Source organism: Lonchura striata, chromosome 1, assembly GCF_046129695.1.
Source record: "Lonchura striata isolate bLonStr1 chromosome 1, bLonStr1.mat, whole genome shotgun sequence".
Taxonomy (NCBI): domain Eukaryota; kingdom Metazoa; phylum Chordata; class Aves; order Passeriformes; family Estrildidae; genus Lonchura; species Lonchura striata.
In genome coordinates, this window is record NC_134603.1 from 8,342,292 (window position 1) to 8,486,470 (window position 144,179).

The 144,179-nt window shown below is 43.6% G+C and overlaps 1 protein-coding gene across 2 annotated transcripts; it reads left to right on the forward strand.

The window, feature by feature from the left end:
• The first annotated feature begins 40,629 nt into the window (after positions 1–40,629).
• ST3GAL1 (ST3 beta-galactoside alpha-2,3-sialyltransferase 1) lies at positions 40,630–121,213 on the forward strand. 2 transcript variants are annotated; one of them, XM_077781923.1, is made up of 8 exons: positions 40,630–40,655; positions 41,103–41,277; positions 93,272–94,046; positions 103,613–103,809; positions 106,922–107,101; positions 111,792–111,837; positions 114,040–114,159; positions 115,596–121,213. In XM_077781923.1, exons 3-8 carry the CDS (start codon positions 93,738–93,740, stop codon positions 115,767–115,769), a joined length of 1,026 nt encoding a protein of 341 aa, XP_077638049.1. In that variant the 5' UTR covers positions 40,630–40,655; positions 41,103–41,277; positions 93,272–93,737; the 3' UTR covers positions 115,770–121,213. The 2 variants fall into 2 exon arrangements, with proteins under 2 accessions (XP_077638049.1, XP_021398062.1); XM_021542387.3 differs by lacking the exon at positions 41,103–41,277 and having other exon boundaries at positions 40,640–40,655.
• The last annotated feature ends 22,966 nt before the right edge of the window (positions 121,214–144,179 follow it).

The following is a 144,179-nucleotide window of genomic DNA, read 5'->3' on the forward strand; positions in this document are numbered from 1 at the left end:
GCTACTCATTTCTTAGTTCAGAGTCTTCCATACCAATTCTTTTTCAGGCTATTTAATTACATGGTGTTTTAAGCACCACATCATTTCCCAGTAAAAGTAATTCCTCAGCTCCATTATCCTCTTTCATACTCATTGCAATCCAGAAATCCACCTTGCTGACACTCTCTCCACAGATATCACCCAACAGAGTAGATCCTGTAGAAGAAATGTCAGTCATTTCAGTCTAGTTGAGGAATCAATTAAAATTTGGATAACAGCAGCAAGTAGAAAAGAGCACTGCTCAAATCTCCACCTGCAAACTGAGCTAGAGTATGCTCTATGAGTTGTGTGGTTTATCTCAGGCCTGGTACAGCAAATATAAGATGCATATGCATATTGCAGAGCAATAAAACCTTTAGTCCCAAATGCTACTATCAAGATAGATGGCAACATAGTGAGGCCATAAAGAAGGAGGGAATTTCAGGATGAAGAATGGGACTACAATGAGCTACTGCTTTCTTGCTCACTCCCCCAAGTCAGTTAAAACCAAGCAGAAATGCCTACCTGCACAAACACCCTGGCCATTAGGTTTATCTTTTCAACCCACCTCTATTTGCTGGATCTAATTTCAGACACTGACAATTTCTCAGCCATGTTTTCCCTCACCATCTCTTTCCCCCACCCCCACCTAAGCTACTAGGTGCATGTGGGATATATATACCTAGTCTTGTAATTATTACATACTTAAACATATTCTCTTAACTATTCCTATTTTTTTTCTGCAAAGGGATTGACATATAGAACTTTTTGAAATTTAAATTTAAAATCAATTTAGATTCAGGTGCTTTAATATGAAAAATCTTAAGTACATTGAAAATTCTGTCCTTCCATCTCTCTACAACTACAGTTATGAGGACTGTTTACTGATGGAGAGGAATCCGCATGCATCCTAGAATGTGCAACGGTAGAAATTAAATTAAATACATCTCATAATAGGTCATTCAGGAAGTGACCATTATTTTAAAGAATCAGACAAACACCACTGCCCCACCAAAGGCAAGCCAACAACAACCACACCAAAAATCAGAATACAACAAAAATAAACCCCAAACTACTAAAAAGTTTGTAGATCCGAAATAGAATTCTTTGTTTTGCTGCCAGTTCAGAGTAGCTGGGTGGCAATAACCAGTGTATCCAGCTTGCTGCAGCCTACAACACTAGACCCATTTTCTATGTGGGGACACTGAAGAATACATCAGATTTATAGTGCTTTGAAAGCACACACAGGAGACTTTTAATTACCAAGGCCCCAAAGGAGATATAATTGGTTTCAGAATTTATGTGCAATAAATCCTTCTGCTTGATTATTTGTTAATAAGTTCTGTTGATAATACTTTGCAGTGCCTTTAGTGCCTCCTCTGTGTGTTATGGCAAGTCCAGGTTTTGTGTGTTGGACAGTAACCCTGCAAACTTAGGTATGAAAAGGGTAATATCTCATGCTGAGGCCAGAAGATAGTGGTCAGGGGGGGTCAGAAAAAGTCCTGCATCTCTGCAATTTTCTGCTGTGCCATGGTCTGTGCAAATGGTGAGGCAAAGGATAAGGTGTTTCTTATTTTGGGAAGACATGTGAGTAGGCAGTGTTAGAAACATCCAGCTGCAGAAGGATTAGCTTGTTTTTCTGATTTGCTAGTATTTCTGCAGCAAGGTAGATCTGTAAAGCAAGCCACATTTGTGCACCCTAGATCTGTTTTACCACCCAGTCTCCATGAACTTCTCCAAGTCCATCTCACGAGCAGCAGTTCTCCATGAACTGTTGCAAGGTGAGTCCATCCCACAGGCAGCAGTGGGTACCTTCAGTATCTTACCACCTTGGTGTGTCCCGGACACTGTTAGCATGTCCACGCACATTGTCCCCTCCCAAAGACATTCTGAACCCCAGGAGAGCAAACAGTGATGTTCACATGTCACTGAGCCCCCCAGGTGGGGTGAAGAGCACACAGGTCATTCTCTGGCTGCTCTCTCTGTAAGGGTTAGACAGAGCCACTATCACAGAATGAAACCACAGCAATCACAGGTAATTTCCAGGTGAAGAATGCTGTGGTTGATCATCATCATTATATCAGCAGGGAATCCCCCTGGGGACCAGAAGTGAGCAGAACACAATTGTGGGTTTACCCACAATTTGGGTAAACCCTTGTCTACCCAAACAAGGGTTTAGTGTTGGTTTAAAAAAAAAAAAAAAAAAAAAAGTGCAATAAATTGGAAAGCTACATTCAGGAATGTTTGCCTGAAAGCTGATTCCACAGAGATTTTGATCGGTCTGTTACCAAATCATTTGGCAACAAATTATTTGGTCTTTTACCAAATCACTTCTTATTTATAACCTTTTTTGCCTGTAGCATGTCCTTGCCAAATTTAGACTAGGAGTTCACTTATATTTTATAAGAAGATATGTCAGGGCAGGCAAAAACTGGGGTTTTATGGTGAGTTACAACCTTAGAACATTGGAAAATAAATGGATGATATAATCTTACCACTGCACATCTATCATTGCCACCCAACCTCGGAAAAGGATCTCAGTGCCTTGAAGGGAAGGGAAGGGAAGGGAAGGGAAGGGAAGGGAAGGGAAGGGAAGGGAAGGGAAGGGAAGGGAAGGGAAGGGAAGGGAAGGGAAGGGAAGGGAAGGGAAGGGAAGGGAAGGGAAGGGAAGGGAAGGGAAGGGAAGGGAAGGGAAGGGAAGGGAAGGGAAGGGAAGGGAAGGGAAGGGAAGGGAAGGGAAGGGAAGCAGCAGAAATTTCATCTTTGCAGAAGGTATATTAGGGAAATAGTCTCTCCAAATAAAACCTGTGAGACCTTATTGGGGTATTATGAAGGACATGCCATCTCTCATTGCCCAGCTGTGTGGGATCCCTTAGTCACCTTTGCCCATTTATTTTTAGAAGTGACATATGGCAGCAGTCACAGACTCTCCTTCAGGATAAAATATTGCCTTTCCTTTGGTCCTAGAGACACATATTTTGAACTTGCTTCCCATATATAACTGAAATGACTGAAATGTCATCTTCCACTTCAGTGTGAATTGGGCTGGAAAGACAGCCTTTGTCTCACCAGGGACAATGAAAAGGGAAGGAGGAAATGCACAAGGGTCCCATTAAAAGATTCTCATACCATTCCTCATAGTGCAACTTTGCAATGCATTTGGAAGTGGGCTGGAGATGAGACAGAAAGGTCCTGACAGGATTTATCATCAGCCCAGAGAGGAGACGGTCTCAGGACCTGTTTTTGAGCTGGTAACAAGAGAGCCTTGTTGTCATAGGTATGAGCACTAGCAATGGCAAAGGCTCACAAGGGCCTAAGCCAGATCCAGTGATCATCTTGTTCAGCTGCACCAGCTGACTTCTTCAAACAAAACCTAGGCCACCTCCAATACTTGGTCAAAAGACAGCACAGGAAGAAGATAAAATGAATCTTGCTAAAGTAAAGAAGTAGAATGTAAAGAAAACAAACCCTGAAAATTTAGTCAAACAAAAAGGAGAGGGTTTTTTTTCTGGACAGTTGTCAAATCCTGATCCTCTTTCACATCTACAGCAGAACAGGAATTGCCAGGTGCTCTGAACCACATCAGTGGGCATTGCTTGCAACGTGTGCCTCCAGCACCTGGACCAAGCTGATCTGCAGGAAGGTGAAGCTTAATCCTCTGTCTAATGAGCTGAAACAGCAGAGTGCTCCATTTCCTTCAGCCATAATCCAATTTCCACATATGGAATAATCCACTTCACCTTCAGACAATAACTTTATCCATCAAGGGTGAAAGAATGAAGCAGATTATCACTTTACTGAATGAAACAACATATTGGTCCCTAAAAAAGCCCATGTCCACATGTGGCTCTAGCTGTTGGCTGCTAACAAAGAATGCCTTTTTGTCACTGTTCCTGTCCTTTAATGCATGTCTGTATTCCTACTCCACTGTGATGTCACTGTCACGTATTTCCCAGACTCCATTTTAATCTTATTGTCAAGAAATAAGCTTGATCACAACCCCTAAAGTAGATTCTGGCTCCTCACTCAACAGAGATCAGGATGTTGCTTTATCTAGTTTTGCTCAAGACAACTGGCAGAACTTTGTTTACATATTGGCTAAGAAACTCAGAGCCTCCCCCCCAGACATCTGAGGTTAAGGATCGAGTGTGTCAGTACTCACAACTAACAAGATTGTTTTATTCACCTGCCAATCTCAAGGTGCAGACAATGAGAAGATCAGATTGCTGTGTGTCCTAGAGTTTATCTACTGCTGTGGTTTAGAATTTGTACTGAGCATCAGAGATTACTTAGAATAAATAAGAGACACTCCTGCTCTCCTTTTGAAGAACAGGATTTATCACTACGGTGTGGGGAGTGATCTGGGACCTTCCCCTTCACAGAGTGACAGTGGTGAAACTTCAAAGAACTGTCTCCAAGAGGCTTTGCTACAATCGCTACAGCAATTTAGACAAGGAGCTGCAAAACAGTTTTCTTCTTGGAAACAAATGTGGACACATTTGTGGGGTGTGCTTTGAGGTGTCCAGGGTGAGCTACATCTTGGCTAGTTCAGGCATTGCTACTAGTTATCTGGATGTATACCATGGTTTTATAATCCATACACTACTTCTCCTTTGTGTATAACAACATGAGTGCAAGAAACAGGTCACTGAATTTTGTTAAAAGAAAGAATAAAATATATTACACTTGGTTTGGGGAGCTTTGGCTTGAAAGTCTGTCACATAGTTGTTCAGATTCTTGCACCTAGTCTCAGCTGCTGATCAGAAAGTCGCTGTGTTATTTTAAAACAGTTGATCCATGTCCTTTGAAGGAAGGGAATGACTCATAAGCTTGGTCTGGGCTCTGTTGCTACCTAGTATTAAATTTATTAATATTGAAACAACCCATAAGTTCTAGACAGGATGGGTGAAGACAGACTGAATCATGAGCAGATATGCAGAGATGTGAGCTGCATATATGTACCATACTGGTATTTTTTTCTTCCATAATGCTCATTACTTCAGTATCAAAGCATGCATTTGCTTAGCAGCAATTCAAAGACCTGGAAGATCTTTGATGGAAGCAGGGAAAAGGAGATTTAAGAAAATCCATTGCTGGAGGACATGGAGAGAGTTGGTTCCAGTCACCTACTTCTCATAGGAAGAAGCATGAGGAGCATCATCTTAATAATGAACCTATATAGTTTGCATTTTATATTAGTAGAATTACACTGCAGTTGGAGTAACTTAACCCTGTCCTGACCCAGTGCTGGTACACATGAGCAGTGTGGCACGCTGACTTAAATAACAAGTGAGAAACTTCCTCCTCACTCCATGTGTCTTTTCCTTTTCACATAGGAACCTGGTCCACACAGAGTCAACTGGTCCCAAAGTAGCAATGGAGGAAACCCTGGCAAGAGTTGCAAGCAGATTAGATTTAATTGAACGACATTTTGATTTGTAAAGATCACACAGATGGAGAAGCCTGATTTAAAGGAAAGCTAAAGGTCATGCACTACTTAGGCAGCAATGGAATTTGTCCATCCTGCTAACTCTAAAAATGAACTTTTAAGAATGTAATAAAATTGGACTTAGGACTAGAGGCATTTTGTATATTTTGAAATGCTTATGCATGAGCCATGTGGGAATGATGTGCCTAATGAAGGGAACAGGGAATTTGCATAGTGATTAAAAACATGGGCATGAACACTGTAAGCCTGCAAGATGGAAACCACATTGCTGTCCCACATTCACCTATAAACTAAGACAATGATTTCACTGTCCCTGATTTGAAACTTCTCAGCACCAGATCAGCAGCAATATTTGCAAACTTTGAGCAGTGGGTGCATGTGATCCAACCACTGGGAAGGGTTATAGGACCTCATCCATTGACTTCAAAGGGCTTAGGAAAAACTCTTTTCAGCTTGTGTAAGATTTTTTTTCCTAATTAAATTCCATGATAGATAAGATTTGGGATAATGAAAACCTCAGTCCTACACCCCCAAAGGATGATATCTGACCCCACATCAGTTTCAATTAGTGTTACCAGGAAAGGCAAGCCCTTCTGAAAACCTGGCTCAGGAATACTGATTTCTCTATCATGGGTAATGACCATGACAGGGTGGGAATAGAGCTGGAGAGCAGACTCAGAGCACTGCTCAACTTGTGACTGAAGTGGATGTGCTAAATCTAGTGGGCCACAAACCCTGGCAAGTCAAGGCAGAACTCTGAATGGGGAAGCAAAAGGTGTGCTTGGTATGCTTTGAAGAAATGTTATTGTTGTTAATTTTAGCTATAGCTGAAAAGGTATATATTGAACTTTTGAAATCAATAAAATTGGCTTAATGTATCCAAACTATGGAGTCCACGTCTCTGCCAATCACCATCATGAAAGAGCTCAGAGCTCACAGATTTAAAACAGCTCTTTTTCTACGATAAATATTTACAAAGTTTCTGCAGCTTTTAAGCCATACATGCATTGAGTGATAGTATGGATATCTCTATTTCTCATGCCTACTAATCTTGCTTGCCTCCTTCTGAGCCCCAAAATTATTACCAAAGGCACCAATGACATAAGATTTGGTGGGAGAGTTGCCTGAGCCACCAGTGCAGGTGACATATAAGTGCCACCTACCTTCTTGTGGGTCCTGTAGGTGATGAAAAGTAGGAGAGCTTAAAGCAATTCTCACTGTCATCATAAAATACGAAGCAGTCATCACACACAGTACAATCCTTCCTTGAAGGTTATCAATCCAATGTGATATTTTGAGAAGACCAGCTGCTACAGAGAAACATTAGATATATAATCAGAACAGGCTTCCACCCTAAGGGAGGCATATTGTTACCAGTTGTTTGAGGAAAGAATAGCTTAATGCAAAAATAAATACTCTAAGGCCTTCTAATCTACAAGCATTTAATGACGCTTCATCCTACAATACTCCAAGTAAACACCAAACCATTTTTTATTCCCTGTGCCCTCCAGTGAGAGCTGAGGGCTTCAATTTCCTTGAGGAGCTTAGTGTGCATACAGAGGAAGGCTGCCAGTAGGAGGATGGACATGAATTCAAAACTAAATTTTGTTCCTCAGAAGCAGAACTTTTCCTACACAGGTTTGATTTACACTGATCATGATTTGAAACCCAGAAAGCAAATGCCAGTGAGATAAACTGGAAAGTGCTGTCTTTCAGTGGGACTTGCACACATCACTGTGGGAAGAAGGGTGATATTTTGAGTGGCATAAAACTGCCTACAGACTTCAAATATACTTCTTTTTCATTGCATTATAATTTGTCTAGAACTGTTCAATTCAAGGAGTCACTTCACCAGTATACAACAGAAAAATATAAATCAGACTGCTTCAGGAGAAGGTTTGATGTGAAACTATGCTTTAGATCTGGGCAACAGAAAAGATGGCTTCTTAAAGCAATTGCAAACACTTAGAAACTATTCAAAGAAGAAATTTTACACTGGTGAGTGTGGATTTGCTCCATAACCATCTTATTGCAGGTCTTTCTGTGCAGAAGCCAGGCATTCCGTGAAATGCAGATGTTCATGAAAACATCTGGCATCTGAGAAGAAACCTGCAGTAATCCAAGGCAGGAGATCAGCCCAGTGGATCTTCTCTATGCCCCTGTGACTCTGAACACAAAAAGATCCCTTTCACTGTATCTGATCTTTGCTATGAACCTCACAAGGACATCAGTCTGGTAGCAAGCAAAAGATTAGAAGGCTTCTAGATTCAGAAATAATGATTTTCATCCTGGCAGGAGCCAAACACAGTAAAAGCAGGCCCAAAGAAATTATAGCCAACAGGAAATTTCAATCATCCTTTGGCTATATCTATCAGCTCCTCAGGGTCATAACCCAAACCCTTGTGTGTATGTAACAACTCTAATTGTCATCTTCCCAATAATTAGCATAGACAGGATTTATGTGTTTTGCTGATTATAGGGACTTGCATTTCATATTAAGCATTTTGTAAACTCTTAAGACTTCTAACTACCAAATTTAGAACTGAATTGAAGTTTAATTCAAGACTGAAAATTCCTTATATGGTCAAATTGTTTTAGGGTCTGTATCTGTCTGATTTTAATACAAATGACTCCCTTTGGATTTTGCTATCAGTGAGACTTTTAGTGCCAGAATCACAAGAGATTCTAAAGAACTCCTCAGTCTGTTCTGTTAACAGTGTCCCTACAAGCACACAAAAGGAATGTAGAATGGAAAAGTAAGATGCATTCCAGACTTCACCACTCATTAGTGCTGCTTTGGGGTGAGAATAGCTCCTCACTTGTGCTATGCCAGAGCAAGGTGTGAATCAATTACCAAAAGAAAGATCTTCTTGTAAAATAGGGCCAACCCATCTCCTTAAAAGCTTCGCAAAAATCTCTTCCCTTGGTCTCATTGCTTGGGAGCATGTCCTGCATATACAAGCACACCAACTGGCAACCTATTTACTTGGGACTGGCCACTCAATCCCTTTGTCTTCTGTTTTCCCATCTTTGTTCCTCTCTACACCAGTTATAGCCTTCCCTTTCCCTGCCTTTGGTTTCTCCCCCAACCTATCCCTTACCAGGTCTCGTGGAACCCCCAGCTGCTCTTCCTCCACACCCTACCATGTGTCCCATAGCCAGGCAGGATGCCTCTCCCAGCTGTGAGGTGAGCTGGGGAGCTGTTTCCCCTGGGAAGGGTGTTACCTCCTGCCCATGAAGCTGAGGCTCTCCTGGAACAGCCCCTGCTCAGTTTAGAGTCTTGTGTCTCTGACTGGGATATTAAGGTTCCATGGCTTGTCCTTCTGCCTGTGTGTGTAGAATGAGCCTTCAATCACACAACATACCAGAGTTCTTCCAAAATACATCACATCAGATGAAAGAAGATCCCGAGGACAACCCTCTGGCTCTGCATCTGTGTCTTGCAGCTTTTCTGTATGGCTTTGAATAAAACACTTTCTCAGTCTGTACCATGGGACATAACACCCTGGGTGAAATGGAAGAGGGTGACGATGTTGGGCACTTTTTTAATGGTTGTGAGATACTGCCAAATACCTAGTTGAGAAAAGGTTTAAAGAAGGGAGCACATAGGGCTGTGCTTCATCCAGATTATGTTAGAAACAAAAGGGGAAGAGAGAAACATGACTGTTCTGAGAGAAGGATACTTTGTAGGCACTTGGGACATCTGTATTCATTTAAAGAGTGCTGGAAAATCTTGGCTGCATGGAAGTGATCTGCACTCTTTGCATCATTGAATAAACATCCATGGGGAAATGGGACAGGAGAAAAGCAGAACTCTGGACTTGTGCTACCCTGTGTTACCACACATCCTTCATCCCATACTGCACAGCTTCCAATACCAGCCTTGCTGCCCTAGAGGGCTGTAGTCTGTCCATCTTCCTCATTTGGGGCATTAAATGCAGGTATTGATGCTTGTTTCTTCTTCTCCTTTGAGGCCAAGGTAAAGCACTACTACAGCTGCTGAATTCATCACTTCGTGCAAACTCAATTTATATGACAGCAAATCTATATAACTTTCCTGTGTCCATTTACTCTGTTGTTCAGCTGTCAAGAAAAGGCAGCCCATCAAGTCCTTGCCAAAGGGCACAGCAGCTGCCTCTTTCTCCTGGCTCAGTAGGATCCTCTGCCCTACATGAAGCCAGACATTAGAGCAGAAGCCTCCTTGGGATTTTTCCTCAAATATGCAAAAAAAACCCCAACAAAAACCCAAAGAAACAAACAAACAAAAAACCCTAACAACCAAATCCCCAGAATTATTCGATTTATTTTCATTCTGGTTCCCCTTCATATTTCCTGTATTCATAAGCCATAAACATCCATAAAACAGGAAAATAAAAGGAATGGAAGAGAAAGATAAGTCCCAATAACAGGTACCAGTGTGAGGGAGGGAAAATCTTGGTCTATCTGTGCCTTGTTATCAGCCATGAGATGATGAGAAAACATCACTGTGAAAACAGGCTTTGAGTCTAATGGAGACTTTATAGGACGATGGAAATAAAAGTTGCCCCAGAATAGAAATCTGAGATTGCTAGATAGGTTTAGATTGAAAAGAGGTCTGGTGGGTCTCATATTAGGCACTGAAGACACTTCTGTTCCTAGGGGATTCAAAATACCCTAAAAGATTTTCTAATTTCTGTAGTTGGTCACTTTGGTCTTTCCATCCTGTAACAGAAGAAGAATATGGTTTAGTGCTTTAAATTGAGTACAACCAGAATAAAATAAAGATGATGCAGTTTGTAGAACTGAGTTTTCTTAGAAAATGCTGATTTAAAATATTCATGGGAATGTATTCATTGCAGCAATCTTCCATTAAAGTCTAAACTTGCGTGGTACCTTTGAGTTTGGAAGCCATAGGGGGGCCCAAGGTTCTCCACTCTACTATTAGATATTAGGGTCTGTAACCAAGTATCAATTCCCAAGTAGTCCCAAATCCTTAAAAACTTCATCCTGGATTTTGCTACCACCCCCAGTTCTATCATAAAAGTTTGGAAATCATGGGCACCCCAGACTGACAGGGGATTTTTAGACCTTCTGTGTTATTTGAGGTGGATGGAGGAATCTGGAAACTAAGCGCCAATATTCCAGTGGGAAAGATCAGAAGCAAAATTCAATCAGGCTGAAGTTGATTAACCTGAGCATTACCCTAATGTTTACATTTTTATGAGGCATAACATCGCTGGACCCTGCATTGCTAAATCCATCTATGCACAGATTGGAGTTATTTGAAACTAGTTAATTTTAATTTGAATTCAGTAAGCATAACTTCACAATTTTTCTAGTACCACCTTAAGGGAGAAGATGCTGGCAGGACAGTAGATGTTTGCTTGTGGAGTAAAAACCAACAGATGTGACCTAGCAGGATGCTGATCCCTTTTTCTGCTCCTTGTTATCTTGCCCATGTCTCACAGCTCAGCAAAGAAATCCCACATGGATGGAATGAGGCAGAATTTTACTGGTGGCCAAATCTCTTCTTATGCAGTGAAAAAGACTCAGAGACAGATTTTTAAAGTAAGTTTTTTTTCAGTGAGAGTTTAATATCTAAATATCTTGAAAATTTGTCCTAAGCTAGTGTGAAAAATAAACTTTAGTCAACCCACGTGTTAACTTTGGCTTGCTGCAGCATGCAAGGGAATAGTTGTAGGTTCCAGCTTTCAACAAAACAATACAGGAATCCCCAAACCTCAGCTCTGCTCACAGTGTCCTCTTTACTCCTGGGTTTCCCATTCTGCCCATTTTTATGATTAATTTTCTCCACTGACCTCAGAGCAGTAACACTGTCAGGTGTTGAGAGGAAGTACATTTGCACAAAGGCTACACAGCACTGAAGGATGACAGCCCATGTCATCTGAGACCAAACAGGAGTGTGGAGGCTCAGTGGGTTGGGACAGTCAGACCCTTCCCTAAATCCCTTGTGATTAATGAAAAAATTATAGAAGTGTGCAAACATGGTTTTTGTTGTTGTTGCTGCTGCTGTTTTTGTTTGGTTGTTTTTTAGTGGTTTTTGTTCTTTGTACTTCATCTTGGATTTGTGAATAAGATGACCCATGAGCAATGCAGAACCACCATGCTAGGACATTCCATTCTTGCCTTCTTCCATCCCCTCCTTGTAACTGTTCATCACAAAAGGCTCATCTCCACACCTGTCGGAGTCCAGGACATCCCTCTGGCTGCCCTGGCTATCTCCAGACACTGGCAGGGGGCTCAGAGACCCTGGAATGAAGTCAAAAACATCTGTGGCTTTGATTTTGGCCTGTGGAAAAAAGTGTAAATTTTCTATGAGGAATTACAAGCCACAAGGGTTTGAGTACTGTGATATTTGAATTAACATAGGGTGGAAAAGCAAAAATGTGGAGTTTTTAGAATATAATTCAGGGGGTCAAGATGGAGGAATTTGGGTGTGTCCTAGCCTTCTTTTCCTTCTTCTTGTCTTGGTGTGATGGTGACACTTTTCTATTGGTTTAAGGCGGACATTCACTGTCTAACATAGATGATATGAATCAGTAATAAATTGTAAACAGACTACACGTAACTTTTTATATAAAAGGTAAACACTGCCCAACAGGGCAGAGCAGAATGCCATGGCTTCCTTTCTGGATGGAGCTCGGCAGGCCAGAGAAGGAATATTATAGATAAGGAAAAATAAACAACCTTGAAAATGCAATCGGAGGCATTCCAGGCTCCTTCTTTGGCTGCACGAGCTAAGGGAATGAGGACTCTTTATGATCTCGGGGTCACCCTGACCATCAGGACCCCAAGAAATCGACACACACCCACAGAAGGCACAAGGGATGTGGGGGAGTCCCCAGTACCCCAGTCAAAGGCACAAACACCTGCCAGGGCTGTCCAAAAGGAGCTTTGGCTCCATAGAGTGGCACGCCTGCTGTGGGCAGCACCTTTCTGGGTCTCCTCATTGACAGAGGAGAGTATCTGCATGGGCATGCATGGGAACAACATCTTGGATTGTGCAAGGCTTGTTAAGGGTTGGTGAGGGAGGTAAGAAAAGGCAGGAAAAAGAAAGCATTATCAAGGATTAGGGAGGAACAATCACTGGAAAATAGAGGGATATGGTGATAAAGTGGCTGGTCAAGTGTAAACAGGTTGCTGGACACTATGTTTGCCTGGCCATGCTCTGTGTCTCATGAATGCTATCTGTCCTGTCTTCTCAATAAACACAATTTCAAACCTCATTTAAACCCCCTTTTTCTGTGTGAGAGACTCTCTGCTGGTATATGGGGACAGCTCCAAGTGCAGCAACTGGAACAGGACCAGGAGCCCTGGGCTCACCGTGTCGGTGGTGCAGGGGTCAGAGTCTGTGGTCACCAGGGAAGCTGGAGCTGGACCAGGCAGGGAGTAGGTGACATGGCCTGGGAGCAAGGCAGTCAGCAAGCCTCTGTGGTCAGGACTAAATGATGCTGGAAGTGTTGCCTTCAGGGGAAGGCAAGGCAACCTGGTTGCAAGGAACAGCACGGCAGCTCGGCCTCGCCCGGGCTACTCGGGCCAACAACACACGCTAACACCAATGTGGTGGACGGTCGAAAGGCCTTTATTATCTTATCTCATGGGTTTAAATAGTCTCGGGGGACTTTGCTATGTCTGGGGGGGTTGGTAGGGTCTCTAGGGTTAGTCAGGAGTGGAAAACTACTGGGTTAGGCGTGGTTACATTCTTTGGAGTAATGGATAACGTGCTGCAGGAGGAGAGGGGGAAGGGGGTCTTTCTTTCCGTCACATCCCGAGATCTTCCATTCGCCTGTCCCTATCTACTACATCTCCCCCCTCCTTTTCATAAATAAAATGAAGTAGTCGTAGATATAGGCACTGGAGTGAGGTACAAACTTGTAACTTGGTAAGGAAAAAGGGGTTTGGTAAACCTGAGTAATTCTCGCAAGGTGAGTTTCGAAGGCTTTTGCGACTGACTGTGTTCGCAGTTTCTGGTTTATAGCATTTGTTGCTGGCCTACAAACAGAATGTTTGCCTGTTCTAGACAGGCCTGAACAAACGAGACTAGTTTGTTTAGTAGGCATGGTCTTATGGTAACAGCTAAAAGCCGTATTGTCAGTGGACTTACCAGGGCGGAAATTAAAGTGGTGAGCGAAGGTGATTGATTGAACCAGGATTCAAACCAGCTCTGCTGGGTTTCTCTCTCTTTCTTTCTCTGAGCCAGCCTATCTCAGAGTTCTGCCATGGAGTCTTTAACGACTCCCATATGATCTGCATAAAAGTAGCATTCCTCTTTCAAGGCTGCACACAGTCCTCCTTGTTGCATGAACAAGAGGTCCAGTCCTCGCCTATTCTGTAAAACTACTTCTGAAAGTGAGGAGACTGATTTCTCTAGCTAGGAGATGGATTTCTCAATCCTCTGCAGGTCTTCATTGATGGTCATTTGCAGCTGAGAGAGTCCGTGCTGTTGGGTTGCGATGGCTGAGACACCCGTGGCTGTGCCAGCTGCTCCCAGGCCGAGCAGCATTGCGATAGTTATACCTGTGATTATTTCTCTTTTGTGGAGTCTATTGGGTTCCTCGAAAAGGTGGTACACCTCTTCATCTGAGTGGTACAGGACCCTAGGAACAATCAGAACTTGGACACAGAAGTTGATAGAGTCATTAAATTTGGCAAGGAACACACAAGGACTCACTCGTTGGCAAACCCACATCCCAGATGCGGATGGGACCACCCACTTATTGGTCTCTCTGTTGGGCTTGATAACTTTAGTGCAGAAGTTGCCTTTCTGCTTTGCTGAAGCTGCATTGCCAAAACATCTGCCCTGTCTTGTGATTTGACTCAGGGTGATTCTTCTGCGGGGAGTGTCCCATCTGCACTGGTGGGGGGCACTGGCTGTGGAATAACTGAAGGGGGTGTCTAAAGCAATGCCTTCGTAGAAAGGGGGTTTAACATCATAACAAAGCCAACAGGAGTTAGTTAGGTTTGGTTTTGTTTAGTTTAGGGTTAGAAAGGTAGCTTCTAGCATATGAAAGATTGGGTTTGGGTCTGACTCAGCTGTGCGGCTTATCTGGAGGGCATCCGCATGGCTGGTCAGGGTATTGGTGACCTTTGAGGGCAAGGTTTTGGGGTGGGTTGTGTTTTTTTTTCTTTTAGCATGTTCTTAATAATATTAAAGAGAAGCAAGTTGTTATTACTAAAGAGACTATTGACTAGGGTGGAGACTATGGCCAAATTAATCTCTTTTTGAAATGGCTTTGACAACTGTTTGTATATACTTTGGGTTTACTGGAGTATATACCCTCTGCTGGTTCCTTTCTGGGTTGGTGATTTTCACTGGGAAGGCTTGGATGGTAGCTGCTGGAGACCATTCAGCACAGGCTATTTTTATTTTTCTCCAGTTGGTAAACTGGGCTGGTTTTTATTGTGGTTGCTTTTTGGTGCGGCTTAAAGCTTTACTTGGTTTTGTTTTAAATCGCGTTGGCTCCATTTCCTCCGTTTCAGAGTCCCAGCTGGCTTCCATCAGCTCTTCCGAGCTGCCGGGGCTGCTGCTGGACTCAGAGTTGGAAGTCAAATGCCAGTGAACTTCTGGGGCTCGGTGCCTTTTTGTCTGGCTCTGATCCTGCTCCTCCCCGCGGGGGTGACACCGCTCTTGCCCCCCGGGCTCGCCCTGCCTCCTGCAAGGGGAGGTCTCTCCCTTAAATGGTAGCAGCATCCGGCACGGCTGCCGATTGGCTCCATGCCCTCTGCCACTCTCCTCCTACTTTCTCCCGCATACACGCATTCGTGAAACCCCGCGCCACCGGGCTTTTCCTGCCGAGACCGCCCATGCCCCGCCCCTCTCCTTGGCTGCCAGCGCCATTTTCGGCATGGTACGGTGGGGGCTTGGCTCAGATCTCTTCTTGAGCTGCAGTTTCTGCCTTTCTGGCTTCCCTCGCCAGTCCCTGCCAAAAGGATTCCGCGCGCTGCTGCACCTCCGGCAACGGGTCGCTGACCGGCAGCGGCGGGACGGATGGGGAAGCCGCGGATTTTTGGGAGGTTTCTGCGGGGGGTTTGGACTCTGGCTCAGGGAGGGGGATGACGCGCCGGGCCCCCCCGGATCTCCGCTCCTGGGCAGGTCGCCCTCGGGGCGTTTTGCATTGCCGCTCCTACCCCTAGCTTGGGTGTAACCAATAAACATGTGCGTGCTACGCTCCATGTCTCCTGCTCTTCTATTGCTCTGCGTAGGGCTTTCTCTACTTTGCCCCACGCCTTAAGGCTTCTGCCACTGCCTGAGGATTTTGTGTCCTCGGCCAGCGTGGCTGTGCATTTTTCCCATATTTCTGGATGCAAAACATCCACGGGGCGTTCAATTGCCCAAAGCTCAAGGAGCCTTGCTATAGCAAGATAAAAGTCTTTGAGACTGCATTTAATACCCCACTGCTTATGAATCGCACTCACGACCTTCGTGATGGTGTCCATGATGATCGCGGGTCCTGGGACGTCTCCCTTGCCGAGGATACGGTCTCACCGCTACGGCCGCTGCTCTTGTCCAGGCGATACCCACTACCCGAGTGAATCTTCCTGGGTTTCGGCACCAGATATGTTGCCTTCAGGGGAAGGCAAGGTGACCTGGTTGCAAGGAACAGCACGGCAGCCCGGCCTCGCCCGGGCTACTCGGGCCAACAACACACGCTAACACCAATGTGGTGGATGGTCGAAAGGCCTTTATTATCTTATCTCATGGGTTTGAATAGTCTCGGGGGACTTTGCTACGTCAGGGGGGGTTGGTAGGGTCTCTAGGGTTAGTCAGGAGTGGAAAACTACTGGGTTAGATGTGGTTACATTCTTTGGGGTAATGGATAATGTGCTGCAGGAGGAGAGGGAGAAGGTGTCTTTCTTTCCGTCACATCCCGAGATCTTCCAATCGCCTGTCCCTATCTACTACAGGAAGAGACCAGGGGAGTCTCAAAGAGCTTTCTGTGTGAGCAAGTTGGTCTGTGACAACAACTGAACTGGGGTTGTGATCCCAGGGATTGGCGTCTCTAAGTGCCAGCACTGGTGCTTACTGTGTTCACATGTGCTCTCTGTGTGTCTGTAGCCTGATTGTCCTGGATTTATGTACGTGTGTAAATGTCCAGGATGCATGTATGTGTAAATATGTGGTGTGTAAATGTGCCCTGCTTGTGCGTGTACCTGCAGGGAGTGCGTGCCCAGGGATGCTGCTGGGACCTGGGGCACAGAGCTGTGCCAGACTTTCCTCCTCCTGCCTGCTGGATCCAGCCTCCCCCAGCAGTAGCCACTACCACTGCCAGGACACCTCTAGGCAAAGATGGGAAATGATTTCCATCTCTGTCAGCATATCACTGCCTTGGCAGAAAAGGCCATGGAAAGAAGGAAAAGGAGAGCACAGTTATAAACCCCAGGATGCTGAGCCTGTCTGATCTGTGGATTCCATAGCCTCTCTTCCCTTTCTCTCTCCTCCATTTGTATCCCACTAATCTCCTCTCTTCTGAAGGGAAAAGGTGTAATTACTCCTCAAATCTAGCCAACATTTTGCTGCCTCTCTCCTTCCTGCCTTCTCAAACCTAATCTGTGATCAAATCCACCCACCAAAGTCAAATGTCTTTCCAGGGATGAACTTTCACTCAATCTTGGGAGCAGTTTTCTAATTTTGTGGTTGGTGAGAATAAAAAATTAATGTGTTTTTTTTTCCATGTAGAAGCATCAGTCACGCATTGTGTGTACGCTAAATTCACAGGGTCATAGAAATTAGAGACTGAGAAGCCCAGGGGAGAGAACAGCTCCAGCTAAGGAGCTGTGCAAAATGTACTCTGCATTGCATTAAGGTGAGGAAGGTCTTTGTGCATTCCTGAACTGCCATATCATCCTTGTTTTCTTGTCACATTCTTCCTGAAACACAGGTGTGGGCATTGTATTTCCCAGGTAAAGCTGCTTATTAATTTTAATGAGCAAGGAAGATATGTGCTGTTGAGGAACAACCTCAAATTAAAATAGTATTATTATGCAATCAAATATTTGATTGGGCCTTTCACAGTGACATTTAAAGAGCTATGTCCTTACTTTTAGTTAAAATCTGTACTAAGCTGGCTTATGATCCATCAACATCCCTGTCTGAGGATCTGAACCAGATTAGATTTATTTGATTCTATTCTCAGGCTATTATATACTCTCCCATTATTGATCGAGTCTTAATGTCAATCAAATGGCATTGGAAAACCTCCAAATGGCTTCAGCTGAGTGGGAATGGCCCTGTTCAGACCACGTGCTTAAGGTCAGTGTCTGCTCTCAGGTATAAATCCAGCAGAATGTCACTGAAATCAATTGAGATATAGTTGATTTACAGAGATGACATTGGCAGTAGCAATTGACTGCCTCCAAGAACCTGCCTGTGGCCTCAACTCAGCCCTGAGCTCTCAGGATGCTCACACAGGTGCTGAAGTCAATGCACTAGAGGACCTGCTGTCTAGTTATCTTCTGACTCTCCTTCCAGCTCTTTTGGTTTAATTTTCTGAAAAAACAGATATTGGGTGCACTGATTCTGGGGTGGAACATCATGACGTGATTGAAAAATGCCAGGTTTGTTGTAAATTTATTGTCATATGTTTATCTGTGTCTGTGCAAGCGGGAGCAACAGGAAGAAAGTGTCCTCCTTTCCTCTGCCACATCAGCTGAGGGGCAGCCAAAACATCCCCGAATTTCTGTGTGGAAACCAGGACTTGCCCTGTGCTGTGCTGCTCCCAGCATCCTGCATCCTCATTCAGCCCCTGCAGAGATCCTGGAGATGCCCTCAGAAACTCCCTCTCTTGCATGATGCCTCCTCCAGACTTCCCAGCGTGGGGTGTGACTTTGCTGCTCACCTCGTTCACATCCTGAATTCACCCCCACTTTGTGGATTTAAAAGTTCAGCAAAAGGGCAGCCCCATGCAAAGACTTAAAGGATTCCTAAGATACAGCTGCAACAAATCTTTTACTCCCACTCCAAGCAGCAGAGGTCTGGACATGAGAAGAAATGCACAAGGAGGAAATAAAAATCATTTTCATTAGCAGTGACTTGCTGACAATGTGGTTTCTCTGTCAAAACCTGTGACCTGAATTATCACTGCCTGTGCTGCTGGAGGGTTTATTGGAAAATGGATAGCCTTGCAGGGGAAAGAAATCAGGCTGGTGGACATGACATTTTTTTATATAAAAGGAAACAAACCCACTTCCTTATCTTGTATATAAGCAAAGAGGACATGATCAGAATACTCTTGATGATGAATCAGGCTGCAGAGTTCACCTGGTCCATGGGAATTACACGTCAGGAATGTTCCAAACTACCTTCATGCTCTCTGCAGCTAAAGCCCCCAAAATTAATTCTCCAACCTGTAGTTATTTAGATGTTGATCGAGTTTCCAGTAAGCTGAAGACTCCCAGCCAACATTCAAAGGAATGTCATGGCTGAGGGCTGGACTCACACCATCTCCCATTTTGTATGAACATCATCCCAGTGGAATTCTGCAGCTGGCAGAGGCTTAAGGCTTCTGGCAGCCTGGAGTCCTCATTCAGATGATGTTCCCAAGTCACTGCCAAAATATCAAGGGTGGAGGAACTTCTTGGGCAGCTGTGAGAATGATAGGTGTATCCTGCCCCACTTTTGGATGAATGCACTGCCAGGAGGACAGTGGCAGCACATGGTGACAACACATGGTGGCCAACAAAGCCAAGTGCAAGGTCCTGCACATGGGTCAAGGCAATCCTAAGCACAAACACAGGCTGGGAGAAGCATGGATTGAGAGCAGCCCTGAAGAGAAGGGCTGTGTTGATTACTGGAAAGTTTAGTGACCTGGAAATGTGCCCCAGCAGCCCAGGAAACCAGCTGTGCCCTGGTCTGTGTCCCAAGGAGTGTGGGCAACAGGTCGAGGGTGATGATTTTTTCCTTCTATTCTGCTCAGGTGAGACCCCCCCTGTAGTGCTGCATCCAGCTCAGGGGTGCCCAGCAGAAGAAGGGTGTGGACTTCTTGGAGTGAGTCCTGAGGGTGAAGAGTAGGGGCTGAAGCACCTCTGCTATGGATAAAGGCTGACATAGTTGGGCTGTTCAGCCTGGGTATGAGAAGGCTCTCAAGGGACATTAAAACACCTGCCAGTAACTAAAGGAGGCCTACAAGAGAGCTGGAGAGGGACTTTTTCCATGGATAGATGGAGATAGGACAAGTAGCAATGTTTTTAAAGGAGAGTAGGTTAAATTAGATATTATGAAGAAATTCTTCCCGTGAGAGTGGTAAAGCACTGGAACAAGTTGCCCAGAGAAGTTGTGGATGCCCCATCTCTGGAACCTTTGCCATCTTCAGAGTATTTATTATTTATGCCAATACCTCTGCTTATCTTCATTCTTTTTCAATGTTGTGATGGGTTGACTTTGGCTGTGTCCTGGTTTGTAAGATAAGCTTGTATTCTATTTGCCATCTGTTGGAGGTTGGGCAGGTTTGTTATCTCTTCCAAGAACGATGGTTTGCTCCGAAGAGGTAATGGTTTGTTAATGGGCCATTGACTGACTCACTGCAGGGCTGGTAACGTAACACCATCCCATTGTGAGATGCTCCACCCAGAGGGGGAAGCCAAGCACTCTTTTATTGTATAAAGGGGTATCTTTTGGGGGATAGAGCAGCTCTCTCTTTGCGGGATTTCCTGGAGAAGCAGCTCCTTCAGCGGGACTCCCAGAGAAGCGGCTGGAGCGCGGTGAGGCGGCGGCGGCGGAGCTCAGAGGCAGCCCCAACGCAGAGGAAGACCGGCCCCACTGCCACCAGATCTTCAGAGAGAACTATACCCTTCTGAAGATCACCACTGCAGCTGCAATTCATCAGCCACTGCAAGAGGAGCAGCTATCATTTCAACCGGACTGCTACCAACACCCCGAATCCTCAGGTTGTGGACTTTATCACTAGTTTTGTTTGTACCAATTGCATTTGCCTTTTTAAATTGTTATCTAGTTTTCTCCTAGTAAAGAATTGTTACTCCCATTCCCATATCTTTGCATGAGAGCCTTTTACTTTAAAAATCCTGGTAATTTGGAGGGAGGCTTTTGCACAGGAGGCTTTTGCCCTCCTTCACAGACTCCTGTCTTCAAACCAAGACAGGCTAAACACCAGGTGCCCTCTCTATCACTCCCCCTTCTCAGCAGAGGGAAAATAAGATGGAAAATAACTTATAGGTTGAGATAAGGCAATTTACTAAAGCAAAATCAAAAGTTTACATGCACTGAAGCAAAGAGAAAATAAATAAATGTATTCTCTACTTCCCACAAGCAAGTAATGTTCAGCCACTTCCCAGGAAGCCAGACTTCAGCACTGGTGGCATTTTTTCCAGACAGCAAGTATTGTAAATAACAAAAGCACCCTGTTTGTCCTTCTTTTCTTAGCTTTTATATCAGAGCTGATTTTGCACAGTATGGAATATTCCTGTAGTTAATTTGGGCCAACTGGCCTGCTTGTGTCCCTTCCCAGGATCTTGCCCACTCCTAGCCCCTTGATGGGGGAATTCTGGGCAGACAGTGCTGATGCTGTGCCAGCTCTGCTCTGCAGGAGTCAAACACTGCTGTGTTATCAACACCTTTCCAGCTATCAATGCCCAGCAGAGCACCGTGAGGGCTGCCATGGGAAAATGAACTCAATCTCAGACAGACCCAATAAAAATGCTTTTCTTCTTTCTGACTCCAGAGTTCCTGGATTAGTCAGATTCTCCTTTTTTATAACACTTCTGCAAACATGTGAGTAAAGGGGAAGTCAACATCCTGCAGACACAGAGTTTAGGCAATCAGATGGCAAACAAGTCCAGTGCTTGACTGCTCCCCTCCCAGACAGGTGTCATTAAGTCAGCTTGGATGAACCAGAACTCTGTATCTGTGTTTGCCCCTGGTGAGTATTTTTTGTTTCATTTTTTAAAGAATAGTGGGTGGGGTTGGTTTTGGCAACAAAATGAGGATCCTAGCCCACCTGAGGTAAGTTCTTGCTTTCCTCATAAAGAACAATTCATTCCATCTATATCAATGTGTAAAAGCTCTGAAACAAACATCACCAGTCAGAAGGGGAACATTCAAACCTGCTAAATTTTTTCTCTAGCAACCTCAGTTTTTGAAAAAAGCTTCTACATTACTGTATAAGCTTTTTCATACTTCTGGTTGGTCCTACATGGTTCAGTCTTGTGCTGTGTAGATATACCCAAGTAATGTCTGAAAATACCACATGAAATACAGAAAGAAAGCTGATCATATTAATGGAATCTTCCAACCAGACAATCAGTCCTCCTGAAAAGCAGGATAAAGAAGCCTTGGGAGCCTGGATGCCTCATTCAGGACTGTTGCAGTTTCTTTATGTGCTCCTGCACTGCTCTGCATAAATACCCCTTGACTTATAAGCTTCATTTATTTGCTGAAATTAATGCAACAGCATGCAGTTACTATGGTGATGTGGGCTCCCTGACTGTCTTAGGCTAAACCCATACCCACATGTGAGCTGCTTCCTGCCGTGCTGAAGTGTGCTGGCTCTGGAGTACAACCAGACTGGAAGCCAACGTGTGGGAAAGGCTGGGTGATCAGGGAATGTGGATATCACTGACACAGATACATTGGCTCTGCAGTAGCTATGGACTTCATTTGCCTGCCTCCATGTCCGAATCTGCTCCATGCATGGAGGGGACAAGCACAGATGACCTTTAATCTTTATGAAGAAAGCAATGACACCATTCGTGTCTCCCAGCCTTGTTGCTCATGTACTCTGCATGATGCTTTCCTTTTGCCTTTCTTATCTCCTACCTCTAGAGACAGGAGATAAGCATAGTTCTGCCTATTTTCTTGACAGCAAAAGGCAAAACTTCAAAATTAGGTGGAGTTCATGCAGTAACAAGGTCCTCAAAGTCTCTGAAATACCTTGAATACTGTGACATCCTCTGTTTCCAGGGCTTCAGGGCATTTCACAGATACACAGTTCTTTCAATGGTCTTCTGCATAAAAGGCTCCATTTGTAATTAGTAGAAGCAAGTAGGGAACTTCCAAGAGCTTTAGAAAATTCTCTGTGGCTGGGAAAAGGGTGCACTTAATCAAAGCTGTGGTTTGCTGTGAATTACCCACTCAGCTGTTGATGGTGACCGGCTTTACCCTGCAGCTTGTTTGTGTTCCCTGGAGCCTCAGATATCTCTATGCTGCCATGAGGATTTTGTCTTGTTCAACCTTTTCTTCAGGAATAAATCTGTGTCCAGTGGTGCCTCAGTCAGCAGGTTTGTCTGCCTGGTGCAGCTCCCCATGGCACACAAAGTTGTGCTGTAGCATACTCTGGGAAAGAACAGAGTTGCTCAGATGTGCTATAACAAAGATGATTTCCCTGCTAGGGTGGCACAGAAATGTTTGCTCTGTTGAGAGATTAAAGAACATGTGCAGAGTTTTCCGCTGACAGGAATGTGTCACTTCACAGCCGGCTGTTTGCACAAGTACCCTGCCATTAGCCAAGCACCCTGTCTGCAGCTCTGTGGTACCCAGGGAAGGAAAGAGAGAGAGCTCGCTGCACAGTCTTCATGGCTGATGACTTACCTGCTCCTTGGAGCACTAATCAGTGTCAAAACAACAAGGACTACCAGGCTGGAACATAGATTTTGCAGTGGCTGTAGATGTAGAAATTTTGGTAAAATTAGTGATAAAAAAAAAAAAGAAAAGTGGGCGAAAAAAGGAAGACTTCTTTGCCTAAGAAGTTTGTGATCTTAAAGCTCCCATTTTCTTAACTTTAAAAACCACAACTGAGATCCATGGATATTTTTGAGCTCTTTATCTATGGAGGATTATATCTTTGGATGTTCTTTCAGTTTCCACTGAGTCTGAAGCTCTTCAGGTGGTCTCCAACACCTGACGCAGAGAAAGGACAGGGCTGTGAGCAGCAGAGATAGTTCTTCAAGGAGACCTGTGAGGCTGACAAAATGCTCATCCGTGGATATTGTGAAGGAGTGTCTCAAGCTGTTTTTGTGCCTTGAGAGGCTACCTAGAACAGAGCCTAGACAGTGTTAAAAGAATAAAGTAGGTATTTATTAAAAAGGCCTTCAAAGGATACACCTTGGGCAGTACAAGAGCCTGGCCAAGGCTACACCCAAGATGGACTCCAAGTCATGAGCTTTCACACTTTTATAAGTTTTGTCCCATTTACACATTGAGTTATTTGTCCAATTACAGCTTCATCATATGAAGTCCCATCCTCCCAGTTTGTTCTCCTCAATTCCCATTTGTTTGTAGTTTTTGGGACTGAAGCTGCAATGGTGTCCTTGGTTCTTGGGCTGGAAAAGGATTGTTTTGTTCTACTAAGCTGTGAGGAGAACTTGCTAAGACGTTATTATATGAAGTTCAGAGTTCTATACTAATGCAGTACAGAATATGGAAAATATTATAACTAAAATTGAATGCATCGATTTCAAAGGTCTTTCCTGAAGATGGGAGAACCATGACAAAGTGAAAAGACTGCAAAAAGAAAGGTTTCAACATATCAAGTTCTCTAGCAACATCAAGGCAACAACTTTAGAATAAATTTGCAGATTGTTTTAACCAGTCTACAGCAGCACAGCTATCATGCAACAACAATCCCCCCGGGATTGGCACTGATGCATCTGAGCTTTCAGCTCTGTCCCACCTCTGCATTCTGAAGAGAACTGTCTCCCATGAAACTTCCCTTTTCAGAGGATAGAACAGACTCAGCTGGTTAACATGCCATGCTCTCTCACACAGACGTTCCTCTTAGCTTTCCTTTTTTTGTTTTTCTTGCAAGGAAAGAATTATTTTAATGCTATTTAAGCTGAAGGAATCTGGCTGTTACTGTGCACTGTAATTCTGCTGCCCTTCTGGCACAGAACAGCCCTTCCCTCTCCATGGCTGCCAAAGGAAAAGGAAAGGGGAATGAGATCTGGGTACACTGAGGTGATTATTTTAAAAAGCTCATTGAACAGACCATTTGGCAGTACAGATGTCACCTGACATTAAAATGGGAAAGGAATTTGCTCTTTTCTCTAGCACACAGCAGTGGGTTTTGCCTCATTGAAATGTAATCCAGGTAACTGTCCCATTCAGGATGTACTTCCAACCCAGCAGTTTGGGAGTTACAGCTCTCTTTGACTCCTTAGGTAAACAAAGACAATAAACTGTTCCCCAAAATAAATAGGAAGCAGAAGTCTTGACCTCAAAGATAAAAAAATTTCCTGTGTAACCATGTAACACATCTCTCCTTATCTCTGTATGCCCACATTGTCTCCGTGTGATGTGCACAATCACCAGTCCACATCACCAGCACAGTGAGTTGGGTAGGTGTGGTTTTTGTGTTCACTGGCCAGTTCAACTCACCCCACTTCATAGCCATGACAATCAGAAGTTAAATGGAAATGCTCTTTTTTTAACATGTAGGAACTACATGTAGAGACTACAGCTAGCAAGAAAAGCAGCTAAAACCCAGATCCAGGGAGTTGTAAGGCTTTTCAAGGGTGTGATGCTGGAGAAACTAAGGCCAGAGGATCTCTGAGTCAGTGAGGCTTAGATGCTAGCAGGTATTATGTAGGCCAAAAGAGGGTAAACAGTGGCTGTAAGGCAGCAGGAGCCTTTGTGGTGATCTCTGCTGAATGCCTGCATAAGGTACAGCAGCATTTCCCACGTCAAGCACACGGCTCCTGCCTGAGCATGAGTCCCTTTAGAAGGGCACAGAGCCAGCCTAAACTCTCAGTCTTGGGTGAAGATATCAAGGGATGGATAACACCCCACTGCACTCAAGGCATGCTAGAGGAGGAGCTTGGATTTGACCTGGAAAACCTCTCCTCCCACTGCTCTTATGTCCTAGTTAGGATTAACACTCTCCAGGCCCAAAATTGGCCTGGCTGCTGTCTCAGAGGGCAGACATTAGGCTTTGAGCTTGTTCAGAAGTTAAGCTGTTAGCTGATGTCTCTCAGCTGAGAGAAAAGGCTTCACACACATCACAAACCCCATCCCTAAGGAGTCAATCCTCTTGGAGGAGCATGTTCCAGTGGTGATCTCTATCCCCCAGCACTGCTGAGGGACAGCAGCTAATGGTCCCCTCCCACAGCTGCAAGGAGCTGAGTGTTTGTGTGGGTCACTGTCAGCATCAAAGGTGGGACAAAACCTCCCTGGTGTTCACTTTGACCTTCTGGTGAAGCTTTATTCTTCTTCTGAAAAGTTTCCAAGTCTCACCAGGGTGAGACAGTGTTAAAACCAGCATTCAAAGACGCTGAAGCACTGAGTGAAATATGAATCAGGACCCACCCGGTGTCCCAAAGGCAGGTTTGGGACAGGCTGGGCAGCACACTTCCCCTGTTTGTGCTGTTCATTCAATGGCCTTGTTTACGAATATATTTAGATTCACTTTTCAGACACTGTCTCTCATTGGATACAGTAAACCTGGAGCTGTTCATGGAAGTATAAGGCAAGATGTAACTCCAAAATACCCCACATCTGCAGAAGGAATCATGCAAAAATCTTGGTTAACAGTGAATTCAAGAGCTCCAAGGCAAAATCTGTTTGGGCTGCAGATGTGTGAGGTACTTAGAACCTTGTGCTTTGTCTGGTTTCTGCTTCTTGACTTCTAACTGAGCATCTGGAGCCTCTCCATAGATCTTCAACATGCTGTGATCTGCAGGCACAGAACCCTGCCTGTTCCATGGCAGCTCCCTGCCGGGCTACTAGTTAGCCCCCATGGCTCCCAAATGCACTCAAGAGATCCTCATTGATTTTAACAATAAAGCAAAATTACAAACAGGTGAATCATTCCCAGATCTCCAGGGTACATTCAGTATATGTTCCTAGCAAAAGAGAAATAGTGTATATATCAGTTAAAATACAATTAATATTACATTTACATTTTATTTAAGTATTATTATATAAAAATTTAGGTACATAAATGTTAATATACTTAATCAAAGCTAGACATATTATTTTTCTAAATTGTAAGCTATTCCCATGTATATTTTTTTCCTGTGATAGTGTTAATTTTCTTTATAGCAGCTCATATGGTGCTGCTGTGTTTTGAATTTGTTCTGAAAGCCAATATTTTTATTACTGCTGAGCAGAGCTTACACAGAGTCCAGGGCTTTTCTGCTCCCCACCCCACCAGCGAGGATGCTGGGGGGGAACAAAGAGTTGGGAGGGGACACAGCAGGGATAGCTGACCTCAACTGACCTGTGAGAATTTATAGTTTAATAAAGGACAATAAGAGATAAGGACCATAGAGTAAAGGTTATGGCACTCATCCAAGAGCACACTGTCACCTTCGGGGATACCCCTTAAATATATTTTCCTTACATCAGCCTGTTGCATATTCATAGATCCTTATGCATATCCATAACTAGTTTACATTTTCCAGGAACTATTTTACATGGCTCCTCCTCGGGTCTGCCTTTTTAGAGCATGTGTGTTTCTTGGCTGTGGTTTTGGCTCCGCTTTGTCACTTCCAGTTTGGGTCTTGGTCTGCAGTGCCTTTAGACAGTGAGTGCTGATGGTTGGCAGGTCTGTAGCAGGTGTCCTCATCCTGTGTTCATTGGATGTTATCCCATCCAAGCAGGCATTTTAACACAAGTATACTTATATCAGCTATTTCACTAATATGTCTAAGCTTAATTAACAGCAGAAATACAAACTATATCTTTATAGCAAAGTTACTTTAACACCACACACATAAAATCCACTGTAATATTTGTAAAAAGCCAATGCTATAATATGTATCTATAGCACAACCCAAGGGATATTGCAGACCATTTGGGGTCACACTCAGTGTATAGAGCTGGGGGAGAAGAAGGGAGAAGGTACATTCAGAGTGATGGTGTTTCTCTACCCAGGTAGGGAGATGGATCCCAGTTTTCCCAGGGATGCTGAACATCTGCCTGCCTTTGGAAGTGGGGAATGAATTCCTTTGCTTGGGCATGTAGTTTTTCCTTTACCTGTTAAACTGTTTTTAACTCAACCCACGAATCTTCTCACTTTTACACTTCCCCTTCTCTCCCCTATCCCACATAAGGGGATGAGCTGACTATCAGGGTTAAATCACAACACCCTCAAAAAAGCTATTTCCAGAAATGGGGGATTTCAGTGACACAGCAACACTTCTGTGCACTGTTTGCTCAAATAGTGGCAGTGTTTTTTCTCCCCTTCAGATTTTGTTAGGGATGAAGCCTTAGCACAGTTCAGCTCTAGAATTGCCACACAAATATTGCTTGTTACATCCATAATTTGAATGCTGGGTATTCAGAAATGACAATTCAGCTTTCTAAAACTGAGCACTAAAAAGTAAAAGCTATTTCCAAAACTCCATTAATAACTTGCTTATGCAACAACATCCACAAATCCAGTGTCAGAGTTAAACTTTGAATTCCACAGACTTTAACTTGCAGAAACACACTCAGCCTCTGCATATGTTACCTTGGGAGATGAAGATCCATCTGAAAAAATCTATAAATTTGAAAAATAACTCTCATAAAAATGAATGTGATTTATGTAAGCACATTATGGGGAAAATACCCTGAACAGTTGGTTTAAGTGCTTAAACTTCTTTAACTTAATATTTCCATATGGTTATATTGTAATTTTAGATTTTTTTTTTGTTCCTTCATACTCTTCTTTGTTAAATTTGAGAAACAAATCAAGGTACTGGCACAAAGAAATTAAGCAACAAAGATGCCTCCAAAGAGTGCTTGATTGTTCCCACATGTAGCAATGATTCTTTCTACAAATTCCCCTAATCCTCAAGGAAACATTATTCCAATTGTCACAGGGTTGTTTGTATGATTGTCTGTGAACAGACAATCATCAAAATTTTCTGATATAAAAAGCAGAAAAATAAGTGAGGAAATGAACAAACTACATTTTTTTTTTTTTTTAAAGCAGGATCATATTAGCTAAGTAAAGATTAGTTTCAAAATGCCAGACATGGTTTGAATTCTTAGTGAATTGTTTCATGTTTTTAACACTTTCACATTTATCCTACAAGATTTCACTTTTGCCTAGATTTTATTACCCCTGAAATGATCCACCACTAAAAATACTTAGTTTATGTGGAGCTCTCAAACTGGCTTATATGCTGTTTCTTAACTACAGCTTCCAAAGATCTTGAAAATGATTATTTAAACCAGCACAACACATTGTGCCAGCCTTCTCAAACCAATGTAACCCTACATTATATTGATTTAACTGAAGTTGATTCCTACCAAGTAAAACTAAATGGATACAAATCACTTTCAGGGCAATGTGGAGCTGCAAGGGAGTGGTGTGATATCACCTGCATAACTCAGCTCACTGACTGCAATAATGTACAGCAAAATTCAACACGAAAAATCTTTTTTGGGGGGAATTTTTTCTCTGCTGCAATTCATTCCTCCTGTGAACATAGTAAGAGCAAGTTATAAGACAAAGTAATAAATGCCATAATGAATTTGTTTTCATTATCTGTATAAGACCAGTTTATGAATAAAGCGGAGGTTTAGATGTTCAGATGACAGAGCAAGTGTCAGCTGAAACTCGGCTCTAGGATGGCCTGAACATCTGTGGGGACACAAAGCTTAGTAAAAATGGCAACACTTGTCCAAAAGTGTTGTTCATTTTCCTGAAAGTATCTGCAATCAGAGCTAGTAAGTGAATGGGGGGAAGAACACAGGGATGGAGAGAGAATGGGCAAAGCAGAGGGGAGAGAGGGACAGATGGGGATAGGACTCACCTGAACTGTTCCTGCAGCTTGTGGTGGGAAACCTCCATAAGGAAAAGCAGGATTTTCTTGGGAAAACTCCTTATTTCTCCCATTCAGAAAGACTGGAAGATCCCCCTCAGCCCTACATGCCACCCATGCAAGTAGGCAATATATGAATATATCAATTGTATTTATCATGTGAGAACATTCCAACCAGACTTTCTTAATGCAGAGATAAGATGCTGGGCAGGAAAAAGGATTTTCATTACACTTCTTTCCTTCAGACCTAATAAGTCACAATGGTCAACACCCCAACACTTAACACACTTTGTATGAATTAAAGGGAACCTGCTGAGATACACAAATTTTTGGCATTTGTTGCAGAGAGTATGTAATTCTTAGCATGTCTTATTCAAGTGACAGAGGTAAAAAAAAAGCTATCAAGAATGGATTAATTGTTTTCTGCTTTATAACTTGACAGATGTAAGAATTTATTTAACAATAAAACACCTGGCAGCTGTCTGGCAGGGCTCATGGCTGAGCCTGGTACAAGCAGATACAGCTGAATGGCCAATGTTGGAAACCAAGCTGGATGGAAGGAACTGAAACCTGTGATGCAACAATGCTTTTTAGTATCAGAAAAAGGGGAAATAGTTACAGAACAAAAATATCAAGATCAATAGTTACATAATCTGCTCTTTTTCCAGGGGACCATAATTATTAAGGCATTTTCTCATCTGAGGACATGCAACTCATTAGAAGGGTACAATCAATAGCAAGCACAGACTGTGGACAGCATAGGTGTTGAAATCCAGCTTTATCTCCCTAACCACACTTTCAGGAGCTGCCCCTGATTGCACCCCCAGCACTTGAGAGTGAGTCCTCTCATACATCAGCAATAACACCATGCATCTGCTGGAGATCTGCAAAGCCTCATCAGTGTGATGTTCAGAGGAGGATGCCAAGGAAATGATTCAAACCTGGGAAAATGCCTTAGTCCAAAAGTCAGACTCATCTTGCCTAAATACAGAAGTCTGTAATGCAGGCTGTGATATGAGGTAGCCAGCACAGGGTTCCTTGACTGCTCCTACAGAGAAATAGGAATGCTGTGAGGGATATTTATGCAGCCTGGTTTAAAGATTCACTCTGGGATGAGATGAACTTCACTGTGAAAGGGCTCATTGCTCTGAGCTGACTCCAAAGGGATGGTGACTAGTGCTGTACAGCCATCTGTTGGGTAGAAGTGCACATCTGGCCTGATATATCCATGTGAGAGACCGAAAAAGTTCCATCTACTTAATTTGTCAGAAGCAGACCACAGTGCTAACATATAAAGGAGACCTTAATGTAAAGACAGTTTTGTTTCCAATGGACATTGTTGACAGCAGACAGAAACAGGAATTAACAGGTGTAGGCTGAAGCCAGGTACATGCAAGGAAAATACAAAGTGAAGGGCTTTGTACAATGAATGAAACAAGCCACTGCTCAACAATAAAAGAGGTGGTTTCTTGATCTCTGGGAGCCTCCAATGTCTTTATGAAACATCAGTGCTCCAGTTCCACTTAATGTGGATTAAAGGAATAAACCTATTAACCTGAATAAACTGTGTTGCTCCATAAATCAGACTGGGTCAGATTACTTCAGAATGTCTGGCTGGTTCCTGTCTTAAATCTGTTTTAAAACATGCATACTTTTCTATATCTAACAGTCTTCTCTGTTCTCCAGGGGAAATAAATAAACATATAGAAATACAGTAGGTTCTTTAGTCTTTAAAAGAGAGATAATCCTTTTCAAAAATAACTGTGTTCTACACAGCCATGGCAGTGAGCACAAGGATTTCATCTCCAAAGCAGGAGCAATTTTGCAAGCCAAACAGAGTACGTCCCCTGAGCTGCAGCCCCCAGAATCAATGGTTCTTCAGTTTCGTACTTACTCCAAATGACAAATGTAGGTTGAAAGGGTTGGGTTTGTTCAGCCCCCTCCAGGTGGTACTGGTGTCCATAACCACCTGGTTTCTGAGATAACAAGAAATATTCTGAGCCCTGAGCTCTGCATTGCTGGCTCAGTTTAGATCTTAGAGAATTCAGTAGAACGTGTTCTGCTGCCTCACATGAACTGCTGCCAGCTCCTGTGACTCCTTTGTGACGCAGAGTCAGAGTATCACAGGGGCAGCTGGGAGGTGATGCACGCACTGTTCTATGTCCTCATGTTTTTACACATGTTGTTTCTTGCTTTGCACATTTTCTTTGCTGTAAAGCAAGAAATAGTTTTGTGGAAACGTGAAGTTACCTTTCTTTATATAAGGAAATGTGGGTCTAACGTATTAAGACAGGTTATTTTCTCTAAAAGGAAACCATCTAATATATTTGTCAGGAATGTACCAAGCCCCATATGCAAATTTAAGAGAATTTGTTCATCCTTGCATCTTTTTGACTTTTGATATGATGGTTACCAACATTATTTTAATTTACAGCCTGAATACCTTCACCTGCACATGATGCTCTTTTCTCCTTCATCTGCTATACATCCTCCCTTCCCTGACATTTACTTCCCTATCAATCAAGAGCAATAGAATCCCACCTCAGCTTTCCTTTTACAAGGTTGAGCAAATCTCATTTGCCCATTTCAGGGCTTCATCCTGCCAGCAGCTTAAAGTCATCATGTACATCACCTTTCCCCTCCTACACTGGAGGCAAGTAAAGAGCTCTTATCCCAAGGCAGATTGTTTTATAAATTTTTAAGGGTGAGGTTCACTCAGTGTACCTTGCCCTAAAGGACATCTTGACAGCTCCCTCAAGTGTGCTGACTGCTTTCCAGCAGTTAATCTCTCAGTCCAGGTAACTCCTCCTACATGAATCTTGGAGTGAATCTCCAATATTAATGATTTCATGGTTCTGTGCTTTATTTGGATACCTTCTCTTTCTGGGCAGTGGCCTTGCCTATTATCTTGGGTGACATTGCAGCCTGCCTCATGGAGGTGTGCTGTGCAGCACTTTAAACTACACTGAATCTTGCTCCAGGGGCCTGTTTCTGCACCCTGGCTGCAGACACAGCCTTGTACATCAGTTGGGCTGCTGCAGCAACTGAAGGTGAGCACCTCAACATCAGGAAAAAACCAGTACATCCAATGGGATCGTAGGAGATTGGGAAATGTTCCCATGTATCCTTCAGAATCTATTTTGAATCCACCAAAAGCACCAAAACTCTGTCTGTACCTTCATAGAACCATGGTTTGGTTTGGGCTGGAAGGGACCATAAAGATCATCTAATTCCAACCCACCTGACATGAGCAGGGAGACCTCTCACTAGTTTAGGTGGCTCAGGTTCCCATCAAGCCTGGACTGGAACATGTCCAGGGATGGGGCATCCACAACTTCTCTGGACAATCTATTCCAGTGCCTTACCACCCTCATGGGAAACAGTTATTTATAATACATAATCTAGACCTACTTTGTCTCATTTCAAAGCCATTTTCCCTTGTCCTATCACTAAATGACTTTAGCAAAAGTCCCTCTCCAGCTCTCTTTAGCTCCTTGAGGTCTCCAAAGGTGCTGTAAGTTCTTTTCACTGACTTTTCTTGTCTGAGCTGAACAATCCCAACTCTCTCATCCTGTCTTCACAGGAGAGGTGCTCCAATTCTCTGATCACCTTCAAGGCCTCATTTGGAATTCCAGTAGGTCCACATCCTTTTCATGCTGGGTACCCCGGAGCTGGATGCAGTAACCCAGGGGGTCTCACCAGAGCAGAGCAGAGGGGCATAATCCCCTCCTCACCTGCCTCATGGAGTTTTGGATGCAGCCCAGGACACCTTTGGCTCCTGGGCTGGGTCATGTTCAGCTTCCCATCCATGAGCACCCCCAAGCCCTTCTCCTCAGGGCTGCTTTCCCTCTGTTCATCCAGCATCTGTGTTTGTGCTTGGGATAACCATGCTTAGCACACATGGACTCTACACTACCAGTCTGGTTCTACACTTTGCCTCTAATAAAACAGCCAATTATCTAGGTATCTTTTCTTCTGCTTAACTGACGTCCAGGTAAACACAATATATTATATTAATCTTTTCCTGAGCATCTTTTCTTGTCTCAATAAATCTACATGGTAATCTTGTTTATTCTCTCTCTGATAAACAAAGGTTTGAGTTTTATCCCACTTTGTATTTATTTCTGGATGGTAAGTAGTTTTTTTCCTTCTGGATTTACTCTAAGAAATCACAATGTATTAAGCCTAGATGAATCACTCTCTGGTTTCATAAATATTTTTTTTTCCTATTTCTTAGCTGTAGGTTATTCTCTGAATACAGCACCTGTCTGGTTTACACTAAGACCATTTTCAAGTCTTTGAAATCTTTTTTCCAGAACTCATATCTAATCATTACATTCTTTAGTTTACACGACTTCACTCTTCTGCCATCAGGGACATGTACTCCAAAGTGACCTGTGATAACAAGATTTTCTCTAAACATTAATTCATTAGTATCAGATATAAAACAGCATTGCAGCTGACTTGGTGTTACTTTAAGTAAAGCAACAGTAAAGTAAAGAATTCTGCTAGCTTTTGCATGCAGAAATAATGTGACATGAGCATTTTCTAGGCAACATCTGGGAAATTGATTTTTAAATACTTTTATTTTTTTTCTTTAGCAGCATTTCAGCTGGTATGTCCTGCACTGAGCTCCAAGCTGCTGGTTAACAGCAGATCTTCAGAATTATCCCTGCACAGGCATTCACCATCCCTCCTTGGAGGAATTCTGCTCATACCATTTATCCCTTCCCAGCCTATTTCAGCAGCTGTAATGGACTGAAAAGTCATTTTAACCTATATATCTGGCAAGAAAGCAAAAATGCACAAACTTTTCCATCCTACCTGTGTTATTATATTGCTTTTATGCCATTCAAAATAAATGCCTATCCATACTAAATTAAGCTGTGTGAGTAACACCTGCCAGGTGTGTTTCAGTGTTTTATTCACAATTTTCTCTGGGGATGAAGCTCACCTGCAGTTACCATTTTGTGTTATTTGTGTTTAAGTTAATACAGAATGTACAGCTCCTGGTATGTGTGTGATGTCCTTTGAGGAAAAGAATTTGTCTTGAGAATTGCATGGTGGCACAGCTCATGTGCTTCTGTGATATTCAGAAGAGATGAAACTGTTAGCTGGTGCTGATCAGACAAGCACATAAGCCTGACTTTTAAAAGGTTCTTCTGTGTTACTATATTTATTTTGTTGGAGCCACAGAAAAATGCGTTCTTGTCAAAATGTGTCTTGAACAGGCTTTGCTTGCCATTCTTCTTGTGGGCTGGAAACTCAAACAGAAGCCTAATAAACACTTCAACCTAATCAACAACATTTATTTTCTGGGTCTAATTGCACCTTCTGGTTTATTCCTGACTGTCCTGGGGAAAAGCGAAATGAAATAAAATTACATAATGCTAATAACTTCCCAATCACTTAATGCACTTATTTTCAAATCTGTACTTGGGAATAGATGGTACTCAAGGCACTGTGATATCCAGATGGCCAAAGGTAAATTAGGTTTATTTGACTTCTGTGATGTTCTGTAGGTGACATCTGAATTGCAAAGAAGGGCCATTTATGTAAGAGAGATTGAACATGCTACATTTTCTGTGAAACACACACAAAGTACACATGGCTGCCTCTCTCTGCCATGTAGTTACTTACCTTTATCCTCATTTTAGGTGCTTATGCCGTTTCTTCCTTCTGCAGTAAAATATTTTTGGACAATTATTTTGATATTATTTTAATCTTCCTGTATACTGACAGAGATTGAATCGTAAAATCATTAAGGTTGGAAAAGACCTCCAGGATCATCAAATCCAACCTTTGATCCTGCCCGCTAAGCCATATCATGAAGTGCCATACTAACTTTTTTCTTGAACACTTTCAAGGATGGTGATTCCACCCCTACCTGTGTTATGTTCTTTTTTCTATTTTCATATCCCATCAGTGCCTTTTTAATTTTTTTAAGTGTTTATTATTCCTCTCAGGCTTTATACTGTCCTTATAGCAAAACTTGCATTTATCCAAGAGTACAAAAGTGAAGAAGTATTTCATCGCACAGAGAGGTTTTTATGTGAGCTTGTGGGAGCTCCAGATTTGCTGAATATTTCTGCAAATCCGGCTTTTGGTGTTTACTGTGTGTTTTTATGTGCTGAAATACTGAAAGGTTTCTCTGACTTTCACAGACATTTATTGAGAGCAGATTGTACCAAATCACAACCTTTATGCATAGCCAATGCTTCTGTATACAGCACTAATGAGTCCTAGCAGGCAAAAACACATCTCTGTGTAATAGTTTGGCCTGACAAGAAATCTTCCTCTGATGTCACAGCTGTCTCTGATGTGGGCCTGCACCCTGGTCCTGCGAAGCAGAGGCTGCCACCACGGACTGTGTGTCAGTACCACAGAGCTCTTGCAACTTCTCACCATTTGGAGGATGTTGTTTATTGTTTCTCTTCTCTTTGCTCTTAATGCACCTCAGAGCCAGAGCCTGGCTGTGTGAAGCGTGGAGGCTGAGGATGTGATCTAAAATCCTGCTTTAAGCCTGCGCTCTTTCCACTTGCTTTTAGAAGACTCTGGAACAGGAAAGGCTGTTACAGTCCTGTGACGTCTGTCAGAAGTGTGGGGTGCGGTTTGCAAAAAAAAAAAAAATCAGTGAGAAAAACCAAGTCAGGCATGATAAAGCTATGTGTCACTTATGCAAATCCTACAGCCATCAAATAACCTTATCAAGGTTGTCATCACCCTGTAAAAAGTGCTACTCCTGCAAGTTATACAAAGTAAGGGCAGTGACTCTTACACATTTGAATACAGATCACAATGAGCCTCTTCAGGGGAGGTGAGGTAGATACATATATATCACCTGTCATATGTACATAAATCATCTGTCTCTTCTGCCAATCACAACAAATAAGTTGTGCACAGTCCATCTGTGGTCAATCTTCTTAGATTCATACCTATAAATTTTGGAAGTATTTTATCTCTTTCACATCTAGTCATACTGATCAACTGGTGTGTTCTGTATGGTGTAAAATAAATACAAACCAAATACAAATCATTAACTAATATAAATATATAGATTACCAGTAGATATCTTTTAAAGGACACCACCTGTGTGGAGCTTAATCCTGACCTGGGGGCATAACCAGCAAGGTCAGTAATCACTCCTGGTGTGTTCACTGGGACAGGAGCTATCCAATGGCATTTTGGCCAGTGCAAAGAACAGTCCCATTCAACTCATTCAGAATGAGGGGGAGAAGATGGGGATGGGGTGTTAGTTGGCCACACTCCTGGATCCTCTCCTCTTTCCTCCCACTGGGAGCACAGTGCAGTGCTTAGCACATCTTTTAGAGCAAGCCAACCGTTTTTGAACGAAAATTTATTTACATAGGCAAGGAGAAATAGCTTCTTGGCAACTGTGTACATGCCAAATGCTGATTTTCTATTTTAACTTCTAGACACAATGGCAATTGGCTTGTTTGAAAGATGATGGATTATGAACTGAAGGGACAGCTAATGAGGGGGGAGCAAACAAGAGCCCAAATCTGCACTTCCCCTGTGCATTGCCTCGATTTACAGCTTGGTGAAACACTTGAAATTGTGTTTGGGCCAAAGAAGCTTTTGAAGTAACCAAACCAATTTAATTTTAGCTGCAAATATGGAGTAACTTTAAAATAGAAATGAAAACTGGACAATCCAGGAAAACAAGGAAGAATGTGGGAATCAGTCAATAAGGTTGAAACCCAAGCTGCCTTTGAGCATCTGCAGGGTAGGTGCCTCTTTCCCTTTCTTGTTGCAAGCAGTCAGGAAGGGACAAGAAATGAAATACATAAAAGGTTGTTATTCACCAGCAATTAGCTTTGCTTATTAAAACTGTTAAGAATTACTCAGATGGCATTCCTAGCACAATATTTAGGGAGTTAACAGGATATTGGCAAAAAAATGCTCCAGCCATCCTTCAAAAAATAACCCAAAGACAACGTTTCATGGCTCCTTCTCCAGCACCACCTGGGTCCATCCTTTTGGAGTCTTAGATCAAACAAATCACAGCTGATCTACCTCTACCTTGGGATGAGGTTTCTTAAGATGGGAGAGCCAGAGTTCTGCCCACATCTGGTTTAGCAGTGTGTGTAAGAGGAAAAAAGTGCTGCTATTTCTTCATTTCTCCTCTTTTCTGATCAGTGCTGGTGATAATGGTTTCCTTGTTATGGCTTGTAGACTCCAGCACACTGCTGTGTTGAAGCATAGGAGGGCTCAAATATAACTCTTAAATAAAAAAAGTTTTGGTTCCAGCACAGCATGTTTGCAAAATATCTACTGACAAGTCAAAAAGTGTTCCACATGGCCTGTAAAACATATGTTAAAAATTATGCATCATAGACCAGCTTTAAATTATTTATTTTTAATTCCTTCAGCCTTGAAGGGCCTTTAAACATTGACTACTGAGAAACAATCCTGCCACTGAGGGAACAGCTATAAAATAAAAAACTGGCTACCTAAAAATATACAGAAAAATGCTTTACCTAGGCACAGTTTCTGAATTTTAAAATATGACTAAAGGTCTGGATCCCCACTTGGTAAAAGCTGATACAACTCCTTTGAAGTCTGCATAACTATCCCCATCAGCAGCTGAAAGCCCTGGCCCAGACTTTAGAATAGATATAGTTTCTCTACATAAGATGACAAGCAAGATTTGCATGGTTAGTTCAAACTATTCCATATTCACTGAGCTGTTGAGGAAATACTGTCTGTGAAACAAATCCTGGATTCTTTCCCAAACCTATCTAAATGACACTTGCTAGTGAAATGCTACAGCATGAGGGGGATTGGATCCAGCGCGCTGGGCTGGACCCTGCTGTAATTCCAATGGCATTATCAGAGAGCACTCGTTACCTCCACGCTCCTTGGGGAGCATCAGGGAAGTTGAGAGCATCTGAAGGAACTGAGTGAGTGTAACACTGATATAAAAAGGATAAATAGGCTCCACACTTGCTGTTTCAGGTGGATTTGGTCTTGTTCTCTGCTCTTGGCTCAGGTGCTGGCTGAGACTTGCGGATCTTCTCCATGCTCTGCATTTCTCCATGCTACACCCCTGTCACTGTGTCATGCCTCCCTGAGGCATCTCTGGGGCAAACACACTCCTCTTCCACCTTGCTTCACAGAAGGGAGCCTTTCTGAGCAAACTCAACCACCATATCTCCTCCTTGCAACTTGTGACCAAGGTTGGTGTGGCTGGAGGGGTGCACCATATCCTACCTGTTGTGTGCTCCAAAAAAATGGTGCAGAGATGGGACTGAAAACACAGGAAAAAAATATATTTCACTCCCTTTCTTCAATCACAGAATCATAGAATAGTTTGGGTTGGAAGGGATCTTAAAGATCATCTCATCTCAACTCCCCTATGGTCAAAGACACCTTCCACTAGATCAGGCTACTCAAAGCCCCATCCAGCCTGGCCTTGAACAGTGCCAGGGATGAGACATCCACAGCTTCTCTGGGCAACCTGTGCCAGTATCAACTTGATTAACTATTAATAATTAGGATATTCTTGGCTGCTGGGTTAAGCTTTCCTTGATACAACCTTGTGAAATTTTATATGCTGTATGATGATAAATCAGCTGTTTTATAAGATATTTTTTTTTTCTGTTGAATACAGGGACAGACCAGGTGTGGTACAACAGGTAGTGAAATGCAGAGCGCTCAGACTCTTTCTCATAACTCTCTCACTCCATCCCTTCCCCAAGACATGCTTGGCAGAAATCCCCAAACCTGATGCACAACCTATTACTGGTGAGCTGTTCCCCAGAGATTCTTTGTCGTAAACAGTCCCAGTCACTCACTATTATTGTGAAGCAAATGGAGCACCAAATTCAACCAATTTGCCTGAAAGTATGAGAGCATCAAGGCAAAAAGGTAACAGAGACACTAACAGACAATCAAATTGGAGCTTCTCATCCCACCTCCAGCAAAGTGTCAGGCAGCTCCTGGGAAAAAGCACTGAACAGCTATTTAATAGACTGTTTCCACCACACAGTAATCCCTTGTATTGATACATTCCTCGTTAAAGAAGACTACTGTGCTTTTTTTTTTTTTTTTTTAATGCTCATTACTGTAGATTAAATCCCTTCCAAACCCTGTTTATGAAGGATATAACACTATGCTGCTCTTCAGGATCCCAGAGGAAGGATTCAGTGATGGGGTGAGTCCCTTGAAGGGCTTGTTTGGGCTTATGCTCCCTAAGCAGAAAGCTCAGGCTGTCACAGGTGCTCTCACCCACATGCAAATGTCTGCACAACGTGGTGCATGATGTGACACCGGTCTAAATTCACACTCCAGCTTTTACTAACATAACTCAATGGAAACAAGCTCAGTGGTGATTGATGAATTACAGCTCCTACATAGCACATTACAGTTTCCACTGGAAGTACCTGGTGCTGGATTTAATAAGCCAGCAATGTGGGCAGTTTCAGTAACTAGATTAATCACCTGTAAACTCATCTGCTTCACAAAGGGAGCTGTGCACTGGCTGTCCAGGGTTACAGAACATGTTTTTAAGAGCTCAGGAATGCATTCTCCCCTCTGATATGTGCTGTGCATGTTCACAGTGCATATTTGCCTGCCTATGGGAGGGTGGAGGAGAGAGGATCAGAGATCATTTGCTTCTTTGGAGGTGCTATAATCCCCCCAGTTTTAGTCATAGTCCCAGTCTTTACACATCTCATGGCTCCAGTCTTTACACATTGACACTAAAAAAGCCAGCATTACGTTGTTGAATAGTTTTAGCAGACACTTTATCACTTCAGTGTATCTGTCCGGGGAATTCTTTAATTATGCTGCTTTCTTTTTAATTCTACAGTTTTTTATAGTCAACTTAGAAATGTCTGATGCTGGACAGAAAGAAGAGGGTTGAAGAACCTCTCCTGTAAAAACAGGCTAAGGGTGGAGATTGTTCAGCCCAGAGAAGAGAAGTCACAGGGGAGACCTTATAGCACTTTTCAGTATCTACAGGGGCTGCAAGCTGGAAATGTTTGTTTGTTTGTTTTCCCAAGGGAATGTAGTGATAGGATAAGGGGGAATGTCTTTAAAATTAAAGAGAATAGGTTAAATTAGAAATTTGAAAGACATTCTATCCTGTGAGGGGTGGTGAGACAGGACCAAGTTGCCCAGACCAGTTGCAGATGACCCATCCATCAAAGTGTTCAAAACCCAGGCTGGATGGAGCTCTGAGCAACCTGTTCTAATACAAGGTGTCCTGTCCATAGTAGGGGGATCAAAACCAGATTGTCTTTAAGGTCCCTTCCAACCTAAACCATTCTATCGACTCTGCGCTATTTTTATTTTCTGCCCTAAGAAGCGCCGAATTTCTTTCCACTTTCCCTGCTGCGATCACCTTGGGGATCCACGCAGCTCAGTTTCCGACACAGCAGTTTGGCGAACACCGACATTCCTGGGAGGTGACTCTCTAGGGAGGACCCGACGAGAGCCGGATTTCATCCCGAGGGCGCTGGGGGTGAGTCCGGGTTCGCATCGCACCTCTGCGCCGCACAGCCCCGCTCAGCGGCCGGGGGAGGCGATGGGAGGGGAACGGGGGTGAGATGGGGGTGAGATGATGGGAGGGGAACGGGGGTGAGATGGGGGTGAGCTGATGGGAGGGGAACGGGGGTGAGATGGGGGTGAGATGATGGGAGGGGAACGGGGGTGAGATGGGGGTGAGCTGATGGGAGGGGAACGGGGGTGAGATGGGGGCGATGGGGGAGTGATGGAGCGGAGGGGGTGCTTGGGGAGTGGGATGGGGTTGATGAGGGGGAGATGGGGGTGATGGGGTGATGACGGGGGGATGATGAGGGGAGGCGATGAGGGGGTGGTGGCGGGTGCGCCCCTCCCGGCCCGGCCCCGAGGAGGAGCCGGCGGGCCCCGCGCCTCCACGTGGCCGAGGGCGCGCTATATGAGCGGGCAGGAAGCGCCGGGGAGGGAGCGAGGGAGGGACGGGGCGCCCGGAGCGGCTCGGCGGGCAGGGCCGGCAGACAGACACAGAGACGGACAGACAGACACACAGACAGCGCGGCGGCAGCAGCCACACCAGCGGCAGTCCGTCCGTCCGGCCGTGGGGCTCGGCCGGCCCCGCTCCCGCCGTGAGTACCGCGGGACCCCGTCCCTCCCTCCCCGCTTACCTGCGCATCCCCCGCTCCCCGCCGCTGCGGAAGGCGCCGTGGGAGCCTCCCAGCCTCCCGACCCCTCGCTCGGCTGTTGTTGAGTTGTTGGGGTTTTTGAAAAATTATTTCTGTGGTTTAGAAGCAGGGCTAGCCCCGGCGCTGGCGGAGCTCGCAGCATCCCCCGGCGCTCCGGAGCGGGGAGGCTTCTCCCCATCCAGCCGGGGTTTCCCCACTGGAGGGAGGCAGAGGGGAGGCGGCGGGTGCCGGGGTGGGCTCTGGAGGAAGGGGCCACCTTCGGGCGATGCTCGGGGGGCGACAGCACCGGAGAAGCCTCCTGCGGATGCCCCGCGGGGACCAGCGGGAGGGACCAGCCCGGCGGAGACCCGCGCCCTGCCCGCTTTATGGTATTTCTTTCTCCCCTGGGTAGGCGGTGTGCCGAAGGAGTAAAGCCGGCGTTACTCCGTTAGAGGGCAAAAAGCAGGCTGGCTGTCTTAGGTATCTGCTCGTACACTCCTGCTTGCAGAATTAATTTCTAGAGGAGCAAAAATAACTACTCTTCGAGGTCAGCCGTTTGTGTTTATTGTACTTGGTGTATTTATCCCAGTAGCAAACATCCAACCCAGGTCCTTAGTGTGATTGTGTGTAGTTTCGGCACAAATGAAAACAAGCCAGTTAAAAAAAAAAAAAAAAAAAAAAAGCCTTGATGTATATTTACTCATTTGAGGCACACAAGATTTTTCAACTCTTTGTAACGGCTTGACTTGTATGTATCCAATATACTGAAATAACTAATTCATGCAATTGTAAGTCTAAATTATATATTTGTCTGCTGGGCACATATGTTGAAGGAAAAACCTCCCTAATTATGGATCTTTCAGAGAGATTGGAAGGGTGACAAAGCCCTTGTAATCTTTTGGGTCAATTTTCATAAGCTCCAAAAGCTCTATTTGAAAAGGAAATTAAATTTCAAGGTACAAAAGGGACAGGAGATTCAAGGATATAAAAAAGAGTCTCTTATTCTGCTTTGATCTTGTCCTCAGGAGTTCATTTATTTTAGTGCTCTTCAGTGACACAAGTTAAAATGAAGAGTTGCCTTTAACTGGAGTCTTCCTGCCTCTTGGCATTTCGGGAGCTACTCAATTAGCAGCACACTTCTCCTGTACATTATTTACACAGCTTCAGCTGGAGGGGTGGCTCTGTGTGAAGCATCTGCTTGGAATGGCTTGTTACACCCACAGCATCCTGTGCCACCCATGCCAGCCTGTACCTTCCCCAGGACAGTGTGCTCAGCCCTCCTCAATGTCTCTGTCCCAGTCCAGAGCCGGTGGTGCTCTGCTCAGTGCCTCAACAGAGCTGCTCTGGTGTTTAGAGAAGTTGGGGGTGGCCCTGGGCTCCCTTTGCTGCTTTCAGCAGAGGCAGGATGTTATGTGCAGGGCACAGCTGTGCTTAAGGTCCTTTCTGGACCTATCTGGGAACCTGACAGTTTCTAATCTGCTTGAGAGCATGTCCGGGGGATAAAGGAGGGAATGGCTGGATGTGAATAAGAAGAATGAATTTGTTTATTAGTTAATAGCATGTGTTTTCTTGATTATCCTGGAAACAACAAAGCCCCAGCACAGGTCTGTGGTGAACTTGCTGCTCTGTTCCTCTGCTGATTTCTCACTTCATTTACTGTTTTGGTGCTGCTGTAGAGTAACATTTCTGTGTCAGGAGGTTTAAGTCCTGTGCCTCGACAAAGTCCCAGTCTATGGTTCTGCCAAACCAGCTTTTAAATTACCACTAAGTTTTTAAACTACAGTTCTGCTAATACACATTTATTTTACCTTTTTGCTGAGTAGTGTGTAGAAGCATTGTCTCTGAAAGTGCAAAAGAAGAGAGAAATTGCATTATTTATACTTTTGGCTCACTCACTTGGTGCACAATCTGATTCTGCAGAGGAGACAGCGAGTTGCTCTCTTTGTATGAATTTGTCACATATCCCGACCAGAAACAAACTTGAGACCTTCTTTGCAGTTTTTCTTCCAGACTTGATTATACTGCTAATGGTAATGGCCTCTCAACTGAGGAAGGTTGCTTTTCAAACTGAAAATAATTTTATGTAAGACTTGGTATGTACTTATCAATTTTCTTTTTTTGTTTATGTAAAACTGTGAGCAACTTGAGAGGAAATTAAGGTCATGCAGATGTCAGTTCCATCTTCTAGGTTATAAAAACATCTTTTATGTCAAGTGAGTTGCAAATGCTGCCTTTAAATGATAGTAGATATAAATTTTTACTCGGAACATCTTTTGCACCTATTTTCAAAAGTGTAGTGAAGCAGAAACCTGCTTTTAAAAAGCAAAGGAGAGAGAGCAAACTCAGCTCACAGCATATTTCAAGTGCTGTTAATCCCACCACCTGGTGGAGCTTTTCATGGCTCTGGCTGAGGGAACTTTGAAAAGGATGCATTTTTTGTCTTGTTTCTACACTGTCACATGCCACATGTAGAATTTCTTCAATTTTTTTCTTTTTCATACCAGACTTAATTAATTTTCTATGTCTTCTTTATCTTTTATACTTTGCAGAAGGCAGCATAGGACTAATGGTGTCTCATCTGAAGCAGCAGATAGAGAAACTGGTGAAGTAGGGGGGTAAAGTTTTTGCCTACAATACTTCTTAAGTGAAAGAATTATTTTTAATAACTAGCCCCTCTGCCAAGATACTCTGGTGGAACTTTTCAGTGCAAGCCCAGTTAGCTTTGTATATATTTTATATAAATATTGCTATAAAATATTTTTATTTACTATAAAATACTTGCTGAACAGCCTGTATTCAATCAAGCTTACAAGGACCAGAAAGGCAGATATATTTTTGAACTGAACTGATATTCCTGATGTAGGTTTTTCCAAAACATGGGAATGAATTCTAGGAATTAAGGTGAAGTATGGTAGAGTTACTTTGCTCCCCTCTGCTAGTTTTGCCTGATTGCATCAAAGCCTGTCTGTTATGTTTACGGTGTGCCTCCTAACTGTTAAATGAAAATCTAACTCACAGGTATGCAAGCTGAAAGTAAACTGGAGTTATCTATCAGCTCACCATTCAGAGGAATTGCTTACAACAGTGAGAAAGCTCCTTGACCCATACAGACATTTCCTGTGCAAGACAAGCAGCCTTGCAGGCAAAATGCTGTTGTAAATGTTTGTGTTGCCCTTTTTACCACAGTAACTGTGGCAGAAGCCAACAGACCAGTGGAGGCTGTGGCCAGCCCAGGAATGTGGCAGCTCCCATCTGCCTCTCCTGTCCTGGCAGGAATGGCGAGCCTGGTGCCACTGGTGGGATGGACAGCTGCCCTTGCAGCCCACCCAGGGCACATCTGCATCCCTCTGTGGGCTAGCCTGGTGTCTGATTCACTGCCCAGCAGGCATCTGCTCTGTTCAGCCAGCATGTCTGCTCCAGGGAGCTGGGAATCTCCTACCAGGCTTCAGGGGTCTTGGCTTCTCAGCTGTAATCTCTCAGTGCTGCTTGAACAGCCCTGGACTATCTGTCCTTGTCTTCTGACACCTGCTGTTGTATTTGAGACTTCAGGAGGGTAGGTTTGGTGTACAAGGTATCTTCAGTGGCACTTGAAATGTGTTTGGCAGCTGAACTGACCCTGTTGAAGCTGTGTGTGTTTTCTGAGCACAAACCTCTATCTTATGAAATAGATAACATTATCAACATAAGTGGTCTCTGTTCAGGATGTATGTCTGTTAGTTGCTCAAAGTTGTCATTTCTTGTGACCCCTCTTGTCCTGATAACTGCTCTGGGCTGACCTGAGCCTAAGTGAAGCTCTAGTGAGAGAAAGCATTAGGTGTGGCTGCACTAATTAACAGCAGCCACAGAGGAACTGCTGTCACTCTTCTGTCACCTTTTCCACTCTTACCCAACCTCCTCTTCCCACTGGTGCCAAGTGTTCCATGCTCTGTAAGTAGCAGTTGCTTTGTGTAAAATGTCCTATAAAACTTTGAAAAGCTTTAAGTCACAACCCCCTCAAGCTGTGAAATAGCTGTGGAATGTGGAAAATGGGGGGCCTTGACAGACATGGAGCTTTTTTAACAGAAACTTCCCCCACAGTATTGGCAGAAGCTTGTTCTGAAGCACGAGTTAAAATTAGGAATGTCATCAATTGTAAAGACTGTAGTAATTGTTAAAATACAATTCTGGGGGAAAGGAGGATGTAAAGCAATTCTTTCCTGGCTTTGCTTCACTTTGAACTGCCTGTGATTAAGTTGCTTCATCTGGTCTGACATGCACACTCTTCCTTGGGGAGAGGAAGATTTGTGTCCTGTGTACGAGATGACCAAACCTTTGAGCAGAGAGGAGTTGTGTTGTTTCTGGAAACCTGTTAACCTCATCAAGCCACATCTGCTTCTCTGGGCCAGTCCCACAGCTATTTCTGCCAAGCAATTGAAAGGTATCCTAAAATGAGAAAGACACAACATAAGTGATTGAAACCTAGTGAAAAATGTTTGAAGTGTAGCTGTCTTTCTCTTAGGACATAATCTCATTAGAACTTTTTTTGTTTGGTTTTTGTAGTACCTTTTCCATCTCTTTGGAAGTTTTTGTCCCAGCAGGTTTTCAGTGCAGGCTCAGCACTCTATAGCTTTCCATCTGAAAAGATTTGAAGGGAGGACAAGGAGGAATGGGGGACAGGTTAGAACCCACAAGATCCAAGCACAACATCTCCCACCTTGCTGGTGCCTGACAGAGGACTGCTGCTGGCATGGAGGCAGCCACACACACTCCAGCTATCCCCAAAACTGCTGCAGTGGACTCTTTAGCTGTCCTTTTGGAGGATGGTTCTGCAGAGTAAAAACTGGCACAGTGACACTGAGGTATTAAGTCTGATGCAATTTTAAAATGTCTCTGGACTATATAATTGCTACTGACATTTTTCCAGGAGCTGTGGAGTTTTGGATTTTTTTGTTGTTTTTAGAGCTTTGGTACACCAAAACAAAACAAAGGTTTTTCCTTTTAAAGGACACAGCATTATTTCTATGGGCTGGATCTTCAATCAAGAACTTAATCTTACTTATCTGAAATACTTCATGTGCTGACACATCACAGTGCTGTACCAGCTCAAAAAAGAAATCTAATTCTATCAAATCTGCCAACTCAGTTAATATGACCCTGCCAGGGAAGCATAAGGCATCACCTCCAGTTCTTTTAGGAAGGTATCAGATTCCCACTGCCAGCTCAAATTCAAAGCACAGTGCATGTGGCCAGGTTTGGATTAAAAAAAAAAAAAAATCTAAGGTGCTTCTTGCATCCTGGCATGCAAAACTACTGATCAAATTGGAAAATGTAATCTGAATATTTGGGTTGAAACATAGCAGTCTGAGTCCTACAGACAGTCCTTTGGGATTAGTCTTGAAGCAGAGACCTGTGTTACCCCACCCTGAGACTTCTACAAACTCCTGTGTAAAGAGCATGGTGTAGGGCTGCCTGCAACTTGACTCAGAGCTGACCTGAAAGTTTTTGTCTCTTTTTGACACTCTGGAGTGCATCCAAAGCTGCCAGGGTGTGATAAGGACACTCATGCTTGTATCTGAAATTCCTTTAGCCTGATGGGATATGGTGATGCCTTCTATGGAACCCGCAGCTTGCATTACTGCAAGACTTTGCCTGGAAATGCAGCTGTTCTGTGCATCTAATGCTTTCTCTTACTAGAGCTTCACTTAAATCAGTTCATGTAAATTCATGACTTAGATTTTTTGGTGACATCACTGAGAAAAACACTCATTTACATTGAATTCAAGCAATTTTTAGTAAAGCAAAGGCAGGTCGAAATAATTATGGTTTTGAGAAAGTGATGCATTGTTGCTTTTAGATTTACTTTGTCTTAATTCCAGGTCCATTTCAAACCTCTCAGGATGTCAAAATCACTCATTTTGAAAGAACCAAGTTTGCCTTCAGAGATGTCAGAATGATTCCTCTGAATTTGATGTGACCTGCATTGTCACAGTTTGTCAGCCAATGGCAATACTGATATTATAGCTGAATCTGGGGTTTTGATTCTTTTCTCTTTTAAACTATTTTTGTAGTGAAGTTATTATTCTTCAGAAGATTTACCCTGTTTATCTCTTCAGAGACAATTCAATATAGTTCAAGTAAGAAAATGATGTCTCCTGTTTCTAAGTCTAGTGCTTATTAGAAGAATTAGAGGTCTTTCTTCTTGATCTCTTCTATTTTCAGCTCCTGTAGCCTCTGCTTTTCCCCTTCAGTTAAAATCTGCCTTTATAAAGAAGCATTGAGTTTATGATCAGGTCTTCTGTGGCTTCACTTTGACTGTTAAAACAGATCTGCTTCTCTTCTCAAGTAGCTGGCTTGATTCTAGCCTAAAAATTTAACCTGAGAAGTGAAAATGAACTTCTGCTTGCCCACTATCAAATGTTCAGCTTCATACTTCAGACTCTAACACTGAGGGCTACCTAATATCTCCAGGGGATCAAGCAGTAGCACTGGTGAGAACACAAAGCAGGTAGATACTAAATTTGCAGGCAGGACATTGGTGCACATCCAGCAGCTGAGAATGGCACAGCCACTGGAACTGTGCCAGTTATCATGGAATCATAGAACATCCTTGGTTGGAAGGGACACACATGGGTCATGGAACCGGCCCTGTGCAGGACATCCCAAGAATCCCACCTGTGCCTGAGAGTGATGTCCAAATGCTTCTTGAGCTCTGTCAGCCTTGGTGTTGCAATTACTGCCCTGGGGAGCCTGGTCCAGTGCTCAGCCACTCCCTGGGGGGAGAACCTTTTCCTGGTATCCAACCTAAACCTCCCCTGGTGCAGCTTCAGGCCATTCTGTCAGTGCTGTCCCTGATCACCTGAGAGAAGAGATCAGTGCCAGCCCCTCCTCTTCCCCTCAAGGCTGGACAAACCAAGTGACCTCAGCTGCTCCTCATGGCCACTCCTCAAGGCCCTTCACAGTCTTAATAGCTCTCCGTTGGACACTTCCTAATATTTTTCTCTATTTCTTGTGTTATGTTGCTGTTGTGATGTTACAATGAAGTTCTGTCTTGTGCTCTGGAGACTCTGCTGTAATGGCAACATAGAAACACAAGGGAGAACTGCATTACCCTTTGTAAAATATTAGGAGTTAAACAGACCCTTGCAAAAACTTCTCTTGCTTAGAAAGGCAATATTGAAGTGTAAACTGGCTCTTACAAAATATCATATGGAAACCAAAATCGTCTTTTCTGGTGCTAGGAGGAGGAAAACTTGGGAGGGCAGTCTGAGGATGCTTTATAAGTTTGGTACAAGGCATCTCCCTTCTCTTGGGCTGACAGAAATGTCTATGGTGTGGCTTGCTGGTGTAAGTGGGGAGTCTGCAGTGGATTCGTGGAGAAAATCTGGGCAGGGGACACAGTGGGGGGGTCAGGATATGGCTTTGCTTCAAGATTGTAGCTATAGGCAAAAAGACATCAGCTCCACCAAGGTTATTCTGATGTCTGCAATGTGGTGATATGAAGTGCCCGTGGAAATACCAAGTGTGTGTGAGATACTGAGAACTTCTTCAGAGCTTCAGGAGGGGTTTTCTAGTTTCATTTCCATTTCTCTCCTTCCTGAGTAGGTACTGAAATGTTCTTTAGTCCTGCTCTTCAGGATTTTTTCCCTGTCATGCTTTAAACCCCCAAAGAGCAGCCAACTGTCACAGCCACTCTCACATTCCCTGCAGTGCAGTGGGAGAGAGCTGGAAGGGTAAAAGTGAAAAACTCACAGGTTGAGACAAATTTAATATGTAAAGCATAAGCCGCACATGGCCAGCAAAGCAAACTAAGGAATTCATTCATCACTTCCCATGGGCAGGCAGTTGTTCAGCCATCCCCAGGAAAGCAGGGCTCCAGCTCACATAATGGCAAATGGGAAGATAAATTCCATCACTCTAAGGTGTCCCTTTTCCTTCTTCTGCTCCCATCTTCGTATGCTGGTCATGGTGTGACCTTGGGTCAGTTGGGGTCAGCTGTCCTGGCTGTGTCCTCTTTCAGTTCCTTGTGCACCCCAAACCACCTTGCTAGTGGAGTAGGGTGAGGAGCAGAAAAAGCCTTGGCTTTGCGTAAGCTCTGCTCAGCAATAATGAAAACATGCCTGTGTTATCAACAGTGCACCCAGCACAAATCTAAAACACAGCCCCATACCAGCTACTGGGAAGAAAATTAACTACCCCAGCCAAAACCAGCAGAGTCATTCTTTTGCACATTCTTCCTCTCATCCGTTCTTTTTCCACAAATTCTCCTTGTTTGAAGAAAACAAACTATTCCTGCAGCTTCCAGCAACCCCCTTCCTCCCCCAGGCTTTGTTCTCTGCATGCCAGGATCCGAGTGAACCAAGACAGCAGGAGAGCCAGGGACACTTAAACTTTGCATCTGAGGACAAGTGTGTGGTGTTGGAGGACACACTTATGGCTGAGAACTTGGAGTCAAGTCCTGTCCCCTCTCAGCTCCCTGCTCCAGACTGCAAAGGACATTATTTCAGTTTCCTGGAGGTTGACTTCAGCCTGTGAAGTGGTTGGAGATTCCAGTAAAGATGTAAACACTGCCCTTTTTGACCAGCAGCTTGATTTTTGAACTACAAAAGTAAGGGGAAATGTACCACATGGAGAAAAGAGCTTTAGGGAAGGAAGGGATTCACTCTCTGCCACTCCATTGAGCGGTGCAATCATCAAAGATGTGCAAAAGCACAGCTGATGCAATATAAATCATCTATATTTCTGTTTTGTTTACTACAATGAGGTTATCACCATAGTGCTACAAGGATTGTGCAGGTTGGTGCTTTATCCATGTGGCTGTTCATGAACTGCTTCTGCTTGCCTGGATCCTAAGAGCTTACAGTGGAACAGCGTCATTAACTCACTGTGGCTGTCACAGCAGATTTTCTGCTAAAAATATGCAAAAATAGATGTGCAAAAGTAAAAACTGCTTCAGACCCAGAGTTACAGAGAAAAAGCCTGTATTGTGGTGGCAGGATGTGTGAAATAGCAGCAGCTTCACAACTTTGTGATAAAGCTACAAGGATGCTGGAGCACAGCTGTTCTGCATCCTGCTGTTAAATCCATACCAGTTCAAAGAGAAGGATGTGGTGTGGGACAGTGCCCAATGCTGTGTACAAATTCATGTAGATGATGCCACTGGCTCTCCCCTCATCCCATAGCACTGTAAGACCCTTGTATGCCCGTTGCAGAAGGACACCGGATTTGTCAGGAACAATTTGACATAATGCTCATAATTCAGACAGTTAATTACACCAAAAAAAGTTGTGTGTTAATGCCCAGGTCAGACACTGATTTGTGTTTCTCCAAAAGCTCTGTAACTCTGTTGTGGAAAACACCCAATGCTTCAAACAGAAATTACCTCAAACAACTCCATAACTGTTTGTGAGGCCAAAGAGCAGAGGAGCAGGAGATGGAAACTGGCTGTTGAAAAATACAAGGTTATTGAAAAACAAACAGTGATACAGTAATTGCAGAAGTAGCTAAACACTTGGAAGTATCAGTGAAACAAAGGAGTTTAGGGTAAGCTGCTTCTCCCAAGGCCACAGTCTCCTTTTGATACTGAGTTGAGTATCAACTCAGATGATGTCGCTATGGAATTGCAATTAATTTTGGAATATTTTTAATAAAGGAAAATGCTGGAGGCCTGTATAGAAAAGAATCAATAGGTTAGAATTACCAATCAAACTCCTTTGGAGGGAGATGTCTCTGTTTCACAGAGCACCAGGGGAGGCTGCTTGTTTCTTCCTCAGCTGCCACCTGACCCGCTGCTGCTGTAGGACAGGGGCTCATTTGCTGAGCTTTGTTCCTGCTGTCTTAGGAGGATACACACTGCTCCTTTGCCTGTGAGTGTTCTGGATGAAGATTTTATCATAGGATCAATTAAGTTGGAAAAGATGTCTGAGATCATCAAGTCCAACCATCAAACTAGCACCAACACCACGTTCATCATTAAACCACATCCTCAAGTGCCACATCCACAAGTTTTTCGAACAATTACAGGGATAGTGACTCCACCACTCTCCTGGGCAGCTGGTTCAATGCATCTTACAACCTATTTAATGAAAACAAAATGTCCCAATGTTACATTTAAACTTCCCTGATGCAACTTGAGGCCATTTCCTCTCATCTTGTTGCTTTTTACTTGGGAGAAGAGACTGACCTCCACCTGGCTACAGCCTCCTTTCAGATAATTGCAGAGAGAGGGAAGGTCTGCCCCCAGCCCCCTTTTCTCCAGGTTAAACACCCCCATCTCCCTCAACAGATCCTCATAGGATTTGTATTCCAGCCCCTTTAGCTTCATATAACAGCTGTAGAAAGCTAAAATTCTACCAGATTAAGGCAGAAGTGCTCAGTATGGCTACTCTTTTTACTGTTCCTTGGAGAAAAGCTTCCCACACCCCAGTGACAGTAGCCCTTTGTCCCTTTGGCTTAAAATACCCAAATCCTGTCTGTGGTGACTGCCATCACACCAATTGAGAAACAATTCTAAGAAATTTACCACATTTTCAAGTTATTATCTTGGAAAAAGGGCAGTTGTCTTGTGGGAACAAGCTGGACCAAGAGTTATATCTTACTGCAGCAGAAAGCAGTCCTTAGATCCTCCTCAGGCAAGCTGTCAGAGATACACCCAACTTTTCTTTTTTTGTGTGTGTTCTTGTGAATTTTTTAAAGAATCATTGCTCAAAATGTCTTTTTTTCCTGACTTATCATACCCCACGCAAACTTAGAAGTCCTCTATAGTTTATGAAATAAACCCACCAGGCACAGCTCCATTGTGGAAAACAGCTTTTCATTAAGGTGTAACTCTCCCCTGCCTTGCTCTCAGATCCACTAACCTTACATTTGGCATGTCTCTGAATTTGGAAAATAGTATTATGAGTCTGGCTGTTGTCTGCCAGTAAAATTTTTACACCTTTACTGTCTTGCTTGGAAATTTAGTGGCTCTGATATGCAGAAGATAGTGAGGAGCTTCTCATAGAACAAACTGGAGCTGGAACAAGACCTCAAGGCAGCTTGATGCACTTGCTATGGGAGTTTCAGGCTTGCTTGGCAGAGGGCAACATCCTGAGGGTGGGATTTGATTCCCAGGGTGGGATTTAACCCTTCCCACTCCTGGAAGAGACCAGCTGGCTTTACGAGGGTGAAACCTGGCTTTACAAGGGTGAAACTTGGGGACATTGGGACTGGTGCCACCTGCAGTGCTGCTGACATGCTCCTCACTCAAACACTGAGATGTGGCACACTGCCACCTGTGCCAAGGGTTAAGTTAAGGGCAAAACTGGGAGCGATTTGCTTGTTTTGGAAAGTATCTCTTTCACAGTCCCTCATCCCTACAAAGGAAACACATCCAAAGTTGCCTTTGTTACTTTTGTATCTAATCAGACTTCAGTTGACAACTTTAGTTCTTGGAGCTGGAAATTTTGTTATTAAGGCACTGACACTTTTCTGAATATTAAAAATCTCTTGCTTTTATAGCTGTCAGAATCAATCTTTCATATCTCCCCCTCCACTGCTGTGCTCTCTTGTGAGCTGATTGCTACTCCTGGGCGGGTAGGTGTCAGCGTTGTTTTGCCTGGCACCAACAATATTGACTTCCAAGGAAAGGAGGGTGTTTCTGCATCTCGGATCAAGTCCTGTGTTTGTTTATGATATTCTTTCCTGTCAGGAAAAAATGCTGCATAACACTTTACCCTGTCTCCAAGAGAGAATAGGGTTGTGCTCAGTAACCCTGAGTGCAGACTTGTCGTGTCTACTGAGCTCATTAGAGCTTGATCTGCTCATTACCTGGGGACTGTTGAAGGCAAGACCAAAATATTTGAGAAGTGAGCGAGGGCAGCATGCTTCCCTCTGAGTGAGCATGGGAATGTAGATCAGCACATGTATTTGAATTGATTGCTGAAGCTGACATCTGCTTACTGAGGTTTACAAAGCTTGTGGCTTCTCATAATCTGTAAAACACATGGCATTTGTATGAACAGGCTTGTCAATGGTAGTTCCCTTACCCAAAGCCAACAGGACTCTTCCATCTGTGTAGCAGAGCCCTTTCCTTAGAGCCATCAGTCATCAGTCTCTAAGAATCTAGCTGAAAGTGAGTAAAAACAAAATTTTCTTTCTTACTCTTCCCTTCCCCAAGGAAATTATTTCACTGGTGTGACAACCCTTCCCAGTCCACTTATAGCTCCTATTGAATTTCAACTTCCTGTCCAAAATTGTTGGGACATGAGGTGGTTAACAAGATCTTGTTCCTGAAAGGCCACAGGACAATGGATCCTTGTCAACAGTACCTGGTGACAGATTTCAAACCTGATGAGTGATCTTTAGGGCATGCAGCAGGCACCCAAAGAGTGTCTTGGGTGTTGAGAGAGTTAAAATTGGTTTGCATTTTTTTCAGGAGGTGCAGAACAAAGCCACAGCACTGGCATTATCATGAAAGATATCCTTCAGCCTGCCCAGCTGGCTATTTTAGGAGGCATTAAGTGATGTAAACATCATGGCAGACAGACTGAACCACTTGTTGTCGTTAACCCCAGCCAGCGACTCAACGCCACTCTCTCACTCCCTCACCAGTGGGACTGGGGGGAGAATTGGAAGGGTAAAAGCTGGAAGACTCATGGCCTGTGATAAAGACAGTTTAATAGGGAAAGCAAAAGCCATGCACATGAACAAAACAAAGAAATAATTTCCTACTTCCCATGGCCAGGCAAGTGTTCAGCCATCTCCAAGACATCACAGGGCCCCGTCACATATAACGGTGACTTAAGAAGACAATCAACATCATCCCAAATTCCCCCCTTTCCTCCTTGTTCCCCCACTGTATACACTGAGAATGATGTCACATGGTCTGGAATATCCCTCTTGTCACTTGGGGTCACCTCTCCTAGCTGAGTCTCCTCCCAGCTTCCCATGGACTCCCAGTCTTCTCATCAGTATGAAAGCCACACAAAACACAGCCCCATACTGGCCCAAATCAGCCACCACTCCACACCAAATGGAGCAGTGTTTGTTCAGGCTCATGCTATCCTGCTCAGTGGGTAACTTCATAGTTCCCATCACCTGTGGGATTTGTATCTTTATCTAAATAGGATGGAGATTAGCTAAACAGAGATGAACTTTTCATTAAGGTGGTGTCTTGGTTCCTGAGCTTACCTAAAAATAAACAAGGTGCTGACTAGCAGGGTTACATTTTCATTGCTTGACCTATCAAAGGAGACAGTGGCAGGGAAAGGACACAAGTTAACTTTCAGATGGCATTGCATTGATTTGTAGCAATGCTGGAATTTCTGTTGAGATGCTTCCTAAGGATGTTGGAGGCATCTGGCTAAGTCTCTGCTTGTTCTTTCCTTTGATATATACCCAGAACCAGAGACGGATGCTGTAAAATGGAGTAATTAAATATATTGATTTCTTGTAAAAATGGTTACTGTAGTTCATTTCATAGTTTGGGGGTAAGGGAGGATCTTTAAATATCTTCACTCTGCTTGTGGAATTTGAAGGTGGCCTTTTTTGTCTTTTTTTTTTTTTTTTTTGTGTGTCAAGTAGTGGAGGTTTTTTGGTTAGGTTTTGTGTTTTTCTTTTTAAAGCACAAGGCTTGTTTAAGAATTTTGTAGACAAAAATACAAAAATACTTTGCAATGCCAAAAATCTGTTGTGTGTTGAGAGCAGGACTTTCTTTGCTTTTCAGCTCAGAGTGCTTTAGACAGAATAGGAGAAGGACATGAAAGAATTGTGTTGTACTTAGCAGAATTAGAATAAGCCCACAAGCACATGGTTTGTACTTTTTAATTCCAAGAGCCTGAATCTGATCTCACTCCTACTAATCTCTGAAGGGATTATTCCTGATTTACACCATCCTGAATGAAATCAGAATCTGGCCCTGAAAGCCTGTTTGTACTTCAGACATTGTCTCAAGGCAGCTGACCTGCAAATATGAAAAGGACACCTGAGTTCCTGTGGGTTAACTGTTTAAATTTGTCAAGCTAAGTCAACTGCAGCTTGTTTAGCAGGGAAATGTCACTGCAAAACGTCAGGCTAGAACCATTTACTTCTATTGGACTAATAGGGGGTAATCAGAGGCTCCTCTTTGGTTCAACATGGTGCTCTGCATTTGCATAGCATCTTTCATCTGAGGACATTAAATAACTACTTCATTGCACTTCTGGAAGCTGTTCAGCCAGACAAATCTCTTTAATGACCTGCCACGACTCTGGTTGCTAGCAATGAAGCAAAAATAAATAAGTACATTGAGTCTCTGGTCATGAGTGGCATCTGTAAGAAGAGGTCTGCAACCTAGAACAGTGTGAAGCTGTTAGCTGAAAATACTGGGGTTTCTGGAAAAAAGGCTATGTCATACTTAGCTGCTGAGAAGAAAATTGATTTTTATTAGCACAGGTTCAGTTAGTGTTCACTGAGACAGGTACCAAAAGCAAATGTACAGTTTCAGGGTGGGAAAGCACATGTTGCCTTTAAGTCATCATGCCAACCTCTTTATGGCCCCAAATTAATATTCTTTTTTTGATGTTTTGGTTCTCTACATGCTCATTTTTAAGGCTGTGTTTATATTGAGATTAAGGGAAAGTTGAAAACACCTTTTCATGGGGCTTCTCTAAAGGAAAGTGGTATATTATTATATACCTGTGCACATTCTCAAACGAACACGTCACGTTTGTCATTCTGCAAAGCACAATTTTGTGGGAACCAGATGGGCAGCCTCATGCAATGGCCTACCTATTTCCTTTTAGATTTTGTTCTTGAATTCTGTTACCAGCTCAAATTTCTTAGTAACTGTCTCTTTGCCATGCCAAGCTTTAGACTACAGTAGTTAGATGACTGTGGAGGGTGCTGTCTCTATGGACTGTAGCATGCCTACATCCCATGATTGACCCAGCACAATGGAAAAACACTGAACCTCTGGAACGCTTATCAAAAAGGCTCAGTATAGGAAGATTTTGCTCACTCTGGTTCAGTTACCCCATGCAAACATCTACTCCTGCTCTGGAGCTGAGCTGCTTTTTCCTTTCCAACCTGTAAGCATGGTTATGACATTAAATATATTGAACCAAATTTGACATGCACAGTCATTTTTCTGAAAAATACCCTTAATTTTCCTTGCAATAAGAAAGTCTGCTACTTCCTCAGAGGTGTATTTATTTTTATTGCTAGTCACTCCAAGTTGTTAGCCATGGCTGATGTAAACCCTGCCTGTCTATCAGCAGAGATTGGAGGAATTAATGACTGTATTCCTGGAGGTGAGACTTCATTGATTCCAGCTGAAGCAGCTGGTGAGCAATGCTCTGAGGAGTTGGCATTAGAATAAAAAAAACAGTTGGCTTTGTGTCTATATTTTATTCATATGATAACCCAGAAAACTCTGTAGTGAGATCTGCATTTTTCTGTTTTCCACAAAATAGTCATCATCATCTCAGGTCCACATTTCTCCACTTTTTTATATTTACCTGATATAAACCAGAATAAGTGCCATGTAAGCAAATGTGGGATTTACTGGGGGAATGAGAACTGGTTAATCCCACACTCTTCAGCAAAGCTGTCCCTTCCTTCAATCCTATCTCTGCAGCAATGTCTGTATCAACCTGGGTCCTCTTCAGTGAAAAAGAGTGATACTGGACCTTCCTTTGAAGCTTTTGCTCTTTGATTGAATCAAATTCTGTAAAAATACTCTCCATCTATATATCAGCTATAGGGTAAGAGACATTTTTTTCCTATTTGTCTCTGCTCTCAGCTGGTCCCACAAGGTCTGTTGCCAAAGCAGATGAAAAGATGGAGTAATTTTAAAATACACCATATACCAGATATAAAATCTACTGCCTTGCTGAACTGGTTAATGTTCCTTAGCTGACATTTCTGCAGTGTAGGAAAAGCTGCATATTACTGGCCAAGCACTTTGTAATTTTCTGTTATTTCTAAAATGGATGCCAGCAATTGGAAATATTGAGTAATTTTTAATTGAAGTGATATGATCAGTGGGTGATTAGTTTTTGGAGTGCCTTGGATGTATGCTATGTTGTAGAGACAAGCCATCTGGAGCAGGGCTGTGGTTTAGCTGCTGCAATGAGTACCCATGGACTGCAGTGCCAAAATGACCAGGTTTATTACATCGATGAAGATCTTGAGTAATTCAATTCATTTTCACAGATCTAAATGAACTAAAATGAGAACATAATTTGGCCTGAAGTTTTAGTTTGATGCTTTCAATTATTAAACCAAGGATCATCGATGCATTTTCCACTATGCTTAAAATAACCCAGCCACAGCAAATCAGGCTGTTGAGTTCCTTCCTCTGCCTGCAGCTTTTACCAAATTTACCACAGCCAGGATTCCACATTTTGTCTGGATGGCCAGTGTGGCTTCATTAGGTGCTTCTTGTATTTGCTGCTCCTCTGACCTACAAGCATCACACTCTGCCTTTGATCTTGGGGTTGGCAGGGGAGAAGAATCCTGGAACCACAGAATGAGTTGTGTTGGAAAGGACCTTTAGAAGTCATCTAGTCCCATGTCCCTTGCAAGGTGCAGGGACACATTCCACTAGCTCAGCTTGCTCAGAGCCCTGTCTGTGCTGACCTTGAACACTTCCAGGTGTAGAGCACCCAGCACTGCCCTGGGCAGCAATGTTCTCACTGCTGGGGATTGCTGGGGTCCCACCACAAATCTGGGTTAGTCACAAAGCTTGCAGCTTGCATTGCTGCAGGGTACATGTAGCAGCCCTGGGTGTATTGCCAGGCTTGTAGCTGCTGGACTTATTTACTGCAAAATGAAGACTGATTTGTGGTATCACACCAGAGTTAATCCTCTCTCTTCCTGAAATTTTCATTACACAGTCTTTTTGCTGAAGTCTGATCGGTCATGGTGGTGTACAGCCCTGAAACTTGAATCTGAAGTGCTGCCCTGTATTCAAGGTATCAAGGGGTGTTTGGAGCAGTGAGGGTTACTGGAGAAAATGACTGAAAGTGGCTGGAAGGGAAAAAAAAAAAAGCAAACAACCTTTGAGAATGCTTTGATCTGAAATCAAATATCTGCACCAAGGAGGCAGTGTATTTTTAGGAAGAGGGCACAGGCTTCGTGTAAGTAGATGCATTCTATTTGATGTGCTGAGATCAAGGTGTCGGAGTCTTTAACTGCTCATCTGACCATCTTATCTCGTGTTTTCCCTCTTAATTTTTCCCTTGTGTTTTAAAATTGTTTTTCCCACATGTTCTGTGAAACATTCTTACGCAAAGCTAAGTCTCCCGCAACTCAAGCAAGCTTGTTTGTAGCACAGCAAGAGCAAAGAGGTGTCAGAATTTTGGTTTTTCATAAAAACACATCGCTTATTTCCTTTTTTTTTTTTCTTCCCAAGCTTGTTATTAAATGAGCAGTACTTTAATGAAGCATTTAATGGAGAAAACAAAAGAAAACAACTTCTATATCCTCTAGATTGTTCCCAAATCCCTGAATGAAAAATTATTTAGAGATTAAAACCCTTGCTGTTTCCTGTGTCATTGCAAAGCAGTAATGAGCAGAACTTGAAAAGCTCTTCTCTCTCCTGGTTTGGAGTACCAGCCTCTATTACAGCATCAAACAACCATGCCAGCACTTTTTCATGGTACCAGCTGATTAAGTTTCATAGCAGATTCTCCCCCAATTTAATGCTGCTAATGACTGTGTAACTATGTGAACTAACAATAAAAGCACAAGTTTGTAATCTCAGCTTCAGCATTGGAGCTTAAACAATCTGTACAGGAAGAGGCTGTTGAGAATGTAAGCATCAGTTTAAAATTGTCAAGTTTTCCTGTGTATTGCAATTTCCCCAAAGCCACGCAATCCACAGCAGACCCAGGAATAAACTGCAGGAATCAGGTTCTTGCTGCAAGCAGGGACAAGTGGCGTGCCCTGAGCATTGGCACATGATGAAAAAGCCAATGGTCTCTCTCTCAGCAAGAGGTCAGTCACTTGGGTAATTCCTATTTCAAACAGGAGAACTGGATTGATGCTTCAAGCAGCCTCAGACAGCCAAAGAGGAATAAACTTCAGGTTAAATGTTGTATTTTGTGCCATTGCCTTCTTCTCCTGCCTTTTTACCCCTGCAGTGACAGTGTGTCAGAGGGTAACAATGGGAAGGGGAACTTTGCTATGTGTGGGAATAAAAACCAGCTAGGTCTACACTGTGAGGTCCCAATCTGCAACAAGAGAAATAGAGCACTTGTCTTGCCTTCTGATGTACAGGAAACTAAAACAAAGGCAGGTTTAGATGGAGTTTTAACTAAATGGTTTAGGTTTTGCAAGTTACAGCCCTGTAGCCTTTAATGTACTGGATGAGAAGAATGAGTGGCTCATTTACTGTGAGGGTGGTGAGACACTGGAACAGGCTGCCCAGAGAAGCTGTGGATGTCACATTCCTGGAAGAGCTCAAGGCCACGTTGGATGGGGCTATGACTAACTCACTTCAATGGAAAGTGTCCCTGCCCATGGCAGGGATTTGGAACAAGAAGATCTCAAAGGTCCCTTCCATCCCAAACCATTCTGTGATTAATTTTGATATGAAGCAGACATGGTTACAGATGACAGGACTTGATTGGCAGTGTGCTGAGAGTAGATGTCCCTCAGCAGGATTTGCTAGCAACATGGCAAAGATGTGGGGGACTGTTGGAGGCATTATTCAAGTGGGATGCTCTGCCTGCCTGCCATGAAAGCAGAGGTGAGACCCAGCCACGATGACCCTTGAGCAGAGAAGGGTGCAGGAGTGAATCAGGTGCAGGAGTGAATCAACCCAGGTGCACAGCAGGGCCCCTGGGATGGGAGTTTGGAGAGCTGCCAGGCCCAAAGTAACTGCAAAGGTGTCACCCTTTTAAGCAGAAAATGCCTTGGTGGCCTGAGGAATTTCTGCTGCCAGGCAGGTCCAGAAGCTGAGGTGCTGTATGCTCTGCAGTGACTCTGGTGACACTCAGATATTATTCTTTTGTACTTGGCATGCAGTGATGGAGAGTGGAGGGAGCTGCCACCATGGAACTCCTCTTCTCTGGGGGTGAAGACTGTCACTGTTTTACCTCTTTCTCCTCTTGGTCCCAGTGCTGGGAAGAGGGGTTTGAAATGTGGCAATTGTACCCATGCCAGGGAAGGTGGTTTTAGGTTTTCAGGGTTTTCTGAACATTCCAGCTCCAGTACATTTTGTTCCCAGACATGTCTTTATTCTTCATTTCTGTGGCTTTTCAGGCAAGGCTGCTCAGAGCACTGTCCTGGGTGTCCTGGGTTGATGGTGAGGACAGAAAGGGACGAGAGGAAGCTGTCAATAGGAGCCAGTGCTCAGAGAAGGCAAGAAAACAAACAGTTAGGAAAAACACCTGGCTTTTGGTACTTATTTCCTTAAGAAGCAAAGTGGAAAGCAAAAACATGTGGGATGACTAAGATAGGAAGGAAAACCATGCTCATGTTTGGTGACAAGCCCTGCCTTTCAGCACTGAGGGTAGGTCCAGAGCTATGTGAGCACGTGTGTCTCTCATGGACAAGACTCCCACTCCACCTGCACCTTCTCCTCACTGCTGGCTGACAGAGCCTACTGGGAATAATGCCCTGCTGCGAACCTATAATATAAAAACAATCTTTTAGGAAAGAGTCTCAGAGCTAATTGGATCTTCATTTTCTTTTAAGAATACTCCAGCTTCTCTCAATCAGAAGAAGACTGTTCTCCTTATGAAATGAAAGGCAGTGAGTGCTTGGAGGACAGGCATGATACAAGGTGAAAACAGTTCATGTTCCTTATGGAACAAGGAGAGTTTTCCTGAGCTAGAGCTTCCTTAGAGTGCAGATGTTGGTATGTCTGACGGAGTACAAGCATCTGCAAAGCATGTGTTGCTGTCAGACCTGTAATCTGTCCTCCATTTATGGGTCACAATGAGAAATAGATACTTTAATTTGTCATTTGTCTCATTTAGAGGAGGCATTGGAAAAATAGGCCCTGGAGGTGGGATTTCCTCTGTGCTGACAGTTAAAGAAGCCTCGATGACTTTCTTGGGCATTGAGGTGTGACGTGAGATCAGCTGGGTCCTGCCCCAGCACAGCTGGGAGTGAGATCCTCTTAACCTCTTAGCTGGGGATGCAAGGGCCAGAGGGCAGAGCTGGGATGTCCAAATGAAATGAGGCAGCTAATGCTGGGTCTGTGGTTACCTTCTTCTGTAGAGAACTGAAGCACCAAGGTCGTGCCCATCCAGTAATCTGATGGGAGACTTTCAGAGCCCAAACAGCACTGAATTGTCTACACCTTAATGAAAGACAGTCAGGGCCTTGCTGCCCTGCTTCTTTTATGTCATTAAAATAACCTAAACCAACAAAAAACATATATATATGTGTGTGTGTGTGTGTGTGTGCGTGTGTGTGTGTTATCTTTTGAAAAATATCTATCACATAGGTGTTCTTTTTAGATCAATGTGGAAGAGATGGAGAAGCTTCCTTCTGGTCCAAAATGAACAGCATCTGCTCCTCTTTCTGTAGGAAGGAAAAAAAAATCGCTGCCCTGGTTGACTGAGATGTGTCCAAGGACCCAGACTCTTTTTCATAAAACTCTAATACATAAAACAGAGTCAAAACCTAAATACTCAATTGTGCTTAGATCCAATGCTCAGCTGAAAGCTGGTTGATGCCCTCCTGCTGTCTACACCCCTGTACACTAGCATGGATAGGTGATCCAGACTGACCCCATCTCAAGTGCCCACACATGCAGTGAGTGAACCTTTTCAAAGTGCTTTTTCCACATGAGGAAACAGCTTCCTCAAGTGTTTATTACTTTGCCATGTCCCCTGATTGAAAGGATGTTATGAGCCCTCTGCACAGGGCAAATGTTAGGGTGTTCATTTTTTCCTCAAAGGAAAGAATGGCAACATTCAGGTTCCAGTGGAGTGGAGATGCTTCATCAGAGTCTAGTTGACCCTGAAACTTGCTACTGGGCTGTAGTTTTGAGCAAACCAGGAGAGCAGGGTTTCTGATACACCAGGTGCTGTGTCTTGTGTTTGGGCTGCATTGCTGCCTGCACAGGGCTGAGGAAGAAATGGCTCTTCCTGCCTGAAAGAGCCTTTCATAACATTCTGGTGGTCTTGGAACACCAGCTGCTGGCGATAACCCGAGGATGGAATTTCTCCTGTACAACCATCAGGACAGTTGTAATTTCAGTGGCGATTTTCCTTTATTCACACTGCTCAAATGCACTTTTCTGATGATTTGTAGCAGAGGATTCATTGGCTTCTTTTTCAGCAGGACAGCTCTGCTGTGTGTGCAAGTCAGTGTTGATATTATAACACATTTATCTTTAATTTGATAGCCCACTGCTCTTACACACATTCACTGTCATTGCAAAAGTGTGCTTTTTGTTGGCTTTTCTCAGGAAGGGATGAGGGGATGCAGAAGTAAAATTTGTTCTCTGTTAAAATTTCTGTTCTCTGTTAACAGCTAAGTATGTAAAAGAATAAAGACAAAAATACCGGTCAATCATAGAGAAGTAAAAGGAGCAATGCTTTGCAAATGCAGCTGAGGGATGTGAAAACACGATGCATTTTCAGAATATTTTGTATTGTAATTCTGCATCACACCTCTGACTCTGACTGTCTCTCTGTGTGTTCAACTCATAATATTCTGATTATTTGTCACTAGCTGGGCAGCTATAGCCTGAGTTATGATGTGATCTAAAATCCCCTGAGACACCAAAATACTTGAAGCAAGGAAAGATGTTGCTAAATAGCACATGATATACTTGGAAAATCTGACCACAGAAAGCCCAGATGTCTGCTAGAGGCACTATTTTCTTAATTACCTAATTTTGGATACTTAAGGAAGTGTGTTAAAAAGAAACAAAACTAAGTTGTGGGCAGCTTTTTTGAGGTCTAATATGGCTGTTATGGGTGATCCTTAGATTTTCAGATGCTTCCAGAAAAAAAAAAAACAAGCAAAGAAACCTCTGCTGTATGCCATTTTAGCATGTTGATTTTTTGGGTTTTTTTAACCTGTGGAATCTTTTGAATCAAAAATTGAATTTCATGTTGGGAAATACTAAGTCTGCTTTGGAATGATGGTTTCCTTATTTGTGAGGTTTCTGCTGAACCTTTTATGAATATTTGACTTTGCAGAAACCCCCAAATTACCATCCGCCCACATACAGCTTTGCTCTGAGGTGGCTCTCTGGTGCTCTGAGTGCCCTTCCAGTGCCAGACCTTGGGGAGTCACAACTTCCCAGCACAAAGCACTTGCCCTCTAGTTCTGCTTTTGCTTTATTGTATTTGAATTTTTTTAAAACCTTTTTTCTCCCCCTGACCTGCTGCTGCTGACCTTGCTAAACCTCTGTCCTGATCTGTATCTTATGCTACCCTGAAATATCATGCACAGGAAGCATCTGGCTGTTCCCCTGCTGTATGGGGCATTCTTTCAGCGGATTATCTCTGTTTCGTTCTGCTTCGTTCTGGCACAAAGCCTGCAAAAGTCATTTGACAGACCTAAGCTCTCTGCAGATCCAGATCATCCATCTCCTGCCACTCCTGAGACGCCCGCGATTCCCGCGGTGTCCACTCGCTCGGAGCTGGCTGCCGTGGGACGTGGGCATTTGTCAGGTTTGCTTTTTTCCCCTTCTCATTGCTTTGTCAGTCATACCCCCTAGAACAGGAACTGCAAGTTGCTAGGAGAAGGTGAATTAAAATGTGCTCAGCTTTGGGAAGTGAAGTGTGTGGTGGTGATGAGGTTTTTAAACATCCCCTGACAGTATTCCTGGTGGCAAGGAGGGCTGTATTTCTCACAGGCTGCTGGCTTCTGCACTTGCAGTTTTCCCATTGAGAGGGAAGCTAGCTTTGGTTTTGCAGGTGCAAGAGGAAACAAGTGTCTATGGCTTCCTTCTGTTTACACTGGCTTTTCCTTTTTTAAAATAAATTTGGCTTGACTGCTTTGCACAGCCCTGCCAGGTACCCAGCCCCCGTCGTGTTTCTTTGTTGAGTCAACAATAAATCCAGCCAGAGGAGAACAGCTTAATGGTCTGTAGTAATCATCCATCCAAAATCCTGGCTAAAATCTTAATCTCTCCAACCTGTGTAGCTCCTTTCCTCCCAAAGGGGAGCCACATATGTGTGTGGTGGGTTGCCAGAGGGTCTTTGTTGTGCCTTGGTGTGTGTTCAAGGCTAGGTTGGATAAGTCTTAGAACAACCTGGTCTAGTGGAAAGTGTCCCTGCTCACAGCAGGGGCCTGGAACTGGGTGATCTTTAAGTGTCCTTCCACCCCAAACCACTCTGATTGTTTGCCATGAGTAGTGCAGGAAGTGTTGGTGCAGCATAAAATGGCTGGGACCCCTGGGATCCCCATATCCCTGGTGAAGTATGTGCCTAACATGTCCCCTTTTGAAAAATCAGGAGAACCTTCAATTGGGATGTAATGCCTTTTCCCAGGCTAAAATATAATCTGCTCAGTTCCAGATAAATGGGTTTCACTTTGATGCTGCAGGTTTTAGTCTGGTGCGTTATTGCTGCCTTGATAAGATTAATGATGTTGCCATGGTCATCTTAATGATGTTTCACCAAAATTCCTCCTTTTCAGGTTGGGTAGCAATGTGGGAATCTCTCCCTTCATGTTTTAATATTTTTTTTCTCGCTTTCCTATTAGCAGGACAAGCATTGAAGTGTGATTCCCAATGCTGAGACCTTAAGGTCTGTTCAAAGAATTCAAAACCTCATGGTTCCTGAGGGCCTACTGAGGGATATTTAATATTTGGGGCTGCACCAAGCCCCTCAGAATATAGCTGCAAGGAGCAAAAGCCTCTGAGAGATATAATTATTCATTACTGTGTACAGTCATACATTACAAAGTTTAATGCTTGCTTGCAGACTGGGTGACAGGGACTCCATTTGTGCTGTGTTTGCCTCTTAATCATTACGATAATTGCTTCCACATCCTCTCTAAAAGGCAGATTAGGTCCACACACAACAAAACCTCCCATGGTATTGCTGCTGAGATCTCCCAATAAAAGCAGCACTGGGTTAATTTTAATTTTTTTTCTGTTGAGGCAACGTTCTTATTTACCTTTTATCAAACCATGCAATTACTTAAAGACATTATTCTGCTCAGTGATGAAATAACCCCCAAAGTCTCACCAGTGAGGTCACCCAGGTACCTGCACATGAAGAGCCTGAGCTTAGCAGCAGTTTGCTAGGGCAGCTGATGCCGGGCCCTGGAAGCAGCAGGGCATTCCTTAGCGAGATGCTCTTTGGCTGTGGCACCTTCCAGCCAGGGTGCATGGCATGCTGCTGGTGGCTGTGCTGCTCTCAGCATCATGGAAATCCTGAAGTGAGCAATACCTCTCTGGTCAGGGCACGAGCAGAAGCAGGGCTGACATCTTGACGGAGAGCAGACAGTGCTGCCTGGTTCACAGCACAGTCCTTGTGAACTGCAAGAATTCTTTTTTCCCTTTCAGGGCCCCTGAGCTTGAGTTGCAAAATGAGAACCATATTTTGAGCTCTTTGTTCCGGCAGAAAATCAGCTCCTCTTTCCTGCTGAAACTCAGTGCTGCAAAGGTGTAAAAATAAGCCAGGCTCTGGCTCATGTTGCAGCGTGGCTCATGCCTTAAATGTAGTGTTTTGTGTTTGCCAGCTTGGCTCTTTTGGGGGGCCCCTGTGCCCCGTGCGGGCTGTGGCTGAGCAGGGGAGGTCCCACAGTCCTGTCACACCGTGCTGAGTGTGGCTGCTCTCGCTGCCTACAAATCCTTCAGCTCATTTCGTGTGAGATGTCTCTCTTCAAGTGAGTAAACCACAGATGTAACTTTCTGCAAAATTACGAACTTTTACGGAACACTTATGGCTCCCTCCGAGGTCTCCTCCTCCGCTCCCACTGTGCTGCTGCTTTTCTGAAGGCAAATTAAACAGATCTATTCCAATCTGACTGAAGCCATTGAGTTACTTAAACAGATTGACCTGACTTGGGCTTATCAATTTCTTTAATGAGGTGTCCTCTGCAACTTCTGCTTGGCTTTTCTCCATCCTCCTCATTAAAAAATTTATTTTAGAATCTCTGTTCCAGGTGGAGTCACTGCCAAATAGTTGCCTGCGTATATGCCTGACCCTTACACCCTAATAATGCTTTAATTTTCATTTTTAAATCTAGCAGAGACACTGAGAAATCACCTTGCTTACAGATATAGGATTTGGAAAGTGTTTTAACTCTAGGTGAGGAGCAGCAAGGAGCAGCAGTGAAGAGGGTACTTCTTCCCTGTGGCTCCATGGAAATAACCCTGCATAACAGAAAGAGTTTCAAGATTAAAATGCTGCTTTTTGTAGCCTGGGTGAGATGTCTTTTTACAATCACCTTTTAAAACAACAGGGACAGATTCCACCCAGGCTGGAGGCATAATGACTTCCCATTGAAGCTTCTTTATGACATTGAATCTTCAGGATCAAATGGTGGATATCTGAAAGGTTTACCCAAATTGTAGGGAAAAAAAATCATTGTTGATGTGTAGAAAAACCAGTGTGCTTCTCTGGGATGAGTGCATTAAAACTGGCTGGATAATCCAGATTTACTCTGATAAAACTTTCCTCTGTCCTTGAGCATCTCTCCCTGGGCACATTGTTCTTGATGCTGATGGTCCTTCCCCTAAAGCTGTTGAATTGACTGATGTTGGGAGATTGTTTTGGTCTTTTTCCTTGATCCATTAAGGTCATTTATGTATTGTACAGCAGACAAGGCCAGGTCCTCCACATATGCATGAATTCAAACCTGTTTGAAGGCCTTTCTCTGGGTACAAGGAGAATGCCTGTTTTGTACTCCAGATCCTTCCGCTTGAGCCTTCACCCAAAAGTACCTCCCAAGTTCTTCCTCCCCTCCAAAAAAATAACAGGCAGTGCTGGCTGTCTCCTTTCTGCTCATAGATTATTAATCCTTCAGGTGTAAGGCTGAGCAGAGCCCTCAGTGGTGGGAAGGGAGATGTCCTTCAGTCTTCCTTTCAACAAAGCTGACTTTCTGCAAAAGCCCATCTCGTCCATGTGTGTTGGGCACAACATGTACAGTCTGGGAACTCTAAGGAAGCCCAGACAGAGAGAGGGAAATGAGTGATTTTTGGGTGCCTGTTGTATGCAGCATGAGGTATAGGGCAAATGCTCACTGTGAAGGTGCAGGGACATCACATCAGGTACTCTGGGAACATTACCACTACTGCTACTTTGCTTTTTTTTCTTATATGGCAAAATCTCTGTAGAGTTTAGATGACAGTGTGGGAAGAGGTCTAATGACCAGGAGGAGTTAGATGCACAAGTTTGCAGCCAAGCTTCCTCTTGTTGTCTCTCACTCTTTCCCTGAACAGAGTAGAGTTCCATCTGAGCTGACCAGGTTTAGCAGGAACTGGTTTTACCTTCCTCTTCTGCATGTTCTATCTATACTTAGTCGGGGCAGGTTCCTAACTCCACTGAAGTGTTTTGTTCTTTCATCCTGGTAGCAATAAATCCAATTTCATTTGAAGCTGCTGCAGAAGAAAAGCCTTTTGCTCTGGCAAATAAACCACCTCTACTCCAGTCCCTCCTGCTTCAGACACACAGCCTTGCTGCTGACAGTGTTTCCATCTCAAATGCACAGTTAGAAGAGCAGGGCAGGGAAACCCAAGATATATTTTACAAAATAGATACCTTCTATGTAGAAAGACATCTCATTCCCAGACAGAGAGGAGGAGGAGTGTGTGGCTGTGGGCCCTGGAACTGGGTGGGATGCAGGGAAGTGGGGACAGCCCTGTGGCATTAGTGGGGACACTGTGTTTGAGATCCCAGCAGCGTGCTCCAGCCTCCTGGCTGCAGAGCACAGTCACAGTGTTTATTACTGACTGCTGTTGGATTTTTATTAAACTGATTCAGCAGAGCACTGGTATTTGCACAATATAAAGGAGTGGAGAATGATCCTGTGGTTACAAAGTTATGTGTGCTTAAGTGTCTTGCTGAGCTGGTATTAATTTAGAGAAAATGAGCAGGTGGTTCCTGCTTTGGCTTGAGTCTGGGGTGAGCGTGTGCCACCTGATTAGATTTAGGATGTTTCAGTTCTGAGTGCCTGTGTGCCTCAACACATAAGTTAATAAAAAAAATAGGATCATCCACCAGAAGAGCAGAGCCTTAATGGCACTGAACCATACACAACACCCATTTACCAAGGGTTTTCCAAGGTGGGCTGTCCAAGCAGTTGGATAATGAATGGAAAGTTGTCCAGAGGACCATGTATATTGGATTTGCAGGCAGAACTGTTGAGCTGTGCTCAGACTGACCACAGAGACCCCTTCTGACTCAAATAATCAGGTAGCACTCTGCATGGAAGCCACAAGAGTTTGGAGAAGGTGGTTTTTTTTGTGTCCTGTGGCCAGTGGGCCTGATCCTGCATTGCTGGGCTGGTTCTGAGAAACTGATCATTAAAATCAAAGAGGTTTTTGACTGACTAAGGCATTCAGACTGTATTGCTGTGGATTTTAGTTCCTGCCATTCATTTCCTTTGATTATCAGTACAATGCTTTATTTTTACAGAGCGTAATATTTTATTAAAGGTGCATTTGTAGCTAATAACTTTTATGAAGAGGCAGCTTTGACTGAAATTGCATCTGAATGTCACTTGAATAATGAATGGGAATACCATATATCCATTAAAATTTGAACAATGATAACTGTATGTGTGTTAAAGTCCCCTTTTTGATGGATATGGCCAGCAGCCATTAAAATACAGTGAGAATTCTTGTTCACAGTCCCACAGTGGCTGATAATAACACTCTTGATAAGAATTCGCAGCTCAAGACACCAATTTTACAAAAGGGATTTATTGCAGCTAACAGCAGCTCTGAAGATTAAAACGTAGCCATCATTCAGTTCTACTTTTACTTTATTTTTTTTTAAGTCTCACGTATGTAAAGAGCGGATTTTACTTCCCCATCACTCTCTGGAGTTGGTTTCCTGCTGGGTCTTATTAAAAGTTACTCACTTTTTGAATATAAAATGTTAGCCAATATCCCCACTGGTTTAAAAGAAAAAACCCCAAAACTTTTCATCCTATTTTTAACACAGAGGGTCTGTAGAATTTAGAAATAGATGTGGCCAACTGGGTCATCTAGTCAATTTTCTACACCCCTCCATTATTTCTTGCAAGCCTTCATGTTTCTGGGCTTTTTAATGTTTATAGATGCATTGCTGCTGCAGCTGTTCTCCAGCTCAGTGATGTGTGTCACTGGGCTCTAACAAGGAGACTCACATGGCACTTTGAAGTTGGAGGAAAATAGGGAAAAATCTTCTTAATAGAATCTATCCCAGAAAGTGATTTTGCTTAGCTTACAGTAAATATGGGGTGCTTCAAAAAATGTATTAACTGTAGAGTCTTGTAAGTGTTTTCTTGGACCTACAAAGCTGATGCAAGAGGCAGTGTAGTACAGTGGCTGAGATGAGTGACAGATTTATATTCTGCTTTTTGACCTTCAAAAAGTCACTTAATCGAGCTTTTCCTTTCTCCCCTCATCCCTTCTGCAGAGCAGGGTTTATCTGAGCAGAAAGTGCTTACTAAGCACCAATTGAACACCTACTGTGCCAGGACCCTGAGCTTTATCTCTCAAGCCTGGTCAAATGCAAAATAATAAGTTGTTCTTCTGAAGAAATAGGTTGTTGAAAGAATCATGTAGGCTTGGGTTTTTGACTGGAAAAAAAAAAAAAAACTGGATTTCTTAAGGATTTTGCAAGCTCAGTTTAGATTTTCTTCTATAATTATGAATGTAGTTTGTTGACTTTGCTGATTCTTTACCTCCATTCCTGTGTTCAGGTCTGATCTGGCAGCAGGAGCTGGAAGGCTCACATCCTTGTGCATTAAACAGGATGCAGTGCCTAATTAGTATCTTGATTAAATTTGGTGATTAAGTGATCTGTAATTGTGTTTAAGCTTAGACATCCCAAGATATTACTCAAAGCCATGGTGACTGATCATCTGGTCAAGGTTGGGGTGGCACTGTGTTGATTAAATCTTACTTTAAGGAGAAGTTGGTTCACATCTCTGAAGGCTCTTAAAGCTCTGTGGAATTTTGCTACATCTCTCTTTGCTGAGCAATATGTAAAAGTACATCAAGTCCAAGTCTAGATAAGTAATAAATGTCAAGAAAGAATCTATAGAAGGATGTATTTGTAAAATATATTAACGGCTCCTTGTTTAATTTAAGAAGATAGAAAAATACCACATTACTGATACATTTCTGAAGTACAAAAAAAAAAAAAAAAAGAGAAAATAAATATATGCCAGCATCATAACTTCCTCTTGATGACTAAAACTATGGCATTTTTAAAGCCAGGGATGAAGCAATTTGAGGCGTGATTCAGTTAAAATCTCTGCCTTTCTCTGTCCTCTCAGAAAAAAACACCCATGCATTTTAAATTTTGCTCCTTTCAAATGCTATGGGATATTGATAAAATATGATAATAATAAAAAAGCAATGTTCCTTATAGCAAAGAAAAGGCAGTCTGGTAGTCAAATGTTTTTTTAAGCTTGGTGCATCTTGGACTGAAAGACTGGAATATCACCCAATAATAAGTTTGTGGAGATGAAATCCACTTGGATAAAAAAAGTAGAGCTATGCAACTTGACAGGCTGAGTCCTAAAGGGCAGCAATCCTGGATCCAATAGTCTCTCTCATTTTGAATAATTGCTGTGCAACACAGAATCAAACATTTATTGCTGAGTACAGGTGCATTTGCTCTCCCTGGTGACCCTCTATAAGCAAATGTGCAAGACGATTTTATTACCAAGACTGCAATTCACACAAACTGTTTGCTTTAGAGAATTAAATAAACCCAGACTAAGGACAGTCAATACTGTTGTTTTACCTTCTTGCATTTAAATGCTGCCTCCTGGATGGTTCAATAGCAAGCTGGAACAGGACAGAGGAGTTCTGTGTAATGATTCATGTGAAAAAAATTATCTTTGAGGAAAAGCCACAAGAGCACCAAAATCAAGGGGTTACTTTGTTGTAGACAAATTCAGAGTATCACCTTCATCTGAGCAGGCTGCTGTGATTGATAACTAGTGGGAATTCAGTTGATTGGAGAAATCTTGGCTAAAAAAATTTGTTTCCAAACTGGAATGGCCAAGCAGTGGCAAAGCTTTGATTTTGCTGCCAATGAAGCATTTGAAGAGTGAAACCATATTTGTGGCTGTGGTTGAAAGAGCTTCTAGGAGACATTTGACCCCATGCCATGAATTTTTGAACTAGGACCCTTTTTCAGTGCAAGGGAAAATGATAACTCGGGGCAGCCCTTGCCTGGGAAGGGTTGTGATCAGTCTTGCCTTTGCACAGAGCCTTCCCTGAGACCAGTATCTCTTCAGTGCAATTAAAAATAAAGGGGATAAAGGCATCTGGTGCCTGGCTTGTAATGATGACAGTACATTGCAGGGCTGTGGAGAGACATTAGGAGCCATTTACAGTGCCAGCTAATGCCTTATTTGTTTTTCTACTGTATTCGTGGAGTGTTGACTGTCCCTTGTTAGGACAAAATGAGACTAAGCAGAGGAAGAAAGGTTAGTGCCTTTGGTCTTCTCCTTTTTATCTCCTTTTTATGACCAGGACAGGGCTAAAGCATCCCAAGTCTTTGTTGTCTTCATTATCTCCTGAGAACTCCATGCAGAGATACAGATCCAGATCCAACATAGCACCCTGGACTCTCAAACCTTGTGATTGCTTGCATTCAGACACAGGCTGGTGCTCTCTCCCCCAGCTCTGTGTTTTGAACAGTGAAAAGATAAAGGAAAAGAGAAACACTATAAAATGTATCCTGGATGTGATTGAAAGCATCTCATGGAAGCAAGAGTAAATACTGAAATGCTGATTTATCTTTCCAAGATCAACACCTGGGCTTTTTATGAGACTTGGAGTAAGGAATATAAACAATGGGTACAGCCACAGTAGGACTGACTATTCAGGCTATACCTCCAGTCTATCCAGTTATTAAGAGCCAGCACAGAGCAGTGCAGAGAAGTCATCAGAACATTGCAGGAAATCCCCAGCTGTTGCAGATCTGTTTGTGGGGCAGGGCTGAGATCTCCTAGGGTTCAGTCCCAGCCAGGATATTCTGGGGTGTTCATCCTCTGCAGGGTTCAGGATCAATCCTTCAGTCCCATGGAGCACAAACATCTCAGGCATGGGATGAAAGCCATCCTGGACCATTTTCTGTCTAACTCGGGGTTTGGAGCAGCAGCTTTTGTCCTGAGCAAAGAAAGGTGGAAAGACATCTGTCTTCTCAGCCCTCTTGAGAGTGATCTGGCAGAAGAGTCTTTACCAAAATTTTCTTTGTAATCATTTGTTAGATAAATAAACTGCAGGCATCACATACGGCCAAATGAAATGGAAGCTATGGCAAAGCTGTTCAAGGGACTTTCTCCTTCAAAACTCTTGTAATGGGTGACCCGGACTTTCAAGACAAATTATTTGGCAAGTGAGTTCAAACTGAATAAATTCTCTTATTCACTCAAAAGCTTGTGCTTCTTGCCAACACGGTAATGTGCTGTTGGGACAGGTAGAAAGGGCTGCTTTCCAAAAATAACCAGATATTATGCAACAAGCTTAGTTATATTAATAAGTGAAAAACGGATGTACTATTCATTATCTGCTTTCAAATCCAAGTCGACAGTCAGTGATGATAACTGATTATTTCTTTCTTACACAGAGAAATGTTTGAGGAAAGACAGAACTCAGTCTTTAACATTCTTCTGATTTCACATTGGAGCCTGGTAATTAATGAAAGATGTTCCATGTGTTACTTGAAACTTTTCTGTCGGCTTTGTGATCTGAACTAGGTCTGACAAGTTTCATCAAGAGTCCTTTACAGGACACTCCCTCCAGCAAGAGTAATACCCTTCTTGCAGGACCTGCTTCTGAAGTTCCCATTGAAGTTAATTGACTTGATGTGGATAGACAGCATTTGTCTCTATTCTATTATTTTGTGGGGTTTTGTCCTGATTCTGTTGAATATAGGAGCTGTCCGGCATGTAATATATTCACTGTTATAAATAGGAGCAATACTAGAATTCATCCTTAATTGTTTTTAAAAAGGAATTTTGGATAAAACAGCTGGTGGAAAACATTTGAAAGACTCAGCTGGCTTTGCATGAAGTTGGAGCAGGCTCAAAATATACTGACAAGTCCAGCAGTGAAAAAAAAATCTCTGTTGTCAGCTGATGTACCTCCCTCCTCTGCACTCTGGGTATTCTCACTGTCTCTTCTTAGGCACTGAACTTCAATGTCTAAATTGAGAGCCCAGTAAATGAGAATGCAAGTTTGTTGGGTTTGCATGACAAGGTTTTGGCAGTGGGGGGACTACAGGGGTGGCTTCTGTGAGGAGCTTCTGGAAGCTTCTCCCCATGTCCAGCTGAGCCAATGCCAACTGGCTCCGAAATGGAGCAAGGCCATCTGCAATGCTGGTGGTGCCTCTGGGATAATGTGTATAAAAAGAGGGAAAAGTTGCTTCTCAGCACAGCCAGAGGAGAGAGGAGGGAGTATTTGAGAGCAACAGCTCTACATGCCCTGAGGTCACTGAGTCCTGGAGCATTCACCTGTGCAGGGCTCCCAGGCTGGGGCAGACCTGCAGCCATGGGAAGGACTCACATTGGAGGAGGTTTGGCTCCCTGAAGAGGAAGGAGCAATAGAGACAGCATGTAGTGAACTGACCACAGCCCACATTCCCTGTGTCCCTGCACTGCTGGTAGGGTAGCAGGAAGAGAAATCAAGAGTGAAGTTGAGTCTCACAATAAGGAAAGAATGGGGGGAAGATGTTTTAAGATTTGGTTTTACTTCTCATTGTCCTGTTCTTATTCCCAAGTTGAGTCTGTTTTGCCTGTGATGGTAACTGGTGAGAGATCTCTCCCTGTCCTTGTCTCAGCCCACAAGTTTTTCACTATATTTTTCTCCCCTGTCCAGTTTAGGAGGGGAGTGACAGAGGAGCTTTGGTGGGCACCTGGCATCCAGCCAGGGTCAACCCAGTACACTGAGGCTCCCCTCATATCCAGTGGTGAGAGTGAATCTCTGTACTGTGATCACTCAGGGGAGGAATTTAACTCCAGAATTACAAGTGTGCGTTGAAAGCATGAGACTGAGGCTTCTGTCTCAGAGATGGGCTGGAACTGCACATCCTGGCTCTTACCCTGGGTGCTCGTGGGGAGTGACTCAAGAGCTTGAACACCTCCATTCAGCTGCTCCATCATCACAAGGATACTTACATTACCCTCTGCAGGAGCACTGCTCTCTGCATAAACAACCTGCTGTTCATATCACACTAAGCACTCACATTCATGTCTTTGCAACCTCAGTGGCCTGAAAGGGTTTGTGCAAATGTGAATAACTGCATGTGGCTTCCCTGACCCAGAGAAAGGCAGTATGTGAAATTTGGGCATGGATGGACATACACAGCTAGAAGAAAACAGATAAGAAACCAGTTGGTAATATATGCCCATGGCACACTCAGAAGTGCTCTTGAACAGCGTGGCTGGCAATAGAGTGGAGTCTTCTAGATGCAGGTGGAGGCAGCAGATCACTCTGGTGGCTTGTGCCAGGCAAAGCAGCTCCTGCTGCCAGGGCCCAGCATGGAGCCCTGGGGCTCCTTTATAGGCATTGCCATGGGTCGCTGAATCACAGCCAGGGAACCAGCTGGTAGCTCTCTGTCTGCAGCTTTCTTTATCCCATAAAGAGTTTCAAATGCTGCCCCCCCCACTCCTTGCTTTTTAACAGATGACACTGAAGGCTTTTCACCTCTTTCCCCCCAGTTTTTTTTAAGGTTCTACCTGCCTCATCATGTCACGGGTGACGCCCCTGGCAGTTGACCACTGACTTCTGAACCATCAAGATTTTCATGGAATCATAGAGGCATTAAGGTTGGAAAAGACCTCCAGGCTTATCAAGGCCAGATGTCTTTTTTCCTGTGCAGAAACCAATCTGTGGCAGGGCAGGTCCTCCTCCCAGGCCAGGCACTAATTCCTCACCCCACCCCAGGCGGCTGCTCCTTTCTTGTGCTGGAGGCACCAGGAATGGGGCACATCCTGACCCTGGAACAGCCACCCTGCCTCCCTGCTCAGCTGCCCTTGCCAAGCAGAGCTGCAATCTGGGCTCAATTCCTGAAGCAAAATGCAGCTGAAGCAGCTCAGTGTTACCCTCTGCAGAGACCAGCTGCTCTCACCTGGCGCCTGGCAGCTAATCACACTGACAGCAGCCATTGTTTATTTTCCTCCATCCTTGTCTTCCTTGTTTTATGGAAAATTAGAGCAGGCAGGCAAGCCATCCATCAGCCTATAAATGCTGTGGAGTCTTTTGGCTTTGTGCTAAATAATTGTGCATTTTATTGCTATTTACACATTTATTTTCCAAGGCAATAAAATAGAAACTGCAGTCCTCAAGACTTTATATTTTGCATCTGTATCGCAGCAGCCACACAGGCTTCAGCAGCAGCATGCAACCTTCTGCTGTAAATTCACATTCTTATTTTAGTAGGTCTAACATTTATTTATAATTAATGTCAGAGACCTTACACAGGAATGCCAATTATTGATTTTTTTTTTTTTTTTAAGAAAAATAAATGACTTTTTTCTTATTACTGCCATAACAGCACAATCAAATTGCAGAGGCTAATCTTGTCCACAAGAGTGGAAGAAAAGGCTCTTAAAAACTGAGTGGGTGGTATACTTATAAAAAGCATCATGCAACCCCTTAACTCTGGAGTTTGTATATATGGAAATTATTGTGTGGGGGGCAGGGGACAGTAATTCAAATTAGCAGCTCTGCTGGTGTCAGTGTGGGATCTTTCAATAGGAAAGATCTCCAGCAGGAGCCATTGTAACCACTGCAAAATCAGAGCCTCTGCAATGGCCAGGGGGCTCAGAGTCCCAGTGCAGCTCGGGATGGGGGTACCCAGGGTCTTGGGTGGATCCCCAGACTGCATGGCTGGGATTGAGCAGTGGCTGCTGTGCCTGCAGGTTTGCATGGCTGTGACTGAGCAGTGGCTGCTGTGCCTGCAGGTTTGCATGGCTGTGATTGAGCAGTGGCTGCTGTGCCTGCAGGTTTGCATGGCTGTGATTGAGCAGTGTCTGCTGTGCCTGCAGGTTTGCATGGCTGTGATTCAGGAGTGGCTGCTGTGCCTGCAGGTTTGCATGGCTGTGATTGAGCAGTGGCTGCTGTGCCTGCAGGTTTGCATAGCTGTGATTGAGCAGTGGCTGCTGTGCCTGCAGGTTTGCATGGCTGTGATTGAGCAGTGGCTGCTGTGCCTGCAGGTTTGCATGGCTGTGATTGAGCAGTGGCTGCTGTGCCTGCAGGTTTGCATGGCTGTGATTGAGCAGTGTCTGCTGTGCCTGCAGGTTTGCATGGCTGTGATTCAGGAGTGGCTGCTGTGCCTGCAGGTTTGCATGGCTGTGATTGAGCAGTGGCTGCTGTGCCTGCAGGTTTGCATAGCTGTGATTGAGCAGTGGCTGCTGTGCCTGCAGGTTTGCATGGCTGTGATTGAGCAGTGTCTGCTGTGCCTGCAGGTTTGCATGGCTGTGATTCAGGAGTGGCTGCTGTGCCTGCAGGTTTGCATGGCTGTGACTGAGCAGTGGCTGCTGTGCCTGCAGGTTTGCCCTGCCAGCAGTGCAGGTGGTGTGCAGCACTTCCCATACAATGGTTGTACATGGAACTCAGCTCCACAGTCACATACACAAGGATGTGAAAGAAGCCTTGAAACATATTTTTATGGCTTGAATCTCCCATTACCTGCTTAGTGCTAAGATATCTACCCATGCATTTGTAAATTAAATGGCCCTTATCAGTAGCCTTTGCACAGCTGGTGCTTCTCCTTCAGTCCAGCTATGCCAGGAAATCTGCTGAGGGAGGCATCAGACTTGGCAAAGAGTGATGGGAACAGCAGCCAACCCCATCTTAAACTAATTTTTACCCCTGGCAGGGATGGCTGCCTAACAAGCGTTCAGAGGCTGAAACACAGCCCTAAAAAAGCTGCAGGTTGGAGGTGTGAAGGGGCTGCAGAGGGCAAAATAACGAGTCTGCTACTGCACCAGCTTCCCATTCCTGATGATTTACTGTCAAAAGGCTGAGCAGCTCTGGGAGAGGGAAGGAGTGGAGTTAGGAGCAGAGCTGGGAGCCAGGGATGGATGTTACATTTCTACCTCAAGCTCTGTAATGATGAGAATAAGATGTGTGCCTGCAGGCTCACTCACCCCTTCCACATCTGCAAAGCAGAGCTGCCACCAGCACGTCTTGTGTATGGTGGTATTTGGAGAGATTGCCAAAAAAAAAAAGGGCTTGCTGTGAACAGTTGTCATGGGGGTTGAATAACCTGCTTCTTTTGTGCCACCTTCCCCTCCAAGGGGTTCTCCTCCCACAGCAAGTGAACTTCAGTGGGTCAGGAAATAAAACCAGAGGTGATGTCTTCCCAAAGAGTTCTGTACACCGTAAGGAAGCCCTGCCTGTGTCAGCTGGGAGGGCTGTGATGTCCATGCATGAATGTGGCAAGAGATGCTGTCAGAGCAAAGCTGGATGTTGCTGAAAATGGGTGAGCTGTGTGATTCAGTCTGAGGAACAGCAAATCAATCCTGAAGGATTCTGCTCTGCCTGCCTGGGGCCACTGAGTGGCAAAAGTTGTGGAAAACAGTGGGGTGTGGATTCTCAGCATCTCTGGAAACTCATGCCCCAGACATCTCATGTGGAGTACCACAAATGGAAGCAGTGAATGCTTTGGCTGTTACTTGTTTGTCATTGCACAGCCACAAATGCCACCTGAATTCTGGCACTTCAATTCTGAATTTATTTATTTCGTTTGTTTTTTTGGTTTTTTTTTTGTTAGCACTATTAAGGTTTTTCTTTCTTTGCTTGCTCATCAGGAAGACAGCTATATTTTCATTTCTTAATTAGCTTGGTATTTCTTCACTCATTCAAAGATATCTGGCCGACTTGAAGTAAGGTGCAACGCTTGTCAAGCCAAAGGCTTGGCACACCAGGACTGGATAGCCTGGGGACAGGAGAACGTGTGCTCTCACAGAGCTGCACTGTCTGGGCTTGGGACACCTATCACCCACAGCAACCTCACCTGCACAGGGGGGATGTTGCTGACAAGTCTCTGGGCAAAAAGGAGCTTTATTCTTGCCCAGTAGCACTGGTGGGGCTGCAAAAATTTCTTCATTTCCTCTGTCTGCTATGACAGTGCTGGGGAGCCTGGCTACCATACGTGCAGCTCATCTCCATGGGTTTTGTAAAGTTGTTTCTGAAAGTAAATCTTCTTTTTTTTTCTTGTGTTGAACAAGTTGAGCTGTAAGTTATGTTTCACCCCATGGATGCTACTGCAGACCCAACCCTAATTTTTTGAGTTGGAAAAGGCACCAAACACATCCAAGAGCCTGTAGGAATGGGACAAGAGGTAATGGTTTTAAACTAAAAGTGTTTAGATTCAGACCAGATGTAAGGAAGAAATTTTTATGAGGAGGGTGGTGAAACACTGTCATGGATTGTTGGAAGAGGTTGTAGATGCTCCATCCCTGAAAGCATTCAATGTTGGGTTGGATGGGGCTCTGAGGAAGTTGATCTTGTTGAAGATGTCCCTGCTCATTGCAGTGCAGTTGGACTAGATGGTCCTTTCAAACTCAAACCATTCCATGAGTCTAATAAAAGTTGTGGGGAGGAAGAGGGGCAATGTCTCTCTCATTTTTTATCCTTTGCCATAGAAGGGGTTTTATCTCATGGGAGGTTGGTTTGGTTCAGACCAGCAGAAGTTTGGACATCCCTGTGTGCCTCCTGTCCTCCTTGTACACAGCAGCATGACCCATATAGGGGTTAATTCCAGCAGTAAGTCTTGTCAGCAGGTCAGTAAACCTGCTCCCACACCCTTCCTGCTCCCTGCTAATCCAGGCAAATCCTCTTTCCATGTGCCTTCTCCTGTTTCTTCCATTACCTTGAAGTAAAAAGGTGAGGATGAAGAAAAGGAAGTTATGGAAACACACTTTAGCCATTTTGGTAGGTGTATCAGAGAAAATCAGTCTCCCTGAAGTGCAGTGTGGCCCTTGCTGTCTCTGTGGGCTCTGTACAGGTGTCTGTGTGCAGTCTGCCCACTCTACCTGCTCCTCCCCCCTGCCTGCCTGGACCATGGCACCCCAGGTCTTTCCCTATCCTTCCCTGCACAGAGTCATGTCCTGTAAATAAGGCTGAGCTTATTTCCCAGGTTGCCTGTATGTAAAATCAGGGGGGCATTTCCCTTTTAGTTCATTTAGTCAGGAGAAAAGGGGGCTGAGGGGAGACTTTCTCTACAGCTCCCTGGAAGGAGGTGGTAACCTGATGGGGGTCAGTCTCTTCACCCAAGTAACAAGAGATAGAGGGAATAGCCTCATACTGTGACAGGGCATGTTTAGAGGCATGTTTAGATTGGATATTAAGAAAAATTTTTTCACCACAAAGGCTGTTGAGCACTGGAACAGGCTGCCCAGAGAAGTAAGGAAATCACCATCCCTGAAAATATTCAAACAACATATGGATGTGGCACCTGGGGACATGGTTTAGTGATGACCTGATAGTGCTGGCTTAGCTGTTGGACTCTGTGATCTCAGAGGTCTTTTCCAACCTGAGTGATTCTGTGATCCTTGTCCCCTGCACTGCTGTGCAAGCCAGGGTGCAGCTTCAGCTTGTAGACTCTGCATGGGGATGATGCTCTGAGGTGATCCCAAAGAGTTTGGTTTTTATTCAGGACTGAGAGGATGGCAGCACACTGTTCCATCTCCACACCAGGCTTCTTTCAATTTCTTCTTTCAGTCCTTTAAAACCATTGAACAAGAGTTTGGGGAAACACATTTTTTGCTGCTCTCTTATGATCTGGTACTGATAACAAATCATTTAAGAGAGGCAAGAGAACTTCCTGTGCTGGTTGTTTGTGGAGAAGGAGTTAAAAATCCTCTATTAGTCATGTATGACTGGTTAGTTCAGCCTTTGCATGGGAGGAAACCTCTCAGCACCTCACCCAGTTGAGCCTCCCACGATCTATGAACAAATGTCCAGAATTAAAGCCAAACATCTCAGTTTTGGGTGTCAGCCAGGAGCTGCACCTCTCCAAGGGGCTCTGAGGTGTGAGCAGTCTTGTCCTTGGCCACTGTTCTGGCTGGTAGCTCCATGAACAGAAATGACTGCAGGTATTTGTAAAACTCAGGAAAGATCACTTTGCCTCCATGTGCTGGGTGCTGCTGCTGTGAGCATCTCTGCACTTTCCTCACTGAGGAAATGAGAGATGCACCCAATCTGCCATGCACATAAACCAGGGCTGGGGCAATGAAATTCAGAAGCAAGAAATACAGGAGGCTGCAAAATGAGAGCATTTCCATCAGCTGCAAGTTTGGAAACATCCTGGCAGCAGTGATGCTGGGAACTGGCAACTTGGAAAGTTCATAATCTTTCAAAAAAAGATCTAGCAATCCACTGTGGGACAGCAACCCCTGGTATCCATTCTCTTTTCCTTAGGATGGAAACTCTCCAGCAACAGCAATTACCAAGTACTGGATCATCCCTCTGTAGCTGAGTGTGACAACACTTCTGGGGCTGGGAAGTCACATTTCATTTTTGAGGAAATTAAAAACAATGGTGCCCTTCAGCCTTCTCCTCCATAAGAAGTCATAGGTCAGTTCTCCTCTGGGAATGTCTAAGTTCTGTTTGGAATGACTTCTCTTTGGATGCTGTCATTATTTTTCAGCATTCACTTTTTATTTTTGAGCAAGAAAGGCGTAGTATAAAAAGACTAAAAACTCACATTACCCCGTTTAAAACCAAGCCAAGCAGAACAGCGCACTTCCCAGAGTTTCTTGGTATACATTTCCTTGCAAATCTTAGAGAGATTTTAATTAAAAGTTTCTTTTTCCTTTCTTTAATAAAGGCAAAACACAAATAAAAATCTTGTAGCTGCCACTTTTAAAGCAAGCTTTTGGACACAAATTGGTGGCTTATTTAAGAGAAAACCCAAAACCCCAGGGCTCTGCTGCCTGTGGTCGCTGGGGAGTGGTAGTTTTTAACAGTGTGCCCATTAAAACTTGCCAGAAGCTTTATTTCTAGAGCAAGTGGTGACATTTTCATAAACTCCATTTTAAAAGTTACCATGAAATTTTTCATTGGAATGAGAGCAGGATCCCAAACTCATTGCAATAGTCATATGCACAAAACCTTGCAGTCCCAAAGGAAAGCTTCCCTGTCCCACTGAAAATGGAGGGATGATTTAGGTGGGGAAAGGATATTGCAGTGGGTGTGGGATCCTGTTCTCAGTGTTTGAATGGGAGGTGTGATCTTGAACCCAAGGACAGAATTTAGTTTTAGACGTTGCCCTGCTGTGGGTTTTGGCTGACAAAGGGCTCTTACAATTCTGGTCACTTTGGGAGAGTGACACTGAGGCTAAAGCTGAGGTTTCTGACAAACACCAAACCAGCCCGTGTAGGACTGGAGTTTGTCTTTTGTTGATGCACAAGAAATTCTTGGTTTTCTAATGTGTCACTAACTGGGAAGATGCTGGAAAATATTACTGGGGAAAAGTCAGCAGCTAGGGCTTCCCCATCCTGTTTCAGTAATCAGGAGCCCAAAGGACAGAGCTCCCCTCTTTCACTCTTTGTCATAGGTGAAAGGATAAATTCAGGCTGATGTTTCCACAGCATCTGGCCTGCTAGACATTGATTTCTAGGTAGAATGTTGGCAGCACTGCAGAGAGCAAGACCAAAACAATATTGAATTGGTCACTACTTTCTTGTGTTAAAATTTCTCCCTTTACAAAATCAATTATGCCATTTTAGAATTGAAAAATTAAGTTCTAAATTAATTGAAGGTTCCTCTGCTAGTTATTTCTGTATGGCTAAGTGATACTTTGAATTTCTCTTTGAATGAGGAAGCCCTTAAATATTCAAGGATTGCTTCCTGTTTATGTTTTAGCCATCTAAGACAAGTGGAAACGATGCCATAGTTATGGGCATGTCTGTGTGTGTTTCTCCAGCATTCAATTATCAGCATCCAAAACCCCAGCATTACCATTTTTCATGCAGTTCAGGATGCCCAGCTGAGTGCTGTATGTGCAGCTCTGATGTATGCAAATCCATTTTGCATGCAGCTCTTGACATATTTGCAAATTCAGGATTATGGGAAGCTTTTTGTGTGCCGCTTTGATGTATGCTAATCTTTGTTTCTCTAAAAACACTTTAAAAAAGTCCAGACAAGTAGACAATATTTTTTCTTTGCTGAAACCTTGTGGTTTTTCTGTACCCAGGCTCCCCCATAGTTCAGAACAAAGCTTCCACCAGTGGTGTGCTAAAGGGCCATATTCATGTGCCCTGCTCTGGGCAGCTGCTTGTATCCATCAGGTACCAGAGACAACCTGAGATCTAGCAGTCCTCTGCATGAAAGGCAGCCTGAATCACTCATTTCTTCCTTGACTGTCACCTCTGTTGTAGATGCAGGGCAAAAGCTGGAATGGGAACCTCACACACAGAGGCTGGGTGATGCCTGGGCTGGTAGCAAGAGCACACAATGCAGCTGGATCCAAATAGGGACATAAATGATCAATCAATTAAAGTGGTTGCCTAATGGCTTTGTAATTCTGCCTCGTAACACAGGATATGAATTATCAAATGTGTTACTTATATCTATAATATATTTATTGTATTATTTATAGACTTCTTGTAAACTTTCTGTGGCTGCCAGACTTAGAGTGTGCACGGTAGATGAAAAACTTGGAAGTATTGTTTTGTTCTTGCAAGGTTTGTAGTGGGTGCCAGGTCCAGACTATACACAGATGCTAAAACACCTCTGAATTTAATTGTGGGTAGTTTGACACCTTTGTAGCACCATAAAGACTAAATGTAAATCCCAGGTTAATGAATAAGAAAATCCCTGTGGTGTCATTAAATCTTCCCCAGAGCGAGCTCAGTCTGCCCGATGAATAAATGTTTAATGCAGTCGGTGTCAGATGGAGCCATCGATTGTGAGAAACGCTGTTGGTTTAATGAGGCTCCCATCAGCTGGGCTCCAGTTAACAGCCCCACAGTGCCAGCAGCTGCTTGGTGTTTCTGCAGGGCAGGAATCCCGGCAAAGAGAGTCAGAGGTGCTCACAAGGGCACAGAAACATTTCTCCTAGATGTTCCTAGAGTTTTGGGATTATTGACAATATCATCAATATTAGCATCATTGCTGTCTAATCTTTCTTGGCATTCAGAATTGTAGTGCTATGACATTCCCTGCAGTGCATTAATTACTTTCTTAATATCAGAAATTAATGTTTCTCACAACACATTCTTTGAAGTCATGAACAACTGTATTTATAACCACATACAATTCTCTACAGCTTTAACCAAGGAACAGGTTGCTGAATTGAGCTGGATACTCACAGATGGTGTAGCAAAACACCTGTGGTTGAGTTCCATTTTGTACTGGGATTTCATAGCCAGGCTTTGGTCATGGGACTGGGGTTGGGGCCACAGCTTCTGTGAGAAGCTGCCAGAAGCTGCCCCCATGTCCAGCAGGGGCACCTGGCATCCAGACAGGGTCAACCCACTGCACACCTTTAGTTCAGAGTACTCTGTAGTCTGGAATAATCCTCACCTGTAATCCTGTAAAATTAAAACAAATTCAGCTACAGGATTCACTTTTCAGTAGTTTTAGTTCACATCTGTTTCTACTATGCTGCTATTGTTAATTAGTCACTGTGTACTTGAATTACATGAAAGTAGTTTTCTTACTGTCTTTGGTGAATTAGCAAGACTTTAAAAACATTCCATAGTCATCCCAACATGAAGCTAAAAGTAAGAAGAGGTGATTTTATTTTCCTTTCTTTTACAAGGAGTAAAAGGAGTGCTTTGAACTCGGAGAGTTATGGTGGTGTTTTTGTTTTATTTTGAATTTCTAAATGTTTTGCTTTTCTTTAATTACCAAAAGTTACACTTCATCTAAAATGTCAAAGACCCTTATTTTTTAAAATTTCTTAATACTTCAAATCAAGATGAAAAATAGGTTTAATTTTGACAAACTGATTTGAAACAAGACAGAAATAAAGATAAATTTTACTTGAGAAACTCCTTACCAGCTCCAATTCTAGACTTGTCATATCATGAACCACTTAAAAATTCTTCTAGGTGCAAGCACACATAGGTGTCCTGGAAATCCCTTTGATAACTCTTCTTTTCCAAGCAAAGAGTAGCAGAGCTTTGATCACAGCCTATAAATCAAGTAATGGCATGGGAAGGATGTGGAAACACTAGGGCAGTCTGTCCACCATGGACTTTGCTATCAAACTTTGTCAACAGGAATCAAACAGCAATTTTTATGTGTCCAGTTGTCTGGTTGGATGTTTTTTAAAGAACTCTTTGAAGTAGAGCAATTCACAGACATAGAGTGAAAAAATTTTAGTGAGTGAGTGAATTTTAATTTAGAATTTTCACCACAGAGTTGTTATTTTCATTGTCCCAGCTTTGGACTCTTGGTGTGCAGCCCAAAAAAATCCCATCTCAACCCACAATGAATACTGGCCCACCACAGAAAAGTTCTCATCCAGTGGGTTAAACCTATGTGTCTGTCCAGCATTGCAAACTACAGGATAAGGAAGGGAAAGAGTATTTTTTTAAGAACTTGTACAAATATATTTGCTATTTAAAACATCAATGTGTCTGTGGGAAAGGGGATTTGGAATATATGAAAGAAAATGAAGTAGCCCCAGGGAAGCAGAGGTGCCATTTTCAGATTAATGGAGTGTGTGCAAAGCAGTAGGGCTCCTCCAAAATCACTTTCTAGCAAGACAGGGGCTGTGGAAGACATTCTGACCAGCAGTTTATTTTTCCACTGTTGTTTTTCAACACATCCCTGCCTGACCTGGCAGACTCCAACCTCTTGGCCATAAATGCTACTGTTCATGGCTTGGCTGGACAGTTCTGTCATCCCAGTGCTCCTATTTTGTCCTGAAAATACTTGAATTGAGGATTGAGCCAGAGGAATGGACCATAAACAGGTCAGCAGTGTAGCTGCATGTTAAGTTTGAAGTCATCAACAGATTCAGGCCTTTTCCCTGGCCTCTCCCAGTTTATCTCATGGTTGTTTCCTGGTATGAAGATGAGGCTGAGTGCTCCCTTGGCACCATAATGACCTGGAAAACTTAAGACCAAGCTCCCACTGGCAAGCTGTGGTGCATTACCAGTGTGCTTTTCTTCACTGAACCTGGCATGATACTAAGCCTGGCTGCAGTAACAAAAGGCCATTATATACACAGCGACTTACTCACATTATGGTTCCCAGTGGAAATAAATTGATCATGAGTTTATCTCCATGGTCCCAGACATTCATGTGTTTCTGCATGATAAGTGACACCCAGGTGAATGCCATCCTTGCAGAGCTGGTGCCACCAGTGGAGGGAGCTGGGCTCTCCCCACCCTTTCCCTTCACCACAAACCCTCCTTTCACCTCCTCTTTTAAGGCTGGAAGTCAGGTGCTGTGTGAAAAGATGGTGGTAGGGACCATGATATTATCAAATAGGAGGAAATTTTATTGGGTAACAGAATGGATTATCAACATTTTTATTCTTAGAGTAACAGAATCATGGAATTTGAGTTTGGGTTGGAAAGGACCTCAAAGATGATCTAGTCCAACATGACCTCTCTGCCATGGGCAGGGACATCTTAACTAGATAATTTTGTTCAGAGTCCCATCCTACCTGGTCTCCAACACTTTCAGGGATGGGCATCTAGCAGCCTTCTGAGAAACCTGTTCCAGTGTTCCACCACTCTCACCGTAAAATATTCTACCTTGTATCTAGTATGAATCTACCATCTTTTAGTTTAAAATAATTTTACCTTATCTTGTCACTACAGGCTCTACTAAAGAGTCTCTCTGTACCTTTCTTAATCCCCCTTAAAGCACAGGGAAACTGCTTTGAAGTACCCCCAGAGGCTTCTCTTTTCCAGGCTGAACAATCCCAGCTGTCTCAGCCTGTTCTTCAGAGGAGACATCCTTCTCCTCAAATTTACTCCCAGTCTTTTCATCCTGTATTGATACCTGGGGTTGCCCTTGTTGAACTTCATGAAGGAGGTTTTGGAGCCAGATAATCTTTCATGGCATTTGCAGTCCCATTCAAAGCAAAATTTCCCACTTGCCTTGAAGTCATGAGTACAGAGTGTAGCCCATGGAGGACAGCACAATTAATCCTGGGTATTAGCACTGTGATTTCTCCAGCCTCTGCAGGAGTGAACTCTTGGAATGTAAGGGAGGAGGATGTGGTGGAGGAAGGAATGTCTTCACCATGGTGGGAGGTGACAGGCATGGCAATTCTCCACACCCAAGGATGAGGGCAGACTCGTGACCTTTTCCAAGACAGATCCTCCAGCTCTTTCTTCAAACACCACAAAGGACTTTTCATTTCCAGACCACTCAGCAACAAGCCTGATAAAGTCTGCCAAGGTAAATACTTATTTTGAGACAACAGAAGGAAAATTCTCCACCCAAGTTTCTGTTGATCCCATACACATCTAGCACAAAAAGGTGCTTGCTTACCCTGACCTCACAGACCTGTTACGTGTGTAGGCAGGGCAGGCTGTGTCAGAGTACCAACAGGGAGATTCCTTTTTGACCTGTCCAGCCCCAACCTGCTGCCAAACTGCTCACTGATAAGGCACAAGTGGGTAATGATTTTTTTTCAGATCACTGGCACCTAAAATGCTGTGCAGGTTATGCTCCATAAACCATCTCCAGTTTTTCTTCTATTCACTGTGATGAATGAAACCCTGCCCAATAGCTGGCTTCACGTTCAAGAAGCATGGAGGAGTTGCTGCATTCAAATTTTTCTGGAGCTACTTTTTCTCATGGCTTAAATGCTCCTGAATGCTTTTTTTTTTTCAAGGCAGTGTTGATACAGTTAGTTTGAGTTGCTTGGAGTGCATGTTTAATAAATCTGAGAGCATTATACCAACTACCTTGCCTGATTTCAATGCTGCGATGCCATCTGACAGTGGCAATCAAAGAGATTTATGCCTCTCAGCATGGTCAGTGATGGGGCAGAAGAGTTACAGATCATTTTCATCCTGATTAAATGGCAGGTGAAACTTGGGTCTGCTTTTCTGTCTGTGAGCACACAGGACAGCAGCACATATGCCATCTCTGTCAGGATGTAATGATGGGCAGGAGAAAGGAGCCAGTGAGCTCTGAGAGACAAAACACAATCTGATTTTAATTAGTCATAGAATGGTTTGTGTTGAGGGGGACTTCAGAGATGATCTAGTTCCAGCCCCCTGTGCTGTGGGCAGGGACCCCTTCCACTAGACCAGGCTGCTCAGGACCCCAGTCAGACTGGCCTTGAACACTTGCAGGGATGAGGAATTATATGGAATCCATATTGTAATTAAGGGGTCGATGGATGGATGGATGGATGGATGGATGGAAGAAAGGAAAGGGATGTGGCAGCTTGTGCTTTTCCAAAATGGTGTCACATGGTGGCTTTTGGTGCCCTATAAGGGCAGGGCTCACCTTTGCCTGCCAGAGCATGGAACAGGCTGCAGAGGCTGTGCTGGGCCCTGTTATGTCTCCATGAGGCCTTCAGTGCTTGGTGGGACTGACCTGCTGGAGCTGAGGGCCATGGAGCAGGGGTCTGACAGGGGTCCCACCATCTTCTGGCTAAGATTCACACTCACTCCCTGTGCTCAGCTCTGACTGTCTGCCAGGCTGTCCTGTAATTCACATTCTGTCTCATGTAGCACAAGCTCAGAGGTCTCTGGTGAGGTGTCAGACCAGTGAAAAGTTTCTTTCTAAATGTCAGCCAGCTCCAGTCAGGGGGAGGCAGGCGCTGCTGAGCCTGGGTAGGGCAGACAAGCCTGTGGTTTGGAGTGGAGCAGTTCCCTCCATTGTTTCTCTCCAGGCCTAGCACAGACCTGTGTGTGAATTTATAATTTATGTGTTTTTCCTGGGACATGCTTTTTGTTGTCCTAGAACGAGATCTTTCATGGCTGCTGTGGGCCCTTTTGGGTACAGTAAGGCAAGATTTAACCTCCCAGGCCAGGGCTTTGAGACCATGGGTTCTTCAAGTAGCTGCTCACAAGAAGTGTGGACAGGAAAAAAGTCCTCAAATGGCAAAAAGGATGCTTAGGGACAAAGTGTCAGTGTTGCCAAATTTATAACATTATACCTGTCAGTGGCTTAGCTGAGAAACTACTTAATCCCTGTGGGTTTTACAGGGCAGGAATCTGAGCTGCTTCTGAAAATGGGCACTTGCAGTTCTGCTGCTGAGGCTTTTCTCAGCACATCCTCTTGAAGCCAAATTTGCAGCAAATCTTGAACTTACTGCTTTGAGTGCAGAGTTTCCAGTAGTAAAATACTGTGGGATGTTCAAAGGTTGTGTGGTGGCCACCATCAGTCATGAGAGAGCTGATGCAGGTCACACTGTCCGTTCCCATATTCTGACAGGACAGGTGGATATGTGAGTTTGAGTCTAAAGGATTTTGGGACCTTTGAGCTGCTCAAGCCCTGCATGGAACACTGGCAATGTCTGTGCTGGGATGCTGCTGTTCCCTGTTGCCTTTGTGCTCTTCTGCCTGTGAGCATGTGCTGTGTCTGGAAAATGCTGGCAACTTCCAACTTGAGAGTGTGTTTCACACCAGGGCTTTAATGTGAGTTACAGACCAGAAAAGCTGGATTCTGAACCATCAGCATCTAACATGGGCTAACAAAGATCTCCTCAACGTGGTGCTGGTACAAAGCACTTCTTTGCTAGGAAAGTAGGCATCAAAAAGGGACCAAACACCAATGTACTGGGACATTTACAGTGTGGAGAGATGAGTGGTAGTAATATGGTGATTTTTTCTCAATGTTTTTTCATTATTTTCTTCATGGATTTTGTCTAAGGCCCATCCATGAAAATAAATTTTAAATAATTAACCATTGTGCTAATATTGTGTGGCTGACCTTGTGTAATGCTCAAATGCTCTTCAAGCCCTGTACCCCATAATCTGTCCCATGCCAAGGCAGCAACATATCTCAGTCCCAAAGGCAGAGTTGACTCACCTGGGTGAGTTTCATGCCTGAGGCTGAGGCTGTGCAGGGCCAGCCCAGGGAGGGTGCAGGCAGGATGCCCCTTCTCTGAGTTCTTGTGTCAGGTCCCACCTGCCCTGGTGCCCCCACACAGGGGCTCCTTTGGGCTGGTGCAGTTCATGGCTCCTGGGATGGGCCTGGCAGCAGCTCAGCAGAGCATTATTTAGGTTCCCCTTTTCTTTCTGTGCTCCTTTGTGGGTGTGTATGTTTGTCAAAGAACCTGACACGTGCAGTGAGAATACATTGCATTTGGAAGTGGATTTGTAAAAAAATATTTCCTTAAGGCGTTAATAATTGCTTTATATTAGACCATTGTACTGATGTGTTTTTATCTTTGTTGATTACCAGATTTGCAGGGGACTAGGGACCATTCTTCAAATTATGAGTTTACAATGCAAATAAAATCTATATTGGAAGAGGGAAAAAAAAAAAAGAAAAAAGCAAATAAAAAGCTCTTCTTGCCTTCTTTCTAAAACGTGAGAAGACAATGACGACAATCACTATTGATTGAGCCTGGTATCTTTTACAATGTTAAATGTAGACAGAAGATTAAGCTTAATCCTCAAAACAATTTAATCACCCTGGACCCAATTCTGCACTCAGGACAGAGTTTGGAGGAACTTGTCTCTTATTCTGATCCTGCCTCTCTGCTCTTCCCAGGAAATGGCCCTTTGCATTTTCCCTGCACTGCACATCACTGGGTATTACCAGCATAAATAAACAGCCTCAGGGTGCACAAAGTTGCCTTTCATGGGGACAGTGACATGGTTAAAAGAGGGAGGAGTGGGAAGGTAGCAGGCAAAATCCTGACCAGAAATAAGACCTTAAGCACCCAATCACTTAAGGTAGCTTAACCTGCTGCTTGCCTGGTCTGAGCTGGGATCTCTGTGCACAGGCACAGCTGCAGGCATGCAGTGCTAAGCTCTGCTCATCTCTCAGGGGACTGTAGCTGGGAGAGGGCTGGGCACTCAATCTCCCTACCTTAAGTCCCCAGAAATTGTTTCTGGGTCTGAGGACAAAGTAGGCTGTTCACAGATGTGCTAAGGCCAAGGTCATGCCAGGGATGCTGATAAGGACTGTGGCTGACATCACACTACTTGTAATGGCTTAATTTAACTATCACAAGTAGTATCCAGAAGTGAAACATTCCCAACAGCTGGGGTTGGCATCCCTACATGGTTTCCCACAACAGTCCCTGACCTTCCACTTCCCACTACCTTGGTGAATCCTGTGGAAATGCTTTCCCAAAGATTTATGCATCTTGTGTGAGCAGAGGGAGGGAGAGAGACACAGAGATAGTCTGAGATGTGGTACAAGATGATGTGAAGAATAAAAGTAATGTCTGAGTTGGATCTTCCAGCTGTTTTAAGAAATATATTAAAAAAAAATGCTCCAAGTCACACTGAACTCAAAAAAAAGTTTTACATTCATTTCAGTCATCAATTTCCTCAGGCTTTAAATCTAGATATATAGTCCCTGGAGCCTTTCTGTCAGCATGTATATATGTGTGTGTGTGTGTGTGTGTGTGTGTGTGTATTTGTATGTATACTTCTATCATAAGTATCTATAGGAAGCATTAACATTCAGAGGAAACTGTAAGTAGTAAGAATTAAAATAGAGTATCAAATTTTCATATCCACAAGGAAAAAGGGCCTTAAGAACTCTGGTTTCTTACCTTCCCATCACATGCTAAAAAATCAGGATGATTAGGAATTTGAGGAATTTGAAGACATTGTAGCTCACTGTGTAAACACTGGTTTGGGTTTGGGTTTCTTCCTCCTGGAGTTATAAATATAAATTTAATCTTAGCTGAGTTACAATAAATAAATAAATAAACCTGGTGAAATGTGTGCTTGTTTTGGAGGTCAGAATTGTTTTATCAACAATACTCCATTTTATAGGCTTTTCCAAGAAAGGCTGGATAATCCCTCTCCCTTCTCCTCTTAAAAATGCAGCAGAAGAGCAGGAGCTGTGTTTACAAACACTGCCTTGGCCCAGCACTGACAGCAGTGGGGGGTTGACCCGCCAGCATTGCAGCCCTTGAATTATCCACTCCATAAATGGAAAATCAATTTGCTTCTGGGATTCAGCATGTTTTTGGGTTGTTAGAGGCTGTGTTTTTGTTTAGACTCACAATTACATCCAGGCTAGGAAAGCAAACGTGTCTGAGCCGTTCTGCAGCGCAGAGAGCAGCTGGCGTGGATGGGGCTGTGCACTGGGGCTGCTCTCTGAGCTCATTTTGATTTTCCATGGCACAGTGGCAGCATCCCCATCACGTCTCTAAGGTTGGGATTCCTGAATTTTACCCAGGAATACTTCAGAAGATTTCTGGTTAGTGTAAAAACTTCCCTCTGCAGCATTAAAGCGAATGCAGGATGGCTGCCTGATTTACTGGTGCAAGGAGCCCAAGCAGATGGGGTTAATAAAGCCTTTTGTTATCCAGCCTGACCCACTTGTCAGCCCTCGAGCTCCTGTAAGTGCTTGTGGAGGGGCCAGACTTAAAATAAATCTGGAGGCATTTGGCAAACAACAGCTAATTGAAGGGCACATGCTGCCCATCACGTGCTGAGGAGGAGAAACCTGGGGCAGAGGCTTAAAAACGAGGTCTGAGGTTCCTGTTTTTGGAACTGGCTGTATGGGACTGTGTAAATATTTACACACCACCTCTAAAAGCCAAAATCCAAGCTGTTTCCAAGGTGCTGTGTCAAACCCGTACAAAGGCGGTTTGGCCTGGGGCAGATCCCCAGGAGAGGAGCCAGCAGGAAAGCTGGGGATGCTGCACTGCACTTCCCTCCTGCTGGATAAACAGCACATTTGGGTGATGCAGTGAGGGGGGTCCTGCCTCAATGCCCTGCACAGAAATGGGTTAAAATGATGAGGTTTCATGGTAACAGTCGCAGTTTTGCTGGCTCCTTGCTGGTCTGAAGTCCGCAGCTGAGAAGGGAGTGAGACTTTTCTCACTGGGCTTTCACTGTTCATAAATTGCACATATTCTGACACGGTTGTTTCTCTGATTTTTTCCTACCTTTAAAGAAAACAAACAAACAAAACAAAGAGTGTTATTTAAGCAATGGCACTTTTGGGACTTTTTGTAGACATCTGAAGTTTTATAAACAACATGTTTTTCTTCCCACTAAACAATGCCTGTCCCACAATGGCATTCCCACAAAACACTGTGGGATGAAGGGATTAATTTTATGACTTTTCAAAACTTGTTTAAATCACTGCTGCCAGGCAGGCAATGCCAGGAGGTGAAGGGAGAGCAGCTCTGGGTGCCTCTCTGCCTAGGTTGGAGTCAAGCTGTTATCACCTACCTTTCCTTGACAGAAAAAAGAGCAATTTTCCATGTGAAACAAAGGCCATTTATACTTTCATTTCCTCTGTTTGTCCCAGGACATATGAGCTGGTCTTGCTTGGCTTTCTCTAATCTCAAATACAATCCAAATCCTTAAGAAATTAAGCTGGCTGGGGAAAGAAAAGAGAAAAGGATTGATTCATCTTCCTCTCTATCCTGCTCCTCTCTCCTTTGCTGGGTGCTTGCTGTTCAGCTGCTCTGAGTTATGAATACTTTGCTGCATATCTTGTGGCTATCAAGGTCAGCCTGAAGGAGAGAGGTGACTCATTGTCATTCAAATAGCTACAAACTGTAATACAAATAAGGCCAGAGCAAAGCCAGGAGGCTGATTCAATACAAAGAGACTCTATGTCCACAGGTCGATGCTCTGCCCTTTCCAAAATTTCACCCTCACACCCCTCAGTGTGCAAATACCGGAGCAGAGCTTGAAGTCAGGGCTGCCATTTCGAGGGCTCTGACCTGATCAGAAGTTCTGGGATGGGGAGGGAAAAGCAGAGAAATTGGGCTGGGAGGAATGAAAAAAAAAAAAAATCTGACCATTTTTCTTTCCTTTTTTGTCTGCATGTCCCTAGGTTGCAAACTTCTCTCCATGGCTTAAATGGACTTTGGAGCATGTCTCTCTGATGGAATGTACAACCCCAGATGATGTGATCCTTCAAGAATTAAACTCCAAGAAAATACAATTCTTTCTACAATTTGCTTGTTTTAATGCATGGCTTGCTCTCACACACAAAACCTGAGTTTTAATTTCTGTATGCAGAAAGACAAGGGTCTATCTTCAGTAAACCCTCACCAGGAGAGGTTAGCAACAGGACAAAGAGAGGCGGGAAGGAGCTTTGAAGCAGTGTGAGAAGGTGAAAGGAAATACCCAAGTTGTCCTTTTTAAGCCCATTTGGGGAAGATGAAGCTTCTCCCTTATGGCTGGAAGTAGAGGAGCCAACCAGTTCAGCCTGGGGTGGTGACTGGGCTGCACCTTTCCCTGTTGCCTTACGTTGGACCCTGCGCTGCTCTTGGCCAGCGGTGGGGCAGAACGCAAAGATGGTTGTGAGGAGGAGGAATGTGAAAATGGTCACCTTCGCCTTCCTGCTCATCATGGCGACCTCGTTCCTGCTGAACTACACACACCAGGCGAGCACGGCCACCTGGGACCCCCGACATCTCGTGGTGCAGTTTTCAGAGCAAGTACAAAAACTCTTCAAGTACCCCAGGAGACCTTGCAGCTGCCGCACGTGCATTTCAGAGCTGGGACATTCCCTCTGGTTCGATCAGAGGTTCAACTCAACTATGCAACCTTTCCTGACCTCACAAAATGCCTTGATCCCAGAAGACAGCTACAGGTGGTGGCTGGTAAGTGGGGGGTGTGGATGCAGCCCAGGTTTTGGGTGACAGTGGTGGTGCCAGGCTTCCAGGGGTGCCAAGCACATAGAAAGAGATGTTTTCTGCCCAAAGCATTTGCTGTCTCTGCTGACAAGGCACAGGTGGAAGGAGTGGGTCTTTGTGCTGCTGTTCAGCTCAGGGGGGCTTGGAGTGCACATTCACTTGCTCCAAGCTAGAGAAGCCCCTGACAGAGTTAGGTGGTAGATCCAGAATTTGCAAATGTCAATACTGTCATTTTCTCCCTTCTCTTCCAAAGACCAGGCTTTGTAACCCCTCTGTTTCTGCTTCAGATGGACTTTTGCCATTCATCAAGGTGGATAATCAAACTAATCGTGAAGTGTGTGATTCACCCAGTGGCTCTCCCTACCATAAGATATGTAAATAATTAGCAGGTTAAATGGGAAATTATGTATTCCATGTGTATGAGAACATTCTCTGTTGTGGCTGAGGGTGTAAAACAGATCTGGAAAGCTCATGGGTTGCTGGGAAGGAACAGCCCCAAGTGTATCCAGCCCCAAGTGTATCCTTGAGCAGGGTGGTCCAGCTACCCCTTGAAGCCTGATCCAAGCATCATGAAAGCGAGAGGATGTGCCTAAAGCGCAGAAGGGAAAAGATGCATCCTGTTGTTTTGCCTAACAAAAGCCCCTCTTATGTTCTCTTGAAACAAGACATCAGTTGTTTGATTTACTTGTGGCTGTGCTGCTGAGGTGCTAAATTTCAGGTTCTGCTGCAACAACCCCAGTAAAATCACAGTTTCATTGCACATGTTTTCCCCCTCTTCCAGAAAAAGTGTCCCCTATGCCTTTCTCTGAACCCACAGCCTGCAGTGAGCACAACCCGTGTTGTTAAATCCTGAGCTTTCAGGCCTTCTCTGGCATCCTGAGGGGGTCTCTCCAACAGGCACCCACTATTGCAGTGGGGACATTTGCATTTTGGAGGGGATGTCAGGTGCTGTGGCAATGAGGCTGTATCAGATTTGTCACTTCTCACTCCACTGGCTGTTGCATTTAATGTTGAAAAATAAATGTCACTAAATTCTGCCATCTTTAATTGTGTAAATGACCGCTTTATGATGAGGCCCTCCTTTTTGCAATGAGTCTCAAGTACTCCAAGTTCTGTATCCTTTCACCTGCCCCTTGGCCATGACTTTGATTTCCCATTACTTGTGGTTTTTCTTACAGCTTACAGACACTTTTCCTTCTGGTCCCTGTGTTTGTTTTCTGGGCTTTGCTGGAGCTTTGAGCATGGAAGATGGCAAGCTCAGGTCCTTAACCTTGCCCTGGTTTGAGGTTTCATCAGGCAGCTGGGCTGATCTAACCACTGGCAATTTTCAAAGGAGTGGACATACACCAGATTGAGCTCAGTAATGAGAGGATGAGGTTATTCATGGACACCATGAGCAAAGCCACTCTGCATTCTGCACTCAGAACTCACTTATTTAAGCATGAGGTTTGAATGCACTGTCTCTTAGGAAATAGAAAATAAAATAAGAAGAAGCTTGGGACTCGGTACAGAAGTCTGAATGTGTAATTCTCCTTCTTGTAGTGAAACAGCAAAAAAAAAAGAAGCAGTGCTTCCTCAATTTATAGAATCAGGTTGGAGAAGACCTCTGAGATCATCAAGTCCAACCTAGGACTGGACACCACTTTGTCAACCAGACCAGAGTACCAAATGCCACATCCAGTCTTTCTTTAAACACTTCCAGGGATGGTAACTCCCCCACCTCCCTGGGCAGCCCATTCCAATGCCCAATCACCCTTTCTGTGAAGAAATTCCTTATGTCAAACTTAAACCTTCCCAAAATCATTTAGACTGTGTCCTCTCTTCCTGTTGCCAGTTCCCTGGGACAAGAGACTGACTCCCACCTGGTCACAGCCTCCTTTCAGGTGGCTGTAGAGAGTGACAAGGTCACTCCTGAGCCTCCTTTTCTCCAGGCTGAACAATCCCAGGTCCCTCAGCCTCAGTCACCTCACAGGAATTGTGCTCTAGACCCTTCACCAGCTTTGTTGCCTTTTCTGGACTTGCTCCAGCACCTCAGTGTCCTTTCTTGAAGTGAGGGGCCCAGAACTGGGCACAGCACTAAAGGTGTGGCCTCACCAGTGTGTTAAAAATTCAGCTCAACCTGAAACAGATTCTTTTAGAGGAGGGTTGTTTCTTTTTCAGCAAAATGAAATAAAACTGACTTTCAGAACAGCCGAAAGTCTCCCCTCCCCATCCCAAACAAAAGCTGTTCATTAATTTTCAGGGCTGTCTAATCATGTTTTAGTGTTTTCATTCTTTTATTGTTCAGATCATGTTCAAAGGGAATACACCACTTCAAAATGCAAAATCAAAGCAATTTTATTTTTCAGATGATAAAAATAAATCTTTTAAGATTCCTAGACTTTTTCAATCTTCAATCAGGACGTGTGAAATATTTTGATGTCCCCCATAACTGCATTGTGTATTGGAAGTTTTTACTCACTGAAAGTCTTTGCCCTAATGTATAGTAGATGGAGAAAGTGCCCTGACTCTGAAAGATGGTTTTGAGTAAACCCCAGGCATGATGTGGCCTCACCTCCTTATTGCAACTGATTCCTTATGTACATGTTGCGTTTGGTAAGCTTTTCCAAGAGAGTGTCATTTCTTCAGTAAATAATTCCCAGGTGCATCCTGAGGGCAACTCCCTTTTCGCTGTTCATTTTTAGGCTCATCTTCAAAGCAATTCTGAGATTTCAGCCAGTCTTTAAGAAAACATTGCTCATGGCCATGTTTCACTCTTGTGTGCTTTGCCAACTCAATAATTTGTGACTTTTTGCTATATTTGTACATAAAAAGGAGCTATGAGGAAACCTGAGATTGCTCAAACTTCATTCAGGGGGAGGAATGTGTGTTCACTCTCAGGAGCTGGTTTCAGACAGTGTGGTGGTTTTGTTGTTGTACCTGAGGCTCTGAGATGCACTGGAGCTCTTTATTACATGGCTGTGACTTCCCTGTCATGGGCAGACCTGTGTGATGTGCTGCCCTAAAAGCAGACACAGCCCTTGCCTGTCCACCAGACTCAGTCTGTCCTCCCTCCACCTTAACCCTGTTGCTGTAGATGTGAATAATAAGTGCTGTTCATCCAAATAGTCCTGCAGCATTAGTATCTCTCCAGGACAGTGCAGACTGATTTCAGAGGTTAATGACCAGTATTGGAGACAAAGGGACATTTGGGACCAAAGAATGGGGTGGTTTCTCTTGCTTACAGCTCTTCCATGGCTGCCAGACAGCTTCCTGGTTTATTTGGAGGATATATAGTTTGAACACTTCCAATCTGGTAGGATGTGACCTTTAGAAGGAAATATTCCTGATTGCTCTGAATAAAACTGATTGTGTATACTGGATTTAGTGTGACCACCTGTGCAGGTGGGAAGGAGCAGGGGGGAGAAGGTCAGTGCCACCATCCCTGTAGTGGCTCATCTTGCTGCATGGGGATGCCCCTGAAAATGTACCTGGCTGTTTCTTTGATCATGCAAACAAGGGGGATGTTTTCAGGATTGCTTCCTGCTTCTCATTTGCTTAAATATACACAGCTGATAAACTGTCCCTTCATTATCATGTAGCAAAAAATGGCTCAAATTCTCCCATGTACACCCCTGCAGCTGCTCTGTACTTTTTGTGACTTAAAGTTGAATTGGAATCCTCTACTCTCAGGGAGGATCTGGGCATTGATAACACTTCAGGCTGTGAACATTTTGTTAGAAACTCCTTCCTCGTTTTTCTCCCTCTCACCCTTCCTGTCTCCCACCTCCTCTCTCTCTCCTTCTCCTCTGCCTTCTCTCATCTTATGCTCAGGCACTGTGAGAGTGTTTTTGCAAGGTGGCACCTGGTGTTACATGATACATTCCTTTCTGTTTATATTTTCTTTTCCACCTCCCTGAGCTGGTTCACCTGCAAGCTTTCCATTGTTTTATCATGACACACATGGATGTTCTCACTAAATTTTGTAACCCATATATAAGGATACATGGCAAGAATTACCTGCTGTGACAAAGCACAGCATTTATTTATAGTTTTCTTGTTTTGTTCTAAGGGGTGGATGCATTGTTCTTAGTGGTCAGAAAGTATAAAAAATAGGAGATCAGAACCTGCTGTTCTAAGCCCAGATGTTGAGGTTGATGGATAACAGTTGTGATAAGTAAATTTAGGCTCAGAGTTTCCTGGCAATCTTCTCTGTACCACATTGTTCATAAACTATCACGTTATAAGACCTTTTATCTCAAGTCTTACAACGTTTGAGGGTTTTGCATTTTCTTTGGAAGAAAGATCAGGTCTTGGAGCCATGCTATTAGTGTATCAAAAAGAAAATATTAGTTTAAACTCATTATGTTTGTGGGAAAAATCTAATATATGCCTTAAAAATTTGTTTTCAGCTGGTGAACAAAGGGGCATCCCCACCCAACACGTGCTGGGGAAGCTGGGGCAGCTGCACTGATTTTTAAGGCAGCAGCAGAGCTGCTTGGCACCTGAGTCATGCATTATGAATGTTCTCTGAGGAAAATGTGTCCAAATACTTTGATCATCAGAAGTTTCCTTTGAAACTGGGACGCTGTCTGTGACACTTTGGAAGCAATACAGAGGGCTCAGCACTTTGAAGGTAGCATGTAGCTACCAGATCACTGCAGAAGGGGGTACCAAATCCCAAATCCAGGCTAGGCTCCAGGCGCTGGTGCATGGCCACATGCCCAGTTCCACCTAGTCCCACCTGCAGCTGAGCTGCTTAGTTCTAAGTGTGATATTTAAACCACATTTGGACATATGGGAAGAACCTGACCCTGGGCCACCTCTTACCCTCAGTGGCAGCCCCCACATAAGTCCAGATGGGCTGGAGCTGCTCCTCCTATGGTGAGGACAGATGGATGTGGAGTGGTCCAAACCCACAGGTCTCTCTCAGCAGGAGGCTCAGAGTAGTGTAGAGCTGACCCTTACCAACCATGGAAGTCAGAAATTGTGCAGCTCAGCATATTATTGTGTGATATTTACAGAATATGTGCATGTATATATTTATATTTGAGAATGTAAATTTTTTGACTACACAGAACATTAAACAAAGCTCAAACACTTGACTGTTCCTCTATTCTTTCCCTTCAGCTCTTACATGCATTGTAATTGAAGGACGTTAAATATAACAAAAATTAAGCCATTTTTTCCAGACCAAAGATGCATTTTTAAAATTATTACCTTTTAGGCTCTCCTTGAATCTGTAGAACAGAGATTTGCCCCACCAGACTGTTGCTAGGATTAATCTTGCAGCTGAGAAGTGTTTTATGAGTGTTACTGCCTCCAAACAGCAGCAGTGAGGCAATTAGCAGCTGTGCAAAAGAGATTCTCATTTGCTCTTTATCTTTGAAAAACAGTTTAAAAAAATTAGAAAAGCCACAAACCCCAGTATTGCTATCCCAGCTTGCCCCAGGCTGCCTGGCCGTGTGTTGGCAGGGCTGCCTCACCAGTGCTGGCTGCTGCCACAGCCACAGCTGTACCAGTCTGTCCACCCAAGGGTTCTGCCTTGGTCTGGGTTCTGCCTGCATCCACATCACACCCATGACTGCAGGCTCATCTATTCTCCCTGCCAATAATTTGGGGGTTTGAAGCTGTGCTTAATGTGCTGTCAGACTTGGCTGTGGGTGCAGGATGTAGGCCAGGAGAGTTTTCCTTTGAGGTCCTCCTGACTCCTTTGAGGCCCCAAGATAAGAAGGACGTGGATGGAGTCAGTCCAGAGGAGGCCAGGAAGATAGCTGGAACACCTTTCTTGTAAAGGCAAACTGAGAGGAATGGGGTTGTTGAACCTGAAGAAGAGAAGGGTCTGGGGATATTTTATTGCCAGCTTTCAATATCTAAAGGGGCTACAAGAGAGCTGGACAGGGATTTTTCACAAGGGCAGGTACTGATAGGACAAGGGGGAATGGCTTTAATCTGGAAGAGAACAGGTTTAAAATTAGTTATTAGAGAACAGGTTTAAAATTAGTTATTAGGAAGAAATTCTTTCCTTTGAGGGTGGTGAGGCACTGGCAGAGGTTGCCCAAAGAAGTGGATGCCCCATCCCTGGTAGTTTTCAAGGCCAGGTTGGATGGGGCTTGGAGCAACCTGGTCTAATGGGACCTGTCCCTGCCCATGGCACAGGTATTGGAACGAGTTGATCCTTAAGGCCTCTTCCAACCCAAACCATTTTGTGATTCCATAACTGGAGCTGTGTCCTCCCCACTCCAAGCCTTAGCTCTGAGCAGCCTTGGCTGAACTCACACTTTCCTTTTGCAACCCCTTAGCCAAGTTTTGGGCACTGCTGCTTGGTAGTGCTGTCAATGTTGTGGTATTGTAGAGCCCAGTGAAGTTTAAAAAAGCAGCAAATCCCTTGTCATCCTTAGTGGGAGTGTGCACAGTGCTGAGGAGGGAACACCAGGCTCTTCCTTGGAGAGCCATTCATGAGTGAGGAAAGGGAGTGCATGAACTTTGAGTGTTCTTTTCTTGCCTTTTTTTTTCTTGCTAGCTTTTTAAAAATACAATGCAAAACCAGCTAGTTCACTTCTGTATGTGAAATGGAGAGTTTCTAAGGCTGGGAGATGATTTAGGAAACTTCTCAATCTGAACTCCCAAGTATAGTTGTAACAACCTAAGGTGGAGAGTTGACTCCCAAGTGACACACAAATATTTTAAGGAGGGAAGATGGACTGTTGAGTGGTATGTTATATGTGGACACAAGATGGGTTAAGATGCCTTATGAATTTGGACAAAAAGTTGAACTGCTTCTTTAAACACACATATTACTTGCACAGACTACTGAGAAAAGCAGCCACTTCACTCAGGACACAGGGGTCAAGTGTTTCAGTGTAGTTAGGGCCACTTGTAGCAGCTATATCCATACACATGTCCCTGTCACACATCTACACAACCTGGAGACAGGATGCTGTCCTAACAGAGCCACATGGCACTGCAGTGGCTCTGCCTTGCACAGCATGGACAGACTTCCACTCTGCTTTTGCTGATTTCCTTATGGGAAAGGCCAGACTTGTGAGAGCTTGATAAGGAGGGGAAATAAAAAAGGTAGAGACAACAATATTCCAAAAAAAAAAGACAAAAATTTGGGGTGGGAAAGTGAACTATAATCGGCTTGTAATTGTAATGCTATTAAAATGGTCTTTTTTCAATAAGCCAAGCAAACATTGTGCAATAAGGAACTGGCTGCATGTTAAGTCTGAACCTTTACAAGCTGAATATGCCTTGGAGTTAACAAGCCTTGTTGCTTCCTCTTCTCTGTTTTCCTGAAATATTAAAGAGCATTGATAGAAGATTAGGCCTGAAACATAGAGTTCAATCAGATAATCATTGGGAAATCAAAGCAGAGCACGTAAAATAAGTTATAGATAGATGTCTCATTGTATGGATGTTCAGCACACAGTGCAATAATGTCATCACTGTATTTGAGGTCACTGAGAGAATTTCTAGCATTAGTAATGGCCTTTCCCATGGAGTTGTGTACAACAGAGGGGTTGTAGGACAATGGTGTCCTGTTTTCAGGCTGATGTTGGTTCCCATGTCTCAGCTCAGTTGCAGTGGACTTACTCTAGACAGAAACATAAAAGAATGGTAGATGCCTGAGCTGTGTAAATGGAGGTACCTATCCAGAAAGTTTCTTACTCTCTTAATGCAGCAAAAATGCATCACTACCCCATGTTTTTCCCTTTTCTTTTCTGGACAAAAAGAAAATGTATCTTAAAAAGGGCAGACAGGTACTTGGAATTTTCTGAAAATTGCCTTCCTGTTCTGAATTTTCTCAGGCTAAATCAGTTCAAGAATAAGATTTTGGTGGGTTTCCTTTTCATTTCTTAAAGACACTTAAGAGTCAGCTCATCTTTATGGAGAGAGAGAGAATTATATGGTATATGTAAATGCGTGTTCAAATTACTCAAAATAAGTTCCTTTTTCAAAAAAGATTGTATTTTACTACATTATACATCTGTACTAGACTCTGTGACATCTATGAAGTCTCAAATTATTTTGAAGGCTGCAGCTTTTCTAACATTGTTTTTCTCATATCCAGAGTAAGATGAGGTTAGCTTCGATTCATAAAGAGCACACAAGAGTTTAGATATGTGGCCATGTATTTGTTGGATCACACACAAATTAAGAAGATGACCTTTTTTATTTATATAATTGAGCCTTGAACTGAATAGTGACATACACAGTCATAATTACAATGCTTGTCTGGTCATCTTAATTACTTTGCATCCTAATCACCTTGTGCAGTCCATATACAAGTATATAGATTAGGGAGGATTAGTGGGAAGATTAAGTCTGCGTATGCATTTCTTTGTCTTCTTTGTTTCAAGTTCTCAATGTCATCTTCTAGCTCTGAGCTCCAGAGACCTGTTGTTCAATTCAGTGCAAATAAGGTCCTGCAAAGAGCACAGAATTAAAACAAAAATTACAGTGCTTCACTTGTTTGTGTTTGTGTGTGAGAGGGAGATAGCAGGACAAATTAACAGTTCCTGGTGCAGTCAAGGGAAACACATTGGAAACTAAAGCCAAATTAGCTCAGGCCATTCCTGGGAGTCGTGGGAAAAGATGTTTCTGCTCTCTTCCTCCCTGTCTTTCCATGTCCTGGGCTGGCAGAGCAAGACAGAGCCTTTTTGGCCCATTTTGTGCTGGAGCCATTCTCCTTTTGTGAGCTTGGAAGCAAGTGGCACCCCGAGGGTGAGCAATGGTGTCTGTGAGCATGCCAGTACTGCCAACCTCTTCAGTAAATCTCAGAGAGCTGAGCCCCAGCAAGGGAGTGTCTGACCATCACCTGCCCAGCTCCTTGCCTGTACCTCCCCAGTCCAGCCATTGTTTCCACCATGCACCACAGAGCTGCTACAGAACAGTTTTCCTCCATGGCAACAGACACAATGACCAAGGTCCGGGTGGTTTTCTTCATCCTGGAGTTTTCTTTTAGATGATTATAAATCTCCAACCCTCAGGGCTAGCTCTAGTAAAGCTTCTTATTGCATGAGCAGCTGGTTCCTCCACAGTTCACTTACCATTTCCCTCTCCCACTCTTGGCATATGCCAAAATTTGTGGCAGGGATACCAGCCACTTCTGTCTTCCATCAGCTTCCCTGAGACTTTATAGGAGAGTTAAAAGGAATCTTACACATAAATAAATTAAAGAAATGTCACACATATTCTAACAGAAAATACCTGACCCAGATTGGGTTTAGGCTTAGAGAACACCAGAGGAACATTTATTCTGCTAAGGCCAGCCTCTGGGAAAATACTTGATCTGCTCTACCATAGCTAGATAGAGGAAGTGTGGGAATCTGATGAGGAGGAGGAGAAAAAGGAAGCCAAGTTTAAAAAGTTAAGGAGTTTTCCACTTGATTTTTTTCACACTTTGGCTCCCAACACGAAGCCTTGTACTGCAGAAGGCAGTGTCTGTGGGTAGATGTGGGATTGCTCTTTGAGGAGACACTTCAAGCCATCTCTAGCTGACAGAAAAGCTGCCTGTGTTGGTAACCTGGGCTGTTTTTTCTCCCTCACAGAAGCTGCAAGGAGAGAAAGCTCCGAGGAGTCTGAATGCCACTCTGGCCGAGCTGTTTGGGGTGATCCCCGGGGACGGGGATCCGCTGCAGGAGCGCGGCTCCGACTCCTGCCGGCGCTGCGCCGTCGTGGGCAACTCGGGCAACCTGCGGCAGTCCCAGTACGGCCCCGACATCGACTCCCACGACTTCGTGCTCAGGTCCGTGGCAACCACGCAGCTACAGATGCCTTTGCTGCCTAATAGTCACTGGTACTTGGGGGGGACAAGTGAGTAAACAAGGTTTCAGCGTCTGTCCAGTGAAACCTGGTACTTAAATCTAAGTTTCAGGGGGTATATGTGTGTTGGATATATCATTTCATGTTTTAGACTGGACAAAAAACACATTAATAGGTATTGATGATGTTCTGCACAGTCCACAATTGCCTGTGTTAAAAAATACAGGAGTTGCACTTATGAGTAAAAGTTATTTTTGCAGCCAGTGCTCACAAGTGATCTTTTAGATATTTGGCTGACTTATTAGATTTGACTTTCTTGCACTAATTCATTCTTAAGCAGTGGTAGGGTGGGGAAACCAAAGACACTTTTTAGTGGACAGGAGTCACCTGTTTGGCTGCAGGTACTTTGTAAAGGATGGCATTGCCTCTCCCTTTTGAGGCAACAAGGTTGTCTACTTTGTTCCACTGAAAGGCAAGCAGGAACTAGGTAAGCAGAGTTTTATCATTCAGAGGACAGCCAAAATATCTGGATTAAGTTCATCTCCAATGTGTCATCTGCTTTTCACACCACAGCTGCCAGCACAGTGCAATTTGGAGAGCTATAAAGGGCAGGAAGGGAGAGATTGCTCTTGAAATGCCACATGTAGGATTATTCTCTCGAAAGCAACAAAAGCCTTAGTAGGAAGCTGTGTACTGAAGTGAAGAACAAATCAACAAAAGATCAACACTGTTTGAACTCTTAAGCCACCTCGGCTTCTCATGTGGTTTGAGTATGGCATAGAGTCTTTAGGTGACATCTTCATCTTCACAAATCATATCAGGAGTTGCTTCCTGCAGTTTTATGTCTTGCTCCCCACCAAAAGCACCTCCCCAAAAACAGAGGCATCAACCTGACCTTCAGATCCATGAAGGGGAAGGGAGAGCCCTCTACATTATTCCTACAGGTTGTAAATGTGGGGCAGCTGCAAATGTGGGAAGCTGTGGTGCATTTATGCTTAACTCCTTCCATATAGAGGCAGCCCCATTCCTGTGTGGACTTTCTTATCCTGCCTGTCTTACATTTCTAGACTCGTGCAGAAAGGACACTTGCTGGCAGGAATAACTCAAGAGTAACACACCCAGGTGCATGTTTCTGCTCCGAGGCCTTGCCCCTCCCATGCCAGCCATCCCTGGCAAGGGCAAAACTCTGGGTGACTTAATGACTCTTTCAGTCTCAGATTTATGTTTCAACAATCCTAAGCCATATCTGAAAGGATTGCACAAGGTTTTAGGATTCACTGTGAGAATTTGTGCAGAGAAGGTGAGTCCTGTATGCATCAAACACAAAATCTCTGGTGACCGACCTGAAATTCACTTCCACATGCTCTGGCAATACAGCCAAGTGCAGGGGAGAGCCAAGGAGTCTGAGGGGCACCTTTGCTTCCAAACAGCCCACTTTTATTTGTATAACTATCTGTTTTCAGGACAGAAGGAAGTTCCTGCTTGTCCTTCCTGCTGAGACTGGGTGTGAGTGCTGCCTTTGGCCGTATGGCACCGACAGCCCCACCATGGGTGGCAAGAAAAGTACATAGACCCAAAGGCAGATTAAAAATGACCAACATGTCACCCTTGTCTTTGTCTTGCTGGAAAGAAACACCTATATTTTATACCTTTGACTGACTAATCTCAAGGCAAAACACAGAAAGTCCCGTGCTTTTCCAGTGTTTCTACACAGTATGGTGTGGGTCTCTGGCAGGGAAGGCAATAACAGGGAACTCAGTAACAAATCCAGGAGGCTGGCAGGATATTCTAACTACACTAATAACTCCCTTGAAGGGAGTCAGAAGAAATTTAAGTAATTCACCTGGGGGAGAACTGCAATAACACAGCCTGGCATAGACTTGATAAACAGATTTTTCCTCTCCTGTTATCATTAACCAGGGCAGCATGTTGTCTGGCAATGTATGATGTTCCTCATTACCTCGTCAGCTACATCCTTCCTTTTCCTCCCTGTGCTTCTGCCAGGAGCTGAGATAATGTTATTGCAGGAAAAAAAAAAAGCATTTTGCTCAGAGACAACTGAGGTGTTTCTCCATGGTTTTGCACAGCACCATGGATTTGTACAAGTTGCTTCAGGGATCTCTAATGTGCACTGTGCTGCACCACAGAAATATGCAAATCTCTGCCACTGAGGAGCTAAAGCATCAGGGAGAGAATTGCTGATGTGTTCCCAGATTGGCTTTCAGAAATGAACATAGGCATAGAGGCATTTCTGCAGTGCTGAGCTCAGAAATCCCCTCTCTGTTCCATGTATGGACCACTCATTTAAGAGTTGGACTCCATGATCCTTGTGGAACCCTTCCAACTCAGAATATTCCCTGATTCTGTTAATCTGTGATACATCCAACAGAAGGCAGGGTAACCCTGTTTGGTCAACACATCTTAACTGAGTCCTGGAGGCCCTGGGCAGATCTCCATGCACTGACCCCAGAGTTCCTTAAACACCCCATGTGTGTGCAGAGTGACCCTGAGTATCTGCTGGAGTTGGAGTACCTACTACAAAGTAAAAGTAAGGTTTGAGTAAATGGTCAGAAGCAGGTCCTGTATCTGTACTGTGTTTGTGTCTATTTGGCACTGGCTTTTGTCACACACAGCATATTATTACCCTGACCCTAGACATAAAAATACACCTGTATGGATAAGGGGGAAATGGAACTGCAAGAAGTCAAGCTGATGTACTTCAGGGCAATGGTTTTCTCACCAGCTGGAGTATGCAGCTTCAGGATGAAGTGAGATGTATCCTCATGGACTCACCACTCTTTTGATGACTGCAAAGAGAACACAGGGGTGTGCTCAGAGATACACTCCTGTTCAGTCCAAGGAATTCCACATCAAAGCTGAGCTTTCATTTACTGTTCAGTCACATGGGTTATGCTAATTCCAGCTTGCCTGAGGACCCCTACACCCTCTCAGGGCTGTCTGAAGACCCTGCATATAGCATCCCCTTAGCCATGGGAGCACATTCCTGACCTCAAGCAAATGGCTTGGTGAAAATTCACAGGTATTTGTACTTACCTAATTCCTCTTCTGTCTCAATTCTTGTTTTTGGGCTGCAGAATGAACCGTGCCCCCACTGCTGGCTACGAATCAGATGTTGGGAGCAAGACCACTCACCACTTTGTTTATCCTGAGAGCTACAGAGAGCTGGCAGCAAATGTGAGCATGATCCTGATCCCCTTCAAAACCCTGGATCTGCGCTGGGTTGTCACTGCTCTCACCACAGGCACCATCAACTTGTGAGTAAGGGCAGGCACAAGGGCTGGGAGCTCCATATTTCATGATGCTTTGGGAGGTGGTAGCCTGTGTGGGGCAAATCCCTACTTCTGGTAAGGCCCAGGGATGCTTTACAGACCCTCCCAAGCCAGACTTCAGCCCTAAACACTTGATTTTTAGGAAAAAAATTAATGTTATGATGCAGTTGTTGAGGCAGCGAGCGAGATCCAGTCCCTTACGTCCCCAGTGGTCTCAGAGAAATTAAAAGGGGAGCTTTTGCTGGTGGAAGTGACGAGTTTGGTCAAAAGGCTCATGAGCTTTGGGGTTCATTGCCTCATTTTGGGGTTTTCTGCTCATCCTTCCTCCTCTCTGGTTCCTTGGGAGTCAGTACACTTGCAGGAGAGGACGAGGAGGTAGAGAGGGCTGTGCAGGCTGCTCACCTGAGGTGGTGAGAGCAGATGCAGACCACAACACTTAGTGCCTCATCCACAGGATGAGCTCCTCTGGACAGGTTGGTCAGGACTTTGGTCTGTCTTCCCTGGTGGAACATGATTGAGAACCGTGCAGAGGAAACAATGTTTTATGTGTCACCTGCGTGTCTTAGCCTTAAATTCAAGAGTTCTACTTGCCAATAACGTAGCACACTGGAATTTACTCTCCAGTTCTTTTTTGAGTGCTGTCAGAAGTAAAGGTTGTCTCCTGCTAGATTTATGGCAGCACCAGAATTAGAAATGTGATCAAAATGAATGTTTCTTCTGGAAGCCTGCTAGCAGATTCTTTTCCTTCCTCTAAGCTGGCTTTTCCTAATCCAGAGAATGAAATACGTGACATTTGTACTGTGTGTGAGGTTATCTTCTGGATGTGAAACCACAGCCCTGTGGGGTTGCTTGGTGACACTCTGCTACACACAGACAGCAGGAGCAGATCAGATTGCTTTACTCCAGACAGAAATATTTCAAGACACTTAAAGTTTTTTCCCAATTTCAAAGTCTCAGAAGATTTAAACTTGGAAAAGTGTGTCTTGGGCACATTGACTGGGCATAATACCCACTTCACAATTTTAAGACTCTTTGATGAAAAAACAAATGAAGTTTTATTTCTTCTCCTGATTTTCTTTTCTCTCTTTGTAGATACATTTTAGATTATTTTCATTTCTTTTTACGATTACTTTACCTTGTAAAAAATCTGTGTTAACTTTATTTTACCTGTTTTATCTTCAGCATTTAATACATACACTCATAAACTGGCTTGAAAAAGATCCACCTTCAAGACATACTCTGACTTGGAAAAATCAGTAGACTTAGAAAAGTGTACCACTCACTACAAGTCATTGAGGTGCTAAAGCCTGTCCAGAGAAGGGTCATGGAACTGGAGAAGGGTCTGCAGCACAAGTCTGATGAGGAGCAGCTGAGGGAGCTGGAGCTGTACAGCTTGGACAAAAGGAGGCTCAGGGGGGACCTTACCAGTCTCTACAGCTCCCTGACAGGAGGCTGTAGCCTGGTGGGGGTCGGTCTCTTCTCTCAAATAACAAGAGATAGGAAAAGAGGAAATGCCTCAAGTTTTGCCAGGGGAGGTTTAGATTGAATATCAAAACCAATTTCTTCACCAGAAGAGTTGTCCAGCACTGGAACAGGCTGTCCATGGGAGTGGTGGTGTCACCATCTCTGAAGGAGATTAAAAAATGTATAAGTGTGTATAAGTGTGGCATGGCTTAGTGATGGTTTAGTTTGGTTTAGTTTATAGGGACATGGTTTAGTGATGACTTGGCAGTGGTGGATTAACTCTTGGACTCAATGATCTTAGAGATCTTTCCACCTAAATAATTCTATTGTTCTATAATTTACATGGACACGTTTTTCAGGCAGGTCCACTGCCTGTCCCTGCCCCAGGAGAAAGCTCTTGGTACTTCTTGAACTCTGAGCCTTGCACTGATTTCACGTGAGTGAGCCCTTAGCCTGTTAGGAAGATATGACTCATTGGCCACAATGCAGTCACAACTCATGAAAGGGAAAACACCTTTGCTTAATAAATTACAGGGTATATTATATATTTATAATTAGATTGTATACATTGTCTTTGTAAGCATCTGGTATAAATTAGTGTGTGATTATTTAACCACATGAAAGAAATACCACTATTTTAAGATATTTAAAACAGGAAAATTGCATAATTAATAAGCTGGAATAATAAAAGCAGAAAATCATAAGCATACAAATCATAGCAATGTACACAGCATAATTTTAGCCTTGTAGAATTAACCTATGAGCATACATTAAATACACAGTGTCAGATAATGAGTATAAGGAAATTGTTGAGTGCACATTTTTAAAGGGGAGAAAACATGAAATAAAAATAAAACACATTTGGAAGTCAGTATTTTAGAAAGGAAGATGTAATTATCTCCTTACCCCGGTCTGCTTGGGCATTGTTCCATGTGCACAGCCTGCATAGTGTCAGCTGAGTTTAGGCTAACAAGAAGCCAAGTGTACTCATAGCTAAAAAAGATAAGCATCCTGTATTAGTTAGACTTTTACACAGACCTTTAATTTTTAATTTCAGCTAAATGAAAGAATTTCCTAAAACTCAAAACCTGTGAGTTAAACATATTCTTCTCTTAGTATTGTCATAATTCTTACAATTTTTATGATTCAAAACAAAAGTCAAATTTTAAGTCAGATTGCCTTAATATTAACTTCAATTGACAGCTGAGTGATTCTCTCATACATTATTAGTCCCATTTGACTGATGTATTTCTATCTAAAAACATCCCTCTAAGACTAAGCATTGTTCCAGAAAAGAATAAGAAAAGCCTTTTCAGGGATTGGAAACTTTCAGGCCCTCATCAGCCATGCATTTACCCTGATTGCCTTGACTTGCAAGTCTTTTAGGAATCTGCTTGGTGAAAAAACCCCACTTTGTTTGGCAAAGACAGTTACTGTATTCCTTAGAATATTACACTTCTTGTGCCAAGGGTTCAGTAAATGTTTTGTACAATAAAATGAATGTTTTTCACAGGGACAATGACAGATTCCACTGGAGCCCTGCACAGTGGCTTGTGGAAGATGTTTCCCAGGGGATGTTACACTGCCTGTAGCCACCTTCATCACAGGGGTCAGTGTCCCACCCCTGTGTGGTTCCTCCTGGGTCACTCATTTTGCTCTGCAGCCCAGGTTTTACATGATCATGAGAGCAGAGGTCTTAATCAGTGTGCTAATATTTTCTGTGTCATTTTATGAAATTCTGCAGCCACGTGACAGCAGGACTTGAGTATTCTGAAACAATGAAGTAACCCTTGGTTAAAATGACTAATATGTCATCTGACAAGAGCTCCAGAAGTCTCCTGGTTAGATCAGAGATATCCACAAGTACTGTCATGAACACTGCATATTCATCTCTTTGGTCTTCTACTGTATCTATCCATGAAATCCATGAAACACAGCCTTCTTGTTTCTTCCACATCACCTTTTTAGAAAAGATTAACTGTTTATTCATATGATATTAAGGAAACTCTACTATCAAAGAAGCCTTTTTTGTCTTCATGAGCACAAAAAGGGCATGGGATCAGCAAGACTATGTTTACTGATTTGCTGATCAGGGTCAGGCATGGGGATATTTGCTGAGACCAGACTGAGAAGGCTGCATGAGTGTCCCTTTCCCCAGCAGCATCAACTCCCAGGAGTGTTAGAACCACCCATCACCTCTCACTGCTTCCAGCCCAGAGCACGGATGGCAGGTCAGGAGAACATTGCCAGGTCACCACTGGTTTGGGAAGGTTTAGACTAAGTTTTAAAAGTGATGATGTTCCACGGTTCAAAGAAAATAAAACCTTAAACCCAAGTGAAACCATTTAGACTGAACTAATGGAAGGGTTTGGTGATTTACCACAGCCCATCTAATAAGTGTGCAGGATATATTTTGGGATATACTCCAATTACAAGGCCAGCTCACCCGAATTTTTTCACTTGAAACAAACTCAGGATTGTATTTTTCTTACAGCACTCGTGATGAGCTGTGCAATGGCTTCACATGCTGTGCATGAGATATGGGGAATAAAAGCTTTTTTTCATTTTCAAGACATGACTCGTGATTTCTACTCCGTCATAAGGTGTAACTTGGAAATTTTATGCTGGAAACTGCAGGAAGCCTTCAGCATCACCCTGGGGAGGAGGAAAATCACTTTCTGTGAGGGACTGTGTCCTGGGAATGCTCGAGTTCCATATGACCACAGAAGGGGTGAACTCTGCTGCCACCGACTCTGAAAATCGTGTGGTAGCTCCGAGTATTAGGAGAGGAAAAGTCTCCCCCTGGTGGGAGAAGGTTTTTCTGCCATGAAATTAAATGGAAAGTCTTTTCCTATCATCAAAGAGCAAAGACTGCAACAAAAATTACCCAAGAATTAGAAGTCTCGAGCTTCACATGCTATTGACGCTAGAGTATATTTTCAACTAAATCTTTGGTGTCCTACTGTCAATAATTAACTTGAATTTTTAATAACGTAATAGTTTTCTATAAAATTGCGTCAGTGGCAGTTCAGTTTTTTTCATGCTGTGTTACTTAATTGCAGCCTCATTTTACAACAACATCTTGAATTTACTACTTTAGAATAATTTGAATTTATAACTGTATGTGAAGAATATTCTTTCTTTGGAATTTCAGGGAAATACTAATAACTTGACTTTTTATTTATCATGATGCTTCTTTTTTGTTTAACAGCACATATGTTCCAGTTCCAAGGAAAATCAAAGTCAAAAAAGAAAAGGTGAGCAATGCTGGTTTGTGCATTTATTCTCCTAATTTATTTGTAGGTCTTTTGCCTGTTTGGGAGACTGCAAGAATCCAAGCAAGCCCTTGACATTCATAAAAAGTTGCAGCCAAAATACAGACACTTTAAAAAGCTCAGCTAAGCTACAGATTTGGCTCCTGTGTGCCATTTAGGCCATAGATCAACCACTGTGGTTGGAAAGAAATTGCTCTTGTGGCTCTGTCATTGCATGAACACTATTCTGAAGGTTGCATCACTTCCTCTGGTGCTGCTCAGGAACATTAAAAATGCAGAATTGTCATCCACAGTAACTGCTCTGCTCCTACCCATTGCAGCCATTTATATGTAATGATACTGAGGAGAGACTTCAGAGGTTTTCTTAAATAATTTTAATATTTGAACACCAAGGATGTTTCTGACTCCCAGGTCACTTCCTTGTAATAAGGAGCTAAATGAATTCTGAGCAAATAAAGCTGTGTGTTTCCAAGTCAGTGGAGAATTCCTGGTGGTAGGCTCTTAGCCCAGAGCTGCAGTAATTACCTGTACCCAATTAAACAAGCTTGGAGGCTGAGCTCAGGCCAAGTCCAGGAAGGTTTTGCTCCGGGTGTATTACAGGTCTCACAGGCAGTGTTCAAGCACAGTGTGCAGGAAAGCAGACAGGGACAGGCTGGAGGCAGGACTTGCCATGGGGCTGGATGTTAATGGAGGATTCCCATGGAGGAACTTTAGCCACTGTGCAAAGACTTCTGTTGTTGTAGCTGTGTGGTTTGAGGCTATAACCAAGGCAGGCTCTTCCTATAACAAGGAAGAACTCCTAGCTTCTAGAAAAACAAAGGTCTCATTCTTTCAGCCTTTGGAGAGACTGATTTTCCAAAGAAGTACAGGTGTCTAGGCCATCAAGTGCTGTTAAAGTAAGCCATTAGTTTCAGAACATTAAAATTACAAATTAAAGCACACACCTTTCATTCAAGAAGCCAGGTTTTGCCAAAGCCTTCAGGTGAAACTCTCAACTAGTATCAGTTTATTTTCCTTTGCTTCAAATCATGGACCTCTAGGGTGCAATAAATAATCCCTTGGCTCATCCTTACCTGTTGTGAGGTACATGATAACCTCTGCAAAACCCCAGTGAGAAGCACCAGGGCAGGTTGTTAAACTCACACCACAGCTGAGAGGCAGCAGCCCAGGCTATGGTGATATGCAGCAGCTTCCTGAGCATGAGAGGAGAAGCCTGAGTTTCTTCCCACACTGTGCAATGCAAAACACCCTGTGAGAAGAGATTAAGCACAGATGCAGTATCAGCAATTAACCTCTGACTTTGTAAAAGGAAAAGCCTTGCAGCTAACCAGATAGCACTGAAATGCTGTCACTCTAATTGCAAACACAGCGTGGAGGGAAAAGTCTCTGTTTGCCTCACTCAGGGGAGGGGGTTCAAACCAAAGGCTCCTACCAGTCCTTGGATTTACTGTACTCTCAGGTCTTATCTTAAGTGCTCTCTCTCTGTGAGATGACCTTTGTGAGACAAACAAATGCATTTTATGTCTTGTAAGAAAAAAAAACATACAGCATAGAGAAAAGGGACATTTGAAAAACAGGATAAAAGAGTCATACATGACCTGATAGGCTTCCTGGTAGTTGCATTTGGCCCTTGGTTTCCTTAGAGCTGTACCTATAGAGATGCCAAGACATGGCTGCACATTGTGCACAAGAGGCAGTCGCTCTTATGTTGCCGCTCAAATTGATGGGAACTGATGATCTTAGGGGTCTTTTCCAACCTAAATTAATCCATGGTTCTGTGAAATGTGTCATGACATCTCATGCCTGCCTTGCTCAGGACTCTAACTCCCCAGAGTTCACCTGCAATCTGCTGCAGGGAGAGTTGAATGGCTAATGCCTAATTTTCATCTCACTTGTGCTTTTTCAGACTCTTGGTTTCAGTAGGAATCACCAAGATTTACATTACTGTAAGCAGAAGGAATATCAAGACCAAGGAAAGGCTGTTGATATGTAATTGCACATGGGAAATATTCCTGAATGCACTTAATATGGGACTTATTTTTGCCTTTCATTTGTCTTCAAGGAATAACTATTATTCCTTTCTTACCCAGTCCCCTATCCTCGTGTCCTTTAGGGATGATATGCTACCATTGTTTTTTCCCCAGGGTATTTTCCTAATGAGTCTTTCTCTCCAATTTTGCCTAGATCCTGGTTTATAATCCAACTTTTATGAAATACATCTATGAAAACTGGCTTGAGCATCATGGGAGATACCCCTCCACAGGCCTTCTGTCTTTGATGTTTGCTCTCCATGTATGTGATGAGGTAAAGTCTGTCTGTGTGTGGATATATGGATAAAAATCAGGACATTTCACACTGAAGAGCCAGGCACAACCCCTGGCCACTCACTCAGCCTTTGTTTCCCCCTCTCCACCTTCTCTGCTATTTACCTCTTCAAACATATGTAGGCTCCTCAGAAACATGCAGACATGCTCAAGTGCCACTGATGGATTTTTTTAATGTCAGCAAATTGTAGGGTATGCACTCCAGGAGAATATAATTAAACATAACCAGAGATTCCACGTGGTATCAAAAGACATCTAAACATGAATAGTATTTGTGCTCATCTTGCAAATTAAAGTTTGAATTATGTTTTGTCTCCTATTTTCAAACTCAGGCTTGTGGGTTTATACTGTAGGATATAGTAAATGCCTTTGCTCCTGCAGTTACTTGGGGAGATTTCCTGATTTGAGTGCTGTGAGGTGCTCCATGGTCACTGGAGACTCAGCTAGTTAGAGTAAGGCCAGGTCAGCCCTACAAAACCTTGCAAGCATGGGCTTGTCAACATAGGGGATAAAAATCACTTTGCTGGCAAAATCCCTGTCCTGGACACACATCTGCTGATGAGAGTTTTGGTCACCCAGGCTTGTTTTCATGGAGAGGTGATAGAAATACTCCTAAAGATACTGAAAGAAACTATCATGGTCATAGCAGATTGGGTGCAGCCTGTTTTGTGGTAAGCAGGCAATGAACAGAGCTCTGACATTACTAAAACCAATTTTAAAATAGCTCACATTTGAATGGGCCTGGGTGTGGTTGGTTTAGGGAGCTGGTTTGGGGCTAGGACCCATTCTAATCCAGTCAGACATACCACCACTCTCAGTTTCAATAAATCAGTGGTGATGTTTGGACTGTTACCATCACAGGTGATAGGCATAGCCATCAACAAACAAGCCTTTGTGGGAGGAGAGGCTGTAGCTGGGTATACATTCAAAGAACATAAAATCCATCTTTCTCTGAAGTAACTGCAAATATCATATAATCAGGCATATAAATGTAGTCACTGTGGGTCATTATTTGGAAGACCAGGACCAAACCATATTTTTTTTTACTCTTTGTGGTTTAAATCAACTGAAGAGGGGATTCCCATCCCAAGCCACGGATCTCCTGAGGTCAGTCATGCTTAAGGGATAGGAATGAGCTGTCATATTGCTAAACAAGAATTAATGGATGGAAATCTCCTTTTCCCTCTGAGTTCAGGTCTGGTGGTGTCTCAGCATAGCTTAGGATGTCAGATGCTTTGGATAGGCCTTGGGCTGTTTCTCTGTGCTCATGTCATGCAGCAGGAGAGTTTGGGACACCACTGAGCCCCTCAGGTGCTGATGCCTGTAAATACACTGAGAATAAAGAATTTATACAGCATTTCAGATGGAGAGCAATTGCTTTCCAGTCTGTAACACTAGTTCTGCCTTCCCTCCTAGGTGAATGTGTATGGCTTTGGAGCAGACAGCAAAGGACACTGGCACCATTACTGGGAAAACAACACTTCAGGTGGGGCCTTCCGGAAGACAGGCGTCCACGACGGGGATTTTGAGTTCAATATAACTTTAACTCTTGCCTCCATTGAAAAAATAAAATTTTTCAAGGGCAGATGACCCTGGCCACGGGGACAAGTGGGTGCTGCAATTTCCAGCATGCAGCAGAACAAAGCTCAGTGAAGAGGATCTGGGCACCAGCCAGGTTTGAATGTGTGGACCTGCGGTGGGTTTGGAGCATCTCCCACTGCAGGGATGAGGCCGAGGACCGGCTTCCCAGCTGCACATGATTTCTATCTTTGGATAGCTGGGAGCTGCCAATCAGCTGGAATAAATTAATCTCTGCTTAGGCTCTACGGCTGGATTCTTGAATTACTGATGAAAGATCTGCCTGTTGCAATTAGAGGAAGCCTGAGCACAGGAACTGCTGTCTGTGTGTCTGTTCTCTCCTCGAGCAAGGCAGGAGATCCTTGAAGAAGAGTGAAAATGGCTTCTGGGACTTGAGACCCGCCAAGGCAGCTGTGAACATCATAGTAAGGATTACCTCAAAGAAATGAATTCACTTCTGCTGTTGATCTTCTTTTTGAACCACCTCTTCTCTTTCTCTTATTACTTCTGTTTTCATGCTGTATTAAGAACAAACATGATGAAATTGCCTGGAGGAGAAAATATTTCAACCATTGCCTCATTTTGCATTGATAGTGTCTAGAAAATATGAATCAAATCATCTCATGTATTATTTAATATTGCTTCTTACACAGCCATAATGATTGAGAACATAATACTGAAAACTCCAGGAAAAAAAATGGCCTTTTTAGCCACTTGTTTGTCTCATTTGGTTATATGTAATTTTGGGGGTTTTTGGGGGGTGTTTTGGTGGAAAATACTCTGGATTTTTTTTTATTTAATCAGTTTAAAATTGGAAAGTGGACTTTCATGAAGTCATTTATATGTGCCTTTTATAATTGTGCAACAGATGTGATTTTTTTTTAAGATGAAAAACCCTAAATTCAACATTTTTATAAAAGGGGGGGAAAAATCAACCAAAGTTTAGCTTCTGTCTGGTATGCTTTTGTAATCAAAACCAATAATAACAACTCCTATATTGTATTTGAACAAACACAAACAAGACAATTTTTGAAGGTAGGTTTTACCTTTTTTTATGGGAAAATATTCAGAAGTCCCAAGGAAATTTTTCTTCTTATTTTTTTTTTACAAGTTTAAAAATGTGGTATCTCTTTACAAGGTCTCCATCTGAAATGGAAAAAAAAATCATCATTTGGGATATTAACTAGTTATACACTAAGAATCTTTTGCTCTGTAGCAGCACCTACAAAGACACAATCTGTATAAGCTGATCTTAGAGCATGAGACAGACTTCAAAATCATGTACTTCTCTGGAGAAATGAGTATACTGATGTCAGTACCTCCAGGCAGTGAGAGCAGGGAAGTTACAGTGGAGGTTTTATACTCACAGATTTTTTGCTGGAATCAATGCATTAAAGCTTCAAGGACAGATGAAGTATAAATCAAAAGTTTAGTCAGTGAAGAATAGAAAACTGTGGTCTTTTCTTCTCAATGTGGTGAAAACAAGACTTGTGGATTATGGATCCACTTTCAGCCTCGGTGAAACCAGAGCAGTTCTTGCCACAGACTTCAAGGGACTTTTGATCAGGCTTGGGGAAAATGGCATATTTAATTTTTAATGTATCACATTGGTTGGAGTTTATGGCAAAAGAAATCATCATCTAAATGTCCTCTCTTCTATGCACCAGTTGTGGCAGCATGTCCAAGCAGATGAGTATCTGAGTTGGTGAAAGTCCTTCAACAGTGATGTGCTTCATCCAAGATTTGTCCCCCTGTCTTTCTGCACCAGTTGGTACCAGTGGGGTGCCCTCCAAGGCAGCAACACGTGGCACAGTGCCATGGGCAGCTGGAATTTTGGGCGGCAGCACCACTCATCAGCATTTACTCATGGGATATAAAGAGCCAAGAATGCCAAATGTCTGTGTGGGAATGGAGCTCCCTCAGCTCGTGTGACCCTTCATTTCAGCAATATGGAAAGGGCAGGATTTTCAAATCCTCATGATGAGACCTGTTCACAATCCTCATGTCAGGAAGCCATTTCCCAGCATGAACTGAGCTGCATGTCACAGGCACAGCTGATTTGATGGGCTTGCTGTCTCCTACAAGTCCTTTGTGAAAGAATGAAGCATTACTGCCTGAACCATATTTGTTTGCTTTAAGGATTCCTGCTTTTTAAATTGCTGTTAATCAACATGCCTCTTATGAGATGCTGCAGTGATACAAACAAAGCAGGTTTAAGAGGTAAAAGACTACGTGTAAGATGCCAGTCAAAGCTTCACAGTTTGGCTGAATTTTGGAGCTTCAAGTACTTTTCTTTTTTTCCTCATGGACAAATATTAGTAATTCAGAAACATTGACTGCTTTTTCAGTCATTTTTAGAAAGACTTGGAAGAAAACTCATGGTGGTTAAATCCCCTTGATGTTTTGTTGTTTTTTATTTTTTTTTAATCACAGGGGCCAATTTGGAATCAAAAATAGTAGAAAAAGAAGCCAGCTATATTCTAGCCTGTGTTGTTCTGAAAGTTTCCTTTTGCTGTTCTAATAAAATTTCCGTTCTCCCCTGAACATTCTGCCTCTGACAGTACATATAAAACCTCATGGGTCATACACGCAGGTAGATTTAGTATCTTCATCATTAATGCTGCAATTCCCATTTAATTTTGTTGCCAACAGCAAGCAGGAACTGTGTACCACTGACGTCTGTTATTCAGAGTGTGAGGAGAGCAGAGTGGATCTCTCCAGGTGTAGGATGAGAAATAGTGGCTGCCATCATGTTTCTATTCCAGGGGAACTTTCTCTAGAATCCTTTAGGCAGCTGACTATTGTGTTAGTTTCTTGTCTCAGTTTCTCCACAATTTTGCTGCTCTTTCAATTGCCTTCAGAACCAGGAGACATCAACAGATGATGCTGAGGGAAGAATTCATTCTCACTGGCATTGTTGAAGACTGTTTTCCGTCTAGAAAATTTTTGGATTTAGTTTAAAAGAATCAAGGATAACATTTAACAGCATGTCAAGGTTTCAAACTCTTGGACTGTATTTGCCACCACTGCAAAATCTCTGAAGAACTCCTTGAGTGTGTGTTATGTTTTTTACCAAAGCCAAATCTCTTGAGCACTTTTTTCTTCCCATGTCCAGATTTTCTTTGTACTTTTCTCTGACTACACAATAGATTATGATTTTTTTCTCTAATGGTGTGGAGTTTCACACAATCATTTGTTGACATTTTATTTATTTAACTTTTCAGTATGATATGAATCAAAATAAATTTTTTATTGTAATCAAAGTGTTTCTGTGCACACTTCTTTTTCCACAGTATTTTCATTAACTCCTAGAACCTCCTCTGTCACATAACAGTGTAATGAAGCTTATTCCACTTCTTCATACCCATCTGGTCAGACTCAATGATCTTAGAGGTCTTTTCCAGCCTTTAAGATTCTGTGATCCCTTGGGTGACATTGGCATGTTTCAGGCTGCTTGTGGTCATGGCATCACACTGCTCACATGGCAGCTCTAGGCCTCTCTGGAGAAAATAAATTGAACTTAATATGCATGTGGTCTCCTGATGGATCTATGCTCTATTTAGGAGGTAGATAAGGGAAAATAATGTAGACTCAGAAACCAGTGACTTGAGAAAAAAATCGGCTTGTCTGACCTGGCTGAGATCTGAGGATCCAGCCCAGGTCCCTGTTTTTGGGGCCTGCTGAGGTCACACAGGCAGTGCAGTCATGGCTGGCTGAGCTGTGAATTGGGAGAGCCCCTCTAGGAGATGGATCCCTGTGGTCAAGTGTCACTTCAGCTGGTCACACCCACAGCTGCGTGACCACGGCTCTACATGTGGAAACACCACCTTGGCTGTTTCTCATGGACATCATCAACTGCTCACTTTCCTTATCTGTCCTTTCCTTTTCATGGTTTAAGGGACTGAGTAGGGTAGCTGGTCTGGCAGTGATGCAAGCTGCCCTTTGAAGTGCAACCATCCTGATGATAGGAGCTCAAGGTCAGCTCAGGAAGATCCTGTTCAGACTCAGGCTGTGGTGAGCTGGTCACAGTGAGAGCTGCTGTCTAGTGTGACCTTCAGAGGATCAGGTTCTCAGAAACTGCTTGACACTTTCCTTTTCAACCCAGGCTCTAGACATGCTGCATGAGTGAGATGTTAAACACCAATAATAGATACAGTCCAGCCAGAATCACACTTGTTGAAAATTAAGTGGGAAGTAGAGACACACAGGTCTGAGGAGCTATTCCAGTCACTTCAGGTGCAGAGGAGATGCAAAGCATTTGCTCCTCTGTTATTCTCAGCAAAGCAAAATAACACCTAGGAACAGCTTTCCTAAAAATAATTTTGTATTTTGCTTCATGTCCACTCACAAGAGGTGCAATGCAATGCGACTTCCAGGTCTGAAATTATTTTGTCAGGAAACTAATTTGTATAAAATTACAGTCTGGAAACCACTTGAGACTAGTAAGACATGCAGCAACAACAACAGCAGCATGCAGACAGATGGACCAACCACAGGACTTGGACAGAGGACTTTGCTCATACCATCAAATGAAGAACAAAAAGACCCACAGGGGAGCTGTATGGCTTCAGTCCATGGCATGGGTTCCTTTGATGGCTCACAGTCAGAATAGCAATTAAACCCAATGAATGAAAAGGCAAAGGAGTCCCTTGCCACCCTTAAAAATCTGATTTCCCTTGTCTTTTCTACAGAATTTGAGGGAGTTAATCTCATTACATTTATTGTCTCCAGACAATATGAAATAAATAGGGTTCATACAGTGAAAAGTTCTTCATGGTCAGGTACCTGTATGCAGAGGAAAATCTCTGTGTTTTCAGTTAAATTTTCTCCTGTAGGAAATTTACTGTGTTAGTCTGCTCCTTAGTTTGAGTTTCTAAGGTAACCTTTGGCTGGCAGAATATAAATATATCCATGTGGGAGTTTGTCTGTCTGTCCCCATGACATTAACACTCCTACTAAGAGAGGACATTTTCCACAATAATTACTGTTTCCACATAATCAGAGACTCCAGAGTTACTCAGCCACTACCAGCTGGCCTCCCTGTCCACCCAGACACCAGATGAGTGAGGAAAGCCTTCTAAACCTGTGCCATGAGCATCCTGCAGCACCATGGGCTCCCCCAAGGGTACCCCAAATCAAGTGTTACATCAAGGAGCCCCTTAGGGCCATTTCTCCCCATGTGCATTTTTGTGTTTCTCTCCTTGCTTCATTGGGGCTGGCCCAAAGAGCTGCCACCATCCAGGGAAGATGCACATTGCTCCCCCAGCCCCATCCCAAACCCACAGTCTGGGGCTGGGGATGTGAATGGACTTTGCCATACCTAAGATGTGCTTTGAAGTGTTTTTTTTCCAGTGGCTTTTCCAGTTTCAGCCACATCCCATGTTCAGCCTGTGCAAAGACCAGAGTGGGTTTCATATGGTACAAAATATCAGAGTGATTTCACAGCATCAATCACAGAATCAATCATAGAATCATTGTGTCTGGGGATGACTTTATGATGCTGAATTTTATCCCCATTCATCTGTTTAGCCCAGAATTTTTGTGTCTTTAAAACTAGATCCAAGAGAGAAGAGAGGGAGAAAGAAAAGCGGTAGAATTTTTTTTACTCCTGTACTCAAAAAACAGAGATGGTTGGATAGAATGGTTGCGTTGCAAGGGACCTTCAAGATCATCCACCCTGCTGCCATGGGCAGGGACACCTTCCACTGGACCAGGTTGCTCAAAGCAACCTGGCCTTGAACATTCCAGGGATGGGGCATCCACAGCATCTCTGGGCAATCTGTGCCAGTGCCTCATGCCCTCACTGCAAATAATTTTTTAATAACATCTAATCTAAATCTCAGCTCTGTTAATTTAAAGTTGTTCCCCCTTGTCCCACCACTATTTCAACTCCTCTTTCTCCTTTAAATGTTGAAGGATTCAAGTATCAGAGGGTGGGTGAGTGTGACAAAGTTCCCCAAGATGCTGATGAGGCACAGAGCTCCTGCCTGCAGAGGTAGAGTCACAGGAAAGAGGTGTGGGAGAAACAGATGACTGTTGGTCCTTCACTGGGGACACCAAAGGGTTGGCTGCAGCGCTATAATTTGAGGGTTTGATTTGAATAGGTAAGTAAGGAAATAGAAATAAACAGTTTTAAAGGTGAAGATAGGATACATAAAAATAAAGCAAATGGATCTTTTGGAAAATCTTTTGAAGAAAAGTAGAGTTTTACCCATTTGTTTGGTTCATCAAAGTAGGTGGGCCAGGAGTGAATTAGGCTGGTGATGCTTTTGGGCACACATGTGATTTGACCCTGGCCAGTAGCCAAGCACCCACACAGCCACTAATCCAAAGCACAGCACTGTATGGGTGCTAGGAATAAAACTAACTCCATTCCAGGCAGATTAAAATAAACTAGATATTGGAGGAATCTTGTGGATTCCAGGATCTCTGGAAGTCTGCAAACATGTATTGCCAACAACACCTGAAATAAATCTAGGTCAGATTTACACCTAATTACCTCAATTGCTGGATGCTTCTAATTACCCATTCATCCCAGAGATATCCCACTGGAATCAGGTGAAATTAATACCACTAGCAGCAAAGACAGGAAACTAGCTGAAAAAACTACAAGCTGCTTCAGGAGGAATGCACCTGGGGCATTGGTGGCTCTTCACTTCTTGTTACTTGTAGAGGCTGGAATAACATTTTAAGACCAAAAGCCAGGGGCAATGAGAAATCACTTTTATTTGGCTGTGGGCATGGTGTTTCCTTCCTTCCTTGAAGGTGGGTGCCATTCCATCCTTCTGTGGTGGCTTCCTGTGGGCCAAGGGAATGTCACTGCTTGTCACCAGCTGCAGGTTTTGCAACAGCTTAGCAGAGAGATCCAGCAGATGCACACAAATGAAGCCAGAACGATGTTTTTCATTTCCAGTAATAAGCAAAGGAATGGGAACCATCAGCATGCACAGAGATTAATGGGTCTTTGAGCAGTGAGATGTGATTAACTCATTTTAGTCAGCGCTGGGGATCTCAGCACCTCATTAGCTTTTTCATTAATGGTTACAACTAATATCTGATTAGCGTCTGTTTTGCCAGTAATGAGTTCTCCTTAATGGAGACAGAGTTTTCCACTGTGTGTGACAGTGAAAGGAAGAGGGAAGGAGCTTGCTAATTACTGTGCTGACAGGGCACTTTGCCATCCAGGTCTGACCCAGCTGTCCTCCCACACCCCTCTTACTGGCCCTGCCCCACTGGCACAGGCAAATGTGGCCCATGCCAAGTGCACTCAGCCAGGCAGAGGGAGAAGACCCAATTCTGGCTCCTCAAATCAGCCCAAGCTGCATGTCAGTAGGTGGGACAGCCTTGGAAGGACTGTCCCCCTGCCTGGGCTAAGGGGTACCAGGGCAACAAGAGCCAGGAGATGCACAGCAGAAGAATCACTGGACAGAGATAGGAAACAACAGCTGCTCTCACATGCAGTTCAGTGCAGCAATTTGTTTTCTAATAGATTTTTCTATAAGACTTTAATGATTTCCCCACTAGAGCGTGCTCTTTTCCCGTTCCCATGAGTTATCCCATGGCTTCTGGAGCACTCTCACAGCAGTGTGTCACATCACAGGCTCAGAGCGTGTTCCCTCCTGACACTTCTGTCTTCACAGCTGTAAGGCTTGGGATTTATTTGCTGAATCTATTTTGGCCTCTGGGTAATAACTAAATACAAGAGCCCACAGGCCATGATGGAGAACAAGATGAGAAAAGTTCTGCAAGGCTTCACACCCTAAGGGTTTATATCAGTGCTGCTTTCTGTGCAGTTTTCCTTTCTGTTTGAAAGGGGACGGCACTCCCAGATATGTTGTGGATTTTTTTTTTTTAACTGACCCTATTGAAATGCTCATGATTAAAAAAATAAATAAATAAAAAAATTCTTCTCATGTAACCTAATTTCCTGATAAGGAACATGTATTTGGGAGTCCTGGCTATGTTGTAGTGGTACAAATCTTTTATTTGGGGATGTAAAAGGTTTTTGTTATAGCAGACAAAATGTCCTTTGCGGACCATAAAGGCAACTCAGTTATTTCTAGAAGGACTTTAATGTTATGCTACCAATATCATCAGCTTCTGTAGTTTTGGATTTATTTGTTTTCAGCTGTAGTGGGCAAATGTTAAATGAGGCAAAGATATATTGTAAAAAACAATCAATGCTGCAAATTAATTATCTGGGTACAACGAAAACAGAAGGTCTATCTGGCTGCTGGCTGCCAGCAGTGTGTGAGCTGTTTGTCCAGTGCTTTCTTCATGATAATGGAAAGCACAGTAAGGCTTATTTACCAGCTCTAGACATCCTTCCAGAATAGCCAGCTGTTCCTTCCTGTGACTACATCAGTGCTGCTCAGACTTAATTTTCTGGAGCTGGTCTCACCCACAGTGCTGAGGATAAATTCTCTCCAGCTGACTAACCATATCTTCTGATTAGCACCTAACCCTGCATCTCTTGTAGCCCCAAGTACTGTCCCTCTTACCTAAAATAATATTATTCCTGAAACTCATGTATTTTAAGTAAAATTATAAGAAATCATGTAAGAGTACTGCAGCAATATCATCAGAGAGGGACTCCTATGAAATGAAGCTGAACGTTTACACTGTGTCCCCAGAGGTGGCAGGAAGGTAATGTTGGACATTGCAAAGGGTGAACTGGCAGCTGGCACTTAACAGAAGTGTTCTGGGACATGTTTATATATGTAGATATATAGGCATAAAAGTAGGATATAATAAGATAGGTCATATCCCATTCTTGTGACCAAGGGCATGGAATATGACTGTACAGTTAAGTTCAGTGTCTTAAAAATACTGGATGGCTCCATCTCTACTGTCTTTGGGAACAGTTCTTGACTGATGCTGCATCCCAGGCTAAGCCTGGGCACAGTCTGTGGGGGATGAATAGCCATGAGCTAAAACAGTGCCAGGAAACACACTATGGACTAAATAACATCAACAATATCAGGTCCTAGTTTGTCCTAGCCTGAATGTGTACCCCGAACCTTCTTTTCTGCCATATGAGCAAACAGTGTATAAAAAGCCAAGAAATACTGTGTGGCTTTTATGCCTTGACCTTCTGTAAAGAGGAGGTGAAGACAGATGAGACATGTTCATTTCTCTAGGATCAAATGGAGTAGAAACAACAATGGTCTTGCATTGCAGCTTGGGAGGTTCAGGCTGGACATCAGGCAAGAGGCCTTTCTCACTAGGAGGGTGAGAAGGAAACAGGTCAGCCAGGAGAAGAAATGGGACCTCTTTCCCTGGAGGACATCAGGGCATGGATAAATAAAGCCATGGCTGGTCTCACACAGTCCTGTGGATTCCCGCTTGGGTCAGGCACCTTCAGAGAATCCTTGCAGCTGAGGCTTCTAGGAAGAAGAAACATGGGTGAACAGTGTTTCTGTGCTGGGGTTATGGGGTTATGACAGTGCGCTACTCCAGGGGGAGAATGGCTCTGGTGAACCAGCTGATATGGAAGGGTTTGAACAAAAGACAGAAAAATTCCTTTAAACTTATTAGTGAAGAGTCTCTCATCCAGGTTATTTTGGGAGAGGCTCTATTTTGCAGGAAGGATAGAGAGATTACTGTGCTTACAGCAACAAATGTTGGCCTCACAACTGGTACAGAACAACTTTAGTTCTTTGTGTTTCAAGTAGTCACTTCCTTTGACAACAGTGCCCTTCAGAGCCTCCACTCTTGTGCAGTCCTGCAGCAATACTTGGCCATGTTCTCATGGATATAGATCATCTCCTCCCAGAGGTCAAAGCTACATCAATTTACACCAGGCAGCACAATTTTCCATTAGTCCCAGAAGAAATAAAGAATCATTTTAAAAATTCCATTTTTGTAATCACCTGTATCCTCTCCTAGAATTTAACTTTCTGGATCTGGATTTATGGAAAGGCCATATGGCATTTATAGATTTGCCATACTTGGTATCCATTCCATTCAAGTCTTTCAGCTTGTCAAACTTCTGCTGGAGCTTAGCACAGGAAGATCTGGGACTTGACTAGACAGTTTTGATCTGTTCAGCAGCCATGAAAAAGAAAGCCTGGCAGAAACATCAGACAATAGTTTCCCAGTACCTCAACAGGTTCCTAAAAATCCTATCACTTTATGGCATGCAGCAAGGCCACAAGTTGTCACCAAAATGACAGTGACATGGTGAGTCCTTGTTGCTGCATCAAGTATTCAGTGTCTTCATAATAGTGTCTGTCCTCACTATCAGATGTACAAATGCAGAAAAAAAGATTTCTATCCCCAAAATACACAGTCTGTGTAAATATTTAATGTAGCTACTGTGCAACAAAGAATAAACAAAAAATCAAATTAATGACTATATAATTTTCAAAATTATCTTAAACCTTATTTTTACAAAGTATGTTGTATATAAATATGCATATATTTACACAACAAAAATCTAGCTATCCTTGGAGCCTAAGTTTTTATTTTTTTAACATGTTATCCAAATCTTTTTTCCCACCTCCAAATTTTTAGAAGTTGTGGATTATTTTTGAAAGTCGGAGGAAAGAGTTAAAAGCACCTATATTTACAATGTAGCAATAAGTTCTGGAACAAAGTGAAAATTTTCTTTGGAAAATATTAAAAACTTACAGTTATTAATTAATAAGTTTTTAAATCTCATTCTGTTTTGAAAAAACCCTCATCTGTGGAGGGAGAGAACAGTATGGCTGCTTTAAGCATGAGGTTAACAGATTTCACCGACAATATTCTGTAGGTCAGTCATTAACCATTATCCAGGCCACTAATCTAAAACTTACCCTGACTGGACTTGTCATGCTCACAGTTATAAACTCCTGGACCTGATGACCAACACCCATCCTGGCTTTGAGGAAGCCTTCACTGCTCAACACCAGCCCTGCTGCTGAGAATTCACACCAACCACTCCACTGACATCAGCCTAAACCTGCTTGGTCACTGAGCTTGGTCTGATCCCATGGTGGCTAAATCCAGTTTAGGACATGACACAGAGGTTGCTGGAGCCACCAGGAGATCTTTCAATTGTCTTTAGTGGGTTTGGATGAGAAGTGCAGGTGATGTCCATGTCAGAAGTCACAAACCTTTAGCACAGCTTACATCCACCCCGCTGGCTGCACTTAGATCCATGCTCCAGGTGCTGCCTCATGGGAGTGGCCCCCAAAACCAGGCCATAAGTGTGCAAACAGCCAAGCAGAAAGAGCAGCTGTGGGACAGGGTTTTAGTCTGTGTTTTATTTATCACTATGGACCCAGCCTGAGTCAGCTCAAAGCCAGGTGCCACCAGGGCGCTCTGAAGCAGGAGGAAATGCCACTGTGCCAGGGGCAGGTTGAGCCATCCCATGTTCTTTGCCATCTCCTCACTGTTCCTCCCCACTGCCAAGCAGGTGTTGGCCACCCACTGTTGGCTTTGACTCAGAGGCTGGGTTTGGCACTTCTCCTTTGCTAGCAGGAGAGATGGCAATCAAAGCCCATGCCTGTTTTCTTTTCCACTGGACTGGAACAATGGAAAGTGATTTATGCTGAAAAAGAGTTGTACAAGGAAAACGATGCCATGAACGCAGTGCAGTCCCTACCAAAATAGGAATGGGCAAGGAAAGGGAGTTCACAGCACACAGATCAGTAAAGTAACTTGTTGTGGTTAACAGCTCAATTGAGTTGTGGGTCCTGATACTGTGTAAAGGACAGAAATGTCATTTCATGGCTCTTTCACTCTTTCCTATGGAAAGAACTACTTCTCTTGGAAAATTGTAAGTTCATTTCATAGCACAGCTGTCTGTGGAAAGACATCCCCGAACAGGTCCAGGGAATGGAGAGAGAGAGGTCAAGTGCCCCTATTCTACCAACCCCAGTTAAGTCCATGGCTGCTATCAGCCTGCCATCAGGAAGTGACAGGTCCATCATCTCTTCCCATGTATTTTCTTCCCCATCATCATCAGGGCAATCAGCTCAGAGAAGAGCACGCAGCAAGCCCATCAGGGGGTCCTGCTGAGTCAGCCCTCTCTGACTGATTTTGGGTTACTACTGACCTTGGTGAGACAGGAGGTGGTGACTGAAAGCTGGAAAGCCTCCTGCTCCATTCCTCACTCCTGGCTCCATGCAGTAGCCTGAGGAAAGGCTCTGGCTCATCAGTTTGTTATTGATCCATGTCACAGCAGTCGTAATTGCAGGGATGGGAATAACAATTACAGCAGTGGAAACAGTGTCAGCTGTGGGGATTTCCAGGGCAGGAACATCTCCCATGGAAGAGGTTGTTCTGAGATTGCATGGTCAGGAGCAGCACACTTGGTCTCTGATTCCCACTTTGCAAACCTGATGGAAGCCACCCCATTTTCCTCTACCCACACCCGATCACATGTGCATCCACCTCATTTCTCCTGGCCTGAGGACAAACAGACCACTTGAACTCTTGAGATTTGTTCAAAATCCTGGAAGGCAGAACTGAACATCTCTGATGGGCACATAACATTTGGACAAGGAGACCCCACTGGTGCAAGAAGACATACAGCACATTCCACTAACCTTGAGATGATCTGCATAGTCCTTGTGTCCTGCTGCTGTGTGCTGGATAAGAGAGCACAGCATCCTAAGATTCCTTTTAAGGAATAACTAAGCAGATTTTAAGCCAAAGCAGTTTCACAGAACAAGAACAGACTAGGATCTCAACTGCTTAGAGCTAAGAAAGCAGGACTCAACACAGTATTCTTACTGAACAACAAAAAAAATTGTTTTACTGAAGCTGGTAGAGCTCCAGCCCCACTGATGTTTTTTTTCCCCCTCTTTCCATCCAAGCTACAGCTTGTGCAAGAGAGCAAGACTGTACTGGTGCAACTGTGGGAAGGAAAGGAGAGAGGTAAAAAGAGGAGGGAGCCCTGTCCCTTCCAGCAGCCAGGAGATGCCCACTGGCTCTCCCATTTTGTGTCACAAGGAAGAGGCTGTGCAGATGCACAACCACATCACTGGGCACAAGGGCAAACAGCAGCAGCCCCTGCTCATGGGGAAGAGCCCATATCTCCTTTCATTTTCTCCCCTGGGAAATCCATACTGATGTATGAGCTGCTCTGGAGTGACTGTCCCACACAGCTATAGGAACCAGCAACGACCAATAAACACAATTAACAGATTACATCATCCTGCTTCTGGCAGAGAAACCTCCCCAGGTCATTATGATCTTTTACTAGAAGGGTAAACAAGGACACGTGACATGTCCACCTTCATTTATTGTGCCTCTGGTCTGCATTCCAGTCCTGATTCTTGTCTCTTCTCTGCTGGCAGCTAATGAAATCCCAAAGTGGGCTTGTTCTGATTTTTCCCACCCCTCCCATTGCTCCCATTTCTGATTTCTGAGATGTTCTGAGAATAATTCTGTTAGCAGGAAAATAAACAGAACATTACTCTTGATGGCATTCAATTGTATTTTCTCTTTCCCTGATGTCAAGCCTTGGCAGAGGGGGGTAAAGAGGAACTCAGGGCCATCAGAAAAGCTTTTCTGGCACAGACAAGAAACCTGCATGCTGCCAAACCCTTTACTATTGTTCAGTGTGCACCCTGCTGTTTGTTTGGGACCTGGAAAATAGAGCCTTACTGTGAAATTTAAAGTGAAAAATATTAAAGCTGAGCATTGCAAAGGCAGGTCAAGCACCAGAATGAGCTGGTCCAGCAAAGGGGCATTTTTGCCTTCTGTGACAGCTAATGGTGAGAAACAACAGTTTGGATTTTTTAATGGCTATTGTTTTTGGCTTACAGATGAGGAGTTTTAAAAGAGACTGAGCAGAAGTAAGAGAGAACACAAACCAGACTTGGATCTTTTCAGATTCTATTCACAGGGCATCCTTTATCCCCAGAGGCACAGCTATGCCCTCCTTGGCTCAGGTCACCATGGTCCAGCATTTTCAGCCTGATGGGCCCCTGACATCCTGCCCCTGCAGCAAGCCTGTGTCCATCTCTACTGATGGTGCTGAGTGCTTCTGCTTATTTCACATTTACCACCTCAGAGTGAAGCAGAGATTGGGGTGCCACAGGATCAGATCTTTGCCAGAGCGACTTAAACACAAGCTGTGTCAGTTGAAAATGCAGCTATTAAATTTTGGAAGGACTTTCTCTGCACCACATGGTAAAGCTGCCTCTCTTCAGGGACTCACATTCTCAGGAGTTTCCTCACATCCCTGCGAGACCTGAGGATGCTCTAGTCAGGCAGCAAAAGGAAGAGCCAGCAGCTGAGGAGGCTGAGCTGAACCCTTGGTGGCAGTGAGTGCTGCCACCTCACTTCTCAGGCTTAGCTCCAGATGGCAAACAGCATGTGCCCAGTGAAACCCCAGCACAGGCTGCAGCAGCAAGTGACAACATCAAGACTGACAGCCAGGGAGAGATATTGCTTGAGGCAGCACTCCAAACTGAATGCAGCTGGTTGGGTGCAGGAGGAAAAACAAGATGCTTCAGGTGGAAGAAGGCACCTGAAATTACTTTTTCCTCACAGAGGAGCATCAGCCTGTTCTCCATCCTGCCAAGCGTGTTGCACTGCTTTCACTGTGATTGCTCCTGAAAGGGATAAGTCTCTGCTTTCCTTTCCAGCCCAGAGTTTTCCCTCAGAGCATAAGCTTGGGCCCAGAGTCACAGACCTAAGCTGCCCCAGCATCCCATCTGCAGTGGACATCCTGAAGCAGATGCCTGAGGATGTGCACACACAGAAAGTCAATTATTCCTTCTCTTCTCTCCCAACTTCTGGCAGTTGACACCCCAAAGAAGAGGTTACATTTCAATCCACCCTGTCCTACATGGATTTTTTTGGCTGTTTTGACACACTTTGAAAGGCACTGCAGGTGTTGAAAGGCATCTGAACCCTTCCCATCCAGAGAGGGCAGTCTGTCCTCACTGTCACAGCCCAGGCACACAGAGATAAAGTGCATTATAAATTATTGCACTGGCACAACTCTGTGTTTTGGTCTCCCAGTAAGCCAGCTGAAGAACTCTGGGGGTTACAAAAGCCAGGAGTTAATCAGTAACTCAGATGTTTATCACCTGCATGTTTAACTATTTTTTTCCTCCCCTGCAATACCTGCTGGTTTGAGTTATTTTGCCTTCTTTTAATGAGTAACTACTGGGAAGAGGATTAAATACACCTGTTCTCTCAACATGTTATGACTTTTGGTGGTGGCCATTTTGACTGTAAGCAGCTGTATCCCACAGATATTGACACATAGAAAGGAAAATTAAAGTGTTTCTAGCAAAAACAAAAAAAAATAATTCAGACCCTTCAGAACACACCATGTCTAGTCTGGCATGTTGCCAGTCCTGTGCTGTTCTGCAGGCATCTCCATGCACACCCCAGTATGACTTTACCCCTTATATGCTCTCTCAGCATCTCCTGTTGTCCTTTCCTTTCCACCTGTTTACTCAGAACCACAGAAACTTTTGGAGAAATGAAATCTCTGAAAGTTTTGTGACCCACATATCTTCCTTCTGCTCTCTGCCAGTGCTTGCTGGGAGAGGAGCAAGGAGGTGAACAATTTTTTACTGTACTGTAGTGAATTTTGGATTAGGTACTCTACAGTTTGGCCGTATCTGTGTAGATGAAGGAAGCCAACAACTCTGCCTGCTCACAGGTAACCTGAGGCAATGTGGTCCATGAGCACTGCAATGCTAAACCAGCTGAGCATGAAGGGTTTTGACATCTGTGAAAGTACATAAAGGCAGCACTAAGCATTAATATGCACTTTCAAGGCAACTCTACAAAGGATGGGCTGATCTCTCTGTGCCCCTTCCCACTCTCACTCTGATTCCTTCTTGCATTGCATTTCTCCCCAGGTCTTCAGTGTTTGGTTGCTTCTCCCTCTCTCTCTTTCTTCAAAATACAGCTTTTAAAGCAGTTGTTAAAAAATTCATGGCGGCAAAGCTTTGTTCCTGTTTATAATCCACTCTTCTCACTACTGATAACAACATGCAGTAATCCAAGTTCAACTCCTCTTTGCCCACCAGAAGTGCTGCAGCTGCTCTCCTTAACTCCCCTCCAGCTTCCTGGAGCCTCTGCTTATGCACATAACCTCCAGAAGAGAAACAGGCTGTGAACGTGGGCCTGAGCTCACTCAAAAGCTGGGGGCATATAATTAAATGAAGGCACAGTGCTTCTGCAGCACACACTCCCTGTGATGTTGGCAGAGCCTGAAAGCACACAGCTGGATGCCAACAGTCCAGGCAGCATTTAAAGGAGCAGTACTGAGAAAGGGAGGATGGGTTGATGGACATATTCTTCCTGTAAACTGGAAAAGTCTAAACACAGAAAGCCAGAAACAACAAATCCAGAACTGTGCAAGGCAAATTTCATGGTTGTTTTTGAGAGAAGAAACTCTCTTGACCTGGCAGTGATGTTACTTGCTTCCTAGCATTGATTCTAAAATCCCCTTTTCTCTTTCCAGCCTACATTAAACACTAATTAAAGCCACCTATTGCAAAAACAGCCCTAGGTTCATAGTACTATTTATTAAGCTGCCTGAAAAGCCCCCGCTCCCTAGTGAGATAAGAGAGAACAATATTTTTGTGTTACCAATTTTTTTTGTTAACTCTTTTAGTTATATACAGTGAGATGAAAGAGGCAAAAGGAGTAAGCAAGAGGTAGAGATCTCACAAAAAAAAGGATCAGTAATTTTCCATTTTCCTTTTGCTGGAGGTAGGGTAGTAGTTTGGTCACAAAGAACAGAACAATACAGAGTAAGCAGAAGCTGATGCTCTGCAGCATGAACAGAAATCAGCTTCCACAGAAAATGCCAAGAAAACCTGTGACCACAGTGAGAGGCTAACAGTGTTGCATAGATTGATTTTCCATAGCAGGTCTCTTGTTGAGCATGAAAATGCCATACATCATTCCTCAGGCTGACAAGCTTTGGTCTTACAAAGCACAAGCTTCCCATGGAAGCCAGTTATCCCTAGATACAAAGGTTTTTGTCATTTTCCTTAAGACTCCAGGCAATCAAGAGAGTCAGCCTTCTACAGTGCAAGGTAAAGTAATTTACAGTGTAAATTACTGTATTTCCTGCCAAGGCATTGTCCAGGTGTTAAATACAGTATGGGAGCTCAAAGTGTTAAACTTTAAAATCTTTGCTGCCCACATTTCACATAGTTACCTACAAATCTGAATTTATAGTGATGAGAGACAACAGTGAGTGCATACACATTTACCTTAAGTGCAGTATTTCACATGCCACTGAGAGCCCCCCAGAGCTCCTTGCACAGCTCAAATGTGTTTGCTAATTACAAACCCAGGGGGAACCTCCCTGAGATGAGACATCCAGGATTTAATTGGCCAGGGGCTGAACAACCACCATATTGCCCTATTCAGTGATTGTTAACAAGGAAGTAGTAAGTTTTTACATTTCTATCTACATTCAGTTCCTCCTTATGCAACCAATTTCTCTTTTCTGCTCAGTTGATGATGGAACATCATTTCTGGTGGGTGCCTTCAGTCAAGTGGCTGCAGGTGAGAGAAGCAGACATGGGCTGTGTGCTGGCACTGGAGGCAGGAGAAGGGCTGGATGGCTGCAGCAGATAAGGGGCAAGACAGCAGATTCCCACAGCTGCCCACTAATTTCCCACCAGGTTTTCTAGAGTAGATGTCTGCTGGTTCCTGGCTTCTTTTTCTGCCTCTCTCAAGACTGGGATTGAAATACTCGAGATTGTATTTTGTGTTTGGGCTCAAATGTTTCTTATCTATATTACAGTCTTACAAGTCATGAGTTCTACTACATTCTACTAACAAGCTAAAAAATGGGTAACTATCTTTCTCTTCAAGGTCTTTTAAGGCTAAATTATCCAATTAAAAAACAACAGCTACATTATTTTTACTTTTAACCCAATAATGAATCACCTATGTCCCGCAATGTGGATTTTTCTAACCAATTACAAAATACCACCAAACCCATGAAGAAGGTGAAGAAGAAGGTAAGAGGAAGAACCAGCCAGTGCCTTAAAGCCTCCATCTTAGCTTTATAGATATTACTATAGTCTAAAACCTTAAACTCTAAGTTTCCCACCATGTGATATTACACACTTCTATTCAAACTACCCACCCCTAATCCCAGTTTTATCACTCAATTTTAGAAGCCTTCTCCATGGCCCCAGGTCAAATATAGTGTTCTCTTGAGGGTCTGTGCCTTTCAACACAGAAACTTTAAAATTCTCTGCATTCAGGGTTCCAACAGATGTCCTTACACTGTAGCCTCCTCAGAAGTCTTCTGATAAACACTGTTCATGGCAGAACCAGGCATTATAGGCATCTACAACCTGTGAATCAGGAAAGGTAATTTTCTCTGGAAAGCTTTTCTGCAGTTTGTCTTGCCTCAGGACAGATACTCTTTTTAACTGCACTGCAAGAGGAGGCCTTATCTTTCAGAAGCATATCAATATCTTCACATGGAAACAAATCACACCTAGACTACAGTCAAATATGATATGCTCATATCATATGGATATGAGTAAAAGCACTTTTTATGACTGCAGACCTTAATATTAAAAAAAAAAAGAAAAAATAAGGGAAGAGGAAGGATGAAAGAGAATAGCTCATCAGAGGCAATGACCTGCTCAGAGCACACACAGGTCAAAACATGCCAGGCGGCACTGTTCTTCTTGTAGCACTGAACTCAGGAACATCACAGGGAAGGTGTACATCCTGGAAAAGGTATCACTCACTCCTCTGAGACGTGAGGGACGTGCTTGCAGAGATGTGATGTTAGAGAATTAGTTGCTGATTCACCACTGGGATTTTTGTCTGAGTTAAAATTTTACTTTCCCAACACTACATGGTCCAACCTGGAACTCACCAAACCTAGCAAGGCTTATAACCTGCTAAACTTCAACTTTGTCTGCAGTGTTCTCCTTGCTTCCTTTCCTGTGCTACTAATCATTGCTTTATTTCTGGAAAGTGGAAGCCAGACATGGGGAAAAGTGACCAATCAAGCAATAACACTGCAGTTCTGACCAATGCCAGAGAGAGAACTTGAACTTCCTGTGTGCAAGGATTTGGAGTCCAAGAGCAGGAGACTGGAGGTGACTGCTCCTTAAAACCACCTTGAAGGTGTTTCTCAGTCCAGTTTTCTTCTTCTCCCCCAGATCAGACACTCAAAAGATCCAAGGCATCACCAGGATGTAGTTTCATTTAAGCCAAAGTGGATTCTCAATGGAAATTCAGCATCATTCTTGCCTTGGACTCTGGGCACACCTGGAAAGGCCAAGCAGAATTTTAGCATCTGTACCTACACCAGCTCCCATGCCTGGGCAGGAGCTCTCAGACTGCCCTGCACGTTCAGTGTAGCTTTCAGCACCATTGCCATTGTGGAGCTGCACAAGGGGGGTTTGCAGGACACAAACACACCCAGGCATGACAACAGCACACAGGAGTTTCACAGGAGGTTTCTGAGTTCACTGTTTCTCTTCAGGGATCAGTAAAACCATGAACTGAGACCCAAGGGAAATTAAAAGCAGGGGTCTTCAAGTCATGTCCTCCATGGCAGTTCTCTGTATTCTCAGGTGCCTTTCACCTTCTGATACTGGTTCTTTGTCTTGATAAAACAATGTTTATCTAATAATGTCTATCTCTTCCCACTACTGCTAAGTGGTTTCCTTGAATCTTGGCAGTCTTTTCTGTTTTAAAATACCCTGTATTTCACTGAACTTGTGTGGGAAACATTCAGCCTCCAAAATGCCTTGCAGCACAGAAGGAAAGGAAGGAAAAGAAGTGACCTTCATCCTGCCTTGTGTCTGTGGGAAGACTGAAGTCATCAGATTTGATGACTCACCTTGCTCCTCTAGCAAGGTGAGACATTGTTTTGTCATCAAGGGTGGCTACAAAGAAAAATCTTGATTTACACATCAGCTTCCTCATACCAGAAGCATGCCTGTGTTCTGTGTGGTGCACTTGTGCTGATACTCAAACAGCACAGCATGCCCCATCTCAGAGCTAAAAGATTAAGACAGTCAGGATTACTCAAGACATAAACTCTTTTTAAGTCACTTCTGAAAATCCTGTCCTTGAAGTCTGCAGGCCTGGGTTCAGGAGAGGAAAAAAAAAATCAGTCTAAGAATATGACAAATAAGAACAGAGGTGATGAACTTAAGGAAATGAGTGTGGACCAGGATATAAATCTCTTAGTCACACACAGATTGTACAGATGCCAAGAGCGTCACCCTTCACACACAGACATAGCAGAAACCTGTCCTTTTTGCTGCCATTTATAGTATCAAAAAAACCCCAGCCAACCAACCAACCAACCAAAAACAAACAAAAACCAACCAAAAAAAAAACCAAACCAAACCAAACAAACAAAAAAAACCCCTAACAAATAAAAACCCTCACCTTGTATTTAATGGTCTGAACACTCCTTCTAGTAGAAGCTAAGATTGGACCTGACCAGGATTTGAATGGGAAATCCCTGCTGTGGGTTCACAAGAAAGAATGAGAGTTAATCACTTGGTAGAAAAACCCTAGAGCAGATTTTAAATCTTCTCTTTGGTACCATCTTCATAGAACAGCAAAAAGAAGATAATGGTGATGTGAAACCCCCTCAAACTGTGTTTCCTGACAGGTCATGACTAAGAGGAGGGACCTGCATTAGCAGCAGGGAGATCGAGTATGGCAGAGGAGTAAAGGATTTATGAAGAGCCTGAGGAATGATTAACACACTGTAGATTTGACCGTAGAATTTTAGGGGCTCTCTGATATTGGGATGGATCAGCTGTAATACCCTGTATGAAGGAAACACAGTTTTGGCTTTCTCCAAGGCTTCTCCATCCCCAAACAAATCATAATTAAATTATTGGCATTCCAGATATGAACCATGAAGATGTGTCTGTTCTCACAAGCCCAGCTCTATGTTTTTGTATGCTGAAAGGAAAACAGACATTCCCCAGATGAAACTCACATTGTCACCACTTGTCCTGCACTAAAAATCTTTTTTACTGAAAAGCAGAGATCTTGTGTGAGTTGGGATGGGACCAGATTAGCTGAGTGACTGGCTGTTAATGAAATTGAAAAATGTCAGTATTAAACAGAATAGGAGGCAGTGGAGCTCTGGCTGAAACTTAGGTTCCCCCTTTGCCCTAAAAGTGCTCAAACACATAAAGGAAGCACCAACTCAAAAAACTGCTAAGCTCAGTAAAGCCCAGGATGAATCATATAAATTCAGATAAAATTCATAAAACTTCTGTTGCAGCAACTGATTTCTGAAGAGCTCATCAGTTGTTAAGTGTTTTCTTTCCTTTTGTTTCTTCACTTAAGGGCTGCAGGGCTGAGCTCAGAACATTCCCCCTGACCAGACAAACCCTGCCACAGCTGTAAACCAGCAGCTGTGCTGGAAACTGCTATAAGGAAAATCACTGTTACACAGCAGTGTGATTTCTTTAAAATATGCAGGTAGTTCCAGGGTAAATTATACCTGCAAAAGGTTTGCTAGAGAGGAAAACACTTAGCCATGTTCTGGAGAGCATTGCTCTGGAGCACTGCCAGCATTGTTTCTGAAAGCCAGATTTGCCCAAGACAGCTGCAGTCTCGATGCCACCTAGCTCCTCACAAAGTACTTTACTCCTACCCTGTCCTCAAAAAAGTCCTTCCAAAAGGTGAGAGCTAGGAAGATCTTTCAGAGGATATCTAGCTGATATGTTCCCTGCTTCACTGCCATGCATTTGGGAAGGGTACCCTTAATCTGTGGCAGAAACCAGGAAATGTTAGGATGCAAAGTTCTACACGGGTAACTGCGGTCCTTTAAAGGACCTGTGGATATGGAGGAACAGATGCTTCAGGGAATTACCATGTCAATTCACAGCAGGCACAATGCCATACAAAAATGCTGTTTACGGTGATTATGTCATTTTTGTGAAAATGAAACATGCAGTAAAAGGGCTAGGGTAGTGTTGCCCTGATTCTTAAGATTTTTTTAAAGCCTTTTAAGTTTATATTCTGTTAGAAAACTTTCTTACATATTTTTTATAAACAACATATTATTTTGCAATTTTTTTATGAGGGTAGAAGAAGTTAATGTACTAGTAGTTTGTCCAATGTCTTTGGAGAGGTGGCCCATTCACTCTCCAATCCACTGTCACCTTTAGAAAAGTATAAAAGTTGGAGCCAAGAAATAAACCTTCTTCTTTTTTACCTTGCCATCGCAGTAGCTCGTGTTATACTTTCTCATGTCCTATAGCAACAGGGTAGCACTATTCAAATATTTCAGAAATGCAAAGATTCCCCAGTGGTAGCTGTTAGAAGCCTGATCTTTCTGTAATGTAAATACTCCCTGGGAGGATAGAAGATATAAAATATGGTCCCAAGTCTTTCAGTTTGCACTGAAAGTCCAATCTAGGATTAATTACAGTGCACCTGTAAATTGAACTTCAGTGACAGACAGAGAAATGTTTAACCTTCAGTGTAAGGCAAGCTGCAACTTACATGCACTTGATGTTATCTAGTAAATAAATCTAGCCTACAGCAGGCCTTCCCACAAGTTTTCTGGCAGCCATCCTATTTTCATCCCTCCTAAGAGCTCCACACAAAGAAATTGAAAAGTCAAGTGAGGAGAAGCAGAAATCCTTTCCCCACCCTCTCTGCAGGTTTGCCTTTCCATCCAGGCTCTTGGAAGTCCCTCACAGCTCAGTCCCACTCTGCACCAGCAGGTCCTACCACAGCTCCTGGCATGAGCCTCCTGCTGTGCCCAGCTGTGAGAGAAAAAGTCACTTCTGTGGACACCATGCAGTGCACTGAAAGTGATCCTGTGATACAAAATCCTGGGGGTTTTGCCATCCTTGTCAAAACTCCAAGAAACTTCAAGAGCATTCAGCTCCCTGCAGTGAGGCAAGGATGCAATACCTTACCCAGATTTGTGTAAAATACATAGCACAAAGGTAAATCCCTAGAGGACATTTCAAATCTTCCTTTCAGGTGTTTAATTTTCTATCAGACCTTACAAGATTTATTTGCCAAGAGCAAATTTTCAATTCAGTATAATGTTCTCTTCAGGCTCCAGTTCCTTGGCCTCCTACTCAGGGAAATCTGTCTCACCATTTTTCCCATTAAAAGCAGGTTGGGTCTCACCTGCAAAGGGCTGGGCTGTTCCCTGCAGGATCCCAAATGCATTCCTGAAATAGTTGTTGGGTGGAAACTTATCCTTGGGTCCATGCTACTTGAATATGTAAAGGATTCCAGTGTTATCTGGAAGATTTTCTGCAGGGTGCTGTGTTCCTGTGCTCTCCTCTCTTACCTTATCTGGGATTTTCTGCTCTTTGAGGGCAGCCAGGAGGATGCTGATGGTGCTGTATTAGCTACAGAATACCTCTCTCCAGTAGCCTCTCCCCATGGATCCCATTGCACTTGGTTGTGTCCACTTGCACACAATTCTATTCCAGCCACAAGCAGTCCACACAGGGCTTTTTAAGTGTAGTTCCATCCTCATCAAGACATGACATTAAATACTAATTCTTGATAATAAATAATATGTTTGTATTTATTTATTACTAAATTATTTGTGGTGTATAGGAGAAATATTATTTTTTGGGTGTTGATGGGACAAGTGTCTGTGTGTGTGAGTGTGCATGAGTGGGAATTCTGCATATTCTCTGCATCTGCAGCACACCTCAGGTACTGTGTGGTTGAGATTACAGACTGCTGGTAATCTTCTGAGAAATCTTCATCTTCTGTGGGAAAATGCAGATGCAAATAAGCTCACAATGTATCCTAGGAAAGGGTGATTAAAGAATTCATCATTTCAGACAGAAGTGCCAAGGGGAAAAAACCAAAAAACACCTAATCAACACCTCAAGTGATAAAATCTGTCCATTTTTCCAGTGAAAAAATCAGAATTCCAAGTTATAAATGGCCTCTACTTTCATAATTTAGAGTTGCTTGGTGTAGCTGGGTTTGCTGTGTGCAACACCTGGGCAGGAAGAAGTCTTCAGCTGGTATGTTTGCTTTCCCACATTGTTTTTTTTTTTTTTTTTAACTCTAAATTACACCTGAAAAATCAAGTGGCAGAGGTATACTTTAAAACACAAAGTATCCTGTGCCTTTGTGGGAAACAAGTGTTAAACAAAGCAAAAAAGAGCAGCGCTCTGTGACTCAGTGGGGAGTCACCCCTCTGCCATCAGTGCAAGTGATAAATCCTCATTTGCAGGAATACAAAACTTAAAAGATGGCTGTGGCTGCAGCTTTGCTGTTCCAGATTTAGGGATGTTTTTTAGAGGCAATCAAACAATCCCTCTAGTTAGTGAAACTTGTGACTTGCCTTCTCCCACTCACACACCCCAGAGCCAGCACAGGGTATAATAATGTCCATTGTCTTGATTAGAAGTAACTGGGGGAAGTAATACTTCCCTTTAACTGAGGCAGCCTGAGGCAGCATTTTAAAGAATGCTGAATGCTGAAGTGTTACAGGACACTTCAATTTCTGAGAAATGCAGTGCAAGGACTCCATAAATGCCTATCTGCCCCCACCAGGCCTCTCAGTAAAGGTCACTGGGCAGGCTGAGGAGCTGGCTGAGGTTTCAGAGCACTGGTGTCCTTCAGGAAAGATTCTCTTTGGCCAGACCCTGACAGGTGGGACAGGACAGGGCAGCCTTTGGAGGCAGCACTGCCCCAGCTCAGGGTGCAGCTGAGCAATTTGTTTGGGTGAGCAGTGCAGGTTTTTGGCTACAGGCTGGGATTTGTTTGCATAGAACAGAGACAGGGACCGAAGTGAACCTGGCTTCTGCTCACGCTGGAGTCCATCTGACCTTCTTTCCTCTCCCATCCCTTCCCAGCTTGGGTGCCAGGTCCAAATTGCTGCAGCAGCAGCTGAGCTGGGGCAGTTCTATTGAGAAAATTTTATTTTTCTGTCATCTTGTTCATCCCTCTCTGGGTTGCAGTTGCACAGCCTGTGTGTTTCACTGTCGAAGGACAAGCCCCCTGCAGTAAGCTGGGTGTTACTAATATGGCCACTATTAAAACATAAAAGAGAGATAAAGACGTGTTTCAAAGTGACAAAGGGACAGAAAGGCAGATGCACACAAACGGCTGAGTAGTTAACACATATTTCTGGATAAGTCTTATCTGAAGTCAGAATTTTGTGTTTACATTTTGAACTCTCATAAATGTCTCCTGAGCAGAAAGCAAAGTACAGTAATGCAGTACTAAATTTCAGGATGGTATTGACCAAGCTTTACCATAGTCCCTGACAAATCCCATCTAGTGTGCCATGAGCTATCTTAGCACAATAATTTATTCCAAATGATAATGAGAATTTAATCAATAACTGATATTCAGGTAGTTTTCAGCAGACATCATAAATCAACACTGGTCTTTGCTGAAGCACGTGCCTGCTCCAAATAAACACATGCAAGAAAATGAGTCCAAGTGTGCTAACAAATAGTGCCTCCAGAACAGTAGCAGGAGCAGTAGTTTATCTCCTGATTGGTATCAAGGTGGCAGCTCTCATTTTGGAGGTGTGCAAGGTGAAATCAACAGACACTGATCCCAAAAGGAGGAGGCTCAAGTCTGAAGTTAGCGTTGTGTCCTTCACAGGTTCTTCAGTGATCTCAGTGATCTCCTGTGTCTTTTGCACAGGCCCTTTGAGTTGTGGCTACAAACACACATCTTGTGAAAGAGAAGGTTTCCCCCCTTAGGTACATGGAGGGTACATTGAAGGTCCATCACACCTGTTGATTTACATCTCTGATGGAGGCTTGTTTTCCTTGTGTGGTGCTGTTTCTTTGGCTGATGACTCTTCCCATGGTGCTGTTCCAAGCTGTGATCACTGTAAACAGATGACATTCACTATTTTCATTGTCATACAGTGGAAAGGGCACCAGGCTGGGGTCAGAGAGGCACAGGGAGCTGCTGGAAGAAGCTTGGGGCTGTAACCCTAAGCAGAAGCCCCAGCTCCTGGCACTGCTTATGAAGAGGGGCTGTGGATTTGCAGTGGTGAGTGGGGCAATCAGAAAGGAGTGGAGAGATGCTGGAGAGCCTCTCTGCAGAGTGAGAGCTTCTGAGCTCTACCAGTATGAAAATAACTGACACCAAGTAAAAAAGTGTTAGTTTTACAAAAGATAAAACTAGAAGGAATGTTAAATATGTGACATTTTCTCCCCCCAGAAATACATGTTTTTCCATAATGCCAGAGTTATTTCTTTATTTCTTTACCTTGCATTACAAAAACAGGCAAAGTGTTACGTAAAGCACTTGTTGCATAAACTCTGGTGATTCACCATCTTGGTGAACATTACATTCCCAAGTACCAGCCTCCAACACCAGAAAGCCTGGTAGATTGAATTATTTACAGCAGTACCTTGCCACAGCATTCAAAACATCTTTTGCATAACTGAATCTTTTGATGGCACCTTTACCTTGGAAAAGAAAACAGATGTATACATACATTCTGTTGAGAAGGTTTAGCATGTTGCTACTGGCTTTACCAGACAAGTTTGGAGAAAAGGAGAATGTGCTCTGTGACACCAATGGGGGAACAAGATACTGCTCAGAGATGATCCTATTCCTACCAGAGGTGATCAAAGAAAGAGCAGTCAGAAAAGAAGGGGTGCAGATCTGTTCTTGCCTTTCAATCCCACCACTCTGCCCAAAATAATCTGTCTCCTGCACTTTCTTTGAGCCACTCTATTTGGAGCTGTAGATATTCTTCTCCATCTTCTCCAGACTTTTTTTTTCCTCATATAGCAGAACCAGGAGAACACATAAGCACCTTTCCCATGTGCTGCATACTTGCCAGTTATGCAGATGGTCCATCCCCACGGGGCTGCCCTGTCCTGAACCACGAACCCATAGGGAAGAAGGTCAGCTCTCTGGTTTCTGGGAGAAAATCATCTGCACGATCAAGGCTGGTTTCCAAACCTTTATCTTACAGTTTATACTTTTGGCCTTGAAAGGTCGCTGGGAATGGCTCTGATATGGCCTCGAGGGCTGGGGTAGGAACTTCCCACCCCTCTCCTGTAGAAGTGCAGCCACTTCTCACTGTTATCTTGAATGAGCATTGCCCAGCCCTTAGCACTGCACATTAGCTGACAATATTGGGCAAATCTTGCTCAATTCAAACACTCAGTTTGAGATTTTGAGAGTGGGAGCCCCCCATCAGCACCGAGGTCATTACTGAAGCTATTTAAACACTCCCCACTCCCCTCCCTCCTCCTCCTCCCTCTGCCCACTACTCCACACTCCAAACCAAACACTTTCCCCTTTCTGTGCTATATTAAGATAAAATGCAGAAAATCCAGTACATTATCCTCAGGATTAAGTAGCATCAGCAGAGAATATTCACACGTTGCTGCTGAGCTTATATCAGGGGCACATTTATTCTCAGCAGGCACTAAATGTTCCCAGCTATTCCCTGTGCAGGGAAGGTGGGTAGCATACCAAAGCCATGCATTTAGAGGCTGTGGAACAGTTTAACTACAGATATATTAAGGAATTTGCCTCAGGAATGTAAACAAATCCAGAAGGTTTTGTGTGCCAAGGCAATTAATTTTAAGAGTTCCCTTGCATGCACACACATGAGTATGCACACGTACCTGCTACACCCTTCTGCCTGTACCATATATAAATATGCAACAAAAGCAACATTTCTTAGGCACTAATAATAGTGAATGCTGTTGCCACAGTGATAAAAAAATTTCATACTTATTTGGGGTAAAGTTAGAGGTCATTCACTGGTCACACAAGGAGTTGTCCATTCATGGCACAATACTAAAGGATGACTTGGGCTTAGTTACCATGTATGGAGAGCGTACATAAAATACATCTTTGAGGACGTGAATGTGGTTAAATAAATTTACTGGAACAAAGAACAGCTTGACCTCAGGAAAGAAAAATCATATTTAATCTTGTCAGGCATTTATTGGAGCCTTGGGTCATCTTAATCCTTCAGTGCAAATTGTTTACTCCCTGTGTTTTCATGCAGCTCTCAGACACCCAAATGAAATGTTTTTACATACCTTGGTCAGTCAATTCTAGGTTTAATTGCTGGCATACTCTCCTTTTAGGCATGGACTGCTTCACTCAAAACACTGCACCTAAAATTTTTCATGACCCTTTGGCATGAAGGTACCAAGACGTTAAACAGCTTCAGCTTCAGCTTGGATGTTCAATAACGCTCAGTCACCCCAAATTAATCAGTGTCCTGAGCAGCTCCTGCAATGCACTGGGCTGCCCTGGCCCAGCACCCAGGGACCTGTTCCTCACACTGGCTCCCTGTGAAACTCTGTTAGCCACCAGCTCAGTCCCTGAGGCTCTAAACTGGTCACTAAGACCATCATCCTGGAAAGATCAGGCCCCTCTCCAAATCAAAGTGTGGGCACTTCTTTTCAAAAGTGAGCTTATCACTCTCCACAATTCTCTGGAAGGCGGCTGCAGTGAGATAGGGATCAGTTTCTTCTCACAGGTAGCAAGTGATAT

Excerpts from the sequence above, each read along its gene's own strand:
- ST3GAL1 (XM_077781923.1), top strand. The coding sequence starts at position 93,738 with ATGGTTGTGAGGAGGAGGAATGTGAAAATGGTCACCTTCGCCTTCCTG. Across the intron at positions 94,047-103,612 it reads ACAGCTACAGGTGGTGGCTG|AAGCTGCAAGGAGAGAAAGC; the intron begins GTAAGTGGGGGG and ends TCTCCCTCACAG. Across the intron at positions 111,838-114,039 it reads TCAAAGTCAAAAAAGAAAAG|ATCCTGGTTTATAATCCAAC; the intron begins GTGAGCAATGCT and ends AATTTTGCCTAG.